This window comes from Ictidomys tridecemlineatus, unplaced genomic scaffold, assembly GCF_052094955.1.
Source record: "Ictidomys tridecemlineatus isolate mIctTri1 unplaced genomic scaffold, mIctTri1.hap1 Scaffold_583, whole genome shotgun sequence".
Classification (NCBI taxonomy): Eukaryota; Metazoa; Chordata; class Mammalia; order Rodentia; family Sciuridae; genus Ictidomys; species Ictidomys tridecemlineatus.
The window spans coordinates 9,084-153,262 of record NW_027523944.1 but is presented as its reverse complement, the minus strand read 5'-3'; the positions used below and the strand labels follow the sequence as shown (position 1 = coordinate 153,262).

Genomic DNA, 144,179 nt, shown 5'->3' with positions numbered 1-144,179 from the left:
CAAGGTTATGCCTTACCTCAAAACTATAAAACCTCCTGTCTTATCTTCACACTTAGTTGATTATCTTGTTCTTTAATGGAAACAATCAGAAGAGGATTATTCAAGGATTAAACCTACCTGTCTGGCTACAATAGTTGTAATATCTATACGTTCTGTCTTTTCTCTTACTAAAATGCCCTCTAAGGCCAGTCCTTATATTTGTAAAATGAATCTAATCCCCGTTCACTTTAGAACATTGTTTTTCAGATTGTTCTGTCTCTCATTTCTGACTTCAATTTGTCCCCTGGGATTAGATAAGTCTTATCATTATGCTAACATGCTGTAATGGCTCCAATCTTTTAGAAATCCTTTGCATTAATCTGGATTCCTTCCAAATAACAAAACCATTTAGAAATATAGTTACCTATTTACATGCACACACACACACACACACACACACACACACAATACATACATACTTAAGTAAATTCACTCTATGCAGTTATGAGCTGGCAAATTGAAATCTGTAGAAAAGCCAGCCAACAAGTTGGAAACTCAGTCAGGAATTATACTGCATTGAATCAGATCTGTAAGGCAGGCCAGAAGCTCAGTATTTTATGCTGCAGATGTCAGAAATTTCTTTTGAGAAGTTTGTTTTTTCTTTTAAACCTGCATCTAATTGTGTGAGGCCCACTCACATTAAATCTCCTTTGTTTAAAATCAGCTGAATTTAGATATTAATTATATCTACAAAATACCTTCAAGGTAATAAGTCGATTAGTGTTTGATTAAATATCTGACCAAGGTAATCTAGCAAAAATTGACATATAAGACTGATTATCACAAATCCCTTGTTTCGTCATGCCCCTCAGCTACATTCTCATCGCTCCTTTTCTATGCCACAAATCACAAAGAATGATTTATATGTACTATTTTACTCAGTATCCTCATAACTCTCTTTGTACCTACTCCTGTCAGGTTTCTGTTTCTACCACTGCACTGCCTGTGTTGTTGCCTGGTTAGCAGTTACCTTCTCTGATTGGTAGACCCCCCCCTTTTATTAAGGTGCATTATAATATACATAACAGTAGGATTTTTTTGTTACATGTTCATGCACAATTGCCGATATCTCTTTCCCTTTCCTTTTCCTTCCCCTGGTCCCTTTCCTGTGTTTACTGGTCTCCTTTCTAATTTCATACAACCTCCACCACATATGATTTTTCTTGAGCCCTGTTGAAGGGCCCCTAGGTTGGTTCCATAGCTTGACTATTGAAATTGTGCTGCTATAAACATTGATGTGGCTGTATTCCTGATGTATGCTGGTTTTAAATCTTTTAGATATACATCAAAAAGTGAATAGCTGGGTCCTACGGTGGTTCTATTCCATAGTCTTTTGAGGAAACTTCATACTGATTTCCATAGTGGTAATACTAATTTACAGTGTTACCAAGAGTGTAAAAGTATTCATTTCCCCACACATCTTTTCCATTTGTGGTTTTTTTTTTAATTCTTGATGGCTGCCATTCTAATTTGAACAAGATGAAATCTCAGTGTACTTTTGATTTGCATTTCCTCATTGCTATATTTGTTGGCCATTTGTACTACTTCTTTTAAGAAGTGTCTGTTAAGTTTATTTTTTTCATTTATTGTTTGGGTTTTTTTTTTAGTCCTTTATATATTCTAGATATTAAACCTTCTGTCAGAATAGAAGCTAACAAAGCTTTTCTCTTTTCTCTTCACACTCTTGATTTCTTTGTTGTGCAGAAGCTTTTTAAATTTGATGCTGTTTCGTTTATTATTTCTTGGTGTTATTTTCTGAACTTTAGGAATCTGTAGAAAAAGTCATTGCCTGTACCTCTATGAGAATGTTGACCCTACATTTTCTTCCAGCAGTTACAAAGTTTCTGGTCTAATTTCTAGTTTTTGGTCCCCTTTGTATTGATATTGGTTCAGGGTAAGAGATAGGAATAGAGTTTCATTCTTAGACATATGGATATCCAGTTTTCCTATCACCATTAGTTAAAAAAGGCTATCTTGTCTTCTGTGTTTGTTTTTGCTATCCATGACTATATCTTTTTGGGTTTGTCTGTGTCTTCTATTTTCTTCCATTGGCCTATGGGTCTGTTTTTATGTCAGTACTATGCAGTTTATATTACTATAACTCAGGTATAACTTGAATTCATTTATTGTGATTCCTCTCCAGCATTGTTTTTTTTTTTTTTTTTTTTTTTTTGGCTTAGAATTGCTTTGACTATTCTGGGTCTTTTATTCTTCTTATTGAATTTTAAGACTTTTTGTTTTTCCTAATTTAATAAATGATGTCATTTGTATTTTGGTTGGGATTTCACTAAATCTGTACTTTGCTTTTGATAGTATGACCATTTTAACATATTAATTCTTCCTTTCACTGGAGCTCTTTCTACCTTGTGTCTTCAGTTCTTCAGCATTCTGTAATTTTCATTGTAGAAGTCTTTCACTTCCTTGGTTCGATTTATTCCTAGTGCTGGGTTTTTTTTGGGGGGGTGGGGGGGAGTATGGGGAGTATTATAAATCAAATTATTTTCCTGAGTCTCTGCATATTCATTACTGATATATAGGACGGGTTATGTTGATTTTATATCCTTAGCAGTTATCGTCTCATTGCCTAGGTCATTGAGCAACTCACGGATGTCACCTTTCTTTCTTCTTGGAGCACTGTCTTTGCATGTTTTCTGGAAACAAGTATTATCCTATAGGTTTTAACTAAACTGCACATATTGAATTATCTTTAAGACTCAGTCTTCAGGTTTTTATATTAAGTAATGAATAAAGTGAGAAATAGTTTGTGTTAATTTTTTTCTTTTTTTTTAGTTGTAGTTAGACGCAATATTTTTATTTATTTTTATGTAGTGACTCACCAATGAGGTACAGCCCCATCCCTTCTGTTAACTTTCTGTTCACTGCGACAAAGTACCTGAGAAAGTCAAATACAAACCATTTTGACTTATGATTTTACAGATGTGAGTTTATGGTCAGACAGTTCAGTTGTTTTGGAGCTTATTGAGGCAGTACATCATGGTGAAAGGGCACGATAGAGCAAAGCTGCTCATCAGCTGGCAGCTAGGAAGCATAGACAGAGCGGGGTGCTTGGAGAAGAGTGTTGGGAAAAAAAATATACCCTCCAAAGTTATTCCCCCGGTGACATACCTCCTTCAACTAGGCACCATCTCCTAAAGTTTCTATCACTCCCAAAGCTACAGACCAAGTTTCAACACATTACCCTTTGGAGGAACATTTCAGATACCAACCATAACACAGTTCCATGGTTTAATTATTTTTCTGAAAATATAATCATTCTGGGAGGCATAATATTCAAGAGTTCATATTCAAAGTAAAAAATGTTACATGGTGACATACTACTTATCTATCCCAATCTCAAATTCTTTTCCCTGAAGAAAACTAAAATTTCTAGTTTCAAAAATATTTTATGTGTATAATAGCAAATACAGGTTCAGTGAGAGGCAGTGTGGTATAATGATTGGGAGCTTGGAATATGGAACAAATCTGCTTGTAATCAAATTTTCTACCAGTCACTGGCTGTGTAACCACTGTCTCTTAGCTGATCTGAATGCATACGTGCAAAGAGCTTAGAAGACTGTTTGGTATTTGAAAATAAGTGACATATTTATTCTTTCTGCTAAATTATTTTGTAATATAAATAACATCAGGCATTTTGGCTCTCCCCCCTTAAAACACACACACACACACACACACACACACACACAGTAAGCTTTTTTTAAAAAAAATCTTTTCTTTTTTTCTTTCTTTCCTTTTTTTTTGATGTTGATTGACCTTTATTTTATTCATTCTATGTGCTGCGCTGAGAATCTGACCCAGTGCCTCACTCATGTTAAGCAACTGCTCTAACACTGAGCCACAACCCCAGCCCCAGCGCAGGATATTCTTTACAACAAACAAATCATACCTGATATTTCTTCCTTTGGCCAGTAATTTTTCATCAAATATTTGTGCCATCCAGTTTTATAGCTCTAAATACCAATGTCTTTGATAGCAACTTCCAAACTGGACATTGCCACTTAAATACATAATTAGCCGGGGTGGGGGCACTTTTTAGGTACCTTTGTTGCTTCTATTTCTCTGATTTCCTTTATTATAATTTTTAAATTTCCTTCATTATAATTTTTAAAATTTGTTCACCTACAGTGTTAAAATATACATTATATGTAACCATTTTTTCTACCTCTTGCTGCCACCTTAATCTAAGCCATCATCACTTTACTTTTAAATTATTATTTAGCATTTTAAGCAAAAGATTTTCAGCTCTCCTTCACTCTTCTCTTATTTGTTTTTTTTTTCCTCCAGTTTTACTCTCAAGTAGAGTCAGGTGCTTTGTTTGTTCATTTTTGTATCTCTAACACATCAACCAATGTTTAGTATATATTGGGTTGATATGTGAGTGAGGAAGCACTAAAAAAGTGCTTTGTGAAATATGTGGAGTAAAAAAAGAGTTTTGTTTACCAATCTGTCACAAACTAGTGCTTTTGTAAAATGCAATTAAATAGAATTTAGGAAAAATGAAATATGTATTTATTAGTGTCATTTTATTAGCTACAACATACTGTCAGATTGCTATCAAAATTTCTAAGCACTTTCAAATTTGTACTTACAGTATCCTTATAATAAACCTTTTTTGGTAAGCAGCTGTTTGCTGACCATACTCTCAGCACAGTACTAGATCATGTTCATCATTCTATAACCCACAGTTAAAAATGTAAAAACTAAATGAAATATTACTCTCCTTGGTAGAGAAGAAGAAGGCACTTCAAACCCTCTGTCATAATATGAAGGCTAAATCCCGTTGGATTACTACTTTATGAAAAATTTTTTTTGGTAATACTAGTAAAATTTAATAAATACTCTATGCATTAATCAGTTGTTTTCAGGGGACTAAAGAAAACATAATTGTCAAGTTGTATCTATCTCATAAAAGTAGAAGACTATTCTTGATCTATTTGTTTATGTGTTGATAAGAAAAGTAAAACTTTTGGTGAAGTCTTAAATTTACAGATTTAGAAATATTTTAACTCAAAGAGTAAATTATATTATATATGGCACTTTCCTGAAAATGTTTGCTCCTTTTCCATTTTTTGTTTATTGTGGTAAGTTGATTATTTTCTTGTTTATATATCTGAGCTGAGAGGAGAGTCATTTCATAACAGTTAGAGTTTAGTATCAGGATTCATAAAAAGATACATAGCTGAAAGCAAAAATGACTAAACTCAAGAAAATCTGTGCCTCATTTTCCACTGGTAATTCCAGGCAGAGTTTATGTGTTAGTTTTAATACTTTCCAAATCCTTGATCTTCAGTTCATTTTGCTTTAGAGATCCAGAAGTTTATACTGAACCCCTGTTGGTTATCACTTTGTGTGCTCAGAATGCCTCACTCAGATAGTTTGTCCCAGATCCTTCTGTCTTTGAGCTATTTTCCTTTCTAATACAGATTAATTAAAAAAGACTTTTTAACCTTTATTTGTAGAGTCACATATTCTACTGTTGACAATGTATAAATAAACCTGCAAAACACTAGCTTGTATTTTGAAACACAAGAATGTTTCTCAGTGTATTATTTGCAATATCATATCTCAGGAAAAGAAGTATTAGATGCATATCTAAATTGTCATTAACTTAAATGTGTTTGTTTTCAGGATTTTTGTTTTATATTTTGGTTTTAGGGTAGCAACAAACAGTGTTGACATGAAACTGGCCAAAATATACAGTTTAAGAACATTGGTAGTATGCAGATAGATCAATAATAGATTAATAGATAAGTAAATAGACATCAATCCAGCATTATGTATGTTATACATGTAATTAAAAGGAAATAGAATTTTAAAAGAAATGTATGCTTATTTTTAGTTAAATTGATATGTTAGCAGATATGTGAATCAGTTCTAAAGCACCGGACAGCTCATTTTTTATTAGTGAACATTTATATTTGTGGATGAATTACCTAAAAGGAACAAAAAGGGAAATTATTTACCAACACAGACTGTCTTATTTCTTTACCAGTATTTCCCATATCTGTCTCAACAGTGAAGACAAGTATGAATGAATAGACAAATAAAAATTTGAGATTCATGTTCATACTTGTTGAACAGATGATTTACAAACAGAAGTTTGAAAATATGTAATAGGATTCACAAATACCAGGTGAACATTTAAGAGTACATTAACACTGTGACTGAAGAGAGTATCTTAATTGGAAATTCACAGAATGCATTTTTTAAAGAGTTCAATATGATCAGTGGTTTTTTTTTTTTTTGGAGTTGAAAATTGTGCAGCTCACTGAAGTGAGAAAAAGAGGGAGAAGACCATCTTTGGTGATACAAGGATCATAAATTGTAAACATTTAAGGGACCTTGATGTATGTACATAAAGGCATTAAGGAAACATTTTTACACACAGATCTGGTGGTCAGAAGACAGATATAAGCTTGATTAGTATGCCAACGCTAAGGTGTTTGTATTTGGAAGTAGAGGGAAGAGATTGTTTAAGATGCTGCTTAAATCTTTCTGGCTGATAATTAGGATGAAGCTCTTTTTAACTAGGCAATGTTAACAAACTGAACAGATTTTTTTCTTAAGGAAGAGAAAATTATGTTCAAGACTTAAAAAGATAAGTTTATTTCTATAAAATTACCATTTTGAAAAGTTTAAATTTTCCTGAGTTATAAAACAAATCGTACTTTTAGCTTTTATTCATTTGCTTTATAAATTTGTAATCTTTTGGATGAAAGTATGTTTTGTAGGTGAATATTATAATATTTCTTATATTTCATAGCCATGAAGCTCATGACTGCTCTTGTGAATGTTGCCTTAAACCTCAGTATTCATCAGGATAATACACAGAGACAGTATGAAGCTGAGAGAAATAAAATGATTGGGAAAAGAGCCAATGAAAGGTTGGAATTACTACTTCAGAAACGTAAAGAGGTAAGTAAATTTCATTGTAACTGATGGAATATGTAGTAAATATAAGTAATTTTTCTTTGTTCTCTGCAGAAAGGTTTATATTTATTATTAGTTGTTCAAAACATTACAAAGCTCTTGACATCATATTTAATACATTTGATTCAAGAACATTATGAACTCCCATTTTTACCCTGTATACATATTGCAGATTCACATCGGTTACACATCCACTTTTTTACATACTGCCATACTAGTGTATGTTGTATTCTGCTGCCCTTCCTAACCTCTACTATTTTTAAAATTTATTTTTAATTTGTTTGATCTCAGAGTTCTCAGAAAAAACTGGAATGTTCATTGCTGATTGGCTAAGTGCCTTCTGAGGTAGACAAAGATCATAGACAAATCAATTTCAAAAGAAGGCTGTCTGAACCTTAGGCAGCTCAGAAAGGTTGTCAGGGTATGGACTCAGAAAGCACAGTAAATAATTAAGTCATAACTGTAGGCCAGAAAAGTTGTGTTTCTAGGAGAAAGCCAAAGCCTGCTGATATATAAGGTATTACTGTAAATTAGGTTGGTCCAGATTTTGTTTGTTGTTGTTCATTTGTTGGTTTTTTTTTGTTTGTTTGTTTGTTTTTTGCTGGGCTCATGATTGAACCCAGGAACTCATGCAAGCTAGGCAGGCTTTCTACCAATGAACTATACCTCCTTCCATTGGGCCCAGTTTTAGACTGTTTTTTTTTTCTTTTGGGTACTGGAGATTAAAACCAGAGATGCTTTACCACTGAGCTACATTCCCAGCCCTTTGTATTTTTTATGTTGAGACAGGGTATTGCTAAGTTGCTGAGGCTGGCCTGGAACTTGTGAGCCTCAGCCTTCCAAACAACTGGGATTACAGGTGTGAACTACTGCACCTGGCTTAGAATAACATTACATATATATGTTGAAACATTTTAAAACTGGATTTTTAATAGGAACATTTTTATCATCTAATTGGAAGTAAAATTTTTAGATTTGTAATAATCTACCTCTTAACTTGAGAAAAGAGTATCACATTGCTGAAAAGGAATTGTGTGTGTGTGTGTGTGTGTGTGTGTGTGTATGAATAATGTGTTATTCATGGGTAAGAAAAAGCAATGTATCTCTAATATATTTTCTAAGAGAGAGAGAGAGAGAGAGAGAGAGAGAGAGAGAGAGAGAGAGAGAGAACATCTTTTAATAGTTTTTTAGTTTTCAGCAGACACAACATCTTTATTTGTATGTGGTGCTGAGGATCGAACCCAGGCCACACGCATGCCAGGCGAGCACGCTACCATTTGAGCCACATCCCTAGCCCTCTCAAATATCTTTATTATCCATTTTGTATAAGTTTTATAGGACTGCTGGAATGAAGTACCACTATCTGAGTAATTTAAACAAGTGAAATTTATTTTCTTGTACTTTTGGATGATAGCTGTCCAAGATCAGGGTGTTGACAAGACCATGTTCTCTCAAGGCGTTAGGGAAAGATATGTTCTAGGCTTCTCTCCTAAGAGCATGACTCCAGTCTTCATTATGTTCTTCCTGTGTATGTTTGTCTGTCTTTACATCTGTTCTATTTATAACCAGTACAAGTCATGTTGAATTAGAGGCCTGCCCTACTCTAGTGTGACCCCATTTTTAAGAATTGTTTTGTCACAACCTTGTTTCTAAATAAGGCCATATTTTGAGTTACTGTGCATTACAACTTAATTGTACAAATTTTTTAAGAACATTTTTTAACCCCTAACACATTGTGCTTGAAATGTTGTGGAGGTAAATATTGGAACAGGGCTTTATTAAGTATTGCCAACTAAAATGTAGGACTCTTCTCTTTTTTTAAATGCTTTTATTAATTGTTGATGGATCTTTATTTATTTATATGCGGTACTGGGAATTAAACCCAGTGCCTCACATGTGCTAACCAAGAGCTCTACCACTGAGCTACAACTTCAACCCATAAAATGTAGGACTCTTATGAATCAGTTTTCTATAGTAATTAATAAAGCAAAAGGAATTTTTATAATTTACAATAAGTTACCATAATTTGAATGATTTACTCAAAAAATACAAATGGTGCCCTATATGATGATATTACTTAAAATTATTCTTACCTTACAGTAGAGCAAAAGCCATATATATTTAGCATAAAACTCTATTTATAATTCATAAAATTTTATTTTTCTTTTTTTTAAGGCTAGTAGTACATATAATACTATACTCATTCTCTCCTGATGCTGGACAGTAGTGGTTCACATTCAGATACACAATCATAATACTCTCTGAGGTATACTGTATTGCCAGTAGTTTTTTGGATATTGTGTTGTCAGTTTTTTTATCCCATCATGGCTACAAAATGCCCATATATGTGTATACATTAGATGTTCAACACTCTATTATAAAATAGGCTTTGTGTTAAATGATTGCCCATCAGCAGGCTACTAGTTTAAGTGTTGTGAGCACATTTAAGGTAGCTTAGGTGATGCTGTGATATTTGATAGGTTAAATGCATTGCTGACTTAACAATATTTTAAACTTAAAATGGATTGATCAGGATATAATACCATCTTAAGTTAAGGAACATCTTTCCCTGTTCTATAACTTAGTAAAATCTGAAATAGCATAAATAAATAGAATAAATCTGAAGGAATTTTATTATCATGTTTTTAGTAATAGCAAATATGTCACTGGACATTATTACACAGCAAATGATAAGATAAATTGGAATAATAAATACCATATCAAGTGTCATGTTATAGCACTGCTTTTGAGTAGTAAATAAACTTTATCTCTGATCACTGATGTTGCCTGAAACTTATCTTTCCTGTAGTAGTTTATTTTGTTCCATTACACCACTGTTTTCTCTTATGCCTCCTAATTGAGGAACTTGGCCTACTTTCAGTTGTGAATTACTCAGATGGAAAGTAATATTTGGATACTTTAGATGGAGTAGGAAGTTCTTGTAGAATGACAGATATATTGATCACTGATGATCCCTTATCTAAGCAAAACAACACCAAGCCAAAGACCTGATTTGGTAAGATGTGTAGAAATTTAGGCCTATTCACAAAGCAGATGATACTTTGGAGATAGGAGCCTGATCACTTTACCTTGTTAGTCATTGTGTAGTATATATCTATTTTTTCTTCTTGTTTCTTTTCTCTTTAATAAATGGGGATTGAACCTAGAGGCACTACTGAGTTCTTTTTCAATCCCCAGTTGTTCTTTTTTTAAAAAAAGAGAGAGTGAGAGAGGAGAGAGAGAGAGAGAATTTTCAATATTTATTTTTTTAGTTCTCGGCGGACACAACATCTTTGTTGGTATGTGGTGCTGAGGATCAAACCTGGGCCGCACGCATGCTAGGCGAGCGCGCTACCACTTGAGCCACATCCCCAGCACCCCCAGTTGTTCTTATTTTTTTATTTTTAGACAGGGTCTCACCAAGTTGCTGCAACTGGCCTCAAACTTGAATTCCTCTTGCCTCAGGCTCCTGAGTCCTTTAAATTACAGATATTCACTACCATTCCTAGCTAATCCGTGTCTAGATAGAGACAGCAAGAGATTTAAGGTGATAAAGCTGTAGAAATAATGCAAGTATACTGGTTATTTCAAACATCTATTGCATAATGAGAGAAAGGATAGATAATAACCAGGACTTTAAAACAGTTGCAAATGTTCATTCTAAATAAAATGGCCAGTTTTTCAATTTACATTTTTTACTGTCTTTTCTCCCCCCACCAGCTACAAGAAAACCAGGACGAAATCGAAAATATGATGAACTCTATTTTTAAGGGCATATTTCTTCATAGATACCGGTAAGGGATTTTTAAAGTCATTTAGAAAGTCTTTACCTTAGTTAATTATTGCTTATTTGTAACAGAGTAACTGTAAAGCCATAATACTCTACTAATTATTACTTTTGTTTTCTGGAAAACAACTGTGGCTATAAATGCTATGTAAATGACATGTGGAGAATATGCACTTATTACTGCCACATTCTTCCAAATTCAGACTGTCTACTGTTGGAGGCAGCCTATGGACTTGGCATTTGTACTAATAGAATATTTATGTAATTATTAAATTAATGTAGCCTTAATAAGATATGTTTTTCACATTTGAAAAAAATTAAATGCTTTACTTCTTGATCTGTGTTACTTACTGTCTTGTTTAATGATCAAATTAATGACTAATCTTTTTTAAACATGTCTGTTAAGAAGAAAGAGGACAAGAATAAGAAAGGAATTGTTAGCGAAATATTTTTTGTCATACTACATTACAAATGAGTTTAGTTTGTCTTTCTGTGAAGTCATAAAACTTTGAAAATACTACATTATAAAAGCATATTTGACATAAAATTAGTAGATTGTATGTGTACCTATATTTCTGTTACTTAGATGCAGTATATGTATAGGTAGATACACTCCAATAGAAGCACTGTTTTCAGATAGATTTGAAACTGTAGTTGATATATTCATATAAAGCAATAGTTTAATGTAAGAAATTTTGTGTATAGGTGTGTGTTTATATATAACTTTGAGATTTTAGCAGAATTTAAACATTTTAACTCAAAAGTATATAAATATCTTTTGAAATAGGACCAAGGCCTTAGTTTTAGTATGGATTCTCTGGTTAGATCTTTATATCCTCTTTTTTGCATTAACCTTGCATATAATCCAATACTGACCCATTTATTTGAAACAACAAAAAAAGAGCTTACATGTATGTGGCATGCAGTCATGTAGTCTTTTGTTCTTTATGAATGTATAATTGAGGTAAAACTGCACATTTAATTGTATAATTGAATGGGTTTTGACACATTATGTACCTGAAAAGCCACAAGATAAATAATAAGTCCATCAACCTTAGAAGATTTTTCTTGGCACTTTGTAGTTCCTCCCTACCTACTTTCTCAGCACTTTACCCTTGCATCATCCTGTTCTGCTATTTGATTGATGGTTCTCTTTTAGACTTTTACAGCAATAGAATTATACAATATATACTTCTCATTAGTCTGGCTTTTTTGTCTAAAAATATTAGTCTTTCACAATTAAATGTATTGTTTACTGTAAGGTTTTTCATAGATGCCATCTATTAGACTGAGGAAGTTTGTTTGTTTCTGTTCTTCAGAAAGTTTTAATTCAGAATGTACATTGGATTTTATGAATTGCTTTTCTGCATCTAGAGATCATTGTGTAATTTTCTTTTTGAACATTGTTAATGTGATGAACTGAGTTGTTTAACTTTCATATGTTTATATTTATTCATGGGTCAAAACCCACAGTCATGTTGTAGTTTTTTCTTTTTATTTTTAATGCTATATTTTTAAATATTATTGAATGTGATTTGCTAGAATTTGCCCAAGAAGTTTTGCATCTTCAAAATATATTAATCTCTTTTTATTTTAATGGATGTATCTGACTACTTTAGGTATAAAGATAACAACACTGAGCTTGTAGATTGATTTGCATTCTGAGCTGTTTGTCCTCACCCCCATGCTACCTTCTTTGAGTAGCATTTGAGTAAGATTATTTTTTTAAATGAAGTAACTTTTTTTTTCTATAGCTTTATTTTATTCATTTATTTTTTATGTGATGCTAAGGATCGAACCCAGGGCCTCATATGTGCTAGGCAAATACTCTACCACTGAGCCACAGCCACAGCCCTCGAGTAAGATTTTTAAATTAGGTAACATAGTATTTCTACTTTGTTCTTCCTTTTCAAAGTTGTTTTGAGTATTACAGGTCCTTTGCAGAATACAAATTTGGGGATAAACTTGTCCTATTTTACACAAAAGCTTCTGAAGTTTTCATATGAATTGTAATGAAACAATTCTTTTCTAATTGTTTTCATATTTTATCTTGTAACTGCGATTTTATTATTTTGTGTTAGATTGTTCCCTGCTATTACACAAAAATACAGTTTTTAAAATTTGTACAAAGTAATTTTATCCTAGCAGTTTTGGTCAGGGTGTGGTGAGTTTTGTTTTATTCTGGTTTTTTTTTTTTTTAGGTTGTTTAGAATTTTTCTACATGTGAGATACGGTCATTTTTGAATAAAGAGAGTTTTACTTTGCTTCTGTTATCTCTTCATTCTTTTCTTTAAATGTATCTTTACTTCTAATTGATGCATCGTAATTATACAAACTTATGGAGTATAATCTGACACTTAATACATGTGCACAAATGTAAATAATGTCAGGGTAATTAGCTTATCTGTCACTTAAGGCATTTATTATTTCTTTGTCGTAGGAATATTTGAAATTTTCTCTACTACCTATTTTGAAATATTTTCAGTTAATTGTTGTGAACTATAGTTAGGCTGTTGTGCTGTAAAACATTAGGAGTTATTTTTCCTATTCAGCTGTACCCTTCTACCTGTTAATAATTCACTCTCTGTCTTCTTTTCCCCATGTCCTACTCAGGCTCTGGTAACCACCATTCTCTTCTCCACTTCTTTGAGACCCAACTTTTGTTCTATATATGTCGAAGAACATATTCTTTCTGAGCCTGACTTGCTTCACTTAACATAATGTCTTCTACTTCATCTCTCGTCTCACAATGGACAAGCTTTCATCCTTTTGATGACTGAACAATATTTCATTTTATCTACATATCACATTTTCATTATCTATTCTTTTGTCAGTAGGTGCCTAGGTTGATACTTTATTGGCCATTTTTTTACTGTCTGTGAAAAAGTCTGTGTCTTTCAGTCTTTTGAAAACTGGATTGTTTTTGTCTTGAGTTTTTGATTAACTGGTATATTCGAAATATTAGTCCCTTGTCAGATACATGGCTTGCAGATATTTTCTCTATTCTGTCAGTTATGTCTTCATTATTTTGATGGGTTTCAGTATCATGAAGAAGTTTTAGTTTATGATAATCCAATTTATCACATATTTTGTTTCCTGTGTTTGTGAATTGATAGCAAAAAAATATCTTTTCCCAGACCAATGTACTGAAACATTTCTCTTTATTTTCATCTAGTAGTTTTATAGATATGGGTCTTACATTTAATTTTTTTATCATTTTTTTGTAGTTTTTTTTATATGGTGAAAGATGGGGATCTAGTTTTCACCTTGTGGATATATATATCCAGTTTTTCTGGAACAGTTCAAGGAAGAAACTTTCCATTACTCAATGTACACTATGGGGACCTTATCCAAACCTGTCCACTGTTATTTGTGGATTTATCTCTAGGAACTCAATTCTTTTGTACTTTATGTTAACACCATGTTGTTTTGGTTACTATATCTTTGTAGTATCTTTTGAAGTCAGGTATTATAGCTTTTTTTGCTCAGGACTGCTTTGGCTATTTGGCACCTTTTGTGATTGCATAAAACTTTTAGTTATGTTCTGAGAAAACATATTTGCTTTGTTAGGAATAATATTGAATTTGTAGATTGATTTGAGTACTGTGGATATTTTAATAATAAAGATTTTTTTACTCCATGAACAGGAAGTGTCTTTCTATTTACTTTTGTCCTCTTCAATTTATTTCATCAGCATTTTGTTATGTTTGTTGTAGAGATTAGTCACTTGTTTAAACTTATTCCTAGGTATTTTATTTTTACTTTTTTTTCACTTAAGTTTGTAGGTATTGCGAATGGGACTATTTTATTGATTAGATTTTTAGCAATTTTTTTGGCATGTTTAAATTAAAAAAGCTACTGATTTTTGCTAATTGTTATATCCTACAACCTTAATGAAATTTATCCTTTTTAACAGTTCAGAAGAATCTTCAGTTTTTTCTATATATCAAATCATGTCCTCTATAAACAAAAATAATTTACTTTCTTCTTTCCTATTTGGTGCCCTTTATTTCTTTCTCTTGCTTTATTCCTCTGCCTAAGATTTCCAATATTGTGTTGAATGAGAACAGTGACAATAGACATCATTATCTTTTCCTTCATCTTAGAGGTAATGATGTCAGCTTTTACCTATTCAGAGTATTGGTTACAATTTTGTCACATGTGGGCTTCATTAACTCAAAGTACATTTCTTCTTAATCTAATTTTTTGAGAGTTTATATCATGAAGGGACATTGAATTTTATTGAATACAGTTTTTCTATCCACTGACATAATTAGATGATTTTGTGCTTTCTTCTATTAATGTATTACTGTGATAAGTTTATTATTTTGAACCTCCCTGTATCCCTGGGATAAATTTAATTTGATCATGGTACAGGATCTTTTTAATGTACTTTTGTGTTTGATTTGCTAACATAGTTTTGAGAATTATTACATATTTGTTCATCAGGGATATTGATCTGTAATGATCTGAGTTTTGGGGGGAGGGGGGGCAGGGATCAGAGAGAGAACTCTTGGCAGTTGATCACAGAGCCACATCCCCAGCCCTATTTCGTATTTTATTTAGACACAGGGTCTCACTGAGTTGCTTAATGCCTCAGCCTCTGGGCCACTCGGATTACAGATATACACCACCACGCCTGGCTATAGTCTGTTTTTGCTGTTGTTTGTTTTTGCCTGGTTTATTTATCAGGGTAATGCTATCTTAACAGAGTAAGTTTTCAGGGGTTTCCTCCTTTTCATTTCTTTAAAGTATTTAGAGGAGAACCGGCATTATTCCTTCTTTAAATGTTTGGCAGAATTCAGGCATGAAGCCATCTCATCCTAGGCATTTCTTCTTTGGTAAATTTTTGTATTACTGGTTATTGATCACTTCTGATTTTTGTCATTGTGATTCAACTTTGTTAGATCATATGTATACAGAAATTTATACTTTTCTTCTAGATTTTTCAATTTATTCCTATATAGTTATACATCATAATCCTTAATGATTCTTTGTATTTATATTCCCTGATGTTATTTACTTGGGTCTTCGGTTTCTTTTTTGTTGTTGCTATTGTTGTTTAGTTAGTCTACATAGTAAAGATTAGTCAGTTTTGTTTATCTTTTAAAAAATACCTTTTTTATTAATCTTTTGTATTTTTAAGGCTCTATTTTATTTATTTTTGCTCAATCTTTGTTATTTTTTTTCTTCTACTAACTTGGGGTTTGGTTAATTCTTTTCTAGTTCTTTAATTTACATCCTTAATTTGTTTTTTTGAAATCTTATTTTTCTAATGTAAGTACTTGCTACTATAAAAATTACCTATTTTTTCTGCTTTTATCATATTGCCATAAGTTTTAGAACATTATTTTTATATGTTTGCAAGAAATTTTTAAATTTCCCTATTGGTTAATGAAGAGAATATTTTCTAATATGCATGTATTTCTATAGTCAGTGTCTAAAATTCTTACTGTTTTTCTAGTTATATTCCATTGTTTTCAGAGGAAGATACATGCTTTGGCTTCATTTTTTTTCAAATTTTCTGAGACTTATTTTGTGACCTAACATGCCTGTCCTGTGCTCATCATTCAGAATTGCATTATTCAATCTCCATGTATTTATATAGTTTCTGTAGTTTTCTTGGCCAATGAATTTATTTTGTTATGATCTGATATGATGCAAAGAATTATTTCAGTTTTTGAAAAATGTTTTCAAAGACTTGTTTTGTGTCCTAAAATAGGGTTTACCTTGGAGAACATTTCATGAGCATCTGAAAAGAAAGCATATTCAGCTGTTGTTGGATGAAATATTCTGTAGATGTCCCTAAGTCCATTTGATCTATAGTTGGTTTTATTTGTGTAGTGTCTTTGTTGATTTTATAGTTGGATGATGTATCTATTGGAGAATTATATTGAAGTTACCATGATTGTTGTATTGGAATTTATCTGAGTCTTACTGTCAAATATTGTTTATTTTGTCTCATTCAGTGCATAAGTATTTGGGGGATAATATTTTCAATCTTTATTTTTTCTTGTTGGACTTTTTTCTCTACCAGTGATCTTTTTAGCCACTTTTTTTGGATTAAAATTTGCTTCTTTCTGATGTGAGAGTTACCACCCCTGCTTCTTTCAGGCTCCATCTGCATTAAATATAATTTTCCATCTTTTCATTTTCAGTCTGTGGATGACTAATATACTCTCCTAATGAGATTTATTCCTTTCCAAGATCTCCTTATTAAAACTTCTATCATCTTCTGTGTGTAGAATTTTCTATTTTTCTGTAGTATTTGCTTAGTGGTCATGATTTCCTTTTGTTTATGCTTATCACATAATTTTTTTATTTCTTCTTAGGGTCTGTCACATAATTACTGGAAATAGCAATCTAGGTTTATAATTACATTCTTTCAGGACTTGAAACAATTTGTTCCAAGCCTTCCTGGCCTTTAGAGTTTTTGCGGAGAGATTTGCTGTCATTGTGACTGGTTTTCCTTTATACATGACCTTGGCATTTCTGTCTTGTAGCTTTTAAAAATTCTTTACTTGGTCTGTATTTTTGGTATATCAGTGTCATGTATCTCTCTTGTTCTTTGAGCCTTGTTAGGTCTTTTAAGGTCCCATATTTCTTAGATACTCTGCTCATGTAAAGTATTCTCATTAATATTTTCTCTTCAAGGCCTAAAACTTTGTTTTCTACATCACCTAATCTATTAGTAAGACTTTCAAATGACTTTTGTATTTGATTGAGATTTTTATTTCCAAAATTTCTGTTTGGTGCTTTTTATGAATCTGTATCTTTAAATTGAAATGCTCTTTTATAGCCTACCTTTCTTCCTTTAGTTTATTTGATAGATGTTCTTTTACTTCAGTGATCATTTTAACCAATTTTTGAATTTTTAAAAAATATTTTTAGTTGTTGATGGACAATACCTTTATTTTATTTGCTTATTTTTATGCAGTGCTCAGAATCAAATCCAGTGCCTGACACTTGCTAGAGGAGCGCTCTACCACTGAGCTACAACCCCTGTCCAAAAACTTGTTGAATTCTTCATCTGACATTTTCTTGACTTCAGTGTCTATGAAATCAGTTATTGAAGAGGTGTGAATTTTGAAAACTATTTTATTACCTTGTTTCCTCACATTTTTTGTATTTCTGGGTTGATATTTTCACATCTGCTAGGATGATTATCTCTTCCAGTGTTATGTAAGGAACTTTTTAGTGAGCTGTTTCTCTTAATTGTGTGCCCTGAGTTGGGAAGATGTCTATGTCAAAACTCACACCCAACATTGTTTTTATATTCAGTCCCTCACACTGTTTTGAGAGGAGATACAATCAGCTGTGATCAATTCAGAACAAAGCCATATACTAATAAAGCTTCAAAAAATATTCTGAACATGTTCTTCTCAATCTCTTTTATCTAAAAGTGGAAATGTGGAGTAATTCTCTAGCATAAGTTAAGAAATTAGGTATTAAAGAAAGTACATTGCTATTAAACTGTGGGGTCATGATGAGGAAAGAGGGAAAGGAAATGGCAGTGGAGAGACAGGAGTAGAAAACACAAAAAGAAAAAGAGGGAGAGAATATAAAGTGAAAAAGGAGAAAGAGGAATGAGTAAATCCATTTAATTCATTAAATATATATATATATTTATATATATAATTGTGTTAATGAATACAATATTAATTAATAGGGAGAAACTTAGCAAATCAATATAAAAATAATATCTGTGAAATAAAAAACTATTTTTGAATTATTTCTTACTAAACTAATTGAGATGGAGAGATTTCTTATTGGGCCTTCTGGATTTGAATTTCATTGGGTTTTGGCAGGCTTAGTAAATGCCCTCACCTCCTAGTTTGCCTGTAAGTTTCCCTGGATGTGGAGGTAATAACCTCTCTAGCCCACCTCTGATGCAAGTCTGTTCTGCTCCCTCTGTTGTTTGGTATGCTGGGTGTGCCTATGGCTTTCTGGAGGGTGAGAGAAAGAACCCCTAATTGTCTGTAGTTTAGCATCCAGTCTCTTCCTGGTTGGGATTGCAGTCTTATGTGCCGGCCTATAAAAGTGTTTTCTGCACCCAGAGCTGTCAACTGGACTGAGCTTACCTGTGTAGATTTCAAGATGCACAGAGTATGGCAACCCTGGGCTGTAGTGCAGGGTCCCATCCATAGTGGCACCTATGTATGCCACTATGCAGAGTAGACGCCTGTGGCTGGTACACAAGCATGATTGAGCCTGAGTCTACTATTGACAGCTTTGGGGTTGCATAAACAGGCTGCTCTTAGGGCATGCACTGTGCTATGGCAGTACAGGATGCTTCTGTCAGCTACTGAAGAGGGGACAGCTTTGGTAAGGACTGAAATTTATGTATTCCTAGAATAGTGCTTGTGTGTGCTCAGCTGTAGCCAGTTTCTAGGTTGTGTTTAGCACTGCTGGGTCTCAGATGGCTTCTTCTGTTTTATGGTGCATATTTCCTATGCCTATATGATTTCTCCTGGAATCACCCAGTCCACCCAGGATTCCCACATATGTGATCTGATGTTTGCTTGGCTGGACCAGTAGCAGAGGCATAGCACCTGTCACTTCTTGAAGGCTCATGGGGTTGGGATTGAACCAGTGGGTCCAGGTAAATGCAATGGGGGCCAGGCCACCCCAGATGGCTGAAGTACATCCATTCAGCACGGAGGAATTTACTGGTAACTTCATAGGGCCTCTTAAGCCTAAGCTGGTCTGCCCACCTGCCTCCCAGGGTTGTGTGTGTCACCAAGGGAACCTGCTTTCCAGTTCATCAACAGGTTGAGCTTCTAAAAATGAGTTGCCTGACTGCAGGCCCTCCTGACTGTTTTAAAGGGACCTCAGTTGGCCATGTCCTCAAGGTAGGCTTCCTAGGTGCTTCCCAGGGCCATATGAAACTGGGCAGCTAGTTGAGAAGGCTGAGTTGGCTAGGAGAAACTGCCTGGCTGCTATACGGATTCCTAGGTGGACAGAGTCTTAAAGTGGTACTCTGTAGCAGGAACCTGTGGTAGAATGGGCATAGTGTGGGCTGGGCTCTTTTTCTGGGGATAGTGCAGTAGTATGGTAACCCAGTAGCTCCCCAAACGGTGCTCATGATCTTAGAAGACTGAAGACTTATCTAACAGCAAATGATTCAGGCGTCTGAAGTGAATAGGGACTGCTAGGAGCCTCTTACTTCCATGCTGAGTGTCTTGGTTAGAGGCCAGTCTCAAAAGACAGGATGAGAAAGTTTATGCTGATTGCTTAGTTGCCTTCTTTAAAAGACCATCGTGCGTGTATCCTCATAATCCCTATTGTCTCTTTCATGTCCCCATAGAAACACTCCAGTGAAATAGCTATTCTTTTTTCTTCATTTGGCTCTTCCTGTGGATAGAAGTCTGGCATCTCTTGTTTGTCAATCATCTTGGTGACGTCACCTTTATTTTTTCCTTTTGTACTGGCCGTACTCTCCAGTACAGTAATTCACAGGGAAAAAGTACTTATTTCTGATCTTAATATCAACAGCCATCGAGGAAATACAAAGCAAAAGCACAATGAGGTATCATCTCACCTTAGTTAGAATGGCTATTATCAAAAAGATAACAAACTTGTGAGAACTTGGAGAAAAGGGAATTCATATGTTATTGTTATGAATGTAAATTAGTACAGTCACTAAGGAAAGCTTGGCAGTATAAAACAACATTTATTCTGTCATAATTTTGTGGGTCCAGAATTTGGGAGTGTTCCAGCTAGGTAATTCTGGCTCAGATTTCTTAATATTGATTGCAGTTAATATCATATAATAGGGTGACTGTTGGTGGTAATATTATATTATACATTTCAAAAAGTTAAAAGAAAGGATTCAAACTTTGTTGCCATAAAGATAAGTGATCACATAGATATGTTTTAACTTGTTTTAAATATTACACAGTATATACATGTATCAGTATCACTTGTTACCCCATTAATATGTAGAGTTTTTATATATTAGTTAAAAATTGATCCAAAAAATAACAATTGCTATTGAGACATCATTTGAGAATGCAGATAACTGAGACCTTAACTAGGACTGGAGGATCTACTTGGAAGACGGTTTATTCACATGGCTCTGACAGAAGTCTCCAATTACTCATCCATGGAAGTTTTCATAGGGCACACCAAATATGATCAAAACATGGCTAATGGCTTCCCCGTAGAGAGTAGTTTAAGAGATAACAAAACTCAAGTCACAGTATCTTTTTTACTTAGCCTCTGAAGTAATAAGTCTTCATGTTAACCATATTATATTCATCAGGGGTAAGTTATTTAGTGTACTCATACTTGAGTAAAAGGAAATTAATCTTCACCAGAGAGTAGTTGCAAAGAATTTGGGGACATATTGTAAAAACCACCGTAAAAGAGTTTTAATTTTACTATCTAATCTGTGGTTATAAGTATAGTCATGTGTAAAGAATAGCTGATATATAAAAAAAATATTTGAGCTTTTAAAGTTAAGGTGAAAAGGATCAGATTGGCATCTGAACTAAATAAGCCTTGGGATTCCTAGGAGACATGCTGTATCCAAGTATTGGCAGTCATGCAGAGAAGCTATATTCCAGGAACATAAGTTGTTTAGGAGTCTAGCTGGTGAGACAAAAAGGCATTAGAGGCTCAGTGACATGGTACTTGCCTTGCATATGCAAGGCCCTTAGTTCGGTCCCCAACACTGCACAAGACAAAAACAAAAAACAAAAACAAACAAAAAACCCAAAGCACTAGATAGAATAGGAGTAGATATAGAGATTTTAAACAAGACTGTTTTCCTTAAATAAAGCTAAGCCTTTTTATTCTCTAACCTGTGAGAAATAGCCATCTTAATCCCAGTGTCAGTGGTAATTCAAATTAAATCCAAGTGTAAAGGAGAGTTCTGTGTATGGGTACTTGATAAACTTTGTGGTTGCCATAGTGTAATTAGTATTCCTATTTATTTTGTTCTCTTCCTGCTTCCATGAGATTGTATAATAGACTTAGCTGTTTGTGTTGTGTTGTTGTTTTTGGTTTTGTTTGGTAAGATTAACTTTTATAAATGTGGTATAACAGAAGAGTCAAATGGATTCCTGATGGAGTTTACTACTGGGTCTGAGAGAATGAGAAAGCTAAAATGTATGATTTGGGTGTTTTCTAGTTATGTTTTATAATTGTATTTTGGTTTTGGAGAGGGATTGTTTTGTTTTCTTTTTTAATTTTTTTTTTTTAGTTTTGGGTGGACACAATACCTTTATTTTTTATTTATTCGTATGTGGTGCTGAGGATCCAACCCAGCGCCTCACACGCACTAGGTGTGTGCTCTACTGCTGAGCCACAATCCCAGTCCTTATTTTGTTTTCTTTGGGGAGTTTTTTTTTCCTTTGTTATCATTTGTTTTTATTTGAATAGCCCTGTAGAAAATAAAGTATATAACCCTATACCTCACAGAGACAAAATTCTATGTTAAAGAGCAAGATACAATCAAGTGTGTGAAGCACTGATTTACAGAGAAATTTTTAAATATCTAATATGGTTGAAGATGTACATTCCTACTCACCTGTTAATTTAACTAATAATTATAAACTCATTGTCTTACAGATGTTGACCATGTCCTTCAGTGGGTATATAGTTGTTTCAAGAGAGAATATTTACTGCCTAACAGTAATATTATCTTAGTCAGATTCCTATCACTGTGACAAATATCTGAGATAAACAATTTAAAAGGAGGAAAGGTTTATTTTGGCTTACAGTTTCGGAGATTTCAGTCTATGATCACTTGACCCTGTTGCCTTTGGACCAGTGGTGAGGTAGTACTTAATTATCGGGAGCCATATGGTAGAAGAAACTGCTCACCTCATGGCAGCCAAGTATCGAAATAGTGAGGAAGGGCCCAGGATCCAAATATTCCCTTCAAGAGCATGTTCCCTATGACCTTCCACTAGACCCCACATCTTAAAAATTCCCCACTTCACAATAGTGTCTCAGATTGGCAGCCAAGCCTTGAGCATTTTAATTTAGGTTGTTTCCAAGTTTTTGTTTTTATTAACAATGACTCCATGACTGCATTGTCTTCTGGAGTCTAGATGGATAAGACTTAGATATTTGAGAGATTATAATGGCTTACATTTATAGAAAGTTTATTAGGAGTATTTTACTTATGATTTCATTCTTTAATAACACTCTGTTAGGTTTTATTATTATCACTATTTTATAATATTTTTTAAGAATACCTAAGAAAGACGTTTTATAGGTAAGGAAACCTAAGAAAGTAACTTGTCTAAGGTCACACAACTAGTAAATAGCAGAATCAGGATTTGAACTCGGAATGTTTTGCTCCAGAACCTGTGCTGTTATCCACTATGCTACAGAACCTCTCCATGAGAAATAGATATTAACAAAAGTGTAGAGAAACTGGGGCTGGGGCTATAACCCAGTGGCAGAGCTCTTGCCTGGCATGTATGTGACACTGGATTGGATCCTTAGTACCACATAAAAAATAAATAAAATAGGGCTGGGATTGTGGCTCAGCGGTAGAACACTCACCTAGCACGAATGGGACCCCGGTTCTACCCTCAGCACCACATAATAGAGGCATTGTGTTGTGTACATCTACACCTAAAAAAATAAATATTTAAAAAATCCATTTTAAATAAATAAATAAATAAATAAATAAATAAATAAATAAATAAATAAATAATGGCATACTGTCCATCTACAACTACAAAAAAGTGTAGGGACACTAAAATTTGAGAATAGTAGTATGGTTTGGGAAGAGAAATTTTCCCCCATTTTTATTCTGAGGCAAGAGAATGCTCTAGAAGGAACTGGAATTTATATGAGTGAGGAATGAAATATTAGAATTCTACCATTTAATTACAAAAGAGAAACAAGTGTGCTTAATTTTCTATTAAAATGACAGATTATTGCCTTGTATAAATTAGATAATTGAATTATTTTATAATTATTTGCATGTGGTAAATTAGAAACCTTGAAGATTGATTTACAGAAGAAAATTAGGAATCACCATATTATCCTCAATATTTTTTAAAAAAAGCTAGAGCTATAACCTGGCGAACAGTGAAGTAAAAGTGTTAGGACTGTATTGTTTATGATTCATAGATCTTGAAGTAGGAAAGTCATCCAAGAAGTATTATATTAAGTGCTTATAGTTCGGTGAAGAGCCATCTGGGCAATGAGCCAAAATTCTGACATTTGGAGTTGTTCTTCTACGACTTCATAATATATTCACCAAGATTGGTCTCATTTTAACAAAAGTAGATTATTATTCCCAATTCCTCAGCCTAAAAAACAAATTAACTAAAGATGAAAGACCAGAGCTGAGGATATAGCTCATTTAGTAGAGTGCTTAACTCACATTTAAGGCCCTGGGTTCAATCCCCAGCACCATCAAAAATAAATAAATAAATAAAAGATGAAAGACCCATGATTTAAAGGAAGAGATAAACTTCATTCTACACATGTGTAGGATAATTATACAAAGTATAGTTTAATTTACAATAAATTACTTCATGATTTAGATTTTGTAGACTGTTGCACATTTTTAAATAATTTTGGCTTTTACATCATTTTCCCATTGATATATAACTTATTTATTTCTTGGTCATAAAAATTTTCTTTTAGTTCATTAGACATGTGGTAGGTTATAAAGATAACAATTCTTTAGAGAAACACTTTTTGACCTATACATTATTCTGTACTTGGATGTTGACACTTTGGTTTTCTTAGGAGATTTAACATGTTTGTTGGCTCTATATTTATAATTGTGAGGTTCTGAGAAAGTTCTAAACGTCATTACCCATCCCAATGAAAACAGAGCACTTAGACCAAAATAAGGTGTCTTCATATTTCACAGAAACTATATTTAATAAAAACAAGATATTTTAGTTGGAGGGCTTTGAGAGCTCAGATACAAATACAGTGTTAGAAATTATATTTGCTGCTTGTTGAAAGTGACTAAGAATACATTTCAGCTTTGGATATTAATTAGAGATTCCTTTTTTTAATTTTCTGCTCTAGAGATGCTATTGCTGACATTAGAGCTATTTGTATTGAAGAGATTGGAGTATGGATGAAAATGTATAGTGATGCCTTTCTAAATGACAGTTTACCTGAAATACGTTGGCTGGACTCTTCATGACAGGGTAAGTAATATCTTCTAAGCTTTAGAATAGGTGCTCATATCAGTACTAGCATGCTAGGAATCAAAATTGCAATAGTTGATTTTTAAAAAGTTATAGTAATGGGGCTGGGGTTGTGGCTTAGCGGTAGAGCTCTTGCCTAGCATAGGTGAGGCCCTGGGTTCGATCCTCAACACCACATAAAAATAAATAAATAAAATAAAGGTATTATGTCCAACTACAACTAAAAAATAAAAAAATATTTTTTAAAAAATAGTTGTAGTAATATTAAATTTAAAATGATTCAACATAGTAACTGTTTATTTGAAGACCATGATTTAACTTCGAGTCATTGGCCCTTATATAAAGAGTTTGTCGTATTTAGATGCAATGCTATCTTAAATCAAAATGACCTGTTATATCTGAATTTACAAGAGAATGCCTATTATATCCCAAGAAGATAATTAGCTCTTTTTCTTACTGGAATAAAAAAAATTTCTTGTCTCTTTTAATATGTAAAAACTAAATACCTTTATTATTTTTTTCCTTGTACCAGGAATGGAACCCAGGACACTTAACCTCTGAGCCACAGCTCTATTCCCTTTTTTAATTTTTTTTGAGACAGGGTATCACTAAGTTGCAGAGGCTTGATTTAAATTTGCGATCCTCTGGGGCTTGGGTTGTGGCTCAGCAGTAGACCACTCGCCTAGCACATGTGAGGCACTGGGTTCGATCCTCAGCACCATATAAAAATAAATAAATAAGGGCTGGTGGTATAGCTCAGTTGGTAGAGTGCTTGTCTAGCATGCATAAGGCCCTGGGTTCAATCCCCAGCACCACACCAAAAATAAATGAATGAATGAAGGAAGGAAGGAATTTTTTTTTAATTGTGATCCTCCTGCCTCAGCCTCACAGGTTGCTGGGAATAAAAGTGTGCATCACTGCCCCTGGCTAAAAACTAAGTAACATTCATGTTTTGAATTTTCCAGGGTTTTATCACAGTAGAGTGTTTTAAAAGAGTTAAATAGATTTGATGAAATCTAAACTACTTGGTCTAAAAATGAATTTCTACTTCTAATCTCTTAAAAAGGGTCTGACTTTGACATGAATCCTATATCATCAAGTCCTGAATAAGTAATCCTCAAAATAACCAAGGGTAAGAAGAAAAAACTATGGAAATTTTTATTAAAAAAACAAACAACAACAACAACAAAAAAATCCTGACATTCTATAGCTCAAACTGCCAGGTATTCATAAACATGAAGATCCACCCCTATCCCTCCACCCCAACCCCCAATACTGGATATTGTTTACCTAGGGCAATACCCATGGTAGGCAGTTGCTCTACTACTAACTTATCCTCTTTTTTTTTTTTTTTTTTTTTTTTTTTTTACTTTGAGATAGGCTCTCTTTAAGACATCCAGTCTGACCTTGAATTTGAGATCCTCCTGCCTTAGCCTCTCAAGTAGCTGGGATTGTGAGCATGCACCACTGTGCCAAGAAGCAGCATAGAAATTTTATAACAATTTAAATCATTGTGTTAGCGTAATAGCTATCAGAAGCCTTTTTATATATACCTTTATTTATTTTTATGTGGTGCTGAGGATCAAACCCATTACCTCACACATGCTAGGCAAGTGCTCTACCAATGAGCTACAACCCCAGCCCAGAAGCCATTTTATTTTTTAAAATGCAATTATAAGGGGCTGGGGATGTGGCGCAAGCGGTAGCACGCTCGCCTGGTGTGAGTGCAGCCCGGGTTCCATCCTCAGCACCACATACAAACAAAGATGTTGTGTCCACCCAAAACTGAAAAAATAAATATTGAAATTCTCTCTCTCCCCTCCCCCTCTCTCTCTCTCTCTGTCTCTCTCTCTCTCTCTCTCTCTCTCTTTCTCTCTCTCTCTCTCCCTCTCCCTCTCTCCCTCTCTCCCTCTCTCCCTCTCTCCCTCTCTCCCTCTCTCCCTCTCTCCCTCTCTCCCTCTCTCTTTAAAAAAAAATGCAATTATAGGGGCTAGGATTGTTGCTCAGTGGTAAAAAGCTCATCTAGCACATGCAGGGCCCTGGGTTTCATCCTCAGCACTACATAAAAATAAAAGAGTGGAGTAAAGGTATTGTATTTACAACTAAAAAAATAAATATTTAAAATAAAATTCAATTATATTCTTAGATATTTATTTATTTATTTATACTGGGATTGAACCTAGGGTCACTTCACCATTAAACTATATCCCTAGCCCTTTCTAATTATTTATTTATTTGTTTTAATTATACACACACACACATATTAGTTGTAGATGGACACATTACCTTTATTTTATATGTTTATTTTTATGTGATGCTAGGGAACGAACCCAGTGCTTTATGCATGCTAGGCAAGCTCTCTACCACTGAGCCACAACTCTGGTCCCATCTAATTTTTTTATCTTGAGACAATATCTCACGAAGTTGCCTAGGCTGTCCTGGAACTAGTGATCCTCATGCTTTAGCCTCCGCAGTATCTGGGATTACAATCATGCACCTCCCGTGCCTATCTTTTTTTAATTGATGATAAAAAGAGATATTTACCTCTCCCTGTCCCCAGATCATCATTTGAAGGGAAATCTAATTAGTATGTAGTGAGTTTTTTTCCCGAATATATATCTTCTGTAAGTATTTTAACACCCTTTTCTTTGCAGTAATAAATCCCAAGCTAGATTCTGTTTGTTTTGTTTTGTGTTTACTCCCTATATGAAATTGGAACCTTTGCATCTAAGTCCATCTCAAGTTAATCCAACTAGATTTTACTTCACTACGAGAATGTAGAATTATACAGTGCACACTCATCATACATACACACACTCCTATATTCACCAAGACAGTCTCTTTTGTAGGATTGGATTAAAGTTTTGCACTTTTACTCCCCACCACTACCATCCCAGTTCTTTCCCCTATTCCCGCAGTAGAGTATTCTTCTGAATTTATGTGACAGCTATCAGTTTTAAAAGAACTTAATGTATGACCACAAAGTCTTGGGAAACCAAATTTTTGGTGTTTCTTACCATCAGTTTTGTTTTGTTTTGTTTTTGTTTTTGTACCAGGAAGTGAACTCAGGGTCACTCAGCCACTGAGCCACATCCTCAGCCCTTTTTTGTATTTGGAGACAAAATACAATAGCAGTAGTGAGTTTCACCTCACTGTTGCTGAGGCTGGCTTTGAACTCACAATCCTGCTGCATCAGCCTCCCTAGCTGCTGGGATTACAGGTGTGCACCGTCGTACCTGGCCTCTTACCATCAATTAAAAAATTATTAAACTGCTTTTATAGAAATCCATTGTCTAGGTGAAGGAGGGGAGGTGAGTTCCCTTGTACATTGTTGATAAAAACATATGAATATTCAGTCAAATTATTTCTTAAATCTCTATCAGCCTCAATAATTTTATTTTTTAAAGATTGCAAGTATTAAGTAATCCCCTCTACATTTTTCTTTTATCATTCCCACTCTAATCTCTTTGCGTCTTTTTTTCTGAGAATGAGTCATTGTCTTCCTGTTTCATTCATCTGATTGAAACTGCACCCTCTTGAACCTGTAGCCTCTGTCTTCAGATTCATCTTATGCCTCTTCCAAATGAGCTGATGAAAACTTTGTCTTGATTTTATAACTTTGGAGGTTATAACCTCATCTGTTCTCCTGAATAAAACAAACTTTTTAAAATTGTAAGTTTTATGCTGTAAGTTAGTCAACAGAAAGAAAATCTCTAACAACAAAAGTAGTTGTTTCTGTAGGTTCTCTACCTAGCCATTTTATTTCTGCCCTTCATGGTGATGCAGAATGTGCCTAATTTGCCTAATTTTGAAATTGCATTAATAATTTATGTATTTTAGACTTAAATATCTTAAAATCTTTGAGGATTTATGCTCATAATTCTAATTGCCTTGCTCTTATAGTTTATCTGTATCGTTCTGTACTACTTTTGCTTTTACCTTGCTTGTTACTCCATTTTTGGTTACTGCATATGAGTCAGGAAAATTTAAAAATAAAAGGGTATTTTGACTCACAGTTTAAGAAGCCTAAGAGCATGACCTTGGCATCTGCATGGCTTCTGGTAAGGGCTTCACAGCAGTTGGTTTGTAAAGAAGAGGAAAAGCAAGTAGAATTCCCACAATAGCTAACCCATTTCTGCCAGAGAAACATTCATCCACTTATAAAGTCAGACGTTCTCACCACCTTTCAAACTCTCACATTAGAGAACAAGCTTCTGCCTGAGTTTTCAGCGGGAAAAACTATGCCCAAACCATAGCACCTGTGTGTACATTTATTTTTATACCTCTTAGTATATGCTAATCCCCATATCAGAATCTTTGTACTGTTTAACAATCTGTATTTTTTTAACCCACCTCATTTCTTCTCTTTCTTTTGACTCATCCTGAATCCTGTTTCTCATAAAGTTGCCAAAACTGTCCCTCTCAAGGGAATCTTCTCTCTACCCCTGTACTCCTGTCACATACTAACACATACCTTTTTGGAAAGTCCACTTGAATTTAGTTCTTCTTAACTCTTTCACAGTATTTCCATTTAAATATTCTCCGGGGAGCATAAATTATAGTCCCTTAAAGATATAACTCATTACAAACCCACATTTACTGTTATTTATGCAATATTGTTATACCACTTGATGTTTCTTACAGAAGTATTTTGCACAAATGTTAAAAAAGAATCTCTTTGAATAAAGAATCTCTGTTAATACCCAATTCTCTCCTCTAACAAATCATTTTATCCTTGATGCTTTTATTTTCTTATTTATGTAGTTATTAAAAAATATTTATTGAGCAGTTAATAAGCATTAGATGCTGTGTTAAACAGCATTTATATTTGAATAAAATTTTCTTGTAATGGGAAAACAATAAAGCATTAAGTGTACTATAATAGAAATAACTGCAGAGCATAGTAGAGCACTTAGCAAAAAAGCAATTGAGAATTTTCATTCCAGCAACAGGTTGTTTTCCAGTTTTCTGAAGTGCTTTCATGAATACCACCTTACCTTATTTAATTTTTAAGGTCCTGTGGTATAGGCAGGACACATTATAGGTGAAGAAACGAGACTTGGGAGGAGAGATGGTTGCTTGGGAATTTTGCTGGACAGGTGAAAATGAAACTCAATTCATGTCCTTACTATATCTATATCCATAGGTAATGGTATCAAAAGAATTGTTGAGCAGCTAATATGCACTAGGTGCTGTATTAAACAGCATTCATATTTGAAGATTTTATTTTATTTTTTAATCTGTGGGGTTTTTGGAGAGGATATTGGAGAATGAACACAGGAGTGCTTTATCACTGAACTATAATCCCTTACCCTTTTTATTTTTGGAGACAAGGTCTCGTTAAGTTTTTTAGGGCCTTGCTAAATTGCTGAGGCTGGCCTTGAACCTGTGGTCCTCCTGCCCAGCCTCCCAGGTCACTGGGATTACTGACTTGCACCACATGCCCAGCTTATAATTTTTACTGTGTGAAGTTGGATGTATTAATTTCATTTTTCTTGGCATTGATGTCAAGTCTATGGTTAGGGAAAAGTCAGTCATGCTATCTTACATCTGAGGTTGTGACTGTACATTGAGACAACTATCTTCAGCCTTTTACTCATCCATTGTTGATCTTTTCTCATTATATATGTTATATAATACTTTCATCATTGACTTTCCACTTATCTTCCCTCCGAGAAGACCATATCCTTTGAGCCAGTTCTGTAAATCCTCAATTGTTACGCTTGAACCTTGCTACTCTTTACAATACTGTGCTCTGCCCCAGTTCATTTTTTGTTGCTATAACCATACTCGATTCTGGGTAGTTTATTTTTTAAAGTGGGTTTATTTAGCACATATATGGGGTGCTCAAAGTCCAAGATCAAGCAGCACCATCTAGTCAGCCCCTGGTGAGGACTTTCTTGTTATACCATGGCAAATGATCGAATAGTAGAAGTGGATGTGAGAGAGTTTTCAAGGTAAAAGAAAAAGGACAGGGAGGAGCCAGGCTCTCTATTACAACTCAGCCTCTTAGGAACTAATCCACTCCTACCAGACCAGCATTAGTGCTTTCACAAGGGTGGACCCTATTCACTTAACCTCCCACTAGTCTCCACTTCTTACCTGTTTTACCACCTTTTAATACCATTACGTGGGGAACTGGGGACCAAACTCCTAGCAAATGAAGTTTTAGGAAAGAAACTATATCCAAACCATAGTATGTTCCTCTTGCATTGAATGATTAGGTGATACTGACTTATCTGCTATTTTGTGATCTTATCTATGAAGAGATTTAACCTTGACCTAAGTGGAAATTTCTATAGATCATGATGAAGGCTGCTAGCATTGTCCTTAAGATACCTGCCAAAATTTAAACTTCCACAGTCTTTCAATAAAGGGATGGATAGGGAGGAATTATGCCTCCTCTACCAAGGGGTATGAGTCACTTTTAGGCTCACAAATTTAGAAGAAACTAGGAATTAAAGGTCCTCACCTACATCCACCCAGATATTTTTTAGACCCCACTTCTTTCCTATCATAGTTCTGATTTTGTCATAGGAAAATTGATTAAATTTCAAAAAAAAAATGGCAGCACTGTCTTTGAACTGGAAATTTAATGGCCTGATCTTATTATTTTTTCTCTTTAGGACCATAGTACAATATAGCAGCAAATACTTAGTTCCACAGTTCTTATAGTTAACTGTTATTAACCCTGCTTCCTCAAATGTCAGAATGGTGTACAAGTTAATAGTGCACATTTTTTTTCACCCACAGGTAAAAACCCTAGCAAAATACAATACTGTTCTGTGTCAGGAATTGTCAGTACGTATCACCATTGGATTCTTCCTCATAACAATCCAGTCTTCAAGTAATCCAACATCAGAATCTCATCAAAAAAAGTTAGATCACATTCCCTAGAAGCCAAACCTGAGGAATTATTGTGCTAACAGTATAGTTGTGTGTCTTAACAATGGTGATATGTTCTGAAAGATGTGTCACCTGGCCATTTTTTTAGTGAATAAACACAATAACTGCATGTGACTAATCACAAGATTTTGTAAAGCTGCTGTGAGCTAAACATAGTACATTATTTTATAATAAACTTTTTGCCTATAAGCAGATATATATATACTAAAATAATGATAAAACATATAGCAGATGCATAAGCTAGTAAGTCATTTACTATTATTGTCAAATATTATATACTGTGCATAATTGTATATGCATAGTAGGTTTCTTTACACCAGCATCAACACAAACACATGAGTAATAAGTTGTGCCATGATGTTATGATGACTACAGTGTCCATAGATACTAGGAATTTTTCAATTCCATTGTATCTTCTGGGATCACCTTTGTATATGTAGTCCCTGATTGAGCAAAACATTGTTTTGTAGTACATGATTAGGTTTGTACTCAGGAGTATTCTATTGGAAAATATGATAAAGCAGGAAACAGCCCAACAGGTGGTTTCAGAATAAGTCTAGACTCTGCACAATCTCACAACGAACTCTAGAGAATAAATTACATCTCAAAGTTTGTCCTGCCAGAGTTAAGACAGTTAGGCTGTTTTACCATTATGTATTTCTACTCTGGTTATGGGCATTAGTCTGGGAAAGGTGAGAGTGGAGTGCAGTGAATAGGGGAGGAAAGGTGAAACATAACCTCTTAGGAATTTCTGTGCCAGGTGGGTCTTTTCAACCATGGTGGTTTCTTCAGAGAAAGGTGTGTATAGGAATCATTAGCAGTTGACAGAGGCTGAAGAATTAACAAGTAAAGGGAGTTTGGGTGGAGTGTTAATTGCACCTGGTATAAACACTTCAGATTTCTCCTACATGCTATAACTAACCTTAACAGATAATATCACCTCATTCACTGCTGTGCTATAAGTAGTTGAATTAGCTTGCATGAGGGTGATTATACACACTTCTCCATGAATGAGTTCAATGATAGTTCATTGGTAGTTCAGTATCATCTATGGAAGGTATATTTATGTTATGGATCTTTGCATGTGTAACAAAGTGGGCCCTGTTCCCCAGAATGAGTTACTAAATCTTTTACCAGCATATCCCTGTACTTAGACGTGTGTGCGCACACTCGCGCGTGTGCATGTGCTTTTGACATTTTGTTTTGTTTTGTTTTTGGAGGGGCAACTGGCATTGAACTGAGAAGCACTCAACCACTGAGCCACTTCCCCAGCCCTAATTTGTATTTTATTTAGCAATAAGGTCTCATTGAGTTGCTTATTGTCTTGCTTTTGTATATGTAGTCCCTGATTGAGAGATGTGGGATGTGGCTCAGTGGTTGAGCGTTCAATCCCCCGTACCAAAAATAATAATAATAATAATAATAATAATAATAATAATAATCTCTTGAATCTTTTGAGAGTGTTGACTAAATTTCTAAATGATGCCATACACATTCTGTTTACACTGTGCCAACAACCTTTACTCTTAATTAGTGACTTTATATTAAAGATATTCTTCTAGTAACTCGCACCCCCAGGACTCTACACTGTGTCATTTTCCCAGTGTTTTAAACATTCTGCTGTTTCTGTTTCCTTACTACTCTCCTTGGAATGTAAAAGGCATCCAGTAAATACTTGTTGCATCAATAAATGATAACTTTAATATGAAATTAAGTTTTGCCACAGTATTATTCTATAATTACATATAGAACAAATGATCATTCTCTTCTCTAATTATGATCATAAGTTAAAAATTCTAAGTATCAGCAAATAATATGAGAGATACTCATTATATGGTCAGAGTTGATAAATGTTTGACACAGATTCACAAGAAACTAAGGGATTTTCAATGTATTTTTAAATGATTAAACTGAAATTATTTTATTCTTCATAAAGACTTCAGTATTTTTATTATAATCTTTTTGGCATGGAATTAACTGCTTCTTTTGTGTTTTTATTTATATCTCTGAAGCAAGGGGAAGTCAGACTGAAGTGTTTGAAAGCTCTACAGAGTCTATATACCAATAGAGAATTATTTCCCAAACTGGAGCTATTCACTAACCGATTCAAGGTAAGCATTAAGAACAGTGAGCTTATTATTTTCATAGTACCTACATTATTTCTCATTATAACCTTGTACTTTTAGCTAGTTTATCAAATGACATTATTGTAATAAGTGTTTAATTCCTGTTCTTTACTACATATTCTTTAAATAAACCTGCCTGAAATAAATGAGTGAGTATCTATTTACCACAAATACACACAAGAGTTCTTGTTTCCTTAAAAATGTCTTTCTTGTTTAAAATTATTTCTTTATATATCTTCTTTAATGAATGTATTAATTTTGTAACTAAAGGTTTCCCTGTCACAGTGTTCTGGGAATGCCAATTGACGAGAAAGATTTTAAATTACAAACATTCTAGCATCTCCTTTGTGAGAGTAGAACTATGAGAATATGATTTCAAGAATAAAGTTTTGCATTTAACCTATCATTAGTGTGGCACATATGCCTCAGAATACATAATCTTAAGTCTTTCTCAGCTTTTTTATATTTATGCTTTATTTTTTTATAACTACTTTTTTAGGATCACATTGTATCAATGACACTTGACAAAGAATATGATGTTGCTGTGGCAGCTATTCGATTGGTTACTCTAATACTTCAGTGAGTTTATTTTTTAATATTTTGATATTTTAATGCCCTTTTCTCTGCATTATTAATATCCTTTTGTATATAAAGCCCTTAAATATATTTATCACTTCAGGTTCTACTTTTAATACCTTAAGGTTTTGTTCCAAAGTATTCTTTTTTTTTTTTGATTGTGTGTGGATTTGTTTTGTTTTTGTTTTTCATTTTGACTGTTGTCTCTCTCCTCCATATTAAAGTTTTTTCATACAATCTACAGAAATTACCAATGAAATATCTTCCTCTTTAAACAAAAACAGAGAAAGAAGTCTTTAAAAGGAAGGTCTCTCAAAAGGGATAGGTTTTTCAAATAGGCTTTTTGGAATGTATATAAAACCAAAAGATAAGAAATAAAGCAGGTAATTGTTTTATTTACAAGATGATCAAAAATAGATTTTAAAATAACAATTTTAAGAAAGCTATTTAAGAAAAATAGCTTTTTCGTTACAAGTTTGACTATAAAAGTAGAATCTGTAAGAGAATGTGATTTCTAGCAAAATTGTTACACATTCTTCTCTATATACTTTATAATGACACACCTGTCATGAACTAAATAACTATACAAGGGTCTACAGATACTTGAGTTCTTTATACCTTTTTGCCTTTATACCATGCTTTTTATTATTTTGGCTTTATAATATATTTTAAAATCCAGCCTCTTCTCTTATTGGTAGATTCTCTGATCTATTTAAAATCTTTTTTTCTATGATAAGAATTTTTAAAATATACTTGTCAGTTGCTTCAAATTTTTGGTTAGTATTTTAAATATTAGAACTTCATGGAATTTAGGAGAAAATGGAAGTTTTTTTTTTTAAATCATATCATTTATTCATGAAAAGATGCATTTCTTTGCTGAGATATCATTAGGTCTTATACATAGAGCTCAATGGTGATCTTCTGTGTTATTTAGTATATGTTAATTCTTAAAAACTTTGTAGTTTCATTGCTATATAATTGGTATTTAGTATTTTCTACTTCTTGTTTTGGTGGGTTTCTTATGTTTTGAGACAGGGTCTCACTAAGTTGCTTAGGGCCTCACTAATTGGTTGAGTCTGGCCTCAAACTTGCTATCCTCCTACCTCTGCCTCCTGAGTTGCTTGGATTATAGGCCACCATGCCTAGCTTCTACTTGGTTGTTGCTGAGGTATATAAACCTTCAATTTTTATGTTAGTTTTATAGGTATACTGGATTAGAACTCTCATTTCTTCTGATGTTTTGTTCATTCTGTTTACTTGTACTAAGTAAGTTACATTATTTGCAAACAATTTCAATTCCTAACCTTACAAGTTTTCATCTCTTGTCAAATTGCATAGCCAGTTCCTTTATTACTATTAATAGTGTCACTGATAGAAGACAGTTTTGTTCTTGTTCTGGGGAGGCAATTAAAGTTTTTAGTTTCTGTGATTTCTGTGGTATATTTTGGTCTGTGATAAAATTTTCCATTTGTAAATGAGTTTCCTGAGATTTTCCTTTTATCCACTAATGAACCTGAGTTAAATTAATAAATTTGTCTAGTGGTAAGCACCCCTTTATTCTAGAATTTCTAGAATAAATTCTATTTGAACATGATACAGTTCTGTTTTGTTTAAATACAGTATTATATACACATCTGTTATCATTAATAAATTTGACATTTTAGAATTAAATTTATTTTTTAAGCACATACATAAAAACAAAAATTGTATGGGGCTAAAGATATGACTCAATTATAACTCAATTATCTACTCAATGGTAGAATGTTTGCCTAACATGTGAAAGGCCTTGGGTTTGATCCTCATCAACACAAAAAAGAGTATAAATAAATGTAAATAAAATTGTACATAGTAATGGGGTAGCATGATATTTTGGTACATGTGTAATGTTGAAATTAGGTTAAATATGTGGATCTCCTCAAACATTTATCATTTCTTTACTTTGAAAATACTTTCCTCATTTTGAAGTAAATATATACATTATCCTTATCTATAGTCATGCTGCTGTCCCATGTTAAACTTGAACATCTGTGTATCTAACTCAGTAGCCATTTATTGGGGTCTCTTCACCCTTCCCTTTCTCTTAATCTCCCCAGCCTCTCCTAAATACCATTCTGCCCTCAACTTCTACATCAGGGTTTTTTTTTTTTTTTTTTTACATTCCACATATATGCCTGGCTTATTTCACCTAACTCTAGTTCTATCATCCTTTTTCATGGCTGAATTGTTTCCTTTTCGTATATATATCACCTTTTCTTTCTTCATTTATTAGTTGATAGACACTTTGATTGCTTCCATTTCTTGGCTATTGTGAGTAGTGCTGCAGTGAACCTGAGTATAGACGTCCTCTTCCATGTAGGGATTTTATTTCCTTAAAATATATACTCAGTAGGGGGTAGATATATGATCTATATTTGTAGATCATATGGTAGTTCTGTTTTGAATTTTTTTTGTTGTACTGGACCAAATATCTCTATTTTATTTATTTATTTATTTTTATGTGGTGCTGAGGATTGAACCTAGTGCCCTACCAGTGCCAAGCAAGCTCTCTACCATTGAGCTACAACCCCAGCTCTGTTTTTAATTTTTTGAAGGAATGTACATACTGTTTTCTACAAGGACTGAACTAATTTACATTCCCACTAACAGTATGAGTTTCCTTAACTCTTACCAACACTTGATATCTTTAGTCTTTTTGATAGTAGCCATCTTACTAGGATGAGTTGACAACCTTTTGTTATAGTGTTGTTGTTGTTGTTGTTGTTGTTGTTGTTTTGCACTACTGGTGATTGAACCCAGGGATATTTTACTGCTGAGCCACATCCCTGGGTTTTTTTTTTTATTTTTCATTTTGAGACAGGGTCTTTCTAAATTGCTGAGACTGGCCTCAAGCTTCTGATCTTCCTGTCTCACCCTCCCAAGTTTCTAGGATTATAGCCCAATTTTAATCAGACTGGATTTTTACTGTTGGAGTTTTTGAAGTTTATTGTAAATTCTGGATATTAACCTCTTGTCAGGTATATAGTTTGGAAATACTTCCTCCCATTCTATATGTTGTACATCTCTTTACTGTACCTTTGCTGTACAAACACTTAGTAGTTTAATGTAATACCATTTTGGCTTTTATTTCCTGTACTTTTCTGCTCTTGTTTCCTCTGCTCTTGGGGTCCTCTCCAGAATATTCTTGGCCTTTCCAATATCCCTCAAGCACTTCCCCTGTTTTGTTTTATCGATTTCATGTCTTACATAAGTCTTTTAGTCCATGTACAGTTGAATTTTTTAAATTTTATTTATTTTATTCATTTTAGTTATTGATGGACCTTTATTTTTTATTTATATGTGGTGCTGAGAATCAAATCCAGTGCCTTACATATTTGAGGCAAGCTCTCTGCCACTGAGCCACAATCCCAGCTCCTACAGTTGATTTTTGAAATGGGTGGGAAATGGGGGTCTCATTTTATTCTGTGTGTGGATATCCAATTTTCCTAGTACCATTTACTGAAAATACCATCTCTTCTCCCATGTGTATTCTTTTGATCTTTGTTGAAAGTTAGTTGACTATCGATGCTTGTGTTTACTTCTAGTCTGTTTTGTTCCATTGGTCTATGTCTCTTTTTTTTCCAGTCCTGTGTTGTTTTGATTACTACAGCTTTATAATTTATTTTGAAGTCAGGTAATATAATGTCTCCTGCTTTGTTCTTTTTATTGAAGATTGCTTTGGATATTGGTGGTATTTTGTGAACCCATACAAATTTTAGTTCTATTTTTCTAGTTCTGTTGATCACTTTGGGCAGTATAGACATTTTTAAAACACTAATCCTTTCAACCCATGAACCAGGGGATCTCTTTTCATTTACATGTGCCCTCTTCAGTTTCTTTCACTGGAATTTTATAGATTGCATTGTAGAAATCTTTCACCTTTTTGTTAAACTTATCCTTTTGTATTTTACCATTTTTTGTAAGTATTATAAATTGGATTACTATGTTTTTTTTAATTTACAAATAAATCACATTTTAATCAATTGTTAATTATAATTACACATATCAAAGTTATATTATTTCTAAAGTATGACTGCATTGCCTCCCTTGGTATAAAAATGTGTGCATAATATTTCCATATGTTTAATGTAATCATTTCTCTTGTCAAATTTCAATAAGTATATTCCATAAAAATTTAATTTCAGTCTCTTCCAATTGTTTCTGGTTAAAAATCATGATTTTACTGATTCTTGAATAATTTCTATATTAAGCTATTGGGTGAAAATCTTTGTTGATTCCTATTTCAGATAATTTGCTGTTGGTGTATAGCAGTGCTGCTGAAGGTTTTTTTTTTAATGATGATTTTTGTATTCTGCAACTTTGCTGAGTTAATTTATTAGTTGTAATTGTTTTCTTCCAGCAGAGTGTTTAGGTTTTGTTGTTGATTTTATGTATAAGAGGAGGTTAGTCAGTGGTAAAGCATTTGCCTAAGATCATGTCATCTTCAAACAGTGACAATTTGATGATGACTTTTTCAGTTTGGATGCCCTTTATTTCTTTCTCTTGCCTAATTGCTCTGGCTAGAGTTTTGTTTTGTTTTTTAATTTTATTTTTTAAATTTCTTCTAATTAGTTATGCATGACAGTAGAATAGATTTTGATACATTGTACACAATGTGGCACAGCTTCTTTTTCCTTTGGCTGAACATGGTATAGAATCATACTGGTAGTGTAATCATACATGTATAGGGAAGTAATGTCCATTTCATTCCACCATCCTTCACATTATCACACCCTCTTCTCTCACTCCTCTCTGCACAGTCAAAATTTCCTTCATCCTTCCATAACCCCCACCTCCATTATGGATTAGCATCCACTTATCAAAGAAAACATTCAGTCTTTGCTGTTTCGGGTTTGGCTTATTTCACATAGCATGATATTCTCCAGCCCCATCCATTCACCTGCAAATGCCATAATTTCATATTCCTTTAGGGAGTAGTATTCCATTGTGTATATATATATACACCACATTTTCTTTATCCATTCATCTGATGAAGGGCATCTAGGTTGGTTCCGTAGTTGAGCTATTGTGAATTGAGCTGCTATAAACTACTTTACCACATCCCCAGCTTTTTTCACTTTTTATTTTGAGACAGGATCTTGCTAAGTTGCTTAAGTCCTTGCTAAATTGCTGAGGCTTATCTCTAACTTGTGATTCTCTTCCCTCAGCATCCTGAATTGATGAGATTACATGCATGCACCACCACACCCTGTTTTAAGCTATTGTGCTAATTGTTTTATCACCATAATGAAATTGTGCAGAGAATGACCTGTACAAAACACAATAAATTTTTCAAAGATTAGTCTGTTCCCTTTGCAAGGACTGAAGAATTCAGTATTTGGTATTCAAAATTTAGTCTTCAGTCTTCATTTTTGGATGAATCATTGGGTATGTGTCACAATCTATGCTTTTAACCAGATTTTAATAGAAAAATAGCGGTTTGACCCAGTTGGAAGTTGAAAAAATGTTTGGTTTCATGTACCACATAATACAAAATTGCTCCCCATGAAGTAATACCAGGTGGAGTTATACATCTTGCCAAACTCCTTAATATGGGTTGAAGTATTCTTTTCCATATTTCTCCAACGCCTCAATAGTGTACTCCATCAGATCCAGTTGTATCTTTCCTGTATGTCTATTATTTTGGGTTACTGCCTTGCCATACATAGTTACTTTGGAGCAGGATCTGGCTGACTGAAATAGGAGAGGTAATGGCATGGTTTGGGATCAGAGGGAACTGCCATTATTACTGAAACCATGGCACATCTCTGTTTTCCAGTTTTATTATAGAGAACTCAATAGTATATTTTTGTTTTCCACAAAAAAAAAAGTTTAAAGCTTTCCTTTCTATTTTATTCTGTTATCTCAGAATATGTTCTGAATGTTCTGGTCAATTTTTGTATTTTATTAATATGTTTAGAAACATTAGAGCTGAGGAGGTTAGTCAGTGGTAAAGTATTTGCCTAATATGCACAATGTCCTGAGTTTGATCCCTGGCACTAAAAAATAAGTAAATGAAAACAATATATATACACATATTGCACATAATTGTATACATATTTATTTTGTTGAATTTATACATTGTTTCATTCATATTACTTCCTGTCTACTTTTTAAGGATAATGTATAAAAGTCTTATAATTGTTGCCTTACCTTTCCTCCTGAATGTTGATCATAAAATATTTTTCATAATCAATTATGAAGAGTTTTATTTCCCCTCTAAAATCTATTTTAAAGTATTCGGCCCTTAGGTTTTCTGGTGAATTTAACCAGCTATTGATACCTTTGCACTGAATAATACAGTATCCTGACATTCTAACCATTCATATATTTCAGTGGTATTGTCTGGAATTTGAGATGAGATCTGTATCATTAGACTGTATGTATATATATCTGGCTGTCTGCCTTTTTTATTTAGTTTCAGTACTTGGTCATTTAGACAGCTCGTTTATTTTTTACTTTGATATTTCTTCTTCCTTTTTTTCCAGCAGAGTAATTATTTCAGTCTCCAAAGATTATCTAAATAAGTTAGATTTCTTCCTTCAAGGGTGTTTTCAAACCTTCTGAGACTTGTATGCCTGGAAAAATTCTACTTTTCCCACAAATGTACAAGATTGAGTGGTTTTATAAGTGCGTAGATTCTATTCCCAGTAGGGTTGGTGGGGAATGAATGAATAAACTACTGGGTTAGAAATGAGTGAGAATAGAGTTGTAAAGAAAATATAGAATTCAAGCTGGGGTTGTGGCTCAGTGGCAGAGTGCTTGCCTTGCACATTTGAGACACTGGGTTCAATCCCCGGCACCACGTAAAAAAATAAATAAACTAAAGACATTGTGTCCATATATAACTGCATGTTTATTAAGGGTGGAAAGAGCAGATAATGTCTTAATCTAAGTATGAAATTGTTAACACTATAGTTCTGACAGATATTCTAAATGCATTGGAGACATTGGTGCTTTTGTGAATTCCTCAAAGATCTCTATAACTCCTGGCATTTATGTTTTCTGTGTGGAAGTTGTTTGCCCTAAAGGTAGTTCTATTGGGTAGATTCTTTTAAATCTATTCAGAAATGTTCCTTTTCAATATTACATACATGGCCTAAAGGAAATCAAGACCATTCGTGAATGGTTGAAGTACTATGCAGTCCCTGGTATCCATACTCTCTTTTTTCTCCTACCGTGGACTGCTCCACAAACATTTTATCTTTAGAACTCTTTAATCCCTGCACCAGATACTAGTTTCTAAAATTTCTTATAATTTTAAGGGATATTCATAACGTTTTCATTGAAATTTTCTGAAACTTGGTGTTCTAGATTAGCTTAGGGAAAGGCTTCAGAGTACCACAACACTCTGATATCTCTGTCTTTAAAGAAACCATATTAGTAACATATGGTGGAACCCCACCTACTGCTTGTAATCCCACCTATTTGTAATTGCACCTACTCTGGAAGCCTGAGGCAGTAATATCACAAATTCAAGGCCAGCTTAGGCAACTTAGCCAGACAGTGTCCCAAAATAAAATAGAAAGGCCTGAGGAAGTAGCGCGGTGGTAGTGCCCCAAGTTCAATTCCAGTAAATAAAGTTAGAAAATGAAGAAATTTTTTCTACCAATTATGTTGCTCAGTCTCCTAATTTCTAGTTACTTATTATTTTGTTGGATAATAAGCTAAGCATCCCAAACCCGCTTTTCTGTGTCTGATACCACGTGCATGAAAAAATTAATTTGACCTTGTTTTACTTGATTTGTGAGATCTCTGCCATACTAAAACTCCCAAAACTTCAGGTAAAGTTAAATATAACATCCTGTTACATTCCGTCCATCTATTTGATACACATTGTTTTCCTTTCATTTTTGAGCTTGGGTTCCTAAGATGTCATGTTAAATTGTTTTGTTTTGTTTTGATGTTAAACTGTTAATTTTTGAGGGTATTAGCCAGTGGACTAATGATATCTAACTTGGGAAACAACCCTAGCCTTATACCCCTCCTTATAATTTTTGGTATAAATTGGACATAGAGACATTTGTGCTTTAGAGCAAAAAGCCTCTTGTTATAATCTAATGTTCTTTGGTAGTCTTAAAATTGTGTCTTTCAATTATAATTTCATAACCCCAAGAATATGGAATGGACAGATAAAGAAAGTAAGTTTATGGACTAGCCAGTCTACTTACACTTACTGTTATTTCCCAGCACCTATTGACAGTTGTCTTGTTTGCTAACACTACTCTGTTTTTTTGGCTTATAATATTGGAACAGAGATTATTGAGGAAAAAATGTTTCTAGGCTGACTACCATCCTTGATTTTTATTTTTCCTGACCAGGTCATTCTAATTTTATATGATAGATTCCTCAACATCCTAGTTCCTGAGGCATTTGCAGATGTCAATTTGGGGCATGAGCTCTAAACCCTTACATGTTGTCAAAAATGTGTACATTTTTTTGTTTCCCATATAGTTGTTGTTAATCTTTAATTATATCAGACATTTTAAAACAGTCATAATATGGATATTCTTGGTGGGGGGAGTACTTAAAGACATATTATGACCAACTAAAAAATGATGCAGACTTTTTAAGAATGCCTAAATAGAAAGTTGAGAAAGAAATGGTTTTTCCTACAGAATCCATTTATTAAGAACACCAAATAGTACTGTAAATATGGCGCTAAAATGTAATTTTAAAAATACAGTTCTGGAAAAAAGACTTATATAGCATAGTAATTTCTCTGAAACAAGGACAAAAATATTGCCAGATCAACAAAAATCTTATGCACATTTAAAGAGCTGAATAGTCATTGTATAAGAATATGTGTGTGTGGAAGTAATATATATTTTATTTTCTCCCTGTTTTATCTACATATTCTGAACATTTTATAATGATTGTGTCTTTTATATAGTGAAATAGTACTTTCAAAGTAAGATAAGGCGGAAACTAAAATCAGTGTGCCTTCAACTTTTATGTTGAACTTTCAAATTTTGAAATAATAGTAGAACTGAAAATATGTGCTTATTTTGGTTCAGCTGTTAACTTTCTGAAATTTTCAGTGGAAGTGAAGAAGCCCTTTCCAATGAAGACTGTGAAAATGTTTACCACTTGGTTTATTCAGCACATCGCCCTGTTGCTGTGGCAGCGGGAGAGTTCCTTCACAAAAAGTGAGTTATTTTTCAAAACTCATGTATTTTGTTTTCTTGTGGTTTTAGAGTTAGTAGAAGAGAATAGTAGTAATTGAACAGAGTATTAAAAAATGTGCATATCACCTTACTCAGCTATCATAGCTTCATGAACTTTACACATTATAAATTATATTCCTGAGAAGGGTATGTCTTTTGATATATCTATTTTTCCCTGATATGTGAAAAGATGATTCACAACTAGGTGGTGAAATTGGGAAAGTATATGAAGTTTATTAAAGCTCCCCAGGTAGGGCTGGGGATGTGGCTCAAGCGGTAGCACGCTCACCTGGCATGCGTGCATCCTGGGTTCGATTCTCAGCACCAAAAACAAAGATGTTGTGTCCTCCAATAACTAAAAACTAAATATTAAAATTCTCTCTCTCTCTCTCTCTCTCTCTCTCTCTCTCTCTCTCTCTCTCTCTCTCTCTCTTCTCTCTCACCCTTAAAATAAAAAGCTCCCCAGGTAATGATATTTCATTTTACTAATTTTTTTCTTTTAAAATTTTGAGTTCCAATCTTACCTTTTCAACATTTATAATTTAAATGTTCTGTAGTATCACCTTTAAAATGCCTCCCCACTTTTCATGGTTTTTTCCCCCTGTTCTCTCCATAAAAAACAGTAATCTATAGTGATTATGAAAGTTATATTTACAGTTAAAGTTTAAATTTTTTAAATTTTTTTAAAACTTGTTAAATTTATTTTGACAAAGATTCAAATTAATGAGAATTTATAAGCATAAAAACTTACTTATGAAACACATTCTTATTATGGTTTACTACTGTATATTTTATAATAGTAGGATCTTTTATTTTCATAATACAAACATATTGGTTATATGTGTACCTTTTGCTTTGTTTTTTTTAATTGTTTTTTTTAGTTGCATTTGGACACATTTATTTCATTTATTTTTATGTGGTGCTGTAGATCAAACCCAGTGTCTTGCACGTTTTAGGCGAGCGCTCTACCACTGAGCCACAACCCCAGCCCCTATTTTTTGCTTTTTTTATCGTGGATTTAACTTAGTGGCTTTGATTATTGGCAGGTGAACCTAAAAGTCCATTATGTACTAATTTGTGGTTGTGCTACAGCACGAATGTAAATCATACACTGGGCAGTTGTTGCACCTGGATGATTAACTTTGATAATGAGCAGATCTGTCTCTTCTTCAAGTATCTACATCACAGTGCCTCAAGAACAGGTTTTTCTGTAATTAGTTGTACTACTCAAAGTGGGAATAAGTTTGAGATATTTGCTAACATTTTTTATATTGGGACACTTTACCTAAAAGTTTATTATTTGTTTGTGAAAATGAACCCTATTCTTGTGGAAGTAAATGAAGATTTCCTTAATTAACTGATTTTTAAGCCCTTGCCCTGGAGCAATTCACATTTTAATAATTTTTAATTTTTTAATGATTTCTTTAAACATTCATTTGCCATTTAATATAATTACCTATTAAAATATTTTTTCTTTACTTTAATATTTTTTAAATTAAAATCTTAACAATATATAGCAGCCCCAGAAATTCTAGGATTATGTCAAAAATACTTGAATCTGTGCTTGTGCACACAGTATCTTAAAGTCTACAAGCCATGCACACAGTCTTAACCAGTCATCCAAATGATAGTAAGCTGAAATGGATATTTTAAAGTTATCCAAAAATCCACATTTTTTTTTAGTTTAGAAGCCTAAGCTAACTTCTCAGTAATATATATATATATATATATATATATATATATATATATATATAATATGCATCATCCAAACTCGTATATTTTAGTTACCAAGGACCCTCAGAATTTTTATTTGCCACCTCTCTGAAAGCTACCCACAAAACAAGAGGTAAAAGATCTGTATAAATAAAATTATAGAACCCTAAAGAAAGAAATCAAAGAAGGCCTTAGAAGATGGAAAGATCTACCTCGCTCTAGGTTAGGCAGAATTAATATCTTATCAAAATGACCATACCACCAAAAGCAGTTTACAGATTTAATGCAATTCCAATCAAAATCCCAATGGCATTCCTCATAAAAACAGAAAAAGCAATCATGAAATTCATCTGCTAAGATAAGAGACCCAGAATAGCTAAAGCAATCCTTAGCAGGAAGAGTGAAGCAGGGGGCATCACTATACCAGACCTTAAACCATAACAACTGGAAAGTTGTGGAGCAGGTATTCAAATCTCCAAGCAGGTAATTACTCAGTAGAGAGTCCTATATTGGGTCTTCAAGCCCAAAGGGCATCTATTTATGAAATTGCTTCTGTGAAGATTCTCATGGATAAGAGGCCTTGGGCTGATGAGATGAAGGTTTAACCAGGCAGTGATGTGTTTTTCCTTAGAAGCCTAGAGGATCAAGGTTAGAGGCAGCCAAACACTGCCAAGAACCACATTGAGAGGAGTCTCAAAATTGGTAAGGTTCAGGAACCAGACAATTAGCATTCATGTGTGACAAATGTTCTACTATGGTTTATTATATCAAGGGCACATTCCATTAAGATATAAACATATCACTGTACTCTGTTTCTAAAGAGGGAAATGTTGCTTTTGTTATCATCTTCTTAAATTGAAATTCTAGAAGTCGGTGATGGTGTCTACTGCTGTAGTGCTGACTTCATTTCCTGGTCCGGAAGATTAGAAATCTGTGCATGTTTTTGAGAACAGCATGAAGTCCATCTGTTCAGGTCATATTTTTCCACATTAACATGAAGATTTATGGGGTGGTAACTTATGTAAGAAAAGCCAATGATAATTATATTATATTCTTTGCTGCCATTTGGAATCTACATTATATTTTGGTTAGTCATGAAAATATAGTAACATACATACACACATTGAAGTCTTTCAAACACAACAATAAAGGCAACCTCTCTAGTTTGTGAAGTCTTTCACCTCTGTTTTGGTTTGGGTTCTATTCATTCAAATTTTCTCTTGTAACATGGTCTGTTTATCCACAGTTTTCTTTCCCACAGAAGCACAGAAATACAAGAGCTACAGTTGGCTTCCTGGGTGACTATTCTATTCTGACTAGAATCCAGTGTAGTGATTTTTTTTTTCTTTGGTGAAAATAGTTTTTTTTCCTGACTTTAAATATGCTTATATGTAGAAAAAGTATTTACATGCTTCATATAGAAAAAAATAAAAAGAAGAAAATACTGAATAATGCATATACTTCCAGAAGTATACATATACACACACAGATTGTTTTATATAAATAAAACCATACCATGACCACTCGTTTATACCTTTTGTTTTATTCATAAATATTCCATCAAAAGTTTCTTATGTAAATATATACTTACTCGTGTATTATCCTTTTGGATATCTATATAAAATTACATTGATGGTTTTATTTAACTGCTCCCCATTGATAAGATAATTAGGTTATTTCCAATTTTTCATGTGTAAAGGAAACCATGATGAATAGCCTTTCATGTACCCTTCCTGTACTTTACAATAACCTCCTTAGAAGCTGTTCCTGGAAGTGGAATGACTGGGTCAGAGAGTTCACACATTTAAAATTTTGATACATGTTGCTAGCAAAGTTAACTTTTGATGACATTACACTTGTCCTTTATATACAATGTCCTTAAAAATGAAAGAACGTGGTAAAGTCTCTTTCAACTTTGCAGTAGCATTTACACACACACACACACACACACACACACACACACACACACACACACAAACTTATTAGTCCTCTTAGACCATGTACTACATCTGTGTGTATATGTGTATTGTCCTATAGACATTAAAGGAGTGGAGTAATTTTAATAAATCTAAGTATATTAGTTAACCAACCAAATATTATCATTTCATTCAAAATTTGACTTGTGGTTTGTTCTGAAAGAAGAGGGGATCTGATAACCATTTCTTAATGGCCTATCCTAAATAATTTTTTAAAATATTTTTAGTTGTCAATGGACCTTTATTTTTACTTATTTATATGCAGTGCTGAGAATCCAATTTAGTGCCTCACACATGCTAGACAAGCGTTTTAACACTGAGCTCAAATCCCAGTCCTTCCTAAGTGATTTTTAATGAAATATGTCATATGGCAAGAGGTGACTGAGTTGTAATTTTAGTGATATGTGTGAAGAATCAGTTATCACCAAACCAAACTAAATTTGTAAAATTTTGAACTAATTCATTGGGCATTTCCATAAATCTTGACCCCCACAGAGGATTTCAGGCTTGACTTTCATATAGATAAACAGCAGCAAGAACAGGGTAAATGTGAGCAGGTGGAATATGTAGTGTTTGAGGGATTTTAGAATAGATTCTGTTGACCCTGGTGTGTTACTTCTTTGTTCAGGGGTTGTGGAGGGTTGGAAATCTTTGAACTCAGTTGGGCTGTTTTATGCTCTCTCATAAGAGATAAATGATAAACAACCAAGAAGTACAACTTTAACAAGCATATTGAAACAGCCCAGCAATTTCTTTTTTATATTTAATTAGTATCTAACCAAATTGGTTACATACATTCAAAAACGATCATGAAAATAGAAAAAGGCATATTTTTTTCCTGCCTCTCCCCTTTCTAGTGATGGCTTCTTCTCACCCTGAACAGATTCACCTAGCATAGATGAATGTGAAGGTGCTGATTGACTGCAAACTGATTCTGCTTTTAAAAAACAACTTTATTTTAAAGATAGTAGGAAAGTGATATATTGTAAGTATGTGTTCATTGATAATGCCATATTTTATGCAAATTGGTAAACCTACTACTTAAGAGATTAGAAAACCTCTTTTCTGGAAGGGGAAATGTTAATTATAAATGGTTAAAAACTTGCATTCCAGCAAGTTCTTAGCTGCCAGCTGACACATTCAGCAGTGTGCCAGGATGGATTTTAAAGCATAACAACATAAATTGCTCTGTTCCAAATCAGGCATCATCACCTTTACACAAGCCAAATCAACTGAGTTGTTTGAAAACTGCCACATAAATCCCTTTTAACCTTTTCCTTTCCTGGTAATACAAGGTTTATGGTCTACTGAAATCACTAACCACTGAGTACTGAGGATCCAGGCTTTGTATCTCAATGAGCAGGTTCAGTTGCTTTCAGGATGATGGGAAACTGAATATTTAGCTCAGCTCTAACCAGTTTGATAACTCTTCTCTACCTCTCCTTTTCAATAGCTTCTGTTCTTCTTTTCTTTTCTTTTTTCTTTTTTTGAATCTTTTCCCTTATAGAGCTAGCTGTTGACTCTTTGCAGCTCCTGCACAGTTGATAGGCAGCTCCTGGCTGTCCCTTCCCTAACTTAACTGCTCTAGAACTGCCACCTGAATCTGTAGCTCAAACTTGGGCTAGCCCTCCTATTTGGTGCATCTCGTCTCACTTCTTCTCCTTGCTCAATCCCATTGGGCCTCCTTACTTCATCTCATCTCCAAGTCCCTTAGGTATGATATTTTTCCCCCCTCCTGCAACCCAGATAGACCCATTCTCCTGTAGCTCAGCTCAGCCCAACTCTTCTTAGTCCCTTGGACCACATACTACTTGCTCCTCCCAGTGTCCTCCACTCTGGAGTCCAGTATCACCTTTCCTAGTTCAACAAATATGCAGCCTTTGTTCCCAACTCAGCTGGTGACACCCTCAGCATAAAGCTAGCTCAACTCCCTCAAAACATCCTTGACCCACACCCTCTGGGGGAAGCTTATGTTTTTCAGTCCAGAATAAGTGCTCTCTCTCACCCAGATGACCCTTGTTTAAGCTGATTTTAGCTGAATGTGAAAAACTTCTTCAGCCTTGTGTGCCCTGAATTTTTTCTAACCTAGATCAAGTGAGCTGTCATCTAGTTCTGGTATTGTTATACATCTGTTAAGCCCTGCAGGGAGCTATCCTCATAGAGGATGTCACCACAGACCTGTCACCTGTCATGAAGAAGGAGGAGGAGGGAGCTGGGTTTGGAGCTCAGTGGTAGAGCACTCACCTAGCACGTGTGAGGCCCTGGGTTTGATCCTCAGCACCACAAATAAATAAATAAATAAAGTAAAGGCATTGTGGTCAACTATACCTAAAAAATTTTAAAAAAAGCAGGAGGAGGAAGAAAAGGAAGAGGGGGAGGAGGAGGAGGAACCAAATGGCTGGAGAAGTCAGGAAAAGCTTGTTTCTAAAGATAGAATTTGTATTGGACCTTAAAAGATGAGCAGTGTTTAAAAAGTTTGAGCAAAAGGGAGTCAGTGAAAATAAAGGCTTAGGAAATGATATGTGCACATATGGAATGAGGTCAGGGATTGCTGGACTAATTGCTCAGAGCAAAGTTTTTGTGTTAAGGAACTAATTATTGATAGGTGCTATATTAAGCAGAGTATTGAGATAGAGGCAGAGGAGTTGAAATTTGATAAGGGAGAGAGTAGGTCTATAATGAACTCTAGGTTCTTTCCTTGAGGAAAGCTTTGAGGAAAGTTTTTGTTTCGTTTGAATCTTTTAAAAACAGAGTAATGTGACAATGGAAAAATATAGATGGGTTTTAGAGAAAGATTGGGATTCAAAGAGGGTAGTTAGGATGTCTTTGAGTTATTTTTTATTATTGTGACCAAAATAATTAATGAGAACAACTTAGAGAAGGAAAGGTTTCTTTTGGGCTCATGGTTTTTGAGGTTCAACCTACGATTGGCTACTCCATTGCTCTGGGCCAAAGATGAGGCAAAAACATTATGGTGGAAGTGTGTGGTAGAGGAAACCTGCCCAATTGGAGCAACTTGACCCAGGATAAGAAATAATCCCCAAAGATACACTCCCAGTGATCTACTTCCTTTAGCCTCATCCCACCTGCCTATACTTACTACCCAGTAATCCATTTAAATTATTAATTCATCAAATAGATTAATCAAATGGATTAATCCACTATGAAGCTAAAGCTCTCATAATCTAATCATTTCATCTCTGAACATTGTTACATTGGATATCATATTTCTGACACATGAGCTTTTGAGGGAACAGTTCATATCCATAATATTTTGCCCCAGACCCATAAAATCTCATGTTTATCTCACAGTACAAAATGCATTCAGTTCATCTCCAAGAGTCCTCATAGTGTTAACAGTTCCAGCATTGCCTCCAAAATCTACATCCAAAGTCTCCTTCAAGACTCAAAGCAAACTCTTGGCTGTGAGACCCTAAAAAAATCAAAAGCCAGTTACATGCATCCAATATATATATAGTGGCAAAGAATAAGAATTCCCATTCCAAAAGAAAGGAATAAGTGCTTAAAAAGAAGGGATGGAACCAGCGCAAGACCAAAACTCAGCCAAGTAAACATTAGGTTCCCTGTTTGGCATCCTGTGTACCTGGTGATGAGATGTGAACTCCAAAGGGCTTGGGCTGTCCCACCTTTATGGCCTTGTTGGTAAGGCCTAGATGCAGCCCAGATGGCCTTCCTCTTAGGTTAGCTCTCTCTGCAGCCAACAGCTTTTCTTTGCAGATGTTCCACATTACTGGCATCTCTTAATCCTTGGGGCTCTTCACTACAGTTTTGGCTTAATTCTCAGTTTCATGCATTGCCCTCACAGAGATTTAGACCTTGTCACATTTTGCTTGGCCTCCCAGGTCTTCCTTTGTGAATCTAAACCTCTAGCGTCCTGCATTCCTGTATATACCAACAAGATATACTACCAGATAAAGCAGTGGCCAGGTCTTTTTGGACCATGGATACAGTAGCATCTGAGTGTCTGGGAAGCTGAATGCAGTAAAATTAATCCTGGGGAGAAAACTTTCTCTTCACCACTGTGTGAGCAGGTGACCCCATCCAAGGTCTTTTATCAGAGAAAGACATTTTACCCTTGAGCCTGCTGTGGGTGTGATCTTGCTGATTGCTGAGATTCCCTCAAGGCATATTTTCTATTTTCTTTGTGGAAGGTACTTGGCTTCTTTTTAGTGGAGGTACTTTCTTCAACAACCACACCTTCCTTGTATCCAGTTTTTCACATGCCTTTATGGTCAAACTGCAATTTTTAAAATCTTCTCTGCTTTCTGCTGGTTATTCTCATAGTAAACCTGATAACAAACATCCAACAATATCAATGCCAGTTCCTGAATGCTGTGCTGCCTTGAAATTTCCTCTACCAGATTAACAAGTCCATCACCTTTAATTTGGGCCTCACATACAAAGTCTCAAGACATGGGCAAAATGTAGATGAGTTATTTGTCAGAAAGTAACATATGTGGCCTCTAGTCCGATTCCCAATAGAGTCCTCATTCCCTTTTGAAACCTCATGAGCACAGTCTTTACTGTTCACTTTCCTATATATATTGTGGTCTTCTGAGCTCTCACCAGAATTGCTCATTAAGCTTTGCTTACAAGATTCTAAGGTTTTTCCAGCCTGTGTCTCTGAACTTTTCCAAACTCCTTCCATAAATCAGTTCCAAAGGCTTCTAAACCAAATGGTCAGGTTAGCCACAGCAATGATCCCACTTTCAATATCAATTTCTGTGTTAGTCCACTTTGTATCAATGTGACTAAAATACCTAATAAGAGCAACTCAGAGGAGGAAAAGTTTATTTCAGCCCATAGTTTCAGAGATTCACTTCATGGTCAGCTTGATTCATGGCGTTTTTTTGTTTGTTTGTTTTTTTCCCCATGCTCTGGGTCTGAAATGAGGAAGGGCATGGTGGAAGAAAGCTGCTGAGCTCATAGCTGCTGGGAAGGAGAAAGAGAGCAAAAATCTAGGGACAGGATATAATCCCCAAGGGCATACACCTAGTGACCAGCTTCCTTCAGCATTGCCCCACCTGTCTTCAGTTACCACCTATTAGACCATTCAAATTAATAATCCATCAAATAGATCAATCCACTGATGAGGTTACAACCATAATAATTTAATCAGTTCACCTATTAATATTGATTGCTACCAACACATAAGCTTTTCAGTGGTTTCTTTCATATCCAACTGTAATGGGATGTGGTTGCAGTTATTTTAGATAGGAATGGACAATAACTTGACCCAGAATCATATAAGTAAAATGGAATTGGAGGAAAAGACAAAATCTGAGGAATATTTCAAAGACAAAAACAGTAATATTGATGACCAAATGGGAGTGTAATGGCAGAAATGATAATTTAGAGTATTCTTTGATTTCTAGTTTGAGGGTCTAAAAGAATGGTGACATCACAAATATAAATGAGAAAATAGAAAAGGAAAATCTACTCAGGAGAACAAGGCTATTAATTCAATTTGAGATTATTAAAGCTGAAACCATGATTTGAGGTGAAATGTTCTAGAAGTTGGAAATAAAGAATAGTCAGATTAGTCTGATAGGGGCATATTGGAAGGGCTACAAGGGATAGGTCCATGCTAAGAAACTGAAGGACTTGGGGGAATGGATGGTGTTTTTTTCCCCATGATTTTCCAGCCAAAGGCAGTCCCTTTTAAAAGGAAAAAGAGTAAATAGAATAGAACAGTTGGCTCTCCAGATGGTGTCAAAGAACAGAATTAGATTTGATTTCTGGGCCATGGCTTAAGATCCTGAAACTGATGAGTTTGGGCAAGGAACCAGAGAGTCATGAGGACAAAAAAAATTTCTTTTTCTTCTCTTTCATTTTCTACTTTTTAGTGGGAAGAAAAGGAGTCACTGGAAAGGAATTAGAAAATTTTTCAAAGGAAGAAAGGAAGGAAAGAAAGATAACTGAATGAGCAAATACTGGTCTAAAAGAAAGAATCATCCAGTGTAAAAACACATAATGTTTCATAAGATAATTATAGATGAAAGAAATCAAATTTGTTGCTAATACTTATTGAGAGTTTATTGTATGCTGGCACTGTGGCTTCTTTTTTATATACATTATTTCTTTACTCCTTATTTAACAAAATGAAGCTTAATATTTTTCTTATTCAACAACATGTCATAGACATCTTTCCATGTTAGTAAAGATCCACATTGTCATTTTTAATGGATCCATAGCATAATATTCCATTGTATAAAGGGTTATCTTTGTTAGCTTTAATGATCCTGCATATACCTCCTCACACTTTTTCTTTTTTTTAAGAGAAAGATTGATATTTATTTTTTAGTTTTCAAGGGACACAACATCTTTGTTGGTATGTGGTGCTGAGGATTGAACCTGGGCTGTACGCATGCAGGCGAGCACGCTACCGCTTGAGCCACATCCCCAGCCCCTCCTCACACATTTTGTATGCTCTTTTTTCCTTAACTAACAGATGAAATTTTACACTAGTTTTTTTTAAGTATTTATTTTTTTAGGTGTAGATGGACACAACACAATGCCTTTATTTATTTATTTATTTATGTGGTGCTGAGAATTGAACCTGGGTCCTGCCTATGCTAGGCAAGCGCTCTACCGCTGAGCCACAATCCCAGCCCCTACATTAGTTTCTAATTTAATTTTTTAACAATATCATGATTCAAAAATAAAAATATGTAAAAGTATGCTACAAAAAGGTTTTCTTCTATTCTTCTTCCCTGTACCACCCCAACCACTATTAGTTTATTTTGTTTATATTCAGCCATAATTTTTTTATATAAGGAAATATAAATAAGTTTTCTTACTTTTTTTTGGTGGTAATTGTGTTTGAACCCAGGGCATCTACAGCCCCACCCATTTTAAATGTTTTTTTTTTTTTTGAGACAGGATCTCACTAAGTTTCCAGGCTGACTTTGAACTTGCAGTCCTCCTGCTTCAGCCTCCAACTAGTTGGGATTATAGGTACATATCATCAAAACCAGTTCTTTTCTATTTCCTTCCCTTCTCTTTTTATTCAGAATGTAAAAAGCATCTTGTAATCACCTTTTCATGGTGATATTGCTTAATACAGGATCTCAATATATGATGCAGGGATATTGCTTAATACAGGATCTCAATATATGTTACTCAACTACTTCTCAGAAAAGTTGTACATTTTTTATTCTCACCAACAATTCATATACTACTAAACTCATTTTATTTTTTAATTTCAGTGTATTTTTATATTTGAAAGTGTATGACAAATATAGAGTAAAATCACTATAACTGGTGATATAAGGTAGATTCCGGCATTATACCAAATTGATTACACAAAGGACTTTGGACTCATCTACTTATAATTTATAACATAGACAAATGGTCACAATGAAAAAGAAAAGTTTGATTTAAGTTGTTATTGATTTCTCTGTGTTTTTGGATGAATAGAGAAATGGGTAGGAATGAAAGAATGGAAAAAATATTATGTCATGTAAAGCTGAGAAATAAAGCTGGATCAGACAAGAATAAGTAGGATGAGAAATTGGGACAAATCTAAGATGGGAGTAAAAAAAGGGTAGAAGATTCCATTGTGCTCCATACATGTGATAAGCATATTTCCAGATCATCTTGTCCTATATTTTTTATAGACTCCTGTTATAATCTCTTTTTGTCATTGAAGTGGTGCATATTATTATAACAGAAATTCTTTATTCAATGAAATGAATATGACATTTGTCTCTTTTATTTTTAATAGAATTGATTATCTGAAAAAATGGATACTTCTCCATCCAAAAAATATCCAGTTAAAAAATGGGTGAAAATATATCCCAACACAGTGATGGTGAAATATACTTCTCATTATCCCCAGCCTGGGGAAGATGGATATGAAGAAATCAAAGAAGACTATGGAAATTTTATGGAAGAAAATCCAAAGAAAGGTTTGCTGAGTGAAATGAAAAGAAAAGGAAGAACTTTCTTTGGAACCCTGGATACTCAGCCTCCACCAACAGAAGACCCAATGACCAACGAGATCGGACAATTTCAGAGCTTTGCCGAAAAAAAATATTTTTCAATCCTGAAAAATGTGGATAGTGTTGTTTGGATCTGCTTTGGCTCATGGATGTGTAGCCCTTATCATTAGGCTTGTTTCTGACTGTTCAAAAGTTCCATCTTTAGAACTGATTTTTATCTGTTCTGTCAAGCAAGTCTTATCTGTGTTAGTTGTGTGTTACTAGCAGGAACCTCCCTTTGGACCGGGTGGATACAGATTACGACTCTTATGGTGTATGCAATGTTATTTCTATCACCTGTGCTTATACATCATTTTCAATAGTTCCTCCCAGCAATGGCACCACTATGTGGCGAGCCACAACCATAGTGTTCAGTGCCATTTTGGCATTTTTACTTGTAGATGAGAAAATGGCTTATGTTGACATGGCAACGGTTGTTTGCAGCATCTTAGGTGTTTGTCTTGTCATGATTCCCAACATTGTTGATGAAGAAAATTCTTTGTTAAATGCCTGGAAAGAAGCTTTTGGGTACACTATGACTGTGATGGCTGGACTGACCACTGCTCTTTCTATGATAGTATACAGATCCATCAGGGAGAAGATCAGCATGTGGACTGCACTGTTTACCTTTGGTTGGACTGGGACAATCTGGGGAGTGTCTACTATGTTTGTTCTTCAAGAACCCATCATTCCATTAGATGGAGAAACATGGAGTTATCTCATTGCTATATGCATCTGTTCTACTGTGGCATTTTTAGGAGTTTATTATGCCTTGGACAAATTCCATCCAGCTTTGGTCAGCATAGTACAGCATCTGGAGATTGTGGTAGCTATGGTCCTGCAGCTTCTAGTGTTACACATATTTCCTAGTGTGTATGATGTCTTTGGAGGGGTGATCATTATGATTAGTGTATTTGTCCTCGCTGGCTATAAACTTTATTGGAGGAATTTAAAAAGGCAAGATTATCAGGAAATACTAGACTCTCCCATTAAATAATACCTGGTTATTGTAATTTTGTTAATGCTCAGTTATTAATATGTACACTGCCAACTTAATGTTTACCTATAATGTCTTTATGTTATATACTTCAGAGTGCTATATAATATATAATAAACATAGTAGAAAAATTATTATAGTGTAATATATTCAAATATAGATATTAAATATGCAAAATATGTCAAAAACATGGTGTCTTTACATTTATTAACATTGGGTGATTGTGGAATGTTAATTTCCATTGCAAAGGTCACAAAACTCGAAGAAGTGACTTTTTTTTAAAGATTATTTTTAAGATGGACACAATATCTTTTCTTTATTTTTATGTGGTGCTGAGAATTGAACCCAGTGCTTCACATATTCAAGTGCTCTACTACTGAGCTATAACCCCAGCCCCAAGAAGTGACTTTTTCAGGTGAAACTTCTGTGGTCCCACAAGCTCCCAAATTTGAAAAATGATCACATCCAAAGTTTTACAAATATTCAACAAAATCCTTCAATGTTCAAAATCTTCATTTGCAAAAAGAATACTGTAGGGTCAAATGTTGAACACTAAGTGCTATTTTGTCATCTACTTGCACTAGAAAACTAGAGATGACAGAGGTGGGTAAAAGAGTTTGAGTTGAAGCAAGAATGAGAGAACAAAGGAAAGGAGCTGGTTTTCAATGACAAGGGTCCAATGTTAGAACAGGAAATTGGTCCTCCCCTTGCTACAGCCACATTAGGCAATGCATGGGAAAGAGATATAGGGAGAAGGCTGAATTCTTGCCAGCTTTACATAATTCATGTGCCTGATGGTGGGAGACCTAACATTGGAGCAGGATCTGTTTATCCTTAGCTATCTCTCAAATCTGCCCTTGTTCATGATTTCATGGCAGGTATATAAGTGAGCTCCAGCAAAATTACTTCTTTTGATGATTACCAACAAAAATCATAATATAGCAGAAAATTGATGTGGTGTCCTAAGATCCTTTTCAAAAGGGCCCAAAGTCTATAAAAGCATTGACTTTATTTTAGGCCAGCAATGACACCACTATTAATTCTGCACAAATGTTGAAATGGGCCTGTTTTTTAAACTATTGTCTTTTAGCTGCAAATTCTCTTAGCTCACCTCTCTATACTTTCGTATAGAATGCCATGGCACAGACCTACAATCTACAAATTTCCTATGTTAGCTGGTGTTCCTAGGTTCCAGCAATGAAGGACCCTATAGGGAGACTGGAAATTGAAAGGGGAGAAGGGACTTCCTTTGCTTATAGTTCCTGTCACTGTTACCCAAGCTATTAGCAAGCACTCTTTGCTTCAGCAAGGAAGTACTGAATTTAGCCTTGAGCTTCTTTTGGCATTGCCCCTCCCTGCAAACTACTAGCCTTATCAAATCCCTCTCAGAAGTAGCAGGACCAAAAGAAAAAAAATAGTAGCCTCTTCTCAGGGGTCTGAGCTGTGGTTCCTCTGGTTCATTCCTCTGAGCTTCTGAGACTTGATAATCCAACTTTGATTATCCTTTTCCCTGGCCATAGGGGTGGTAGCTGCTCCATGCAGTTATCACCTCTGGGTTACTTCATGTTCCCTTTTTTTCCTGTCCATCAACAGCCCAAATTAAATTTTCTCTGTTGTAATATCTTGTGATTTTTGTTTTCATGATTAAATGTCTCCAAATCTTCCTCCAAAGAATTCACAGTCACTAATTATAAGGCATCTGTACTTTGGGAAAATGTCAACATTTAGATTTTTCAAGGATTACTAGACATTGGTTCTCAATAGCAATTTTGCAAATTGAAGCACAGACAGAAAAAGATTTAAAGGGAGTGTGGGGCTGAGAACAGGGCCTGAATGACATGAAGTAAGAAATCTGGTATAATTGTAACTATAGTCCCAGAAGAAGAAAAGAGAGGGAATGAAGCAGGAAAAAAAATTCAGAGGCAATAAAAATATTGACTACTCTTTTTCCAAATTTGATAAAAGAAATACAGGAGGAAAAAAGCAGAGAAAGAAGGAAAGAAAATAAGTTAAACCCACCAACTCAGAGATCCAGGGAACTAAGTAAACCCCAAGCAGCATAAATACAAAGAGAAATAATACCTACAGACAGTGTAACTGTTGATAACTGTATAATTACTATTATCAGTATGGCTGCTGATAAACAAAGATAAAGAAATAAAATCTTAAAAGCAACCAGAGAAAAACACATGATATAGGAAAAATAATGTCAAGAATTACAATTAGCTTCTCAGCAGACACATTGGAGGCCAAAAAATAACAGAGTGACTTTTTTTGGTTTTGTTTTTGGTAATACTGGAGATGGAACCTGGGGCCTTTGTGCACATGAGACTAGCTCTCTATCAGTGAGCTACATCCTCAGTCCTGAGAAGTTTTAAAAGACTGAAAGAAAGCCCTTCAATGTCTTTTCATTGTCCTTAGGATAAACATTAAGGTTCTTGACTTCCATAACCTATTGCTTACTATTCTAATCATCTTCTCCAGGAAATAGTGTTGTTTAGTGCCTTTTATTAAGTAGAAAATCTTTCTTTTTGCCTAGTTAATTGTCTCACTAGCTTGATCACAATTTGTTCTCTTGGGTCTTAATGTCCTCCTTATACACATATATTGTTATTTATTGTTATAATATGTCTACTTAAATCTCAATTTCTGACATTGGCGTGAGTACTTATAAAGTGCTTTAAGTGTTTTTTAAATATCCAGTACCTACTGTAGTCTCTACTACTGAGTGAACCCTTAACACATTTTTATTATATTAATTACCATAAAAGCATAACAGTGCTGAATCTAAAAATTAAATTTAGTACCAGGAGTCTGTAATTTCTATACCTTATAGTCCAGCCTTGCTAATTGGTACATAGGACTTTTTTTTCCCTAAATACTTATGTCTGACAGTTATTCTCTCCAATTAGTTTTGACTATAAGCCCTCAATAATTTCCTGGGAAAGGTCTTGAGACATGAAGGTTCACTTTTCACTTCCTTGTTTTCTGTGATACTTTCTTTCAGGATTAATGAAGGAAGCTGTCTGCATGTCTTTATCTTAGACATTTGCTACCTACATCCAGTCCATAGGTCATCAAGTTTTTGTGTGTGTGTGTGTGTGTGGTACTGGAGATTGAGCCCAAGCATCCTCTACCACTGAGTTGTATTTTCAGCCACTTTTTGATTTGTGTGTCTCACACAGTTGCCCAGGCTGGCTTTGAATATATGATCTTCTTGCCTTGGCCTCCTGAATCACTGGGGTCATAGGCATGTATCATCACACCTGGGTAGGTAATTGAGTTTTTTTTTTAAAGAGAGAGAGAGAGAAAGAGAGAGAGAGAATTGTTTTTAAAATATTTTTTAGTTTTCGGCGGACACAAAATCTTTGTTTATATGTGGTGCTGAGGATCGAACCTGGGCCGCACACATGCCAGGCGAGCGTGCTACTGCTTGAGTCACAACCCAGCCCAGGTCATTGAGGTTTGACCCAAGTTTGTTGTTGGTTAATTCTAGTTAGACTCTGGTCCATTCAACACTAATTAACAAGGATGATTCTTAAGCCACTTGCCTGTTTGGAAGCTGGGAAGATAAGAGTGTGTGAAACTAAGTCTCTTAGACAACTTCTACCCCATAAGAACACAACTTTATTTCTTCTAAGTGTAATTCAAACAAGACTTTCTGACTATCTATCCTTCCAGTCTATGCTTCTCTCTTTCACTGTTTCCTTTTCTTCAACTCCTCTTGCATATATATATATATATATATATATATATATATATATATACACATATATACATATATATACACATATGTGTATATATTACGTATATATATACATGTATGTATATATATACGTATATATATATACACATATGTGTATATATATATATACGTATATATATACATACATATATATGTATATATATATTGTGTGTGTGTGTATGTGTGCTTGCGCATGTGTGCACATGCACATCTTTTTGGTTTTGGCAGTACAGGGAATTGAGGGTCTAGCACATGCTAGCAAAGTGCTCCATCATTGAACTACATCCCCAGTTCTTTTATTTATTTATTTATTTATTTGGTTCTGGAGATTGAACTCAGAGGTGCTTTACCACTGAGCTACATTCCCAGCCCTTTTTTAAATTTTGTGACAGGGTCTTGCTAAGTTGCTGAGGCTGGCTTTGAACTTGTGATCCTCCTACTTCACCCTCCCAAGCCACTGGGATTACAGTTGTGTACTACTGTGACCAGCCTCTAGTGTTTTTTAAAACAAAATATTTTATTTTGATAGGATCTCACCAAGTCCTGGTGACTGGCCTTGAGCCTCTGGCTCATTTGGAGCTGCTTGTTTTTTCTTTTATGGTGCTGAGGATCAAAACCACGCCCTTGTGCAAGCTAGGAAAACACTCTACACTGAGACTCCACCCCATACATAGCCCCAAACATCTTTTATTGCTTAAATAGATGGCATATAATAGCCAACAGATCTGGATCAAAATCTTGTAAAGGGTCTACTTAGATCATTGGCTCCTTCAAAATACAGATTCTCTTCCAAAATAAAACCTAAATTTATGATTTACACATTTTTTTTCTGGTTTAATTAGTGTGAAGTCAAGTATTGTATTTTATTTCTTGTTTTTTGTATTCATACCTTCTGCTTCCATCACTTGCTGAATCTGGGACTAGAACTGAAATTGACTCACGTTCTGCTAAGTTCACTATTTTAGAGAACTAGTTTTAACTTCTGGACAATGGTTTCTTCAAAATTGATAATAGTATCTCAACCCATAAACTTCATAAAGTGTATCAAGGAAACCATGTGTTAATTTGGGCTGCCATAACAAAATATCACAGGCTGGATGGCTTGAATGATAGGAATTTTTTTCTCTCACAGTTAAGGAGGCTTGAAAGTCCAAGATCATGGTTGATTTTGGGTGAGGGCTTTCTTCCAGGCTTCAGAAGATTGTTTTCTGTCTGTTCTCACATTGTGGAGAACATGTCTGGTTCTTTTTTTTTTATTTTTATTTTTAAAGACGGAAGTCTCTAATCCTATATGATTAGGTTCTCATCCTTATGACCTTATTTAACCTTACTGGTTTTTTTTTTTGTACTAGAGATGGACCCCAGAGGCGCTTAATCACTGAGCCACATCCCTATACCGCTGGCTTCCCCTCCTTTTTTTTTTTTTGTACCAGGGATTGAACTCAAGAGCATTTGGCTACTGAGCCACATCTTCAGCCCTATTTTGTATTTTTATTTAGAGACAGGTCTCGTTGAATTGCTTAGGGCCTGGCAAAGTTTCTGAGGCTGGCTTTGAACTCCCTATCCTCTTGCTTCAGCCTACTGAGCCGCTGAAATTACAGGCCAATGCCATTATGCCCCGCCCTAACCTTACATATCTTCTAAAGGTCTATCGCCAAATATAGTTTATCTCCAAACATCGTCATATTGGGGGTTAGGGCTTCAGCATGTGAATTTTGCAGGGATATAATTCAGTCCATGGTAGGTATGATAACCCTCAACTTTAAACCCTTAAATCCAAAATTCACAGGCATTATTCAATTTGGATACTAATGATGGAATGTAGACAGACAGTAGTTACTTTCCATTTTTATAGTCTACTTGTCCTAGCAAATTTGAGACTAGGTAGGGGCCATAGTTAATCTGTGCTTTTCCTTGTGATCCTACATAAGGCAAGTTAACCACATATATCCATTAGCACTCAAGTGAATAGTTTTGAACACAGAAAACTGTGAACTTTTGAGACTTACAGTCAGGTCCAAGATCAAAAAGAAAAGAAAATATATTAATGCCTTCAACAAAAATATTGACCACATGTCATGAATTGAGCACTGGGGAAAAGTGAACTGACATTGTTCCTGACTTAATGGAGTTTACAATCTAGGAAGGGCTACAGTTCAGATGGGGCAATACCTGTTCCTAGAAAGGTTCTTAACCCTGCAGGCTTCCCCGAACAGCGACACCTTAACTAAATCACAAAGATATTTAGGAAGGAATGAAGCAAGTTTTTTTTTTTTTTTTTTTTTTTTTTTTGGTGGTAGAGGTGATGGGACTGTAGTAGTGGAGTGTGCGTGTGTCCATGGGGGGCGGGGGCAATTTACTGATGTCCCAGCAGGTGGCTGGAGCCAGGCTGTTAAGAATGGGCAGATCTAGATCGGAGGGTAACAGTCCTTTTAACCGGGCTGTTAAGCTGAGAGTGGAAAACACACACAAGGGCGCTTTGAGGACCCTTAGACTCAGTTTATTTTAGTTGTGGCTCAAATTAAGCATAAGTCTTACAAAAAATGTTTTCCATTTCCAGGAGTTTGTTTTTCTTTGTCGCTCCCTCCCGCTACGAATCTTCAGCTGGGAGGATCCTGTTCAGGTGCACAAATCAGGAGGTAACCACCAAGGCACTTAGGGCTGAACTCCGGACCGGACGCAGTCGGGTTTTGCTGTGGAGTTTCTGCAGCAGCGCTAAGCAAGAGCGTTAAGGTCAGAGCCAGTGGGGTCGGGGAGGCAAACCGCTAGACACCACCAGGCCCAGGGCTCCTCAACCTCTGTCTTTACCATAGCGCAGCCTCAGCTCCCTCAACATCCAGCACAGCACTTGATTGACAGGTAGGCTCGCCCAATCCCGGAGCGGCGCAGACCGCTGTCGCTTCTGGGACGGGGAAAGGGTGTACTGGGCCGGGAAATGGTTTCCTGCCGGCGCGCCCCGCCCTCTCGCCCCGCGGCCCGCCCCACTCCGGAGAGCTACGCGGCGGCGTCCCTGTGCACTCCTCAAGTGACTGGAGCCGGCTGGGCTCGGCAGAGGGAAGGTGAGAGGGCCTTGCCGGCGAGCACACACAGTCTCTTCCGTCCCCCGTCGGTCCACACAGCCTGTTCTCGCTGCGTCGCTTCCTCTTCCCCGGCAGAGTTAGCCCCCGGGGCGCCGTCTGCCGGCGCGGAGCGGAGCTGGAGGGGGCGGGGAGGTCGCTCGGCGGAGGCTGGGCGTCTGCGCCGCGGCCTCCCTCCTGCTCCCGGAACGCCGCCCCTGCGAGGCTGGAAGGTCAAGCGCGCGGTGCGCTGCCTCGGTGTTCCTCAAGAAAAAGTCTGGCTGCCAGCTGTGGCGTAACCCGAGGCCGGGAAGGTAGGGACGCGGTGGGGAAGGAAGGGCGCTCTCACTTCCAGCCCCGAGCCGGGAGCCAGCGGTGCCCCGTGCGCGGTGGACGTCCGCGGGGCGCGCCCGCCGCCCCTCCCCCTCGGGCCCCCGGCCGTTATCCCGGTTCTGGTGGAAATCTGGGTGTTAACTTTCACGGGGAGGACCTCCTTTAGCTTTGTACGCGAGTTGCTTGGGCTTTGAGCTTTTGACATGAGTTGTGGCATGTCCGGTTTAAAAAAACAAAAACATTTTTCTTTCGATAGGTTGGTTTTGTGCTCTCTTATATGTGTTTTCATACAAGTTAATTCGCCGAGTGAAGCTGGGGAGGCTGGGTTTTGTTTAAAACATAGAGAACCATAAGGTAGGCGCTCCGTTAATGTCGAACTCGTGAACTGAAATTATCTGAAAATAATTCTACCCATTGCATTAGGTAAGAATCCTTAAGAGTTAGGAAAGAATGAGGTGAGGTTCAGAGAACTAACCTCATGATGGGAGGGGAGCAATGAAGCCCAATGTCTGGCTAAAAAGAGGGAGTGTTGCAAGTGGTCTTTATTTTTTAAAAAATGTTACTTTGATAGCTTTGTGACAAACCAACCATAACGATTTCTTAAACACCTGGAAATCATAGTATCTAAAGTCTCAGCTTTCAGTGACGTCACAAAGTAAGTGGGGAAATAACCCAAGAAGAAAGTTTTTTGGTAATTGTTAATAATGCTCAATTCACATCCTGATAGTAACTCAACAATGCATTGGTTGATTAATACTACATTCAACTAGTAGAGGGTCCTGGGAAGGGGGGAGGATTTTTCTTAGGGGGCCTCATTCTTTGTGGTTTCACCAGTGGGATTCAAAACCTTGTCCAAGAGGGAAGCAACTTTGGAGCAAACTCAAGAGTCCCCCAAGGAATTCAGGGCTTCAGAAACACAGGTGTGAGGCAGGAGTTGTGAGAAAAGGCGGAGGAGGAAAAGGCAGCTCCAAGGTGTAACATTTCTCAGCATGGGTGGTGCCGCACCTCTGGCCCTGGGCTAGATGTTATGGAGCCATCCGAGGATGCTTTGGTTGGAGATGACCTGGGATCCAGAGTCCCACTAAGCTCAGCTAACATCAGAACCACTGTCCATCAATGTGAACTCATACATGATTTCAAGATTTTTCAAATAACTACTTAACTAAAAATAGACAGGTAAAACAAATCTTAACAATATATTTCATTTAACCTAGTATATCTAAAATATTTTCTGAATGTATATACTTGAACTTAAATCAATGTAAAAATCATTAATGAGGTAGACTGTACTCTCTTTTTTGTCCCAGGTCTAGACCAACCAGAGCAGCCAGCCACATTTCACGTGCTCAATAGCCATAGGTGGCTAGTGACCCAAGGCTGCCATATTGGGCAGTATAAGTTGAGGCCCTCACTCCATTTTATGTACAAAACTGAGTATCTTAGGAGTTTTAATGTACTTGAAGGTACCAGGAATGCTGGTATCATACAAGTAGAGGCTTGAGACTTGATTGTATTTCTGATTTTCCTGAACTTTACCAAGATCTGTTCACTCTCCTGTTCAAAGTGTTTGAGTCCCCAACACACAACACCCATCTGAATAAACTATGTTGGTCACTATGCACATGATAAAATTCTGTCTGTGGGCTCACACACTAAGTGCTTCACTATTGTGTTCTAGAAGCTTCTAGTATACGTGCCTGCCAGAGAATCAACCTACTGAAGCACATGTTTCTTTATTTCTTCTTTATATCATAGTGTAGTATTATGTCGATTTCTAAAATTTATGTGTGAAGGTGGCTTATATTATGCATTAGCTTAATATTAGGTTATTATAGGAGGTAGTTAAATAAATGTTACTAAATTAATATTTGGCTATTGTTAACATGAAATGACAGTTGTAAGTAAAAATATTAGAAATACTAGTTATAAAAATGCTGGGGGCAAGGGAAGGCTGTTGGAGGACATTTAGCAGAGGAAGGGATCTGGATTGAGGTTTTAAATCTCTTTATCTCTTTAAGAGACAACTGGTCTGTATTATAGGTATAGAGAAAAATAATTTGCTCTTTGATTAGTTTTTCATGTCAAAGCCACATCAAACATTCTTAAAGTGTGGAAAACCTGAGATGCCTTCAGATTATTTTACAAGGCCTAGTCCTCCCAGCAAAGATCTCCCACCATGTAGGATGACTTTTTAAATGCCATTTTTTTCTTAATAAGTCAAATATTTATTTTTAAATATCAGATCTTTACTCTTACCCATTTGCAATTCAATTCCTGGTCTTGATCTAATTACATCTTCTGAGTTCCCTCTGTTGAAGATTTCCCTCTAAGTCCTTTAAAGTATGGTGGAGCCATTAATGATTTACCTAAAGATTCAAAGAATATTATAGTGTTATAATGAAATGATTTCTAGTTATACAACAGTGTGCTTCATAGGAAACTATATTCTATGCTGCTTTTAATCTTTCTTTCTTTCTTTTTGGTACTAGGAATTGAACCAGGGTGATTTGCCACTAGGCTACATCCCCATCCCCCACTTTTTTTTTCTTGTGAGACAGGGTCTTGCTAAATTCCTGAGGCTGGTCTCAAACTTGTAATTTTCCTGCCTTGGTCTTTTGAGCTGGGGTTACATGAGTGCACTGCTGAGCCTAGCACCTGCCTTCTTATCTTTCTCAATACCAGTAAAAATAAAGAGAACCCCTTAGCTGGGAATTCATCTGGGTGGTAAAGAACCCGCAGTGGTAAAGCATATGTGAGGCCCCAAGTTCAGTTGCCCTGCACTGCAAAACCAAACCAAACCCTCATTAGTTGGAATGTAATAACTAGAAGGACAAAATGAAATTTATTTTTAGGATATTACAAATATAAATTCAGAAATTTGAAGACCCTTTAGCTAAGTTTCTCCCCCCCCCTCGCCCTGTAACTTTCTGTTTTGTTTACAGTCTCTCTCACCTTCAACTGAGAGGCCTGGGAATAGTAGCCCCCAGTCCTCAGCACAAGGCCTGCCCCATGGCAAGTGACCAATAAATATTTGTTGATTCAATTTCTCTGTTTGACCTCTTCCTCTCATGCTTTGAGGGAACTGTAATGTCCACTGTTTGCCCAACACTTTTTATGGGCCAAGCCCTGTGCCAGGTGTTTGAATCCTTCCATCAACTCTTCAAGGTGAGAGTTATCATCCACATTTTACAGATGAGATGATTTATCTTTCTGTTTTCCACAGAGGCAGCCCTGGTGACTTACATGCAATCACTAACTAAAAATGGGTTGAGCTAATTTAGGATTTAACCTCATCTGTTTTTGAAAACAATGGCCAATTCCGCTGTGCTAACCACAGGTCGGTGACCTCAGTGGGTTCCTCCTGGCCCTGCTTCTCATTCTGACCCTGCAGCAAACATTTGTTGAGCACCTGTTCCATGAAAGGCCCAGAGCCAGGAAACACATGGAAGCCACCTGTGCCCTGCAACACGGAGTGGCCCAGGCTAGGATAACCTTGCTCCCCAGAGTCTGGCTCCATAGGGGAGTGTGGTGTGACAGAGCTGCTCCGAGAGCATGGGCCTCCATGCCTGACCTCCAACACAGGGCTCCTCCAGCCCATTGCATATTGTAGTCTCCTGGGGAGCCTTGGGCTCTAGCCTCAGTGACTGCAATCCTTGGTCAGATTGCATCCCCACACAGACCTTTAGAAGTCTAAATCCCCCCCAGGTTCTTCCAACATGCAGCCAGGATTGAGAACTAGGGTACCTGGATTGGGTTCCAAGGGGCAGATGTTTGCCACTTAGACATGTGAATGAAATACACGCACATCAGGTCTGGAAGGAGCGTCCCTAAGAAGTGCTCCGTTCACCTCCATGCTGCAGCTGTCCCTGCCATTTCTAGATCTGTTTCTTTTGACTGCTTTTTCTCCTGCTTATGGGTCACATTCTCTTGCTTCTTGGACTGACTAGTGACCTTGACTGGATGCTGGATATCATGCTGTTGAGCGTCTGCATTTGTGGATTCCTTTAAGAGTGTTGACTTCATTTTGGTTAACACTTAAATTGCTTGCAGATCAGCTTGATCCTTTCAAGAATTATTTTTAAGCTGTGTTCGAATGAGAAGAGCCTTTATTCTAGGGCTGCTTTAGCCGTACCACGTAGGTGTGACCCTTCTGGAATTTTTACTGATATCTCAGGTGGTCAGTGAAGTTGTTTCTATGCTTGGATGGAATTCATGTTTCTCCAGCACTTACAAATATGTGGTATTCCTTCCTGGGTGAAGTTTCAGCCTACACACACAACACTAAGTTTTTAGCAATGGATTTCAGGAACCCCTTTCAGATTTCTGGAGCTCTTTCTTGGTGTACATTTCTCCTTTCCAATTTTCGGACTCCTCAACTCCAGCCATGTCAGTCTAACCTAACTCTCTGGCTCCTCAACTCAGCAAACTGATGTGCTCCTCTTGCTTCCCCTCTGTGAGCTGTGACCAGAACATGCATCCAGGCCAGCCTTCCAACCTCTGCCCTCATTTGGTTCCCTTTTCTCAAGGACCCCAGCCCTGTACTGCCTGTTTCTACATGGGTGGAAGCAGAAACTCCTGAGCACTATTTTAAATTTTGTATCTTTTTTATTTTCTGTAATTGCAAACTCCATGGGGCTATAAATGTTAATTTGTAAACAAGATCTGTAAGCTGACTAGTCACCAGAGTTAGTACTGTGCTGGAGACACATGAATTCCATCCATCCTAGGTGTGTCCTAGGTGTGTTTAGGCTTTGAAAGTGTAGAAAACGTGCTTTTTTTATGATATGTCTATTACACTTTTGCAAAATGGAAATAATAAATCATGGAAGCTGTCTCAAAAACTAGAAGCTTAATGGAGAACAAAGAAAGCAAGGGAAAAGATGTGATTCCATTAATAGCTTAGGTAAAATAGGCATACAATTCATGAATGAACCTGTATTACTTAAAAATTAAAAAAAAATATTTCATCAAGCAATGCATTCAAACAAAGAGGTTGAAGAATAGGTTGCAGGTCTTGATGCAGTAGTGCAGGGTTATAATGTATGTTATCTCAGAAGCTGAGGCAGGATTGTAAATTGGGGGCCAGCCTGGGCAACCTGGTACACCTGCCCCTAATTTCAAAAATAAAAATAAAAAGGGCTGAGGATGTAGCTCCGTAGTAGAGAACCCCTGGGTTTAATCCCCAGTTCCATCTTTTTAAAACTATCTAATATATACTTGGTGTTATCTCTTAATATTTCTTTGGTTTCAAAATATTAATGAAAATTCTGATATATTTATTATTTCATATGAAATTCAGGTGTAAAGAACATTACATTAGGTTGTTATACATAATAAAGATGTTAAAATTTTAAATTGGGTGCTGATATACCTACAGTTTGTTTATTTTTTTAAAATTCTTTTTGTTGTAGATGGACACAATATCTTTAATTTATTTATTTTTATGTGGTGCTGAGGATCAAACTCAGTGCCCCACACATGCTAGGCAAATGCTCCACCACTGAGTTACAATCCCAGCCCTACCGTTCAGTTTTATTATATATTTGTATCATGTATCTCATTTTAAAAGCAGTCCTAAGTAATATTTTATAATTTCTTCAAATAGGTCTTGAAAATGTCTTATTAACAAATCTTGAAATTATTGCTTCTATATTGTAGTTTTATCTCTATTGTGAATGGAAATATTGGTGAAATTTATTTTTTAAGTGTTTACTTCTCTTTTTTGAAAGTTGTTCATTTTTATAGGCTTTTATAACCACTATTTTACTTAATTGCTCTTACAAATTTTTTATGCAGTTTTTTTTGTGGGGGTTGACATTTTCATCAGATTATCTATTAATAATGATAATTAATGATAATTTAATTTAATTTTTTTTGCATTTGTGCATCTGTATGTACTGGGGATAGAACCCAGGGCCTTACACATGCTAGGTAAGCATTCTTCCTACCACTGCCAACATCCCCAGACCTTATTTCTTTATTTAGAGATAGGGTCTCACCAAGTTGCTCCGGCTAGCTTGTAATTATGATCCTCCTGCCTCAGTCTCCTGATTAGCTGGGATGACAGGCCTGGTAAGAAGAAGAGAAACTCGCCCTGATTAGCCCATATGAATAACAAAGTACCTTGAAAGGATGTGCTGAGACAGGAAGACAAAAGCTATGTGGAAACCAGATATCTCCATTTTCTTCACCCCCTTTCACAGTCCCCGATCTCATGGTATGCACATGGATCCACACCCCTCTTCCTAAGCATTAACCCATGAGAGGGTTCTGGACTAGCTTGATACTATCTCAAATGGAACTACCCTGTGGTAGTTACTGCATTGCCTAAACTTCTTAAATTAAACTTCTTTAAATTTGGAAGGAAGATACCCATTTGCTCCCAGAATTAAAGAAATATCTAATATTTTTTATGCAGTATGATTTCCCATTAAGCTCTGTAAACTACCTTATTTTTTAAATTGTTTTTTCATTTAAAATTTTTAAAAATCAAGAATAGATGCCATGACATATTTGATTTTTTGAATATATGAATATAGATTTCCAAAAAGACATTTCCCCAAAGATGGTATATGAAGGGCTAACTACATGGATAGTCAATATCATTAATCCTTAGGAAAATGCAAATCAAAACCCCAAGGAGACACCCCCCCTTCTCACCCACCAGGATAGCAACTATAATAAAAACAATAGACAATAGCAAGGGGTGACAAGATATGCATATACTTTATTTATATTTTTAAAATTTATTTATTCTAATTTGTTATCCATGGCAGCAGAAAGCATTTCAATTCATAGTACACATATAGAACACAATTTTTCATTTCTCTGGTTATACACAAAATAGAATCACACCATTCATGTCTTCATACATGTATGTAGTGTAATGATGTCCATCTCATCCCACCATCTTTTCTACCCCCATGCCCTCTCCCCTCTACTCCCTTCCCTTTGCCCTATCCAAAGTTCCTCCATTCCTCCCATGCTCTCCCCACCCCACCTCCATTAGGGATCAGCATCAGAGAAAACATTTGACCTTTAGTGTTTAGGGATTGGCTTACTTCACTTGCCTCAGGCATTGGAGGCAAGGGCTCCATCCCTAGCACTGCAAAGAAGAAAACAGAAAAAAAAAACCCACATACACATAATTAAATTTAGGCTTTTTTATTTGAACCTTGTGCTCTCTAAACCACACAATGATATTGTCCCTGCTGGTGAAAATTGGTGGGTGAATAGAGAAATAGAGGTGTTCAGGGTTATGAAAAAAAAGAAGAGATGATTGTATGTCTGAATGGGAAAAATGATGCTTATGTGAATCCCTCCTTGAAATCACTCTGGTCCAAGAGATTGGATTGGGGCTTTGTGATTGTGTAAGCCTTCTGCTTGTTGTGTGGGGTGTTTTGTTGTGTTGTTGTTGTTGTTGTTTAGTTTTGACTTTTGTACTTGGGATTGAATCAGGGGCATTTTATTACTGAAGCAGGGTCTTGCTAAATTGCTGCACGTCTCACTGAATTGCTGAGGCTGGCTTCAAACTGGTGGTCCTCCTGTCTCAGCCTCTCCAGTTGCTGTGGGAGCTTGCATTTTGGTGCTGAGGATTGAGCCCAGGGCCTCATGCATGCTAAGTATCCTCTTCCACCAAACTGCACCCCCAGCCCCTGCTTTCTGAGGGTATTAGTATCACTGGCTTAGGCTCCTTCCCAGTCTCTGGATTTGTGCATGAGCTCTATATCTGTATCCATGTGTCCAAATGCACCTGACCTTACAGACTAGGGCTTACCTGCTCCTCAGGCTTCCCTGTCTCTGTTGAAAACCACATGCCAAGATCAGCCACCTGGAAGATGTCCCTGGTCTCTTGACATTTGTGCAAACCATTGAAAAGTCCTGCGTGGCTCTAAGTGCACAGGGTCATGACCCATTCTTCCCAGTCTCCACTTGTCCAGGCTGCCTAGACAGCTCTTCTCACTCGCTTTTCTAGCCTGCTCTGCTCAGCCACACTGCCCTTCCTTTGCTGCCCTGTATGCCTACAGTTCCCCACGTTCAAGTACCAACACATGGCTGGATCTTTCCTCCCTCAGAGGCAGAGTCTCTTCCCCGTCACATTGCCATACAGTCTGATTATGGTCACAGTTGCCCTACAGTCCCATTCCATCTATTCTGGCCCTTTTCCATCTCCTGGCAGTTACATGCGAACATACTGTATACATTACTTGTTTGTTCTTTGTGTTTTGCATGGGTTGCTTCCTGGGGCTGAAGTGTCTGCTTCCTGAAAGAATTTTGTTGCTAGCTGTGTGTCCCCACCACCCAGCAGGCATGCACAGAGCTCCTCCTGGAAGACCGAAGGCATGTCTTCCTCAGGGTGCAGGCTCCTGGGCTGTAGAGTCAGTGACTTCCATTCCAATGTGGGATCCACCTCTTCTGGATGTAGGAGCATTGATTAGATACCTGATGAAAGCTTTGGGGATGCTTTCCTTGGCCTTGTGGGACTGTGGTTAAGACATGCTGGGCCCTCAGTGGGCACTCAGCAAGCACGGAAATGATGTGATGTTGAAATGGAGGAAGCAAGAGAGCTTTTCTAGAAGAAAAACCTCCCGGGGAAATGGACGCAGACACCTATAGGCCTGGTCCCCACCTGCCGCCTAGAGTGTGGACCTTGGTGTCATGCATAGCTCATGGGTGTTCCTTTGGCTTTGGTTAGAAATCACCTTTACTGTCTCAGTCAGGGGGTCCTAAAGACAGCTTACTGAAGTTAAGTCAGATGAAGTGCAGTCAGATGCACCCCAGGGGTATGTAGTGAGTCTTGACAGAGGCATGCACAGCATGAGTGCCACACCACATTCTGAGAGCTTGCCACCCTGCAGCCTGTGCCCCCTTTCCCTGCGTGTGTGTGAGTCCTGCCTGTGTCTGCATTTCCCACCAGCAGAGTCTTCCAGAATGTGCTCTTTCCTTCTGTCCTTGCTTGCTTAGCCTGTGCTTTTGAGTTTCATGCAGGCTGTGGGTTTTCACGGTCAGCTCCTCCTTGCTGAGTAGCAGTGTATTGCAGGGTGTTCATCTGTGGTGTTTCAGGGGTCTGACTCAGTTCTGGTTGGGGGCTGCTCTGCCTGGAGTTGCTGAGCTCTAAGGACAGGTGTTTTGTGGGTTTGGGTTTCATTTTGGCTGATGGGGCATCTACAGGGAGAACTGCTGCATCAGGAGTGGATGCGTATACCTGGACCAGCAGGTGCTGAGTGCTCCTCCAGCGTTTTTTTTTTTTTAATTGGTTGTTCACAACATTACAAAGCTCTTGACATATCATATTTCATACATTAGATTGAAGTGGGTTATGTACTCCCAATTTTACCCCAAATGCAGATTGCAGAATCACGTCGGTTACACATCCACAATTTTACATAATGCCCAATTAGTAATTGTTGTATTCTGCTACCTTTCTCCTCCAGCGTTTTATCCCACCTGCCTATGGGCTGTGCGAGGCTGAAGGTGCTCCAGCCTCCAGGGAATTGGTGTTGGCAGCCTATGCCCCCAGCCCTCAGCAGGGACAGTGCTCCTCACTGGCTTTTGATTTACATTTCAATAAAGATGTTGTTGGGTGTCTTTCCATGTGCCTATTGTCCATTTTTTGGTCTTCTTTTTATTAATATTTTTTAGTTGTAAATGGACACAATATTTTATTTTTATGTGGTGCTGAGGATCGAACCCAGGGCCTCGCATGTGCTAGGTGATCGCTTTACCGCTGAGTCACAACCCCAGCCCCTGTTTGTCTTCTTTTGTGAACCATCTCTTCACATTTTGCTACCTGTGGTGGATTCCCAGGCTGCTCTGTGAGCATGGAGCACTGACACCTGGGCAGACATGTGGCTGCTCATCTCTCTGCTGCCTATGGATTTCCAAAGAGGTTCTATTCAGTCAATTCAAGTGTTCTATGGGTTTTTGCCCTTATAACTCATAGGTGGAAATAATAGGAGTGTTTTCACATGCACAGGCCCTGGTTTGATCCCCAGAACCATGCATATGTGCCTGTACACACAGAATTTGTTAGTGTTCTGTATGAGGAAGCAGAGGTATGCATGACATGGAGCTGCTTCATGACTGCACAGCCGGAACGTGAATGCATTGACTTGACCTCATAACTGACCTAAGTGCTGTGGTGGGCGGGCTTGCTTACAGGGGGCATGTAACCTGATGCAGTTGGCCTTCCATACCTGCAGCTCCCACCAACCACAGGTCGAAATATGTCTCAAACTCACAGCTGTGCTGCTTGTGTTTATTGTCATCGCTCCCTGAACTGCACAGTGTGCAGACTACTGAGACAGGATTTGAGTTAGGTTAGGTATGTGGTGATGCAGAGGAGAGGCAGAACACACAGGTGTGCACAGGCTCTGTGCAAACACGACACATTCCATAGAGGGGACTGGAAACATTCCCCCACCCCCCTGTGCATGCACAAATGCTAAGGAGTGACAGTGCAGTGCAGCCATTGAGAAATGATGTTATGCAGCAGGACATCATAGTATTTGGGACCAGTGGCTACTTTGACATGCTGGTGGAAACAAGATACCTAAAAATCATGAGTTTACTTTATTACATTGAAAAATTTTCCCTCAGTCCCTTTCAAAGAATTATGTGTGTATGTCTGTCTTGTTTTTGTGTACAGTATAGTTGCTGTTCCCTGATGGTAATTGAAATACGTTTCAATTGTGCTATTAAATAAAAAAAAAATTTTTAAATAAATTTCAGTGTTCAGGCTGCTGCTGTTAGGCTGGAATAAAGACTTGAAATGCTGTGGTGGTTTTAAACTTGCCAACACTCTCATCTTTATTTTTGATAGTCATTTGATTTTTTTTTTCCTTTGGTACTGGGAATTGAACCCAAGGGTGCTTAATTACTAAGCCACATCCCCAACACTTTTTAAATTTTTTATTTTTTTAATAATTTTTTTTAGTTTTAAGTGGGCACAATATATTTATTTTATTATTTTATTTTTATATAGTGCTGAGGATTGAACCCAGTGTCTCACGCATGTTAGGTGAACGCTCCACCACTGAGCCACAACTGCAGCCCCAATTTTTTTTCTTTTGAGACAAGTTCTCACTAGGATGCTTACAGCTTTGATAAGTTGCTGAGGCTGGCTTTGAACCTACGATCAGTCTCAGCCACTAGGATTATAGGCATGTACCACCACACCTGTGATAGTCATTTTATTTCTTTTTTAATTGTTTGTCCTGAACTTCTCAGAAGATGATATATAGTCAGTCAAAAAATATATGAAAAAGTGTTCATCATCACTAGCAACTAGAGAAATGCAAATCAAAACTACTCTAAGATTTCATCTCACTCCAGTGAGAATGGCACCTATTATGAATACAAACAACAAGTGTTGGTGAGGATATGGGGAAAAGGGAACACTCATGCACTGCTGGTGGGACTGCAAATTGGTGTAGCCAATAAGGAAAGCAGTATGGAGATTTCTTAGAAAATTGGGAATGGAACCACCATTTGACGAAGCTATCCCTCTCCTCGTTCTATACCTAGAGGACTTAAACAGCATAATACAGGAATGCGGCCACTCAATGTTTATAGCAGCACAATTCACAATAGCTAAACTGTGGAACCACCTAGATGTCCTTCAACAGATGAATGGATTAAAAAAATGTGGCATATATACACAATGGAATGTTAGTCAGCAATAAAAGAGAATAAAATCATGACATTGCAGGTAAATGGATAGAGTTAGAGAAGATAATGCTGAGTGAAGTTAGCCAATCCCCAAAAGCAAATGTTGAATGTTTTCTCTGATATAAAGAGGCTGATTCATAAGTAGGGAAGGAGAGCGTGAGAAGAATAGACAAACTCTAGATAGGGCAGTGGGGTGGGAAGGGAAAGGAGGGGAGGGGGCATGGGGTTAGAAATGATGGTGGAATGTTATGGACATTATTATCCAAAGTACACATATGAAGACATGAATTGGTATGAATATACTTTTTATATAACCAGAGATACGAAAAATTGTGCTCTGTATGTGTAATAAGAATTGTAATGCATTTCGCTGTCATATATAAATAATTTTTTAAAAAATTTATTCTAATTAGTTACACATGACAGTAGAATGCATTTTGACAGGGGCTGGGGCTGTGGCTCAGTGGTAGAGCACTTACCTAGCATGCATGAGGCACTGGTTTCCATCAGCACCACAAAAAAATGAAATATTGTGTCCATCTAAAAACTAAAAAGTAAATTTTTTTTAAAAAAAAGAATGTATTTTGACACATCATACATAAATGGAGTATAACTTCTTGTTTTCTGGTTGTACATGATGTAGAGTTTCACCGTTCATGTAGTCATATGTGCACATGGGTTATAATGTCTGATTCATTTTACTGTTCTTCCTACCTCCATCCCCCCTCCCTTCCTTTTACTCCCATCTATCTAATCCAGAGCGCTTCTAGTATTCCTAGCCACCCCACTCCCACTTGCTGTGAATTAGCATTCACATATCAGAGAAAATATTCCGCTTTGGTTTTTCGAGATTGGCTTATTTTGCTTAGCATCATATTCTCCAGCTCTGTCCAGTTATCAGCAATGCCATAATTTTATTCTTTTTTAAAGCTGATTAATATTTCATTGTGTGTGTGTGTGTATATATATACACACACACACATATGTGTATATGAGTATATATATTTATATACATACATAAAAATATATACATTTATATTTCATTGTGTGTGTATATATATATACACATGTGTGTGTGTGTGTATATATATGTGTGTGTGTGTGTGTGTGTGTGTGTGTGTGTATATATATATATATATATATATATATATATATATATATATACCAATCACATTTTCTTTGTCCTTTCATCTGTTGAAGGACACCAAGGTTGGTTCCATAGTTTAGCTATTGTGAATTGAGTTACTATCACCATTGATGTGGCTGTATCATTATAGAACTTAGTCCTATGGGTATAAACTGAGGAGTGGGATAACTGTGTAAAATGGTGGTATCACTCCAGATTTTCTGAGGAATCTCCATGCTGTTTTCCAGAGTGGTGACAACAATTAGTAATTTGATGTTGATTTCATCAAGAACACAACTCCCTGCTGGGCATAGTGGTCATGCCTGTAACCCCAGTAACTCTAGAGGCTGGGAAAGGAGAATTGCCTCATCAGACTTGAGGACAAAATTATTTTAACATGAACAAGAACAATATTAGAAAATTATAGGGCTGGGGATGTGGCTCAAGTGGTAGCGCACTCGCCTGGCATGCGTGCGGCCCGGGTTCGATCCTCAGCACCACATACCAACAAAGATGTTGTGTCTGCCGAGAACTAAAAAAAAAAAATATTAAAAAATAATTCTCTCTCTCTCTCTCTCTCTCTCTCTCTCTCTCTCTCTCTCTCAAAAAAAGAGAAAATTATAATCCTTATAATACGCTCCTTGTTTTTTTAGTTTGAAGTATTGGAATTGAACTCAGGGGTGATGTACCACTAAACTATACCCCCAGCCCTCTATTTTTCACTTTGTCACTGAGGTTGCTCAGGCTGGCCTCAAATTTGCCTTCCTCCTGACTCAGCCTCCCAAATAAAGTCTCTGGGGTGACAGGCATGGCAAGTCGTCTTCACATCTGGCTCAGCTCTACTTCGCCACGTACACTGTGACCCCTGTGCAGAAATGCCCTGGGCTTGTTTCTCCAGATAAACGTCGAGGATCTTGAGGACGACCTGGTGGTGAACAGAGAGAAGTCTGATTGTGTGTTAACAGATGCTGCAGTGTCAGGGAACAAAGGAAGGATTCAGCATGGAAACCCAGAGACCAAGTGGGAAGGAAATGTGGCCAAGGCTGCACCCCCGGAGCAGGTATGGGGACCCCGTGGTAACAAGGAGGCTGGCATGTCAGGGAAGGGCTGTGGCATCCTGCCACATGCCACCTGTGTCAGGTTTTTCTTGGAAGTATAATTTTCTGAATTTGCTTTGGCTGATTCCGTGGGAACCCTGATGAAGTTTGTGCTAAAGTCCTTGAGATCAGTGGCGGCCCCAGGGGTACTGCATGCAGGTCCCTGCCCTGCCTGCTGCCCACTGTGCTCCAGGCAGCTCTGTGCCTTCTGGGAGCAACCACTTCTGGTGAAGCGTCCCTGAGGAGCTTCTCACTGCCCAGAGGAGCTGGCCCAGTCAGGAGCAGGTGGGTGCCCCAGGCAGCCTGGACCAGCTCTGCAGCAGAGCAGGGTGGGAGAGAGAGGCCACACTGACAGCAGGGGGTACGGGCAGGGTCCAGCTGCAGAAGGATGTGAGGGGCCGCAGGTGCTCCAAGTGGTGTTGGCTTGCTGCTTTGGTTCTCAGTTTTTAAGATTTTGCTTCTCTCTCCATTGATTAGAATATCTTATTTTTATTAGTCTAATGCAAGTGGAAAACTCCGGAAGAAGAAAAAGAAGCAGAAAAATAAGAAAAACAGTGCAGGAGAAGCCTCGGTATGCGATCAGACTTGACTGGCCCCTGCCCAATCCCTCCGTGCCCCTTGGGCCGTGTCCCTCACGGTGGTGCTGGGAGAAGACCATTTTATTTGATGTCTTCATTTTTTCCTGTCAGGAGTATAACTATCTAAGAGGTCAAGGACAAAGAAGAGTCACCTACAGTTTTGCTTGTGATTTGCCCCTTTGTTCCTTGGCTGTCATGGCCTACTCCTAGTCTCCGTGTCCCAGCTGCCCTCTGCAGGGAGAGTCCCTTCCCAGCCCTGCTCCCTGTTGCTGTTCACCCAGCCTTCATCCCGCCAGTGCACGAGGGGTGCTGGTGTGGAAGCCCACAGACCAGATCCCCCTCAGCCAGCACGTTTCCGTTCTTGCCTTGATCCTCCTTGTCTCATTGTTCGTCCTGAAGAGAGGTGGTAGCTTTGTTGCTGTTCAGTTGGAGTCACAGGTCCCAGTTCCATTCAACTGAGGATGTGAGCTCACCTGTGAGACATGAAGTGTGGCTCTCTGGCCCGATGGTTCCCAGGGCCTTCTGGATTAGTGATGGTTCTGAGCTTCCTCCTATAATACATCTCCTCCTTCTGAGTTAGATCATCTTTTAGAAAGTACATACCAAATAACTTTTCAAAGTAACTCCTTGTTATTGGTTGTCACAGCACTTGGAGTGAAGCCAGTGTGGCGATTAACAGTTCCTTCTGGGCTTTTAGGAAAGTGGGATGGAGGATATCGACCGCATCTTGGAGAGGATTGAGGATGGCAGTGAGCTCAGCCGCCCGGGTCCCCCACCACTGAGCTCCAGGAAGCATGTCCTGTATGTGGAGCACAGGTATGGCCTTGGCCTCTGATTTTGACGGGGAGGAGTGATTTAGAAAGAGGACAGTTTGCTGTCTTTATTTATTTAGAAGTGTTAAGAGTGCATTATTAAACATTTAGGAAGTAGAAAAAAAAAGGAGAAAGAAGTAAGGAAAAGACATCTGTGTTTCACAGGACTTTTTTTTGGTACTGAGAATTGAATCCAGGGGTGCTTTACCATTGAGCCATATCCCCAGCCCTTTTTATTTTTTTGAGGCAGGATCTCACCAAGTTGCTTAGGGCCTCACTAATTTGCTGAGGCGGTCCTCAAATTTTCGATCTTCCTGGATGCTAGGATTATACCTGAGCATCACTGCACCTGGCTCCTTTTTATTTTTGATTTTGAGACTGGGTATTGTTAGCTTGTTTAGGGCTTGCTAAGTAGCTGAGATCAGCCTCTAACAAGGAGTCCTCCTGCCTTGGCCTCTGAGTAGACACGGGTGTGGCACCATCATGCCCAGCTCAGGACTTACAAACAGCTTGCCTTTGTATGTCTCATGAGGCGTTTTGAGCTGTACCAGTGTAGTGTCACCCTTGGACGATCACCCATCTCTTGGTCTGGTGGGTGCTTAATGAAACCTGATCTTTGCCAGCTTTGACAAGCAAGCTGCCTGTATCATTGAGGCCCTCCACTCTGCGTCAGGGTGCATGCTCCCTGTACGAAGCATGACAGATGAACACTGGACCCACAGGGGAGACCTACCCCAGGTTCTCTCCTAGCAGTGACCCACTGCATCCCTTGAGTGCCCCAAGGGGCCAGTAGTGGTCAGGTCCTATTACAGGTGGCAGATTTAAAGAAAGCAGGCCTAGAAATCACCTTTCAAGCCCAAAATCATTGTTCTTTGGCTGCACTCTTACTTAGCTTTCTGCAATTTCGGGTCATTGTAGGAAAGCCTGACTTAATTTTTTCTTCCTCACATTTCCCACATTCTAGACACTTGAATCCGACACAGAACTGAAACGGTATTTTGGTGCTCGAGCGGTCCTGGGGGAGCAAAGGTAAGGCCCACAGCAGCTGCATTCTCAAGCTGTTTTTACCTGCTTTCATTTCTTATGGGTGGGGGAGCCATTGAAAACCCTGGGGGAGAGTACTGAAAGCCACACTGGACAGATGGAGCCCTTCCAGGGCCTGGGCAGGTGGCTGAGACGCCAGGAGGCCAGGCTGTTTCACACCTTCTCAACTGTGCACCCCATATTTTTAAAAAGGTCCTACAAGCTGTTAAACTTTGAATCCTGAAATTTTAGCCAGATCCATTTTGTTTCTCCACCAGCAGGAAAAATGACAAAAAGTTTGGGTTCTGAGATCAGTTTTATGTCACCTAACTCGTTCCTGGCTAGTCAGCCTCTGCAGTGTCAGCTGATGGTGAGTAGGCAGTGGAGTGTCCCTTGGCTTTTCCAGGGGAAGTCAGGGCCCATCCTGGGACTTTCTTTATTAGGTGGGAATTCCACTCTCCATCTCCGTACCGAAACATCCGGAAGCTTGTGTCTTTTTAAGTATGTGTTTTCTGATTATAGAGCTGAATGCTTTTTGTTAAAGCTCTGAAGCAATGTAGAAATGTTCCCCTCTTATTCCGATCACCTGTGGCCATGTCCCCAGGCCTTTCTGCACGCCTCTCGAGGAAGCTGTGCTGGCTTTGGCATGTCGGAGTCCCAGGTGTCCTCTGTGCCTGATGCACAGGGTTCTTTGTTAGGCCAAGGATAGGCGTGTCCACACCTTGGCTGCAGGCCCCCTGCATCCATGCAGCCCTCCAAGAAGTGGCCCACTGTGGGTTTCCTCGAGTACCTGCGCCTTGCCCAGCTGCCCTCCCAGGAACGGTGCCACCGAGGCCCACCTGCACTCGGTTGTCCTCAGCTACATCCTCGACAACACAGTGCCTTGAAACTGTGTGAGGTGTGCACGTGGCGCCCTTGTCTGACTGGTGTCTGTTGGGTCATGAGTGGGCCAAGGATTATTTTTAGACTTCGTTTGTCCCCACTTTCCTTGTGTTTTACAGTTTTTGCCTTGTATTTTTGTTTTTAAGTGTTTGAGGACTCATGAGTTTCTGACTTCTGTGTGTTTTGGGTTATTTGTGAAAAGCACTTACTTGAGCCACTACCTGTGCTGCTCAGGCTGAGTTCTGCCGCTCAGCCCAGGTCTGTCTGCCTGCCCCCGTGTTACATTTTTGCATCATCTTATTTTTGTAAATTATAGTTATTATCAGTCATTAGTTAATAATTACATTCTTTTTTAGTTTTTGTGGTGCTAGGGAGTGAACCCACAGCCACACACCTCCGAGCCACACACCTCTGAGCTGCCCCCTGCACATATTTCAGTTTTATGTATCTATTTTTGAGGTGAGGCCCTCCGTGCTTCCCAGGCTGGTCGCACACTCATGAGTCTGCATGGGCCTCCCCCTCAGCCTCCCAGGCAGCCAGGACCACAGGTCTGTAACCAGGTCAGCTCACTTACTACCTTTATAGCAGCACACTTTTTTGTTGTTTGTTTCTTCAAAAATTTAAGTCCTACTGAAGTATGTCCAGTGAAAAGCTGTGGTTCCCTCCTTCTTGGTCCCCCACCCTTGTCCTGTTGTTCAGAGACCAAACCTTAGCTCATTTCTGTTCCTCCCTCCTGGTGACCATTCAGGGTTTCCATATAGCTGTGCACTGATCTTTGGGGGGAATCTGACTTCCTCCTGAGACAGATGGGGTCTGCTCCCTTCCCCCTGTCTGTGCTGTCTCCACACCCCCTGTGTCACTCCTCCTGACCCTCCCTCCAGCATCCGTCAGGGCTGCCTCCTCCCCTAGACTTCTGGCTGGAAGCTCACCTCAGACCTGGCGGTGCCCAGGATGCTGTAGACTTCCAGGCACCGGTGGTTTCCTTTCCACTGCTTGCTGCGTGTGCAGAGTTGTGCCATGTTGTGCCTCTCAGCCTCTGGCCATGCTTTTCTTTTTGTGTATTTGTTCTTCTCATACAGTTTTAATGTCTCTTTTTGAGAAAAGAAAGATGCTGTTTTGTCCTGTTCCGGGTAGTCCAGCTCCTTATTCCTTGTTTTGTTTTAGTGAAATAGGGCACTGTTGAAAAGCCTAGAGATTGGTCTACACACATCCACATCCCATCACTCAGCTCAGGGTGCAGCCCTTCCAGGCCTGGCTAAGATGCCACCTGGCAAGGGAGCCAGACCCCCTAACAGCAGCTAAGAACTCTTGCCCAAAGGGGTCCTGGTACCCTCAACTTGTCGCTCACACAAGAGTCGCAGGGAGCTGGGTGCCTGAGGACCCTCAACACTCTGCTCTCGGTCTTCTTCCTTGCAGAAATATGCCAATTTCCTCCTCAGTTTTCCTCATTGTTTCCATGTTTTCCTTTTCAAAGATTGGAGTCATATTACTGGGGTCTGGGTCAGAGGTCCACTTCCCTAATTTGCCTCTGGCCACAGCCAGGCATTCCTCCTGTGCAGCCTGTCCCACAGGAAGCAGCTCGTTTGCTCAGGGAATTTCAGTGGCCCTGAGCTCCTGCTCTGCACCATGTTCTAGGGTTTCACTTTTGTTTCCTTTTTGTCCCTCTTGCCTTCGTGCTGGACTGTTGGCCTCCCTGTTCCCCTGGACCTGATAGTAGCTGCTTGCACAGGTCGCAGCTGGGGTCCCCTCTTCATGCAGCAGTGCTTTGCTCTCCCTTCCTGTGTGCCCCCTGTCCACTGCTCTGCCTCCAGGGAGAGCTGGAGGGATTGGGCGGCCAGCCTGGTCCCTGGCCCGTGGAGGTAAAGCTGTGCCTGTCTCCTCCTCCCCAGGCCGCGACAGAGGCAGCATGTATAACCCAAGTGCACGTGGCTGACGACCCCCAAGAGCACCTGGCCGCGGTACAGCAAGCCAGGTGAGTCTGTCACTCCTGCAGCAGGGGGCTGGCACGCTGGCCTCAGTGCCTTCTGGGTGGGTCTTGCAGCACCATGTGCAGCTGCGTGTGAAGTATGGTGTTCCTGAGGGTGCAGCAGCCTGTATGTCCCCAGCTGGCCTGACCTGTGCAGAAGCTCTCAACTTCCTTGCCGTCTGCCTCGTCCTCTGGGTGCCATGCTACAGGAAGCAGCTGAACAGACGCTTGCATTTTTAAGTGTTTTTTTTTGTGTGTGTGTGTGTGTGTGCTGGCACTGAGCCTGAGCCCTCCAAGCCACACATGCCAGGCTGGGCTCTGCTGCTGAGCTGCATCCTCAGCCCTTGAGTTTGTTTTCACATTATGATAATTTGGGGGCTGGGGTTGTAGCTCAGTGGTAGAGTGCTTGCCTAGCATGTATGAGGCCTTGGGTTCGATTCCTAACACCACATAAAACTAAATAAGCAATATAAAGGTATTGTGTCCATCTACAACTAAAAATATTTTAAAAAATCAATAATGTATGATAGTTTTACGTTTAAAGAAAACAGCCATGCAGAAGGTTCAGGGTAGGAAGTGAATGCCCTTTCTGGGCATCGGCTACACAGCATAGAGAAGCATCCAGACAGCTCTCTGCAGGTTGATGGGGCACATACTGTAGAAGAGGTCATGGGTGTGTAGAGGACATGTGTGGAGGGTGGTAACCAACGCACCTCACCTGCTGTGCCTGTGGGGTTGGGGATTCTAGAAGAATCCCCTTGGACTCCCAGTGAGGATCGCCTGGGAGTTCGGGACCTGTACTTGTAGGATCAACCCTGATGCCACTCATGTATCTTCTCTTCCCACCAGGTCTCTTGCCCTTCTAGCAAAGGAACCCGAACATGGTAGAGATAGGGGCTCATTGTCTCAATCTGCAGGACTTGGACCTTGGGCCGGGCTCTCAGGATGGAGTAGCTCAGGGGAAGCCCATGAGAACCATTGGCCATTTAGCGGTTGTCTTAGCAGACTGAGTTTTTCAGGTTAACCAGAGGAAATGGTCCCTCCACACAGTCACACAAAAGGAGCAGAACCATATTTGGTCAGGGGTTACACATGGCCAAGGCCTCTGACCTGGCCCTGTGCCCACTGCTCGCCTCCTGTCCCAGCCCCTCACAGCCACCCTGGCTGCTGGTCCCAACCAGACGTGATCGGGCACCCAGATGGACCTCCATGCTCCCATCCCTGAGGTTTGTTGTCCTGGGCCACTTCGGCTCCATCCTTTCCCAGAGCTCATCTGAATTCTATAGAGAAGTGAGTCTTTGTGGAAAGCAAACAGAGGCCAGCTCCCGGGACAGCCCAAGGAAGCAGTGGGAAGCAGGCCCAGGTGTTCTGAGAGAGGCCCTGGACGTCAGCCTCTGGCCCAGAGGCAGCCCAGCCCCAGGCCTGGGTGACCTGTGAGACCCCTCAGATCGAGTGGGTTGGTATCACAGAGTCCTTTCTGAGAACAGCACAAGGGAGACTATTGGGGCTACTGTGCTCTGTAGAGGCGCCATGTCCTGGCATCCAGCACACCCTCTCTGTGCACTCTCACCTGCCAGGTCTGTCTATGTGGCTGTTGGAATCGAAAAAAGGGCTTTCCTTCTTTGCGTTTGAACACAGTGAGGAGTACCAGCAGGCACAGCACAAGTTCCTGGTGGCCGTGGAGTCCATGGAGCCAAACAACCTTGTGGTATGTGGGCCCCACAGCTGCCAGTGGGTGGAGGGCGAGTGCCCGGGCAGCTGCTCCCTTGGCAGTGGGGCCCCCGGACCCGAGGGGCACTGTGAAGACTTGGCACTCAGGTGCTCTCCTGCTGGGAGCTGCGTGTAGTGGCACTATGGTCCTTCCCAGGTGCTGCCTCTGTCTTGGGCCTCACTGGGGAGGTAGGGGGAGCATGTAGATCCTGCTGGCCCCATGTCCCCCACGTAGGGGGGGCGGGAACCTGCTTGCTTTCAGTCCTCTGTCCTGAGACCTGGGAGCGAATACAGCCCCACTGGGCAGGCAGTTTCCCCAGTTCCCACCTGGAGCCAGGTCCAGGCCTTGGCTGGGTAATAGCAGTGCACACCTGCAGTCCAAAGGGAATTTCGTCTGTCACCTGGTAATCATCTCTCCTGGTGTGCACAGGTCCTGGTGGACTGCAGGGGTGTCCTTTGGGTCCCTGCCTGTGACCTTCCTCCAGAGCTGCCCTTCTTTTCTGGTAGATTCTGCTCCAGACAAGCCCCTACCATGTGGACTCACTCCTGCAGCTCAGTGATGCCTACCGCTTTCAAGAGGATCAGGAGATGGCACGAGACCTCATAGGTGAGACCCAGTAGGCAGTGCAGCCTGCCTGTTCTCGCCACTAGAGCAGATGCAGGTGGCAGGACATTGTCATGTAGCACTTTGTGGAAGGTGTGTCATGGCTGGTTTAGTGTGTCCTGGAACTGGGCAGCCATCACTGCAGTCCATTCCAGGAAAACAGCCTGCCATCTTCTATCTTCCCGCAGGCCCCAGAACCCCTGACTTCTGGTCAGACTCTCCGTGGCCCTACCTGTGTGGGGAGCCATTCAGTGGAAGCACTGTGCGTGGTCTCTGCCCATGGTTGTGTGCCCCATGTGTGGTGTGACCCAGGTTTGCGTGTGCTCTTGGCTGGATAGTACTCCCCCTTTGGACAGATGTGGTTGGCGAATCCGTCATCAGTGGTGGTTCTGGTTGCTCTTCTGTGTGTGCACGCATGCTGCTGTGGGCATCTGGGCTGTGTTTGTATCACCTGGGGACTGGGCATGAACAGAACATGTGGCAGTTGCACCCCATGGTGTCGAGGGCGTTTCTCATTCAGGCTCACATGTTCTGTGGCTGCAATTAATGCCTTGGCACCAGGGAAACCTAGGAGGTCCCATTGCAGGGTCCCAATTCTGTGACCCCTTCTTTCCAGTGCTTCGCTTGTTTGGGGTCTTGGGAGTTGCAGGCACCTACTGTGGCTGACTCCTGCCTCTGTGTTGCTGCCCACAGAGTGAGTGCTGTACAGCATGGAGTGTGCCTTCCACCCCCTGTTCAGTCTCACCAGTGGGACATGCCGGCTGGACTACCACAGACCTGAGAACAGGTGAGCTGCCTCTCCTGAGGGCAGCCCTCCCTGTGGGCCTGGGATACTTCTGCAGGCCTCACAGGCCTGTGTCTTGATTCTTAAATCAGTGATGCTTAAGTCAGATTCAGCCTGACAGAGCAGACCTGGGTCTATGCTCTGCTTTATGACATTTCTGTGCTGACCACCTCTGGCATCAGCCCCGAGGCAAGCCTGCATGACCGCAGCAGTCTTCCTGCTGTCCTGTGTGTATTCTTGCTGCTCTGGGCAGCGCTGCTTGGCTGTGGCATGGCCCCCACCTTATGGCCACCATGCCCTGTCTCAGTGCAGCAACGTGGCTGCACCGGGCACTCTGTCTAGACTTTCTCCACTGGTTTCTTTTTCTAGTAAACTCTCAGTTCTAAAAATAAGTCTACAGGATGACTAAAGTCACATAGCTTTATGTACCCAACAGTAGCGCCATTGAAATTTGAAGATAAATTAAGATCATAATTGTAACCGTTTTTAGCTCATTTCCCTTGAATAACAAGTAGCAAACCAAAAGCAAGATAATGATTTCAAAAATTTTGGTTTTCAGGGAGCTGAGGCTGTAGCTCAGTGGCAGAGCTCTTGCCTAGCACATGAGAAGCACTGGTTTGATCTTCAGCAGCACCACATAAAAATAAATAAAATAAAAAATATTCTGTCCATCTACAACAACAACAAAATTTTTTTAATCCCTTTTTTAAAATATTTATTTTTTAGGTGTAGATGGACACAACACAGTGCCTTTTTTAATGTGGTGCTGAGGATCAAACCCGGGTCCCGCCTGTGCTAGCCGAGCGCTCTACAGCTGAGCCACAATCCCAGCCCCAACAACAAAAATTTTTTAAATACTTTCAGTACATTTGTGTGTGTTCAGCTCTTCAGGCACACACAAAGCTTCTCCCCAGACACAAAAGGCATTCGCAGACTCGTATGATGACCTGGACACTGGCGTGGAGCCAGGTGGCTCTCAGAGGCTGCTCTGCTGTTTGCTGCCACTTGAACTCACATGGACCTTTTTGGATGTAGGAGCTTCTACCTGGCCCTCTATAAGCAGATGAGCTTCCTGGAGAAGCGTGGCTGCCCGCGCACCATACTGGAGTTCTGCAAGCTCATCCTAAGGTGAGTGTCCACCAGGGATCCACTCCTGCCAGTCCTCATGGCAGGGGCTTCTGGGCTGCAGAGACCCTAGGCCCTGACATTTTCCTTGCTCTCTTTGCTCTTCCCTCACTGTGCTGTCTGCGAAGCCTTGAGCCACACGAGGACCCGCTGTGCATGCTGCTGCTTGTCGACCACCTGGCCTTGCGGGCCTGGAACTATGAGTACTTGACCCACCTCTTCCAGGAATGGGAGGTAGGTGTGCGCTTGCAGTGTGACTAGTATCCATGGTGAGGCCATGAAGCAGAGCCAGGGTGGGTTCCAGGGGCCTCCTGCCCTTTAGTCTCCCTCAATTCTGCTGTTGAGCAGAATCAGGTCTTTCCAGAGGGAAGCAGCCTGGCATCAGAACCCCAAGATGAGCACACAACTGCATTGAGTGTGCGTGTAGAAATGGTGCTTAGTAATGGACAGTCAGGCAGACCACAGAGCTGGGCATGCTAGGCACAGAAAGGGACAGCCACTCAGTGAGGGAAGTTGTGATGCAGGGCTGACAGGGACCCTAGGTCCTGAGTGTGGGGACGACAGTCTGGGTAGTCATGATTGGTTACATGTTCCAGGTCAGAGTCGCACATAAATGCCACCTGCCATCCTGGGGCCCCCAGACCCAGGAGAGTGGGGTTTGTCTTGGGCTCCACTGAGTGCTATAGAGCATGCACTGTCTTGCTACAGGTGGGGTTTGCTCACAAGTCAAAGCAGCAGTATAGGTGTTTTGGGTCAGGCTCCACGTGTGAAGATCAGTCTCACTTCTCGCTTTAGTGTAGCTGCTGCAAACTGAGTGGGACAAACAGCTGAACAGAGCTTGTCCAGAGGGGGCTCAGGCCTAGGAGGGGAGGAGCGGGAGGAGCCTGTACTTGTTCTACTTTTCTGCTTGAACCTTTCACAGTACATATTTTTCGTGAATAAAGAAATACATTTTTCATAAAAAATAAGTAATGAAAAACAGGTAAATCATTTAAAGTCACATAACTCTTTATACAGTTGGCCAAGAAGTCTCACTTCCAGGGATCTAGTTTACAGAGATTCAAGGAGCTCAGGAGAATGGCTATAAGAAACCCACGGGGTCCCCAGAATCAGCCACAGAAGAATGTTTGTGGTGGTTTATAAGATTACAGAACTCTGTGGAGACGAGCATTCCCTGTTAATGGAAAAGCATGGAGTAGATCATGTCTGTTACATCACACACAGAGAAAGGCGGGGAAATGTTTGAAGAGGGTAGTGACCCCTCTAGGTGGGGGCAGTCATAGCTTGGCTGCCTTCACTCTGGACCCTGCTGTGTGGGGAGAGGGAGTCGCTCCTGTCCCCCACAGTGCTGAGCCTGAGGGGCTCAACAGAGCTCTTTTCCCACTGACGTTGCCCTTCTGCACATTGAAGACCCCCAGGTGGAGCAAGTCCTCCATCCAGGTGTGGGGGTGGCCCGCTTTGTCAGCTCACTGTGGTGCACCTGGTCCTCACAGAGGGCAGGCCCCTCACCTGGCCTCTTGCTCCCTTGTAGGCTCATCGGAACCTGTCGCAGCTCCCAAATTTTGCCTTCTCGGTTCCATTGGCATACTTCCTGTTGAGTCACAGACAGACCTCCCCCAGCATGAGCTCAGCTCTGCCAGAGAGAAGGCCTCCCTCTTGATCCAGCAGGCACTCACCATGTGCCCTGGAGGTAGGTACCACGCTGGCCTGTGCAGTGGTTCTTCCTGAGGGTGGAGACCTGGTCCCAGCCCTGCCTTGTGCTTAAAGAAAGATGTGTTCTCCAGCCAGCCTAAAAACTGCTGATGTTGCAGTTACCTGATTATCCACCTCAGCGGGCCAACTGCACGCCAGCCAGGTGGGAGGGGGCTTTGGGTGAGGGACAAACTGTATGTCCACTAACTTTGCTGTTAGTTACAGGGCAGGAGAGAGATACAGGGTATGCACATTGGTGTTTAGTGTTAGGGAGAGAAACAGCAGCAGAGGGTTGAGCGGGGCCTGGACCTGATCCAGAGGCAGTATGTGGCACGGCCCTGCATTTCCAGGGTGCCCCCCTGCCACACTAGGCCTCTATCTGCACCCAGGGCAAGTCCAGGGGGCTGCTACCTACTCAGGCGGCAGGTAGGGAACCTTCTCCACAAGCACGCAGGAAGTGAACCTCTAGAGGAGGCCGTCCTTGTGCTTGAGGGTAGGAGTGTTTTTTGTGACAGAGGTGTGCACACACTTGGTGACTGCCCCTCTGAGGGGAAGTCCCAGAGTCAGCACTGCTTTGTTGGCTCTGATGAAGCCATGGAGAGGCCCCAGCACTGGGTGGACGCGAGCACAGGCAGACCCACCTGCAGTGTCCAGAGCTCCCTGTCAGGAGCAGAGCCAGCTCACCAACTCAGGGCTCAGCCCATCATCCCAGCAGCCACCTCTGTCCCCTGCCAGCGCACCCCATGTTAATTGTGGTAATGCTGGCATCTTTGCTGATGGTGTCACCAGTGACGCATTTTTTCCAAAGGAGCTGTCAATTGGCTTGGTGTTGTGGCATTTCTGTATCTTCCTCCCTTCTACTAGTGATGGTCTAAAATTTGGGGGCCAACAGAGGTGAGGCAAGAACCTCACCCCCCCACTGGCACCAAGGTTAAATTTGGGGGCCAACAGAGGTGAGGCAAGAACCTCACCCCCCCACTGGTGCTTAGGCCTATCCACAAGCATGGCTGAATGATGGACCAGTAGTCAGTGACGGGTTGATCTGGTTACAGTGGATTCAACCTAAGACAGGAGGCTGACGCCTAGAGGTCAGTTCATCCGATGACGGGTAAGAACCATATGTTGAATTGGACAACCTACCAGGCACGGTCCTAAGCCACATTGCTTGTTGTTTAATTAATCAGAGGGGGGGGAGATGCTGAGGGCCATTACCAAGTAGGAATGACGCATCGAAATTTCCTTGCCAAGCATACCCCATGCTGCTTAGAGGACATTCGATGGGACATTGCATGCATGCTTTAATAAGGTGACCTTGCTCAAGGACCAAGGCGGATCCGGGTTTAGAGCTGATCAGGTTTGAGGAAATAACCGGCTCCTTGAGTTTAAGGCATTGCCAGTTTAAAATAATGGTTTTAGGGAAGTTGGAGGTTATAGATTATTGCTGGGATTAGGGTGTTCCTGCTGCTTGTTCCCGTGAGATTAAAATGGGATTTGGAGATAGCCTCATGGTAGTAGGTGAATTGCGGGTAGACGGGAGAACGCGATTGTCCCTGGACCTGTGTGGAGGCGGTGTGAGAGCGGGAATAAAGAATTGCTGTTTGAACCTGCAAAGGTGTGTGGTGGCTCGTGATTCTGGTGCCAAGCCGAGACCTTGGCAGTCCCCCTTGGGTTTGATGCAACTGGGAGCCCTTGGTAGGCCAGCCAAGGTGGGGGACACAGAGCCACGGGGCCCACGTTGAATAACAGAGCTGCCATGGCTATCCCTCAGGAGAGACCCTACTGCGGCTTGTCCCTGGGAGGCAGTTGGTAGGCCGGCTTTCCCAGCAGCTGCCTCTGGCAGGGTCTCGGCATGTGGGCAGTGTAGGGAAGCCCTGCCTACTCAGCCGGAGAGTACTGCATGGGGACAGTACTAGAACTGGAGGGGCCCTGACCCAGAGGACTGGACACCCAGAGCCCGTGACCATGTGTTGGCCACTGTCCTTACCCTGGGGCCCTGTGGGGTCACCTCCTCCAGGGCACTGGCCGACCCACTCCCATCAGTGTGTCCTAGGGTCTGTTGCTCATGCTTGAAGGGTGATGGCAAGTCTCCCTGAGATGTGGAAGGGCACTTGGAGGACAAGGGTCTGCCTCCAGGGTGCAGAGAGGTACCTGCTCATCCTTTGTGGACCCCCATCCTCAGCCACTCCCCCTGCAGCAGCTCAGAACGCTGGTCAGACTCAAGGACCCCGTGGCCTTGCAGCCTCTGTGACGTCATGACTCCAGTCGTGTCTGTGATCAATGCCCACAGGGCCCCAGGTCCTTGTCCTGGCCACTGAGCACCTGAGCCTCTGCTTCCTCCTGCAGTCCTCATGCTCTTGCTCGAGTACTGCAGTGTGTGGCCCGATGCCACTGTCTCCAATCACCGCTTCTTTGGACCAGATGCTGAGATAAGGTAGAGCCTTGGTGCCCTGCTGGGATAACACCTGGTGGGCATCCTCATCGACTCCTGGGGGCCCTCGCTTACCTTCAGGGCAGTGGAGGGGTGGCAGGTGCGCTCTGCTCCGCAGGGTCAGGGTGTGTGTGTGGCTCTGTCTCCTGGAAACCTGCTTCAGCCTGGTGGCAATCTTGGAGACAGGAAACCCCTGGGGATGTTGGTTACTGTCCCCTAAGGAAGGCCTGGAGTCTGTGTCCACATATGGGTCACCTTACGTCTGAAGAGAAACACTGGTGGGTCAAGTAAATGGCCTCTGGCCTAAGACATGAGTTTCACCTGATGCCTTTTGACAGGAGTGGGCAGCAGGGCTTAAGGTCAGACAGCATGACCCACAGGCACTGGCTGTGGGCAGAGGGTCTCTCGTTGCTGGTATGTTCCACATTCTGCATTGGCACATATCACCTTTTTCATGTTTCTCATAAAAATACAGAGGAGACAGCCAGGTGTAGTGGCACAGCCTATGATGCCAGCAATGCTGGAGGCTGAGGAGGGGGATCCAGCCTCAACAACTCAGCGAGACCCTGTCTCAAAGGAAAAATAAAGGGGGCTGCAGTTGTGGTTCAGTGGTGGAGCACTTGCCTTGAACTTGTGAGGCACTGGGTTTGATCCTCAGTACCACATAAAAATAATAAAATAAAGATATTGTGTCCATTTAGAACTAAAAATATATATAAGATATGAAAAATAAAAAGGCTGGGGATGTGGCTTAGTGGTAGAGTACCCCTGGGTTCAATCCCCAGTACCAGAAATAAACAGAAAACATAAATGAAAGAAAAACATGTTATGGGGGTCCACCCCAGAATCCCTGTCCCCTAGGCAGCCTTCGTCCTCTGCACTTGATCTCTGTAGACACACATGTACACTGAGCAACTCAGTCAGCTGAGGAGCGCAGACAGCACCAATTCAAAGTCCAGACCTGTATACCCTCCCTTCAGGAGGTGAACTATCCATCAGTAGCTGAGAGACAGCCTCTTTTTGCTCCAGAAGGTCCTGCTGGGGGGTCTGCTCACAGGCTTTGCTCCCACAGTCAGGCCCCACCATGGCGCAGGCATTGCTCCCAAAGCCAGCCCTCATCCTGCACCCTGATGCTGCTCCCACAGCCAGCTCCCTATCCCTGACCTTGGCTTTGCTCCCACAGCCAGCCCCCTGCCCTTACGCTGGCCTTGCTGTACCCAGCTCCCCATCCCTGACCTTGGCCTTGCTCCACCCAGTCCCCCATCCCTGACCCTGGTCTTCCTCTCACAGCCAGTCCCCCATCTCTGACCCAGGCCTTGCTCCGACCAGCTCCCGATCCCTGACCCTTGCCTTGCTCCCACAGCCAGCTCCCCATCCCTGACCTTGGCCTTGCTCCACCCAGCTCCCCATCCCTGACCCAGGTCTTGCTCAACAGCCAGCGCACCATCCGTGACCTTGGCCTTGCTACACCCAGCTCCCCATCCACAACTCTGGCCTTCCTCCCACAGCCAGCTCCCTATCCCTGACCTTGGACATGCTCCACCCAGCTCCCCATCCCTGACCCAGGTCTTGCTCCCATAGCCAGTCCCCCATCCCTGACCCAGGCCTTGCTCCACCCAGTTCCCCATCCCTGAACCAGGCTTGCTGCCACAGCCAGCGCCCCGTCCCAGACCCAGTCCTTGCACCAGAGCCAGCCAGCCATCCCTAACCAAGGGCTTGCTCCACAGCCAGCTCCCTATCCCTGACCCTGGCCTTGCTCCACCCAGGTCCCCATCTCTGACCCAGGCCTTGATCCACCCAGCTCTCCATCCCTGATCTTGGCGTTGCTCTGCCCAACTCCCGATCCCTGACCCAGGCCTTGCTCCCACAGCCAGCCCCCTGCCCGGACCCTGGCCTTATTCCCACAGCCAGCGCCCCATCACTAACCCTAGCCTTGCTCCACCCAACTCCCCATCCCTGGCATTGGACTTGCTCTACCCAGCTCCCCATCCCAGACCCAGGCCTTGGTCCCACAGCCAGTTACCCATCCCTGCCCAAGGCCTTGCTCCACCCAGCTCTCCATCCCTGAACCTGGCCTTTCTCCCACAGCCAGTCCCCCATCCCTGACCCAGGCCTTTGTCCACCCAGCTCTCCATCCCTGACCCTGGCCTTGCTCCCACAGCCAGTCCCCCATCCCTGAGGCAGGCCTGGCTCCACCCAGAGCCCCAACCCTGACCCAGGCCTTGCTCCAACAGCCAGCTCCCCATCCCTGACCTTGGCCTTGCTCCACCCAGCTCCCCAACCCAGACCCTGGCCTTTCTCCCAAAGCCAGTCCCCCATCCCTGAATCTGGCCTGCTCCCACAGCCAGTACCCCATCCCTGACCCTGGCCTTGCTCCACCCAGCTCCCCATCCCTGACCCAGGTCTTGCTCCCAGAACCAGCCCCCCATCCCTTACCCAGGCCTTGCTCCACCCAGCTCCTCATCCCTGACCCAGGTCTTGATCCACCCAGCTCCTCATCCCTGACATTGGCCTTGCTCCACATAGCACCTATTCCCTGACAAAAGGCCTTGATCCACCCAGCTCTCCATCCCTGACCCTGGCCTTGCTCCCACAGCCAGTCCCCTATCCCTAACCCAGGCTTTGCTCTACCCAGCTCCGCATCCCTGACCCAGGGCTTGCTCCCACATCCAGCCCCCCATCCCTGAACTTGGCCTTGCTCCACCGAACTCCCATTCCTGTCCCAGGTCTTGCTCCCACAGCCAGTCCCCTGACCTGACCATGGCCTAGTTCCCACACCCAGGTCCCCATCCCTGACCCAGGCCTTGCTCCCACAGCCAGCTCCCATTCCTGACCCTGGCCTTGCTCCACCCAGCTCCTCATCCCTGACCCAGGCCTTGTTCCCACAGCCAGTCCCCCATCACTGACCCAGGCCTTGCTCCCAAAGCCAGTCCCACATCCCTGAACCTGGCCTTATTCCCACAGCCAGTACCCAATCCCTGACCCAGAACTTGCTCCACCTAGCTCCCCATCCCTGACCTAGGCCTTGCTCCACCCAGCTCCCCATCTCTGACCCAGGCTTGCTCCCACAGCCAGCTCTAAATCCCTGACCCTGGCCTTGCTCCACCCAGCTCCCAACCCTGACCCAGGTCTTGATCCACACAGCTCTCCATCCCTGAACTTGGCCTTGCTCCACTCAGCTCCTCATTCCTGACCCAGTCATTGTTGCCACAGCCAGTCCCCAATCCCTGACCCAGGCTTTGCTCCACCCAGCTCCCATCCCTGACCCTGGCCTTGCTCCACCCAGCTCCCCATCAGTGACCCAGGCCTTGATCCCACAGCCAGTCCCCCATCCCTGACCCAGGCCTTGCTCCCAAAGCCAGTCCCACATCCCTGAACCTGGCCTTGTTCCCACAGCCAGTCCCCAATCCCTGACTCAGACCTTGCTCCACCCAGCTCCCATCCCTGACTCTGGCCTTGTTCCACACAGCTCCACATCCCTGACCCAGGTCTTGTTCCACCCAGCTCCCCATCCCTGACCTTGGCCTTGCTCCACCCAGCTCCCCATCTCTGACACAGGCCTTGCTCCCACAGCCAGCCCCCTGCCCTGACCCTGGCCTTATTCCCACAGCCAGCTCCCCATCCCTGACCCTGGCCTTGCTCCACCCAGTTTCCCATCCCTGACCTTGGTCTTGATCCACCCAGCTCCTCATCCCTGACCCAGGCCTAGTTCCCACAGCCAATCCCCCATAAGTGACCCTGGCCTTGCTCCACCCAGCTCTTCATCCTTGACCCTGGCCTTGCTCCCACAGCCAGTCTACCATTCCTGACCCAGGCCATGCTCCACCCAGGTCCCCATCCCTGACCCAGGCCTTGCTCCCACACCCAGCTCCCCATCCCTGATGTTGGCTTTGCTCCACCCAGATCCCATCCCTGACACTGGTCTTGATCCCACAGCCAGCCCCCTGCCCTGACACTGGCCTTGCTCTACCTAGCTCCCCATCCCTGACCCTGGCCTTGCTCCACCCAGTCACCGATCCCTGACCCTGGCCTTCCTCACACAGCCAGTCCCCCATCCCTGACCCAGGCCTTGCTCTGACCAGCTCCCGATCCCTGACCCTGGCCTTACTCCCACAGCCAGCCCCCCATCCCTGACCCAGGCCTTGTTCCACCCAGCTCCCCATTCCTGACCCAGGTCTTGCTCTCATAGCCAGACCCCATCCCTGACCCAGGCCTTGATCTACCCAGCTCCCCATCCCTGACCCAGGCTTGCTCCCACAGCCAGCCGCCCATCCCAGACCCAGTCCTTGCACCACAGCCAGTCGCCCATACCTAACCAAGGCCTTGCTCCACAGCCAGCTCCCCATCCCTGACCCTGGCCTTGCTCCACCCAGGTCCCCATCTCTGACCCAGGCCTTGATCCACCCAGCTCCCCATCCCTGACACTGGCCTTATTTCCACACCCAGGCCCCGATCCCTGACCCAGGCCTTGCTCCCACAGCAACCTCCACATCCCTGACCTTGAACTTGCTCCACCCAGCTCACCATCCCTTACCCAGGTCTTGCTCCCACAGCCAGCCCCCCAACCCTTACCCAGGCCTTGCTGCACCCAGCTCCCCATCCCTGACACAGGATTGCTCCCAAAGCCAGGCCCACATCTCTGACCTTGGCTTTGCTCCACCCAGCTCCCCATCCCTGACCCAGGCCTTGATCCTACAACCAGCCCCCAATCCCTGACCCAAGCCTTGCTCCCACAGCCAGACCCCATCCCTGACCCAGGCCTTGCTCCACAGCCAGCCCCCCATCCCTGATCCACACCTTGCTCCACAGCCAGCTCCTATTCCCTGACCCAGGCCTTGCTCCACCCAGCTCCCCATCTCTGACCCAGGCTTGCTCCCACAGCCAGCTCCCCACCCTGACCCTGGCCTTGCTCTACCTAGCTCCTCATCCCTGACCCAGGTCTTGATTCACCCACCTCCCCATCCCTGACCTTGGCCTTGCTCCTCCTATCTTCTTAACCCCGACCCAGGCCATGTTACCACAGCCAGTCCCCCATCCCTGATCCAGGCCTTGCTCCACCCGGCTCCCCATCCCTGACACTGGCCTTGCTCCCATAGCCAGTCCCCTAACCCTGACCCAGCCTTTGCTCTACCCAGCTCCCCATCCCTGACTCAGGTCTTGCTCCCATATCCAGCTCCCCATCACTGACCTTGGCCTTGCTCCACCCAACTCCCATCCCTGTCCCAGGTCTTGCTCCCACAGCCAGTCCCCTGCCCTGACCATGGCCTAGTTCCAACACCCAGCTCCCCATCCCTGACCTTGGCCTTACTCCACCCAGCCCCCCATTCCTGACCCTGGCCTTGCTCCACAACCAGCTACTCAATCCTGACCCAGGCCTTGCTCCACCCAGCTCCCCATCTCTGACTCAGGCTTGCTCCCACAGCCAGCTCTAAATCCCTGACCCTGGCCTTGCTCCACCCAGCTCCCAACCCTGATCCAGGTCTTGATCCACACAGCTCCCCATCCCTGACCTTGGCCTTGCTCCACCCAGCTCCTCATCCCTGACCCAGGCCTTGTTCCCACAGCCAGTCCCCAATCCCTGACCCAGGCTTTGCTCCACCCAGCTTCCATCCCTGACCCTAGCCTTGCTCCATCCAGCACCCGATCCTTGACCCAGGCCTTGATCCCACAGCCAGTACCCCATCCCTGACCCATGCCTTGCTCCACCCAGCTCCCCATCCCTGACCCAGGCCTTATTCCCACAGCCAGTCCCCCATCCCTGACCCAGGCCTTGATCCCACAGCCAGCCCCCCATCTCTGATCCAGGCCTTTCTCCACCCAGCTCTCCATCCCTGACCCTGGCCTTGCTACCACAGCCAGTCCCCCATCCCTGAGGCAGGCCTGCCTCCACCCAGTGCCCCAACCGTGACCCAGGCCTTGCTTTCACAGCCAGCTCCCCATCCCTGACCTTGGCCTTGCTCCACCCAGCTCCCCAACCCAGACCCTGGCCTTGCTCCCAAAGCCAGTCCCCCATCCCTGAACCTGGCCTTGCTCCCACAGCCAATACCCCATCCCTGACCCTGGCCTTGTTCCACCCAGCTCCCCATCCCTGACCCTGGCCTTGCTCCACCCAGCTCCCGATCCGTGACCCAGGTCTTGCTCCCAGAACAAGCCCCCCATCCCTTACCCAGGCCTTGCTCCATCCAGCTCCCCATATCTGACACAGGATTGGTCCCAAAGCCAGCCACCCATCTCTAAACTTGGCCTTGCTCCACCCAGCTCTCCATCCCTGACCCAGGCCTTGATCCCACAGGCAGCCCCCAATCCCTGACCCAAGCCGTGCTCCACCCTGCTCCCCATCCATGACCCAGGCTTGTTCCCACAGCCAGCTCCCCATCCCTGACCATGGCATTGCTCCACCCAGCTCCTCATCCCTCACCCAGGTCTTGATCCACCCAGCTCCTCATCCCTGACCCAAGCCTTGCTCTACCCGGCTCTCCATCCCTGACCCTTGCCTTGCACCCACAGCCAGTACCCTACCCCTAACCTAGGCTTTGCTCTATGCAGCTCGGCACCCCTGACCCAGGTCTTGCTCCCACATCCAGCTCCTCATCCCTGACCATGGCCTTGCTCCACTGAACTCCCATCCCTGTCCCAGGTCTTACTCCCACAGCCAGTCCCCTGACCTGACCATGGCCTAGTTCCCACACCCAGCTCCCCATCCCTGACCTTGGCCTTCCTCCACCCAGCCCGCAATCCCTGACCCTGGCCTTGCTCCACGCAGCTCCCAACCCTGACCCAGGTCTTGATCCACACAGCTCCCCTTCCCTGACGCTGGCCTTGCTCCACCTAGCTCCTCATCCCTGACCCAGGCCTTGTTCCCACAGCCAGTCCCCCATCCCTGACCCAGGCCTTGCTCCCAAAGCCAGTCCCACATCCCTGAAAATGGCCTTGTTCCCACAGCCAGTCCCCAATCCCTGACCCAGGCCTTGCTTCACCCAGCTCCTCATCCCTGACCCAGGCGTTGTTCCACCCAGCTCCCCATAAGTCACCCAGGCTTGCTCCCACAGCCTACACTCAATCCCTGACCCTGGCCTTGCTCCACCCAGCTCCCAACCCTGACCCAGGTCTTGATCCACACAGCTCCCCATCCCTGACCTTGGCCTTGGTCCACCCAGCTCCTCATTCCTGACCCAGGCCTTGTTCCCACAGCCAGCCCCCAATCCCTGACCCAGGCTTTGCTCCAAGCAGCTCCCATCCCTGACCTGGCCTTGCTCCACCCAGCTCCCCATCCCTGACCCAGGCCTTGCTCCACCCAGCTCCGCATCCCTGACACAGGCTTGCTCCCAATGCCAGCCCCCCATCTCTGACCTTGGCCTTGCTCAGCCAACTCCCCATCCCTGACCCAGGCCTTGATCCCACAGCCATCCCTGATCCAGGCCTTTCTCCACCCAGCTCTCCATCCCTGACCCTGGCCTTGCTCCCACAGCCTGTCGCCCATCCCTGAAGCAGGACTAGCTCCACCCAGTTCTCCAACCCTGACCCAGGCCTTGCTCCCACAGCCAGCTCCTTATCCCTGACCTTGGTCTTGCTCCCACAGCCAGTCCCCCATCCCTGACCCTGGCCTTGTTCCACCCAGCTCCCCATCCCTGATGCTGGCCTTGCTCCACCCAGCTCCCCATCCCTGACCCAGGTCTTGCTCCCAGTGCCAGCCCCCCATCCCTGACAAAGGCTTGCTCCCAAAGTCAGCCCCCCATCTCTGACCTTGGCCTTGCTTCACCCAGCTCCCCATCCCTGACCCAGGCCTTGATCCCACAGCCAGCCCCCAATCCCTGACCCAGGCCTTGCTCCACAGCCAGCCCCCCATCCCTGACCCAGGCCTTGCTCTACCCAGCTCCCCATCCCTGACCCAGGCTTGCTCCCACAGCCAGTCCTTCATCCCTGACCCTGGCCTTATTCCACAGCCAGCTCCCCATCCCTGACCCTGGCCTTATTCCACAGCCAGCTCCCCATCCCTGACCTTGGCCTTTCTCCTCCCAGCTCCCCATCCCTGACCTTGTCCTCGCTCCACCCAGCTCCCTATCCCTGACCCAGGCCTTGTTCCCACAGCCAGTCCTTCATCCCTGACCCTGGCCTTGCTCCCACAGCCAGTCCCCCATCCCTGACCCTGGCCTTGCTCCCACAGCCAGCTTCTCATCCCTGACCCTGGCTTTATTCCCACAGCCAGCTCCCCATCCCTGACCTTGGCCTTGCTCCATCCAGCTCCCCATTCCTTACCAAGGCCTTGTTCCCACAGCCAGTCCCCCATCCCTGACCCAGGCCTTGCTCCACCCAACTCTCCATCCTTGACCCTGGCCTTGCTCTACAACCAGTCTCCCATCCCTGATGCAGGCCTTGCTCCACCCAGCTCCCCATCCCTGACCCAGGCCTTGCTCCCACACCCACCTCCCCATCCCTGACCTTCGCTTTGCTCCACCCAACTCCCATCCCTGACCCTGGTCTTGCTCCCCCAGCCAGTCCTCTACCCTGACCATGGCCTAGTTCCCACTCCCAGCTCCCCATCCCTGACTTTGGCCTTGCTCCACCCAGCCCCCCATCCCTGACCCTGGCTTTGCTCCCACAGCCAGCTCCCCATCCCTGACCTTGGCCTTGCTTTACCCAGGTTCCCATCCCTGATCCTGGCCTTGCTCCCACAGCCAGCCCCCCATCCCTGACCCAGGACTTGCTCCCACAGCCAGGCCCCTGCCCTGACCCTGGCCTTATTCCACAGCCAGCTCCCCATCCCTGACCCTGGCCTTGCTCCACCCACCTCCCCATCCCTGACCTTGGCCTTTCTCCTCCCAGCTCCCCATCCCTGACACTGGCCTTATTTCCACACCCAGCCCCCGATCCCTGACCCAGGCCTTGTTCCCACAGCCAGTCCTTCATCCCTGACCCTGGCCTTGCTCCCACAGCCAGTCCCCCATCCCTGACCCTGGCCTTGCTCCCACAGCCAGCTTCTCATCCCTGACCCTTGCCTTATTCCCACAGCCAGCTCCCATCCCTGACCTTGGCCTTGCTCCACCCAGTCCCCCATCCCTGACCCAGGCCTTGCTCCACCCAACTCTCCATCCCTGACCCTGGCCTTGCTCTACAACCAGTCTCCCATCCCTGATGCAGGCCTTGCTCCACCCAGCTCCCCATCCCTGACCCAGGCCTTGCTCCCACACCCAGCTCCCCATCCCTGACCTTGGCCTTGCTCCACCCAGCTCCCATCCCTCACACAGGTCTTGCTCCCACAGCCAGTCCTCTGCCCTGACCATGGCCTAGTTCCCACTCCCAGCTCCCCATCCCTGACCTTGACCTTCCTCCACCCAGCTCCCCATCTCTGACCTTGGCCTTGCTCCACCCAGCTCCCATCCATACCCAGGTCTTGCTCCCACAGCCAGTCCCCTGCCCTGACCATGGCCTTTTTCCCACACCCAGCTCCCCATCCCTGACCTTGGCCGTGCTCCACCCAGCCCCCCATCCCTGACCCTGGCCTTGCTCCCACAGCCACCCCCCTGCCCTACCCAGCTGGTGAGTCTGTACCTCGGGCGGTGGCACTTCCTCTGGAAATAGCCTGCCACCATGAGCTGGCTGGAGGAAAATGTTCGCGAGGTTCTTCAGGCAGTGGACGCTGGGGACCCCACTGTGGAGGCTTGTGTGAACAGGTGAGATGCTGGGTATTCGTGCAGGTCAGCCCCTCCTGCCCTCTCTGGGCACCCTCTGATGTTAGATGCTGTGGGCCAGAGTGGTTTCATGTCTACTGCTGCTGGCATAGCCCTGCTCTCCTGTGGGTGAGCATGTAGACCCCAAGGCTGCTACCACTGTCCAGGTGGGATTGAAGGTGTGGCATGGGTCTGCCCATATTCTGTCCTGCCTACTGCTGTGCGCCTGGTTCTCACATCTGCTATAGCAGGTGCCAGGCTCACACCTGCTGGCAGAGATAGCAGCAAGCAGCAGCCCTGGCCCACTTCCACCCATGGTCTGGCCTTTGGCCCTGTTAGCATTGTAGTCTGGGACTGCTGTGGCCAGGCTGGGTAGTACAGTGAGGACTCTGTGGTCTGTGCTGGCCAGGAGTCTCCCCTAACTGCCCAGAGGAAGCCCTCTGCTGTTTAAGTAAAATTGAAGAAATGATGGGAGAGTGGGGGCCCTGGAACCCTGGCCCTCACAGCCAATATTCACTGTGCACTCATCTGTTCTCCACACTAGAGGGGATGTTTTAATGGGCAGGAGCACGTTCTGCTGCCTGTGAAGCTTCTCTGCCCCACCCTATCCAGCAGGGGCAGGCCCTGTGCCGCAGCTGTAGTGACACTCGGGTCCTTCAGAGACTCACTCAGCACACCATGGACTGACTGTCTGGCTGTCTGGGGGTGAAGCTGGAGATCCTTGGGAGATGGAGACCTGCCAGGGAGGAAGGGCTTAGCAGTTTTCAGGGTGGGCACTGGTTAATCTGCTGCTGTTTGCCCTGGCCTCAGGTGGAAGATGCTCTACCAGCGTGCACCCAGAAACATCCATCGCCATGTGATCCTCTCGGAGATCAGGGAGGCTGTTGCTGCGCTTCCCCCGGTAAGGAGGATGGCGTAATGGTGGGCTGTGTGACCGTTCCCCTCCTGCTCCTGGCAGCCCACAGGCAGGACGGTGGGTGAGGCCAAAGGGGGTATATGTACCTTCCCTCAGCCTACTGGGGTGCTGGTCAATCCAGGAGCAGCTGGACCCATAGTCTTGGCCCCACTTGCCTTGCTGGTGGCCAGGCCTGCATGCAACACTGCTGAGAGCAGGCTGCTGCTGTGGGGAAACCTCAAGGGCACCACAGGTATGTAGGAAGAGGCAGGTCAGGGCGGCCAGGACAGGGGGTCCCTTGGGGCCCTCGACACCACTAATTTACCTAAGCTGCTCTGCTGATCCTTAGGACAGCACTGCCAACCTCTTCTGGCCAGGAAGGCTTGTTCTGATGAGTAGTGACAGTGTGGTGCTGGCGGGAGAGGGTAGAGAGGCCCGACAGGGCTGTGCCGGCTTTGTGTGACTTGTGGTTCAGCCCGTGCTGTGTGGCTTGGGCACCACAGTGAGTTTGATCATGGAATGCGTGGGCACTTCCTGTGTGCCTGACCTTTCCCACCATGCCTCTGCCCAGGGGCAGAAAGCCAAGCCCATTCCCTTTCTCTGTTGAGTGACCTGCCCCAGAAGGCTCTAGCATCACTGTTTCTCCCCTTTCTAAAGGATGTGACCACACAGTCTGTGACGGGGTTTGACCCTCTGCCTCCCCTGGATACCATCTACTCCTACGTCAGACCAGAGAGGTAATGCCCTCACCCCCACTGTGCTTGTGCAGACCCAGGTCAGTGCCTCAGGGCTCCCCGGGGCTCGATGCCCACCGAAGGCAGCCCAGAAGGCCAGCGGTCAGCCACAGGGAAGAGGGAGCAGCAGTGACACTCAGGACACAGCTGCCTTTGCACATATCCACCCAACTCTGAGCGTTTCTTTCCAGATTTTGTAGCAGGTACTAGAAACGCAGTGGGAAGCAGAATAAGAAGCCACTCGGCCTGTGGTCAGCTGCCGTGGTAGGAACAGATGAGAATTGTAGAACCTAGAGATAAGGGTAAGGTCCAAAGTGCACCGAGTGATACCCAGAGCAGCAGGAAGGCAGCAAGAAGGCCCGTGAGGCTGGGCAAGGAGAGTGGGTTGGTGGGACAGAAAATGACAAAGAAACACATCAGAGCCCGCCTACAGGCTGCCCCCAGAGTGTGGGCAGCTTTCAGAGCCAACAAGAGCCCTTTCACCTTTACTTCTGGTGTTAGGGCCACACTCAGGGCTGAGACCAGGAGGATCACAAGTTCAAGGCCAACAGCTTAGCAAGACCCTTTCTCAAAATCAAAAGGGCCAGGGTTTAGCTCAGTGGCAGAGCACTAGCCTAGTATGTGTGACCTGGGTTCCATCCTGGCAGGGGAAAAATGTGCTGAGGAGCTGCTTGTCTGGGGTAAGCCCCAGAGCTGCTGGCAGCCCTCCCTTTTAAGGCAGGCTGCCTTCCAGCCCCACCTTTCCCCACCAACTTTGTAGAAGTTATAATGGGACTGTGTGTTCACAGTGAAGCCCATTGTGTCAAGTTCCCCAGTAGCTCAGGAGGAGGTCATTAGTCAGCGGTACAGAGGCACCTTGCTCTGCTCTCTGCCCACATGGGCTTTATCCTCCTCAGAGCATGGGTGTGGCCCTGGCATCCAGCAGACAGTGGCCGTGGCGTCCCCTGCCTGTGGCTCTGTTCTCTGCTGGCCTGGTGCTGAAGGAAGTGTGCACCTGCGGCCCTTTTCTGTTTTGTGGTGCTGGAGATTGAACCTGGATGCTCTACCCCTGAGCTGCAGCCCCAGCACTTTTTTAAATGTTGGGGCCATCTTGCTGATTTGCCCAGGTTGGCTTTGAACTCATGATCCGCCTACCTCAGCTTCCCAAGTCACTGGCACAGGCATGGCCACCACGCCCAGTGAGACTGCAGTTCTTCTTGGAAACAAGGCCTGTCCATGGCAGAGGACAGGCTGGCTGTGGTCATTTCACAGACTAGGCTCCTTGAAGAGCCACCCCCGGGCCCCTTCCTTTCCTTCCCAGTTGTCCTTGGGTGTCCATGGCCCCTCCCCAAGCTGGATCCTGACCTGCGTTGGGAGGAGTCAAGGGGAGTCTAGCTTTGTTTTATGACTTCTCTTGACTTCCTGTTTCAGGTTAAGTCCTGTCAGCCATGGAAACATGGTTGCCCTCTTCTTCTGGTCACTGTTGCCAAATTACACTGTGGAGGTAGGTTGGGCACGTCTCAGCTTCTGTGCTGAGTGGTTCAAGCCAGTCATCTGCATGCAGATGTCCAGCGTCAGCACCATGCTGGGCAGTGCAGGAGCAGGCCCGACAGATCCTGGGAGCCGCAGGGCTGCTCGGCCCCCTGCCTCGCACTGGCCTGGGTAGACATGTGCCTTTGGTTTTTCAGAGCTTCATGTCCTCGACAGGGACCTGAGGAGGGTCCAGGTCCCATGCTGGGGTGCAGGCTGCCATGGCTTGATGACGCATCTCCCTGCTTGGGCCCCAGGTCCCCAGTCCCAGCACAGAGAGGCCCTGCTCAGACATGTCTCGCTGCTGCAGGGGGAGAGGCCAGAGGAAGGAGTGCCTGGGGGTCTGAACCACAACCAAGGCTTGAACCGGTTGATGCTGGCTATACGAGACATGATGACCAACTTCCACTTCAATGACCTGGAGGCGTCGCAGGAGGACAACCCCGAGGGGGAGGGGGACTGGGACTGAGCCACTTAGGCTGCTGCACCCAGCACTGTGTAATTGTGTTCCTGATTCTGTTCTGGTCTGGATTGACCAGTCCCCTGAAGTAGAAGTGTGGGATGTACCGTCTGCCATGTCTTCTGTTCCCTGCAAACATGGATGGGTTTCTTCCCTGCTGCGGGGGCTCCTCCTCCAACACTCAACTCCACCTCAGCACTCAGGAGTCCAGAGCCAGCCCTGGCCCATGTGCGGCCCACACCAGAATCTGGAACACAGGGCTCCAGGGGGATCCCTGGTGGTGTGGGATCTCCAGGCTTGTATTGAGAAGAGATGTCTACATGGCTGGCCTTCAGGCCACAGCCCAGTTCTTTTCGAGCAGTTGGGGATAATGTGGGGGGGTCCCTCAGCTGGACACTGCAGCCTCTCCAAACTTTCGAGTTTTGAACTTTCTGAGCACACATTCTACCTTGGAGCTACAGCCCCAGCCCGGTACTGTATTAGGAAACTGGAGGGCTGAGACAAAGCTGAGGGGTAGAGCACTGGGCTGGCATGTACAAGGCTCCGGACCCCATCCCCAGCATAGGAGGGAAGGAAGGCAGGAGGGAGAGGAGGAGACAGGGAGAGAAGGAAGGAAGCTGGGAAGCTTCAGGGGCAGTGTCCGGAGGTGAAGGAGAAGCCCAAAAAGCAAGTTTAGGAAGAAAGTTGTTGAGGGTAGATTGGGGGTATAGGAAAAGTTAATGGACATTTGTTCTGGGGATAACTGGGAGCTCCAATAAGACCCCTAGGTTGGCTCACAGCTGGCCACACAGCCAGGGCACACCAGAGCCTCAGTGTCATTGTGCCTAACCACTGGAGGGACAGATCATGTGACCCAAGACAGGCATGTTGGCCACACCTGTAATCCTGTAATCCCAGCAACTGTGGAGGCTGAGGTCAGGGCTAGGGATGTAACTCAGGGATACCATGTTTTTCAGTCCCTAGTAACCAACAGAGGAATATCCTGTCTAGTTCTGGAAGGGTCAGGAAATTGAGGGGTTGTGAACTGTGCCAGTTCTCTCCTGGGCCCCCTTCACAGTGCTGATCTTCTGCCCCAAGAGGGGCCATGAAGAGGCACAGTCCCAAATTTCAATGTTGGCCTAACGGGGTTTGGTAGGGGATTGCACCCATCTTCAAGTTGGGCAGCACCCAAGCTTCCACAGCTGGGGTGGTCTGTGGGGGCAATGTACTGAGAAAGGGTTTGTTCTCTGAAAATGACAGGCAAGCAGGGTACCTTTCCTCTTCCTGCCTTCAATCCAGATATGTGATATCTGGAGCCGCAGCAGTGATCCTGCATCCAGGAGCCAGGGAACTCTGAAATGGATGGCCAGCACTCTAGCATTAAAGCAGAGAGAAGGGCCCTGGGCTCGAGGGACCCGCTCAGCTGCAGGCCTGCTTCCTGAGGCCCTGAGCCCACAGCACCTCATGGTGCACTTGGGCTTAAGCAGTGCTACAGCTGAGCACGCTTCTAGAGTTGCTCACATCTCTGAACAGCCATGAAGGCCTAGCTGCCAAGCAGGCCTGGCTCGTCTTTGGACCACTTGGCCTCAGCAGGAGGACCTGTGTGATGGGCAGGGTGGCTGACCAGCTGTGGCCTTTCTCACCGAGCTAGACAAGGTGGGCACCCAGGAGCAAACCTCCCTGTCACCTTCCAGACAGGGACTTCATAGGAGGCTGACATTGCCAAGATGTGGCCAACGCCCTTCCTGAGAAGCTGTGCTTGAGCATGAGGGTCAGGTAGTGGCCCCACTCTCCCCGTGTGGGGAAGGCCTGTCAATCCTCAACACCACATAAAAATAAAAAATAAACATATTGTGTCCACCTAAAAAAATAATAAAAAATAAATATTTAAAGAAGAAGGCACCTCCTCTGAAGTCCCTCTGCAGTGCTCAGGCAGGTGCTGGTCTGGGCTGCAGACCCTCAGCCCTGGTGTGTCACCTCCTCCTCTTACCCCACAGGTCAGAGTGGGGCCGGCAACAACTGGGCCAAGGGCCACTACATGGAGGGCGCAGAGCTGGTGGACTCGGTCCTAGATGTGGTGCACAAGGAGTGCGAGAACTGCGACTGCCTGCAGGGCTTCCAGCTGACCCACTCACTGGGCGGCGGCATGGGCTCGGGCATGGGCCCGCTGCTCATCAGCAAGGTGCGAGAGGAGTACCCTGACCACATCATGTGTGGCATGGGTCTGCCATGGTGCCCTTCTCTCTTGCATAACCTCCCAGCTTTGGAGTGCAGGAAGCCCGTCTGAAGGTGAAGATATTCTGCCCCTGACAAGTTGCATCTTCCAAAGAAGGCCACAGACGGGCTTCCACACCACAGGCCAGGCCACAGCCCTGCCACTCTCACCAAGAGAGTCTAACCCCTTCCTCTAGAACTCAGAATGGCCTTTTGTAAGAATAGCTGCAAAAACAAAACAACAACAAATACACCAAAGAGAATGTGTACGGAGCTCCAGGTTGGGGTCCCCATCTGGGATAGGCACGTCTGGGTGGACATGATAAAAGGGTTCCTGTTTGATGCCAGTGGTTTGGGGTGGCCTTCTGGGTTAGTCAGCTTTTCCTCCCAATGACCAAAATGTCCAAGAAGAATTTTGAGGAGGAAAAGTTCATTTTGTTTCATGGTTTCAGGGTTCAGTCCCTGATCGGTCAACTCCATTGCTCTGGACCTGAACTGAGGCAGGACATCACGGAGGAAGGGCCTAGCAGAGGGAAGCCAGGAAGGAGAGAGAGGGCAGGAGGAGCTTGGAACAAGATCTACAACTCTCCAGCCCTGCCCCACCGGGCTAGTTATCACCAGGAGCCCATCAAATTGCTAATCTGACTAGGTCACCATTTTACAATCAAATCATCCATCTCACCTCCTGCAGACCTCATGTGCATACCATAACAGCTGCTATATGGGGATGGACAGCCACTTTGTGCAGAAAGGAAAAGCAGAATTATAGTTTGTTTTTCAAAGTTAAAGCAGAAGGGACTTCCTCATCACGAACACAACTGGTGTGGTGAGGCTCCAGAAAACTGTCCTAGTCTCAGGTTCAGTTGTGTTGTGTGGATCTGTTTTGAGCAGGCATGTGGAGTTACTCGTGAGCTTAGCCCCCTCCCCTAAGACAATCACCTCCTATAACTTTCTTTTCTTTTTTGAGATATGGTCTCCTTGTGTTGCCCAGGCTGGTCTTGAACCCCTGGGCTCAAGAGATCCTCCCTCCTCAGTCTCCTGAGCAGCTGAGACTACAGGTCAGAACCACCACCACAGCATTTTTGCAATTTTAATGTAACATCAGCAGTGTCTTTTTAAGTGGTGAAGAAGAAAGAACTCCAAGTACCACACCATAACAAACAGGTGGGTGGGTCACAACTCTATGTGGGGAGAGAAGATCCAATTGCAACTGGTGAATGGAATGTACCAGTTCTGATGCCACGCAGGATCTGGGCTAAGTCAAGGCACCCTTCTACACAGCTCTGCCCCAGCACAGCTGCCTCCGCCCCCGTGCTGAGTGGAGCTCAAGTGCCGTTTGGTACACTCAAGCACATGGACAGCTCACTCCTGGTCACTGCGAGTGAAGGATATGGACAACAGGCCTCAGGGAACTTCCCTTACTGTCCCCCACCTGCCCTCCTGCCCTGTCCTAAATGAGCTGGCCACCAGAACTCCTTCCACGACCTGGCGGTGCTAAGCCCTATAAAACCCAGCCCTTTATTGCGGCCTGCCACAAATTTCCCCTCAGAAGTATGGTCCATGGAGGTCTGCCTCCATTCTCTTCTTCTTTTTGTATTCTTCCATGTGCTTTCAGTGAGAGTGGTGGCCAAGAGGGGTGGGGACAGAGAGCACCTCTGTTCCTCTTCTCTTCTGTTCCCACTCACTGCAGGTCAGATGGGTGTCCAAAAGGGACTGATGTAGCTGCCACACTGTACAACTCCAGGTGGTCATAACTGAAGGAGAGAAGAGTGCCCCTGGAGTTGCACATGCACAAACTGTGCCGCTGCCTGCAGTCTGGGAGAATGGTAGCTCAAAGATGGTGAAGAGGCAGCTGGGCATCTCTCATCTGCACCCGTGACTGAAATGCCTTTGACTAGTTCTGCTTTGATAAATCTGCTTCCAAGATAAAGAATGACCACTTTTCCACAGAGCTTTCTCTTTGTGAAGCTCTCTCCTAGGACTGTACACATACACCTCCCTGAACCTTCCCAACCTGCGCATGCTGCCCTGAGCAACTTTGGTCTGTCTCCCAGAGTTCCCAACACACCATAAATAAACAGACCATCAGAGAGGCCAGTGGAGCTTTACCCTGCTGCCATACAACAGGAACGAGCTTGACTCCTCTTTACTAGCTTGAGATACACTGTTTTGGCTGACCATATGTAAGTCCCCTCCTTCTGACCCAAACTGCAAGAATCCTGGACATGCTGACCACAGCTTCTGTGAGTGAGTCCCCCAATAAATTGTGCTCTGTACTACCCTAGACCTGGCTGCCTCTTTGTGGTCTTCTGACACCTCCTGGACAGTTCTCCCACTACAGGACTCAGTTTTTCCTTTGTCTGCATTTCACAGAGAATATGAGTAGGCTCTTTGCTATCTTGTCCTGAGTCTTGGTGAAGGTTGTGTGTCTCCCCTCTGGGCTTACAGTGGCCAAACATCTGCTTCCTCCAGAGCACCTTCACCAATAAGAGCTGCAGCTTTGCTCCTATGGCCGAGGTGAGCCAGTACTCCTTGGCCACCTGTGCCTTTATTGTTCTGATTTTGAGACCAATCACTTCCTACCCCCTTACCCACCCTTCAGACCCACAAGCACCAGTGTATAGTGTGGGCTATGTGACAGGATGGAGAAGGGTCAGGGAGGGGAACCTGGCACCTACTAGCCCTCTCAGACATCTCTGTCTCTTGCAAAATTTCCCCCTCTGGGGGACTTCACCTAGCATTGTACTAGTGCTCCCCTCCTCCAGTGGGTGGCCATGGCCATTATTACCCATGGAAAACTGTAGCCCTGATGCTGACCTTTTCCATTCTTAGGAGCAGGATGATTGTCCGAAAACGAAGATTAACGAAAACAGAAAACACTGGGCTCACCAAGGTCACACTCAGAGTTAACTGAAACTGGCCAGCATGTCTCAGAAAGGGGGAGAATAAGTGTCCAGGCCCTCCTGGCATCCCTGCCGTAGCCACCTGGATTACCCCTGACTGCAGGGTAGGCGGAACCCAGGGGAGTCTTCACCTACAGACAGTGGCTTTTAGAGAGGGGAAGGTGGGGGAGAGCTAGCAGACAGAACTGAAAAGAGGAAGGAGGCTTCTGAAAACAGGAGCATAAATGGGGTGGGGGTAGGAGGGATGGGGTTCATAGGTTTGGGACCACCTGGCTCTTGGAGAGAAAATGTACACACTTTGTGAAATATCCCTTTCCTACCTGTTCTGATCCATTCTCCATGAATCAGCATCAGAGGGATTTGTGGGTTTTTTTTTTGTATTGAGAATTGGATCCTAGGGTGCTTTATATTGAGCCATATCCCATGTCCTTTTTCATTTTGAAACAGGGCTTTGCTAAGTTGCTGATGCTGACCTCAAACTTGTGATCCTCCTTCCACAGCCACCCAAGTAGCTGGGATTACAGGCATGGCCACCACGCTGAGCTTCACATAATTTTTTAAAAATAAAGTCATAATGGGGTGATGTGGTGCACACCTATACCCACAGCTACTTGGGAAGATAAAGTGGAAGAATCCCATTAGAGGTCAGTCTGGGCCACTTAGTGAGACCCTGTCTTAAAATGAAAAATAAAATTAAAAGGGTTGGGGGTTTAGCTCAGTGGCAGAGTGACCCTGAATTCAGTCCAAAGTACTAAACCAGTCAACCATGCCACTTTACCAGACTCTTCCAGCAGAGACAATGACGACAGTGATGTTAAAGACACTGAGAGTGACCAGATGCCAGTAAGAATGGCATAACCACAATGAGAGAATTTTTAAGTTTCTTAGAAAATTGAACACACTCCATATGATCTACCTATTCTGCTGCTGAGCATTTTGCCTAGGAGAAATAAAGGCGTATGTCCACACAAAGACTTGCACACAAATGTTCTAGCAGTTTTATTTGTAATATCAAACAGTGGCAACAGCCCAGATGTTTATCAATAGCAATTAAAAGAGTCAACAACTGCTCCCTGCACAACATGAATGAGTCTCAAAGTAACTACTGAGTGAAAGAAGTTACACAAAAATAAGTACGTACTGTATGAATCCATTTCTAGGAAATTCTAGAAAAGGCAATATAGTGACAGAAAGTAGAACAGTGGTTGTCTGTAGATAGGGGCAGAAAAGGGCACAAAGAACATTTGAAGGCAACAAAAATTAGGTTTTCTACCTTATTTGTGATAATAATTTCTCAGGTTCACATATATGTCAAAATGCATCAAATTGAATACTTATAATGTGCAGTTTATTATATGCCAATTGTATCTCAATAAAGAAGAGATAATAGATTTCAGAGGCTTCCATCCCACAAGTCAAAGCCAACATGTCTATAGCTGGCCCATCATCCCTCCATCTTAAGCCCTGTCCTCCCGCCTTCTCTTGGCACAAACTCTAGCTGCAGAAGCTGCTTTTGGCTCCACAAGCACACCATGCTGCCAGCTCCTCAAGGCCTCTGTGTTGGCAGTTTCTCTTCTGGATGCTTCTCTCCTGCTTACCCTTGGGATCTTGACTGGAGAATCTGGTCTTCTAGCCCCTCATCCCAAGTGCCACCTCCTCAACCTTCTTGGTGCTCAATACATCCCTGATTAGTTTGCTTCTTTGCTTATTGTCTGTCTGCCCTCCTGGGTTCTGGGATCTTGTCTGTCTTCTCAGCACCATATTCTGGTGCTCAGTCAGAACATGGTACACAGTTGGTGCTCAATAAATGCATTGTTGAATGAGTGGAGCTATGGTCATGACATATACTAGAGAGAGGCGGACCTTAAATTGTGAGTCAAGTATGGGGTCGTCTTTGCTCTCCTTAGAGCTGGACCAGGACCCACTACTTGCACAAACACAGGCTCAGGTCAACAGTTGGTACTAATATGTGGTTATGGAATGGGCTGCCTGCTAAGCGCACTGTCTTCCTCTCAGCCCAGGCCTTGCCTGGGCATTCAACCCTTCTTCAGTCCAGGGCCCAGGACCAGTGAAGGAAGACAATAGATAGCTCGCCTGCAGCTCCTAGCTTCTGGTGGTAGTGGGAGGACAGACAATAAATGAAAACACACAAGATGGGGGCACCAGTCAGTGCTGGAGCTGAGCATGAGGGAAGGACACCAATACAGGAGGAAGCCGTGGAGAAGCCTTGGAAGCCAGGGCTGAGGGTGCGGCCTGGCCTGTTGGGAATCAAGGAGAGAGACTGGCGAGGGAGCCCTGAGGTGGAATCTGGAACAGGCTTCTTTCTCCCAGGATGGCTTTGGCTGCTGAGCTGAGAATGGACTTGGGAGGAAAGGGGTTGGGGACAGGTGCAGCTGCCATTAAGGGTGGTACAGCTTTGAAGAGGCTGAGTGCCCACTTGGACATGTTGAGTGTGAATGGCTTATCAGACATCCCAGTGATGTTAAGAAGAGCACTGGATGTCAGCCTCCGAGTCATGAGGAGTGAGTGAGGCATCACTGGGGAGCCATTGACAGAGTTGTTTCTTAGAGTCACCTGCTGAAGGCATCCAGAAAAGGAGTGAGCAAGCACAGAAGGGGTAAAAGGATCCAGGGCAGAGTCAGAGCACTTCAGGGTCAAGAAGCAGGAGACCTGAAGGAGCAGCTGGTAGGGTGGGTGAGCAGGGAAAGGTGCCCCCTGAAGGTCTCTCTGTTCATTCTTCTTTGCTGTGGCCCAGTCCTGGGCTTGCCATAGGACCATAAGGGCAGGCAGGAGAGAAGCAGGGAGAAGGGCCAGGTGGAAAAGAGTCTTCAGGACAGGGCCAGGGAGGGACAATCAAATCATCAGACCAGCAGCCTTAGAATCCCAGCTCAGTGAATTCCCCTCCAGTATGAACAGGTCTGGAGAGGATGAGCACAAGGCACCAAGTCACCCAGAGCTGGGTGGCAATTTTGCTTCACTCCTTATTGGTGATGTGATCTTTGTGAAGTTGATGAGCCACCCCACCTGTAGACCACCCACCTCCAGGCTTGGATAGGGTTAAAAGAGGTGGTCTGGAGTTCCCACTTGGGAGCCCCCAGTTATAGGCTCTAAAATCATGGTGCCCTCTTTGAGCAAAGTGACCATTTCCAGAGTCTTTCCACAGAGACCAGAAACAGGGGCACCATGCCCCACAGCTGCCCTCCTCTGTCTCAGTTCCTCCCTGCAGGGATAAAGCTTATCCCTGAGCTGGGGGGCAGGACTGTGAGCTGGAGCAACCCTGCTTCTGTCTACAAACACCCAGAAAGCAGTAGTAACTCCAGCCTCTGCGGCAGAGGCTGTCTCCCACTGCTGCTGCACTGAACAGCCCCAGCCTCCCTGGGTCGAGGATGGACTTGAGAGGAAACTGGGGTAGATGAGTGAAGCTACCTGCTCACCAACAGAGAAGACCAACGAGGTCCAGCACAATGTCTGCTGCCTGTTAGGCGGTTCTCGCTTTTCCTCAACCAAGAGGGGTCCTCCGCCCCAGACCGGGTCTTGCAATATTGCCCAGGCTCCAACTCCTGATCCTCTGGAGTCACTCTGGAGTGACTGGGACTGCACGCATGCCCCTCACACACACTTTTCTTTTTCTTTTTTCTCTTTTCTTTTCTTTTCTTCTTTTTTTTTTTGACAGAGAGAGAGAGAGAAAGAGAGAGAGAGAGAGAGAGAGAGAGAGAATATTATTTAATATTTATTTTTCAGTTTTCTGTGGGCACAACATCTTTATTTTATTTTATGTGGTGCTGAGGATCCAACCCAGCGCCCCGCGCAGGCCAGGGTAGTGTTACCGCTTGAGCCACATCCCCAGTCCCACTTTTCTTTTTTAAAGTGATGTGGCTCGGTTTTAACCAGGACTTTTACAGCCTCCAGACTTACCACGGTGAGCTGTGTCCCCCGGGGCGGGATGTGGAGGCCGCCGGGCTCCGGGCAGGGCGCGCGCCCTGGGGACCTGGTGTCATGAGCCTCCGGGCCGCAGGCGGCAGCAGCGCGCGGCGGGGCCGGACACAATGTAGCAGCCGAGGCGCGACGGGTTACAATGTAGCGGCGGTGGCGGCGGCGGCTGAGTTCTGGTGAGCGCAGAGCGGCCTCCGGGCGGCGGGCCCGGCCAGCGGGCGGGGAGCGGGAGCGTCGGGCCTCGGACGCGCACGGCCCGCCCGGCAGGACCTCCTGAAGCCTGGCTGCGGACGCGGACGCCAGAGCGCAGAGCCGGCGGGAGGCCCCCGCGCACCCGAGGCAGGGTTCGGACTCGCGACCCCAGCTGACCACCCTCTGGTCCTCTCCCGGGAGCGCCAGGCACTTCCATCTGGCAGAGTTTAGGACCTAGACGAGGGACCTTTCCACCCAGTTAACTGTCACCGTCAGTATGGGATCCGGGAGGCCCAAAGACCCGCATCACTGTGCCTTCCTCAGCGATGCTGGGTTGCTCTGAGCCTCGGGTTTCCCCTCTATGAAATGGGTGGGCGTGGTGGCAGACTGATCCCCACCAGGACCTGAGTATCCCCAGGGTGCATTCGGGTGGTGGGTGAAGGTGGAGATATGGGTTGGGGGAGGTTTGTCTCTGCAGCTAGTCTCATTGGTGGGTCGTCCTTAAAGGAATGGTAACCCTGTCCCTGGGCACACCTGGGTCCTGGCAGGCCTTGTTTAAGGTACAGATGAAGCGCACTTTGTCCCCCTCCAGGGTGAACTCTCAGGACCTCCAGATGACGGCTGGAATGGTAGCCAGGTGGGCAGGACATGGGGGGACTGATGCATGGATCCTGAAGATATCCTCAGCTTCAGCTCAGTGTCCCTCTGCCCCTGGGGCTGCTCTGGCTACACTCTGACGTTTTTTGATTGCTATGTTGGCAATCACCTCCACTACAAGAGGGGAGATCTCTAGAGGGCAGAGAATAGAGAGTGGGGTTCTTTCCTCTCTCCCCTTTCTTGCCTGTTCCTTTCTAAGTCCAAGCCAGAATAATGGGTGCAGAGCTCTGTGGGGTGACTTTGAAGGGAATGGTTTGCTGGCTCTCTACTAAAGTCAGCAGGTGTACTCTTGCAGCCATGTGCTGGGACATCATCTATCTGCCCTCAGCAGACAGGGAAACATGATTCCCTAACCAGTCAGGAGAGAAACTAGCACTGAGAGGTCAAATGACACCACTGCTTCATCCATCCACTGCCTTGGTGCCAGGCCTGGGGGGTGACAATGCCACTCAGGAGTTGAATAAAAGATGCTGTTTCCTCTGGAGATTGCAGCCCCAAGACAGTTGCTGGGAAGTGTAAAGATATTGAGTCTCAGGCTAAGGTTTGCAGGGAGAGCTCCTGGGGGTGGCTTCCAAGCCCTCTACTCCAATTCCTTTCTATTGGGCTCATTATCATGTGATAACAGTGATAGTTTTCTCAGCAGCAACTCTGGGCTGCTGACTTTCATATCTATACAAACATTTAACCTCTCATCCACTTAAGGAGGCAGTGTTCTCCCTGACTGTAGACAATGTGGTCCTGTAGCTCATCACTAGGAAAGCTAGACTTTAAATCAGAGTTGTCATCTCAACAATAATGGTAACAATGATAATAACAAGTTGTAGCTGGTACTTATCATGGGCTTACTATGTGCTGGCCAGCACTTTCAGAACTTTGTATTAACCAATATTTACAATAGGCCCATATGGTACTATCATATCTTCTCAGAGATGAGAAGTTGGAAGTAGAGAAATGTGTAGGCTTTTACCCAAGTCATGTAGTGGGGAACTGGCGGAACTGAGGTTTAAATTGGGCTTGCTCATCTTAACACCAAGAGGCAACTAGGGTGAAGAATCAGGTTTTGTTTGGGCTGCAAAAGACAGAACTCTATCCCCAATAACTGTGGTGTGAATGGAAGTTTGTTTCTGTCTCACTTGAAAGAAACTTTGCAGTGAGTGCCCAGGGCTCAGATGACGTCTCCTGCAATCTTGTCATTTGACCATCTGCATTATGACTTCTATATCCCTGCCCAAGGTAGTTGCTCCAGCTCTACTCAGTACATCTTCACCCCAGACAGCAAAAGGGAGGAAGGAAGGACTGCAGAGGGGCAGCCCTCCCTTTAAGAACAATTCCCAGAAGTCTTGTGTGATCTCTTTGTTCATTTCCTATTGGTCAGAACATAGTCAAATTACCATATCTAGCTGCAGGAGAGACTGGGAAATCATGTGACAAGCCAAAAAACAAGGACTCCCTACTCAAGATGAAGGCATCAGTGAATATTTGGAGTGCATAATCTCTCCTGCTATTCTCTGGGCACTTGGGAGGTGGGTATCAGATGGCTGCCTCTGACTCTGGTGCCCAGTGTGAGCCACCCATAGTCATCAGCTGATAGTGAGAGGCCATGCTTGAGCCACAGCACCTTCATCCTCTTGTGTACCTTCTGGTTTTGACCCAGGAATTGCCTGTCAACAGGTGCTGGCTCTTGCCAGACTAGAACTCTGGCGGCCCAACCCATGCTCCATGTCAGAGGCATAACAAGCAGGACAGGATCCACAGGTGGTGTGGAGCTCCTGACTCCAGTGTAAGACAGCATGGGGCTGGGGTGGGGCTGTTTAGCTGCCAGTGAGGTGACACTGGAACCCAGGGCAGGGCCTTTCCCTCTGGACTCAGTTCTCTTCCATTTCTTTTGGGTGAGGGAGCAGAGGATGAGTCACAGGATTGTCTTGCATAACAGGTATGGAAGAAGCATAACCAGGACTCCTGGACTTACTGCACAGCTTTGAAAAATTATCTTTTGACTTCATATGATAGTAAATCTTTTCTGTTTTTGTTTTTTTTTCTTTCTTTATACAATGGATTTAAACCAGGGTTGCTTTACCACTGAGCCACATCCCCAGCCCTTTTTGTTTTCTATTTTGAGACAGGATCTCTCTAAATTGCTTAAGGCCTTGCTAAGTAGCTGAGGCTGGCCTTGAACTTGTGATCCTCTTGTCTCAGCCTTCTAAACTGTGTATGCCACTGTACCCTGCCTATCAGAGTAAATCTTACCAAGAGCTTATTTTGTGCTCAACTTCTGTGAACCAATTTCACCTGGAAAGTGGCTGACTTGTGGATGATGGAATGGAGGTAGAGGGAGGCCGTGGAGGGAACAGGGCCAGAGAGGTTGAGGAGTGTGACCCAGCTAATTAAGTGGGAGCCGTATTTGGCTGCCTGTGTTCCTGCCCAGACAAAGCCCTTTCTTCCTGCCTTGAGTCCTTAGCCCTGTGTGTCCTTAGTTTGTTGAGTCCTGTGACGGGAAAGAATAGTTACTGATCCTTGACTAGGCGCTTCCTTCTTGTTACGTTGGAGGAGAAGGCACAGAGCTGTGAGAATGTCCCAGGTCATGTGGCTCTCAGCAGGACTGGAACCCAGTCCTGAGAGGTGCCAGCAGAGTCTAGAACCTGGAGGCATTCCTGGAGCAGGGGTAAGGTGGGCCCTGCCAGTCACACAGCAGACAGAAAAGCAGGGTGGGCCCCGCACTGGCTGCAGTTCCAGGAGCTGTGGTGGGAAAGGAGCACCTTAGGTTGGGATGGAGGATCCCAGTTGTAGGAGACGTGTCTCAGGGAAGTTGGCCAACAGCAAGGGCATGGCAGGACTTGGCCGAGTGAGGCCAGTTTAGATGTATGGGGGACTCTAGCGCTGGAGCCCTATAGTGTCTGGGGTAAAAAAAACCCTGAGCTGGGAGGGAAGACCTTGGGTTCCAGAGCATCTGGCTGGGCACCCTTGGATAAGTCATATACATGACGGACATCAGAAGGGCCGGTCACTGTGGACTTCCCCAGGGGAGCCTGCCAAGGGGCCTGGAGGGGGTCTTCAGGTGGTAGAGGGAGAGTCTGAGGATGGAGGCTGTACTGTGGGGATGCTTCCTGAAAGAGGTAGGGGTTTTCGGGAATGGGAATGCTCCATGGTGAGGCTGGAACCTGGGTCCTCATCTTGCCCTGCCAGGTGGAATGCTATGGAATATGATGAGAAGCTGGACTGGTTCCGGCAGGCCCACCTCAACCCCTTCAACAAGGATCTGGGGCCAAGGCAGCATGAGCAGGGACCTAGTGAGGAGGCCCTGGACATTTCTTCTGAAGGTAGGTGCTAGGGGACTCTGTGGGCCCCCTGACTCTTCTCCCAGCCCACTACCTTTCCTCCCACTGCCCTCTCCAGCATGCTGGCTTTCTCCCAGAGTGGGTTCCCAAGGGCACAGTCGCTTTCTACCTGCTCTGTGGATTGCTTCTGCCTTCTTGCCAGCAGGAGCTTTTGAGGGCAGGGATTTGTGTCTGGTGTGCCACTGCTGAATCCCAGGGCCTGGCACATAGTCCACGCTCAGAGGACACTTGTGAAACAAACTCAGAGCCAAGACTGGTGGGGGAAGTTAGCAGGTGAAGCATCCTGTGCAGAGGCCCCTGCTCACCTAGGGGTCAGGAGGGTATGAATCCAGGAACTGCAGATGTGGCCTGCAGTACACACCAGAGTATGGATTTTGTGTTATAACTGTTCAGTGGCTACACCACACAACACACTTCCTTTTTTTTAGAAATTCAGTTGCTTTTTTGGTTGTGTAGAATCAGTGCAGAGTCCATGTAGTTATACATGAGGTATCTGCTGTAGAAACTGAGATGTTTCTATAAAGTTATCTTGTGGGCCTCTTTTAGCACCATTGAATACCATTCCACCTCATCATTTTTTTTAATATTTATTTTTCGGTTTTAGGTGGACATAATATCTTGATTTCACATTTATGTGGTGCTGAGGATTGAACCCAGGCCCTTGCACATTCTATACGAGCGCACTACCACTGAGCCACAATCCCAGCCCCTCCACCTCATCTTTTTGAATTAAACCAAATGGACGTGCAGAGCTGAGCAGGCCCAGCTCCCCAGGGCCTCCTTCTTGTGTCTACCTGGGTCCCACTTCCCAGCTCCAGTGGCCCCAGCTTCCTTCCTGGGGGATGAGGAGCATGAGAGAGAGCAGGCTGAGTTTTCTTTCCTACCATCCTCCATGCCCCTCCTCTCTTCCTCCAGAGACTCTGCCTGAGCTGCCCCCTGTGGAGCCTGGGTTCCACTGCTCTGAGTGCGTGATGGATCTTGGCCTGTCTGAGGACCACTTCTCCCGCCCTGTGGTGAGGTTTGGGTCTGGGAGGGGAGAGGGGCTGGACCATGAGGTGTGAGGTGTGCAGTCTTCCCTCCCCAGGGAACCACCATTTTCAGGTGTTGATAGTCCCCTCCTCAGCCAAGTCCCCTGGAGTTCGAATCTGAGCCTGTTTGAGAGCAGATGGAGAAAGCCTGGGTTTGGAGCTTGAGGACCTGGGGCTTCTGCCCTCCTCTAGGCTCCTGCTCCACATTCTTGGGGAGCCAGTGTGAGGATTGGTTCCCTTTGGGGTCTTCAGGGGTCTTGTAGATCTGCAGTAGAGTGAGGGTGGATGAGGAAAGCAGGAGGCCTTCCCTGCCTCCCCAGCTGCCCAGCACTGAAGGGCCACTCTTGCTTGTTCTACATGAAGTTCTACAAAAGGGTTACTTTGAATGAAAAGTGAATGTGGAAGACCTGGAATTATTTGAAAAGTTAGAAAGCCTTTAGTTTTATGCAAACTATCTCCAACTTTTATTTGAGAGAAACACAGTAAAATCAGAATGTAACTTAAAAAGATTTAGCCAGAAGTCACCCGATTCTAATTCACTTTTCATTTTGTATGTGGCCTTAAAACGTTGCCCATGCAGATACATGTTTTTATCTTTATCGTAACATTTTGAATACTTCCTTTTGGCCACAGACTTTCCAAGGAGAAGGGAAGGGTGCATCTTCTCTTTGCCTGGGTCTCTTAGAGCCTAGCACACCGGTGGATGAGGAAGGTTCCTGAGTGTCAGCCCAACCTGCTCAGCTCCAGGAGCTGCCTCCCTGTGGTCTGTTCTGGGTCTGGGGCTTAGCAAATCCCTGCTAGTCTGGTGGTGGTGGACACCTCCAGGCTCCTTTATTGGCCTTTGTCTGGGCTTGGCAATTGAGCCAAGTGACCATTTCCTATCCTTTATGACAGCAAGTATCATTTCCCCAGCTTGCCTCTAAGGGGAAGTTCTTTTGAAGTCAGTGTAACAGTCAGCCACAGTGGTGCGTACTTGTAATCCCAGTGACTTGGGAGGCTGAGGCAGGAGAATTGCAAGTTTAAGGCCGATTTTCTCAGCAACTTAGTGGGACCCTGTCTCAAAAAAAAAAAAAATATCACCACCACCAACAACAAACCAGCACTGGGGATGTAGGTCAGTGGTTAAGTGCCCCTGGATTCAACCTACAGTACAAACAAACAAATAAATAGTAAGTGAAATAGTAGAGTCAACAAAACAAAACAAAACAAAACAAACAAACCCTAGTCAAATTTCTGAAAAAAAGGAAGTTAGTGTGCTTGTGTGTGGAGGAGTGGGGGTTGGGCTGGGGACTACATCAGCTTCCAGCATGTCAAACAAGCCCTGTACCACTGAGAGTCCATCCCAGCCCTTAGAAGTTGTATTTTGGAAAGCATCCTGAATTACTGGGTCTTCAGAAGTCTGTGGGTAGACTAGTCCAGTTGGGGACAGGCAGTGCAGGATGGATTCTGACTGTGCTGCTAATTCTCCTGAGCTTTGAACAAGTCCTCATCTGGGGGAAGGGCTTGAGGTCTGCTCTGTGCCTAACTGTCCATGAGGACCAGTCTGGCCTCCAAGGGAGAGTCCAAGGAGTGGCCATCTGACTGCTTCCCAACCTGGCAGGGTCTGTTCCTGGCCTCCGATGTTCAGCAACTACAGCAGGCAATTGAGGAATGCAAGCAGGTGATCCTGGAGCTGCCTGAGCAGTCAGAGAAGCAGAAGGATGCAGTGGTGAGGCTCATCCACCTGCGGCTGAAGCTCCAGGAGCTGAAGGTGGGTGTTGGCTGGCTGTGCCACAGGGGGAGCCTAGCGCCAGGGCTGTAGCAGTGGGGACAGGAGCACCAGGGTGGCCTCCAGTTCCTCCCTGGTGCGTCTTTTTGGGCTCTGAGGGGCTGAGATATAAAGGCATCTAGAAATGCAGAGTGAGGGATGGGCCCTTATCCCAAGTGCAGGCTTTTCCCCTCTTGGTTGCAAGGAACAGAAACCTGACCTTACGTAGCTTAAAGGAGAAGGAAAGTATTTTCTTGTTAACCAACAGATCCTCAGGAATCCTGCCCTCTTTTGTTCTGCTTTCCATGTTTGACCCCTCCTCAGTAGTCCGCAGACAGGTGATGCAGACACGAGCCCAGCAACAGCAGCTGGGCTTTGCAGCAGAGGAGAGCTTCCTTTCCTTTTTCTTTTCTTTTTTTTTTTTTGGTGGTTCTGGGATGGAACTGGGGCCTCCTGCCAGTTAGGCAAGTGCTCGACCACTGAGACAGCCCCAGTCTGAAGCTCCCCTTTGTCAGTGGTTAGGGCAGAAGTCAGTCCTGGGCCCTCCTGACCTCTGACCTCCTGACCTCTGCCACATGGCCATGCCTGAAACAAGCACCACAGTGTGCCAGCTCTGGTCAGGTGTCCCACTGAAGTAAGTGAGTGGGGCAGTACCTCTTTGAGCCACATCCTCCTCTCTAGATGATGAGAAGGAGTTTCCTGACAGGAGAACAGAAGGAGGTAATGAATCCCAGAGTCCAAAATCCCTAGGTGTCCACTGCAGGCCAATTGTGTTCCTCGGCTTGGCTGTCATTGTATGCCCTGCAGTGACCCACAATGTGTGTGTGGCCACAGCCTCACTGATTTCCTAATAAAGACTCCACATCAGAAGACCCTGGGAAATCAGTAAGGCTGTGGCCACACACAATCCAAAAACTCAGTGATTTAAAGGAGATTGGTGTGTGGTTTTCCTCATGAAAACCCCCCAGGTGGTCCAGGGCCTGTGTGACAGGTAATGGTGTTGAAGACCCGAGTCATCCTTTTTCATGGCTCTGCCATTCCCTGGGAGAGTCCTAAAGGGCTCCACACCACGTCGCTTTGGTCTGCACCCAGCCAGCAAAGGGACAGTAGATCATTCCTGCTCACAGGGCAGACCCAGATGGCAAGTGGCTGACAGGGCTGCCAGGAAATGGAGTGGGTGGTCTGTGATCTGCCCCTGACTGACAGTCTTTCTATGGCTAATGGGAACTCAGACTCCTATAAGCAGTGCCTGGAGGAAATAAGTAGAGGGGCTAGAATAAAGGAAAGGAGTTGAAACCAGCTCACTGGTGGCCCTTTCCTGGCTCTCTGTCTGTAGGACCCCAATGAGGATGAGCCCAACATTAGGGTCCTTCTTGAGCACCGCTTCTACAAGGAGAAGAGCAAGAGTGTCAAGCAAACCTGCGACAAGTGCAACACCATCATCTGGAGACTCATTCAGACTTGGTACACCTGCACAGGTAGGCCAAGACTGAGACCCACACCTACTGGATAAGCAGTCTAGGTCTCTGGGGCAGGGCAGAGAAGTCCAAAGCTCTGCTTCCAGATGTGGGTCATGTTCAGGTGAATCCTCTATAGTGTACACAGTGGACCAAGACCTATTGTGTGCTGGAGATACAAGGAACAGTTAGGGGCAAAGATCCTGCCTTCACTGGCCTGCATCCATATCCAAGCTGTCCAGTACGGTGGTCACTAACTCTACATGGCCATCAAATTAAATAGGAATCATAGACTAAAATGTTGTTGACAATGTCAAGCACTCTGACTTCTAAAGAACTCCCACAGGAAGAAATTCCTCCAGCTTTCCCAGACATAGCTGTGCATTCTGTTCTTCTCACCACCTTAACAGTATGAGACGTCCAGATCCAGACAGTCGCAATGGCTTCCCCCTGTGTTCTCTAAATAGTCAGTCACATTCATAACCATTCTTTTAACACAATCAATTGTAATTATTTCCAGGGCTAATATAGAGTGTTGCACTTTCCAAACAAGTGCAGGTCTCTGTGATTACTCAGAGGTTAATCAGGGAGGTTCCCCTCCCTGAACTGAGTTATCCTGATCATACCACCCATCTTCCCATAAACATGTGGCCCATGCTAATGAGAACTACAGTTATACAAATTACACTTGTGAATCTAATATCCAGAAAGCTATAAAGTAATGCTGTGCCAGCCACAGTGAATGGGGATTAGAAAATGCTAAGCTCTCTAGGACTGGCACACCCCTGCAGTCTTGACCATTTTTGTGTGTCAGCTTTTCTCACCCTTATTCACTTTCATTATGTCTATAGCTCTTCTTCCCCAACTTTGTCCAGTACCGGAAAATGCTGCCACCTGCTCCCTCAGGTTGTCATAATCTCTATCATTTTATGCCAACAACCACTCAACCACACAGACATCCACTGAAAATTTGCAAGCAAGACCATCCCGCCACCCTCTTATATTCCTGTCATAATCAATTGCTAGTAACTCTTTACTTACCTAATTCCAACATTAAGAAAAACTTCATAAGGTGCATGAATTTCTTTTTGTACGCTGTGGTCCCTGGAGTGAAACTTTCCACATTCTAGGTCTATGACTTAGGTAAGTCACTCAATGTCTCCAAAAATCACTTCCTGAAATGAGAATGAATGTTAATGATATTGTAATGAAGGAAAAATGAGTTAAAATATTAAAATACATAATTCCTATTGGATGATTTTGATATTATCTTTGTTTTTATTTTATTTCATTATTATTACCAATTTAACTGGGCTTTTATATTACAATTGTTTTTATTTTTACTGCATAACTTTTACTTGTAAATAAATACCCACAACTGTGATATATTGTTTCCAGAATTAAGCAATTAATTTTCTAGTACAAAAGCTAATGTTTAATCCATACTAGAGATTTACAGTTCTGAGAATAAAGGAATATTTTTAAAGTAATTTTTCAAATTGTTTTTTGAACATGATACTTACTGTGTTTCTATTAATCTACTTTGATGTTAAAGGACTGATTTCTGTAATCCAGTTACTGCAGCTTTGACTGTGAACAAGCTGCATTCATGGAGGTCTTCAAAACTGACTTTGTTCTCTACACACTGCATAGGCACACCTCCTCCAGTCCTTGGGTGAAATCTAGTGGCCCCATGGTTACCTGCTTATGTTCAGATAAGGAAATATCCACTGATTCTCTACAGGGATGGAATAAGATCTGGTTGCAGTAATTATACTGCCAGTCCAAGGCTTATAGTCAAAACAGGACACTGCATTGAAACATGAAGTTTCTGTCTCAGAAACAGCCAGTCTTGCCAGAATTCTGCAGAGTCTATCCAGCAAGTACCAAATATACTTCTCCCTTTACATTTGGTACATCTACCTCTTCCAGCAGACAGGCCTAGTGATCTTGTCTTCTGACCACTTCAAGTCCAATATCTACCCTAGATTAAAAGAACAAGAAAATATCACTTGATGGGTGCTCTTTTCCCTGTGTCCACAAGGATTCTATCTGGATTAGACATGCATTCATAGGGGACTCCTTCATTGGCATTCCCTGTGGTTTCCTGGGCCTCATTCCTGTATTTTCTCTGTCAAATTTTCACAGTTTTCCCCTGGACTGTCTCTTCAGTTCTGTTCGATAAATATTCATTAAGCATCTACCGTGAGCTAGGCACTGTGCCAACTGTTTACGAGGCACAGATATCTTCTCAATGAATTTATACTAAAGGAGCAAAAGCAGCCACACCAACACATCCATCCATCTATCCATCCATCTACCTGTCAATCTACCCATCAATAAACTAACAAATAACATGAAATGAAATACACATGGTAAAGAAAGCATTTGGTGTTCCAGAAGTCTCCAAAGTGAAGATGATATCTGATTTAAACAAAATTAGAAATTACTAAGGGTTTTAACTGGGAGAGAGTAACATTCATTTATGCACTCATTTATTTATGTAGTATGTATTATTTAGCTATTTTGTACCAGGCATGGTGCTAGGTGCTCAAGGTAGGATAGTGAGTAAATCTGGTGCTGGGTATTTTTTTTTCATGGAAATCCTCACTGACTGGGGAAGAAGACACCCAGTCTGCAGTTTTGATGATGTTAGATTAACAATGTAAATAACATAACGGAGTAGAATTACAATGGAATACAGGAAGGAAGAGATAATTGCAATAGCCCAGGTGCTATTTTATGAGGACTTAAGATAAGACAGGGAAATACATTTGTCTGAATTATCCACAGAAATGCATCAGATTATGGACTCATATTTTTCTGTTAATCTATATGCTGCAGACATAGTATTCATTTAATGAGAAAAGATATAACACAGAATGGTGTTTCCTTGTCTGCCTTGAGTATTCAAATTTGTGGTTATTTCCAAATGATGTTACTCAGAAGGATAGAAATGGAAATAGAACCAACTCCCAATAACATAGAGTGGATAGATCTTAAAAAATGAAACAGTGAATAATTGTCATGAAAATGACAGTCTTGGATGCAGACAAAGGGAACCAATTCTAATTTCAGATTGTGCAATCAGGCAACAGAGCTAAGCAGAAATGAAAGGCTTTGTAAAAATCTCATGTCATAGTCTAATTTTGAACACAAAACATCCACCCACTCCAAGAACAAATTAAAAAGTGCTTAACCTTAACAAATCTGTATCTGAAAACTTTTCTGTGGGGTTCTGATAAGATGAATGAGATTCAGTTATTGGACCATTGGAAATTAGCCTGTTTGTCTATGATGCTCAATATTTATAAAGCTATGCATTGAATTTAGCAAACATTTACTGAGATTCTAGCAGGGTAGGTGCCTTCAATAATGTGAGGTTGAAAAAAGACTTAATTTTGCCTTCTAGAAATTCTTGGTATCTACTAATATGCAAATCACAAAGATGGCCTAGCGCAGTGATAGAGTGTGGACTTTGAAGATATCTTTTGCTTCAAACTCCAGTCCTTTTATTTAACATCAGTGCCTGTAAGCACATTACAGGTCTCTCCCTTAATTCCAAATTTTGCCATTCCTCCAATAAAAATATTAGTATGGTATGAATTTTCTAAGCTGAAAAACCAAAACCACAAACAGTGGATTAAAAATAATGTACATTTATCATCTTGCAGTGTCAAGGGAACAGAAAACTAGGAGCCAGCTTACCCTGGTCTACTGCTCAGGCTCCAAAGAGGCAAGTCTGAAACCAAGAGGCCAGTCTAGCCAGGTCCTTTCTGGAACTTGGGAATCCTCTTTTAAAGTTGTATTGTTGTTGGTGAAATTTGGCCTTTGGGGTTATATGACTAAGGTCTCCAATCTCAGAGTGGCTGACAGCCAGGGCCTGTGTTCCTGGCCCAGTGTGTTCTCATGGTCCTTCTCTCGACATAGCAGTTCACATCTTCAAAGCCAGCAGCCATGCTCCTGAACAGCAGACCCTTTTTTAAAGGAATCACCAGACATTCTCCCTTTTCATTATATAAAGTCAAGTGATTAAAGATTTTAATTATTTTTGCAAAATCCCTTCATCTGTGTCATACTCTGCTGTTTAGAAATAAGTTCCAAGTCTGGCTCACATTCAGAGAGACCAGATTCTCATGGGCCAGGGAATCAATGAGTACATCTTAGAATTCTTTACAAAGGGTTTGGATGGGCTGTGTAGCTCCAAAACGTAGGCATCTGTGACTTAATAGCACACCATTGTGGTCACATGCTGAGGCCCCTTACCAAAGTCTGCTTAGAACTTTCAGCCTGATGATGCCACATGCATCAAGACAGTATCCTATATATTAAGTGAAATAAGCCAGACCCAGAAAGACAAATGCCACCTGAAGTTGCTTACATGTGGAATCTGAAAATATTGGAGCAGAGAGTAGACTGGGGATTGCCAAGGGCTGTGGGGATGGGGGTGGGAAAGTTCAAAGGATAAAAAGGTGTTTTAGAGTTCCCAAAGTTCTGGAAGTCTAAGGTACAATATGGTGAGTGCAGTTAGTGATACCATATTTTATTCTTGAAATTTGCTGAGAGAGTTGATCTAAAGGTACTTTGATTTTTTATTTTTGCATATTGGAAATCAAACCCAGGATCTTGCAAATGCTAGGCAAGTGCTCTAACAGGGAGCTGTGTTCTCAAATCCCTATGTTAAGTATTATTAGCACAAAAAATAATGTAACTAAGTGGTGATAGAAATGTTAGTTAGCTTGAGTGTGGTGATCATTTTGCAGTGGATACGTACATTGCAACATTACTGTGTACATATTAAACATATGCAGTTTTAATTTGTCAAGAATATCTCAATATAGCTAAATAAGAAAAGGAGAAGGAAAGGCTTACTTACTTAAAGATCTCTGGGAGTGTAGGGTGAGCCTCTGAAGCTGGTTGGAGATGGCTGGAGAGAGCCAGTGAAGGTCACTGGCCTGGGTTTCCTTACAGTTAGGGGTAGAGTCCGAGTCCACATCTGTACATGCTGATGAGGCTGGCTTTCCCATCAGCATGTACAGATGTGGGCACAGGTAAGCAGAAGGGTGAGACACAAAAGCTGCCAGAAGCCAGACATCAAAAAAAATGGAGTCAGAGGGGTCCTGGCACCTACGTCACAGCAGCGTTGGGGTTGCCAGCCCAGCTGGTGTGGAGGCAGTGAGGGGGAGGGGTGCAACCATCCTCCATCTTTCTCTGCTTTTCTCAGCCTTGCTCTTCTGACTTAGGGTCTTTGCACGATTTATGATGGCTCTGAGACCTTTTTTATCCTTTTTGTCCACATTCCAGACAGCTGGAATGAGAAAGGAGAAAAGTCTAACACATGACATTCCTCAGCTATCTGTCCTTCATTTAAAAACTTCCTAAAAGGTACTACAAATAATCTTTTCTATGCCTCATGGCAGCACCTTGAGTTAAAGAGGGCTGGGAGCCTCAAGGGAGTGGGAAATGCAGGTTTCCTGCTGATGTAGTGGGTAGGAATTCAAAGAGGAGAAAGATTTTTCCTTGGATCTCAAATACCTAGTCCAGTTACTGGCTTTTTTTCTAGAAATTCTATTAATTAAAAAATATGCACATTTAGCTACTTCAAATAATAATAATCTAGGAGAATTATAGATTTTGTAGAAAAATGGGTGAAGAGTAGAAAGTGCCTGAGAGTCCTCACTCTTCCAGTTCTTCCAAAAGTGATCTTCTTGTGAGATCGGGAACTATGTTGGTGCGTCTCCACGAACTCAGCTCCAGACTTCCTTTGGAAGTCACCAGCTTCTCCACTGATGCCTTTTTTCCAATTCAGGGTCCTCCTGTGTTTAGCTACCACATCACCTTCTCTCTCAGGTCTGTAATGCCTTTCTAGAATGTTCTATTTCTGAAGACCTTGACAATTCTGAGGATTCCTGGGAAGTTGTTTTGTGGACTAGCTCTCAATTTAGATTTTTCTCAAATTTCTCATGATCAGCATTTTGGGGTATATCATCACAGAAGTACAAAGCATTCCCTTCCCCATCACAAGAGATAGTACATGTGAAGTTGTTTTGGGGTTTCTGAAGTTACGTTTTCCTCCCCCCATAGACTCTAATTTGGAAGTGGGTCACTGAGTTTAGCCCTTACTCAGTGGGTGTGGCAGGGAAGGGGATTAGGCTCTGTGTTAGCTTTTCACCTATGTGATTGAAATGCCTGACAAGAACAACTTAGAGGAGGAAAAGGCTCACAATTTCAGAGGTTCAGTCTCTGGTCTGCTTTATCCCTTGCCCTGAGCTTGTGGTGAGGCAGCACATCATGGAAAAAGGGAGTGGTGAACAAAGCTGCTCAGAGGCCAAGGACAGATATTGTCCATCCCTCAGTGACCCATTTCCACCAGTCACATGCCAGCTGCCTATAGTTACTACTTTAATGGGTCCATTTGAATTATTAATCTATCAAATTGACTTCACACTGATGAGGTTACAGACCTCACAATCCAAATTTTCCACCTCTGAGCATTGCTACATTGCCTAACATATGAGTTCTCTGGGGGACACTTTTATATCTAAACCAAAACAGATTCCATCTCCTGTAAGGAAGAGATCTAAATATACTATCTGGACTTCTTCATTAAATTACCCCTCTTCCTAGTTTATTTATTGCAATAATTTATTTGTATTAGTATGGAATTGTACATATTTTTGTACATTTTGTATAATCAATATTAAATTATTTATTGTGTTTCTCTAGTCGTTTCAGCTCTGGCCACTTGGAACTCTTTTAACTGGCCTTCATGACAAGAGACTGTGGGCTCATCAGGAACTTTCCCTACTCCATCTTCAGAATCACCTATTTCTCTAAGCAGCCCCTTTTATTGGAAAATGGTGCTAAAAACTAAGGCCTGGGAACAGGATGCACATTGAATTTTATAAATGTCAACTGAGTACTGACATGATGGAGATAGTGCTATAAAACGATGGTCATGATTAAATACCAGTGGAGAGTTACAGTGTAATAACAAAATGTGCTTTGTGAATGATATCAATGAATTTGTCTATACATCATCTCATTTTATTCTCCTGCAAGCACATGAATGAGATATATTAAATCACAAAATTCTCCAATTTATGCATGAGAAAGGGGAGGCCTAGATATGGCCAAGTGCTTTGTGCATGTCACAGAACTAGTGAGTGGTAGAGATGAAACTTGAAGTCACAACTTCCAGATCACTCACTTTTCCATCACAGTATGCTGCCTTCCCAAAGGATGTTTTTAAAAGAGTTCCTTCAAAGTTTTTTTTTTTTAATTCTATTAGTTTTTGAGTAAGTCAACAAAATGACTAGTCCTAGGCCAGGCACTGATCCAGAGTAGAAATTAAAAGTTGGGTGGAGCAGTTCCTAGCAATGTTGTAACTGGAGAAGAAAGTCAGTTAAAGGGTCAAAAAATAAGTATATAGTTTCTTGGAGTATGAAATACCATGCAAAAATATCATTGTCTGTCAGATGAATGATGAAAAATGGCTACATTAGCCAAGGAGGCCCTAAGTGTATTAAGGCATGGCAGATACAAAGAAATCAGAAATAAAATGATACAACCACAGAAAAAATAAGGTTCCCATGGCTGGAACAGACTTGGTATGTTCCATGAAATATAATGAACGCCAGTGTGCTGGGAAACTTGGGGGGTATATTGAAAAAGATAAGGCAGAAGATAAGTTAAGCAGAATAGACCTCATAGGGCATTGAGATGGTTTTGTTTCTACTATTGTTAGAAGCAGTAGGAAGCCATTGTAACAGTTGGTAGGGGAGTTAGAAGACCTGATGTGAATTATAAAAAAAAAAAAACTCTTCTTACCATTTGTGTCAAGAATACACACCAAAAATTCCTTCAAAGTTAAGATACCATTGATTGTAATATCCACTCTTGTTTTGATATGCTAAAATTTGACACACACACAAAAAGGGAAAAGAACAGTAAAATTCTAAAGTGCCTTCCACTGATTGTAAGATGCATTCCAATTTCAAAGGTGCTAAAGTGTGGAAAAAAAGAACATCTTAGAATACATGGATTGCAGAATGGTTGGTAAGAGAAACAAGCAGTGAGATCAACAGGAGATGGTGGCCCTCCTGCAGGTGGGACATGTACCTGGAATAGGCTGGTGTCTTTGGGCTGGAGATTGTTGAACATATTTTGGTGTAACTGGAGGTAAAGTAGCAGGGCCTATTGACAAATGAGATGTAGGTGTGCAGGAGAGAGAAACAAGACATCTAGGATTTAGGTTGAACCACGGGATTATGGACATATTTTCATTTGGATGGAAAAAGACATTTTTGAAAGGGTTCTGACTTCATTTTTTGGCCCCATGAAAGTTGGGATAGCCAGGAGACTTCCAAGTGAGATTAGATACATGGTTGAATAAAGATTATCTGGCTACAGTAGAGCCAGGGGAGAGCTGATGATATTGATCTGAGAGCCATTCACATGTGGTCATTAAGGAGGATATGAACAAGATGAGTGAGAAACCAGAGACCATGGGAATTCTTAGAACTTAGACTTGGTCATGAGAAGAGGAACCAGCAAAGAAGTCTACAAAGGAAGTCAGAGTAGAAAGTGGCTGCAGGTGAAGTTTAGCATCACAAAAGGGAAGAGTGTACAATGGAAAGGAGTGCCAACCAAGTGGCACTCAGCTGAGAGGTTGAGTTTGATGGAGAATGAGCGGTAAGTGTGGGTTTTGCAATGTGGAGATTAGCAATAACACTCTGGGCTTGTACCAAGTGCTCATATGTTAATTTACACCTTAGACAAGTAAAGATAAACCTCTCAGAAACTACTCATGCTGAATATTAACCTTGACCATATTGCCCTTTGTCTAGTTTTTTTTCTTTCTCTTTTTATAACTCTGGTACTTCTGTAAGATAAAGAATATTTGTGGTTTTTATTTTTAAAAATGCTTACAGTGGCACATGTATTAATCAATTCTGAAGTTATTTGGTCAAATGATAAAATTGAATTATTAAGCTTTGCTTTTTAATTGCATCTGAATTATATATTAGTTTATTTATTCAATAACCTTTCTTTTTTATCCTGAAACTATTTACAAGAATCTTCAAATGTATAGAGGAATGCTTTACTTTTAACAATCAACCACATCCTGAGGGTATTGAGTTTGTTATTTTGACTAATTTTGTTATTGATCATTCTCTGAGTGTCTTAGCTTTGTCTAATTGTGAGATGTTTTACATTATAAGTTTAAATGTGGCTATTGTCATCTAGACATGGTGCTGGATTTTTCTGGAAACCTCAATCCTGTCTTTGGGTTATTTAGAGATTAAAGAGCCAGTGATGCTGGATTTATTAAAACTCTTTATATTTTTTCATAAACTCTTTATTTCAGAAGAATTTGAGACTTATAGAAAAATTATGATGGTACAGAGAATCTGGGGTACCCCCAGTTTATCCTATTAACATCTTGTAGTAATAATGTACATTTTTGCAATAAGTAAACCAATATCATTACCATGTGATTATTCATGAAAGTCCACCTGCTGTCCTTTGTTCCGAAATCCCATGGAGAACCCACATGACATAAGGTTATCTTCTCCTTTGCCTGACCTTGACTTTGCTAGTTTCTCAGGTGTTGCCACGATATTGGTGGCACTGAAAGCTTTGGTAATTGGTAGATGGTTCCTCCAGTAGAGCTTGTGTGTGGTTGTCCTTGTGATTACACTGGCTTATTGGATCTGTGGGTGGAGTAGGTACAGTGTTATTCTTGTCACATGGTGTCAAGGGTACACCCTGTCCTCATAACTTGTCATGGATGATGTTGACCATGGGCACCTGGCTGAGGCAAGTTTCTCCTCAATGGAATTGCTATTTATTCACTTTTCCACATTGTATTTTTGGAAAGACGTTACTCTGTTCATTCCTCGCTTACTTAGTAGGGAGTATGCTCCATCTTTCTGAAGGCATCATTTTCCTCCATAAATTTTGTGGAATTCTGCAGATTTATCTCTTTTATTCTGTATTTTCTTGATCTATACATTCAGTCAATCATTTATATATATATATATATATATATATAATTATTAAGGAGCAATATATATATATATATATATATATATATATATATATACACACATATATATCAGTATAGACTCATGGATTTATATTTTGTACTTTGAGTTATAATCTAAACAACACAGATTGGCATTTCTTTTATTTACTTTTCATATATGTACATACACACACATATAATTATATTACTTTATATGTATCTTTCTTAAATTACTGCATATTATACCATTGGTTAAATGTAGCATAGTTTATTAATTAATTTACTGTTTATGGTTCCTTTGTTGGTAATTTTTCACAAATAATCAAAATTACATAGACACACTTGCAAATAAAAAAGTTGAGGTTCATGGGAGTAACAAAGGGCAAACTTCTGTTGTTTATAAGCCATCTAGATTTTTTAAGAGTCAATTGCATTTCCTTATCTGATACAGTGACATTTATGCAAAAGATATTTTCCCAGAGACCCCTCATGACCTCAAACTCGCACAATTCAGAATTATTTTTCCAGTAAAAGTCAAGGGTGGAAGGTGTCTTCTCAGACTACATAAATCAGCAACCATTGTTACATCTGCCTCTGTTTTCTTTAATGATACTTTAAAATTCCACGGTATGTTTGCTTATATCTCATATCATGATATTCCCTAAATTAATAGTATTGCATATTATTGTGGTTATTTAAACTTCTTTGTGGCATTTTATCATACCTGATATCATTGATTTTCAGGTATGATTTCCAATCTCTGCACAAAACAAAGAACTCTTTAGCAGCAACTTGAAATATATTGTTATGGGATCCAAAAAGAGTTTAAATTATAACATGCTGTGTTAGCTGATAGCAAAACCAGACAGGAATCCATTTAAAAGCATGATATTCCATATAATACTTCCAAAGTTTAACAACCATTTCCATTTACCAGTTAGTGAGTGGGATTACCATGAAGCAAGCATGAACCAGCAATTTTTGCAATTCTCTTAACCAGCTCTAACGTCATACAGTGCTGGCGACTTCTTGGGATAGTGTTGTTGTTTAAAATTTTAACTTGATATTTAGTAACATTTTTTAAATATTAAATTATTTCATATTTAACTTAAATGTGACATACTTTCATGCCCATATTAACCTTGTCTATGTTGACATATTTATGAAGATAACCCAAGGTCGAATAATAAGATAACAAGATGCTATGATATGGACTTGTGACAAGGTTTTACTGATTTTCTTACTGCATGTGGACCAAAGCTATTTGTAGGGAGCAATTCACATGTGAGTACAGACACACATATACATAAGCATTGTGTGCATCTTTGTGTAATGGAGCATTTATGGAATTACTAGGCACTCTATAACTATTTCAGTCCTGTGTCATGTCACATTGAGCTCTATGGAGGAGCAGGCATTTGAAGAGGATAGAAAATAAAGAAGTACTTGAGTTAATTCTAAAATAAATTTGTCTTAGTATATTTCCAAGAAGTACTTAAAACTATTATATATTATATTTACATTTTAGCACTGACTTGTAAATTCATAGACAACAATGTAGCTTTCAACCTTTTCTTATTTTTTAATTTTCCAATATTTTAGAATTTTATGTGGATCCTCAGACCAATGACCAAATAATGCAAAATATGCATTATACTCATCTCAAACTCCATGAACATTGTTTTATAACATCAAAATAAATATTATTACTTACAATTTTTATATATTTGGTTTTGGAAAATGAAATCATTTAATTTGACACACTTCATCTGTCTCTAAAGAGCTAAATGTGATCTCACTGTCAGCATCAATTTTCTTCAGAGGTACAATCATGGGTGAAATCCTCATCATTGCCATATTAACTGTAATTAAAAATGACCATATTTTACATATCTCCTGCTCAGTGTCTCTGGAGAGCCCAGTTTATATATTTGGTTCCATTTTCTGCTTTTTAATTTTTTTTTTTTTTTTGGTACTGGGGATTGAACCCAGGGGTACTTAACCGCTGAGCCACATCCCCATCCCTCTTTAAAATATTTTATTTAGAGACAGGGACTTGCTGAGTTGCTAAGTGCCTTGCTAAGTTGCAGAGGCTGGCTTTGAACTCCCCATCCCCCTACTTCAGCCTCTTGAGCTGCTGGGATTACAAGCACTTACCACTGTGCCGGGGCAGAATTCACAAGATTTTAACATGTGGTTAACTTCTTAACGCTGCTGATTTGGGATTTACCAGCCTTCACAATCCCCTGAGCCCATTCTTTATCATCACAGTCTCTCCCTCTTATGGGTTATATTTCTCTGGAGAATCCTGACTCACATGGTCTCTACTCCGCAAACTTGTCCTGGGACCGACCTTACTATTTTGCTAAACAGGAGTCATCTGCTATGGGCTCTTAAGTTCACAGACTTTTACTCTCATGATCTCTTTTGGTTAGCTTTTTTTTGCTGCTGTGAGCAAAGACTTGACAAGAACAATTTTAGAGAAGTAAAAATTTATTTTGGAGCACATGGTTTCAGAGATCTCAGGCCATAGACAGCTGGACCCACTCCTTGGGGCTCAAGGTGAGGCAGAACATCACGGCAGAAGAGTGTGGGAAGTGGCTTAAGATATCACACCAGGATGGGGCCAGGGGCATGGCTTTGCTCAACAAGCTCAAAATATAAACCCCAAAGGTGTGTCTTCAGGGTCCCACCCCTTCCTGCCATTAGTTACCCGTTAATCCCTATCAGGGGATTAATTCACCAATTGGGTTAAGGCTCTCATAACTCAATTATTTTACCTCTAATCTTCTTGCATTATCTCACACATGAGTTATTGGGGGACACCTGATATCTAAAGCATAACATGGTCCTAGTTACGTACACCTTCTCATTAGTCTCTATAAGGAGAAGGGAGGCACAGAGCAATATTACACCATCTCCCCATCACCCTCCCTGCTTCTACCTGCGTCAGTTCATCTCAGAGCACAGTTTACTTGTTATTGTTATTTCGAATAGCTCCCTTTTCCATTATTACCTTTATGCCTATGGAGGTGTCTTCTTGAAAAATGACCTAATTCAGCAGTTTAGACTTCACATGTCTAGTGAGAATGTTGTGGACACTGAAAACTTGAGACATTTGGTCTTGATTTGTCCAAATGCAATCGCATGTTCCTCAGTTCTCAGGGCATTTAAATCAGGAGAAAAATCAATGAGATGATGGGTTTGAATCACTCAGGAGACAAAGCCACTGAGCCATAAATGATCCGTCTCAGTAAATACCTTTGAATTATCTCCTTCTAATGTAGTGATGTAGAGCCAGCTATAGAGCACAGGAAAATAACTAGAAATAGATTTTGTTAATATATTTTGGTGAATGATACCATCTGCTACAATTGTCAGTAGTGCTTTAAAGCAGACTTTATCAAACTCAGCATTATGGAGCTTTTGGACCGGGCAGTTTCTGTTGTGGGAAGAAAGAAAAGGAAGGGAGGGAGGGAGGGAGGAAGGGAGGGAGAAGTGGAGGAAGGAAAGTAAGGAAGGAGCAAAAGAGAGGCAGATAGAAGTTCATTAACTTCCGTCTATGGATATGCATTACTTTAAACTTTCATTGAACTTTAAAGCTTAAATTACTTCTCCAAAATAGGATAATGACAACTAAAATACCCTCACTAAAATGGTCACCGTTCCTTTGGAGAGTGAGTTTTCAAAAACACATCTGTATATTTTTCCCCATCTACCTATTTGGGAGAGTAAGGCAACGACTATAAGAATCAAAAAGATTGTTGTTTGAAAAGGTGTTCTGGGTCCACTTTCCTGCAGAGAACTGTGAGAGCTTATGACTAATTTTTGGCTACTCAAAAAAAAATCACTCCCTTAAATAACTTATGATAAAGCCCTTCACAGTCTTCACAGGCAATTTCAAATGATGTTGTTTTTTTTTCCAGAAGTCGAAGGTGACTTAACTCACTTTTCCCCCTACTTTACATATATTTATTTTTCCCATTTACCTCCCATCAATAATGTGTCATATATTTCCTTTATATTTTAAATTGCTGAGCATTCCCTTGGAGATTTTGTTTCAAAGATCAAAATACCAGATCAAATCTGCATTTTCTGTTATTGTAGGCAAGGCACTCTGTGGGGTGCTGTGGTGGAGACTCAATCAGGTGAGGGCTCAAAAGGCTTTCAATACAATCTGGAAGGTGACATCAAGAAAGCCAGGCTGGGAAGGTGAGAGGGTAGCATGTGGGGCATGAGCTTAAATGGTAACCAAGAGGGTGGTGGACATGGCAGGGCACAATTATGATTCCATTCCCTGCTCTTGTGCTGTGAAATTCTAAGCAGGCTAAATTTAATTAGGATTTGAACATGACTAATATATTGACTCACCTTGTCCAATAGATCCCTAATTTCCAGTCCTATTAGTATTCCACTTAATTTGTGTCTAATGTATATGTGTGTGTGTGTGTGTGTGTGTGCGTGCATGTGTGTATAAAATAAGGGTTTCAACATTTGAGTTCAGTTCATGCTAAAATCACAAACTGCAAAGGAAAACACCCTTTCTGGATTGATGATGAGCTCTGAAGTGCAAACCTACTTTCAGTTCTCATTTGGAGCCCTGGGGTAGCCACTAAGGTGTCTGAAGTTTTGCATTTTGCTTTCTCCTTCTGATCAGCCTGACAGAAGTCAAGATAGCCCTTCATTGTTTCTTGCCTCCTCTTCAGCATTCACTACATAATGAGCTAAAATCATGGCCCAATTTTCTTTAATATTGTAGTTCTTCTGAGAATGCCCTTTTGGTGTTCCTCCCAAATGAAATACGGGGCGCTTTCTTATTTTTTGTCCTTCTTTTCTTTCTAGGTATAGGAGATTTGTCTTGTCTTCTCTCTCTCAGAGCTGTGAATTTGTCTTCTCTTTTATTGTTATCCGAAAGTTAATTTTTCTTATCCTTTGTCCCCAAAATGAATAATTCTTCCCTCAAGCCCTCAAGAAAGTGGATTTGTTTAATGCTTTCTGTCGTAGTGAATTTCCTTTAGTGCAGGCTTCTTGAAATTAAATTTTTCTTTTCTGCTTTTTTACTCTCAGCTAATATTTCTTTACCTCTCCTACCCCCCAAATGGATGGTTCTCATAGTGTTTTTGTTTTTCCCTAGTTTTCTGATAAGTTGAAAAAGCAACATTAGGACTTAAAGGGATAGCCACAATGTTCTCTAGGGTCTTCTTCCAGGAAGCTGTGCAAGTGATTAATTCTGTGACTATTAATGGCTTATTCCTTCTCTCCTCATAGCTCTCTAAAATATATAGGTCGAAAATATAGATGTCTACATAATTAATACAATATTTTTACTTAAAATTGAATATATCCCCTTTTCTCTAGAATTCCTAGACTTACAATTGGTTATCAACAGGCTTGTAATGACTTACTCAATGGTAAGCACATTTCTTGTGGCTTCCTGGGGAGACTGAAGCTTTCTTTGTAGTTTGAAAGAAGCTTTCTCTGAAGCTTTTCTTTTTCTAGTTTGCATGATCATGAGTGGTCAGGACAATTGTTCTGCCTGGCCCTTGTATAATACCTTATACACAAGTATTTATTCCTTCATCAAAGACTCATTGAGAATCTACACTGTTCCAGACACTGGACCAGGGGCAGGGTAGGTGGATAACTGTGGAGCTCTGGGACACTTTTGTGGGACTATCAATTAAGGAGTTGGTGTTGAAATCCATGAACTAATAGACAATGCAAGCAACTGAGCACACCCTGGTTTCCTGTTGCAGGAAAATGCAATCCCTTTTACCATTTTAAAGACATCTGTTTTTTCCATTTCTTACAAGAAAGTGTTGCTGCCACTTACTGAGTGGTTACCATGAGCCAGGGACTTGAAGTCCTTTAATTGCATTATTTCATCTGACCCCACGGGACCGCTAATAAGAGTGACCACTAGTATACATTCTACCCATGTGCAAACTGAGTTTCCAGAATGTCTAAGTGTCCTTGTGCACACAACTACAGAGTCCAAGGCAGGTCCAGGAGACCTGACGCCTACAACACTGATAATACCATGGGCTATTGCTATAGTTTGGATCTTACATTTTCCCAAAGATGTGTGTGGTAAAGGCTTGTCCTGGCCTCATGTAGGAGTTCTCAGGCAGTGGGAGCATCTTAGACCTCTGTGTACTGTGCCATATTAGAAAGGCATTGAAGAGAGGGAGTGTCAGAAATCAAGCTATTTTCACCAAAGGGTGAGCACTCCCTTTGCTCAAGTGAGTTGTGGCAAGCTTACGATTTGTAGCCTCGCTAGGTTCTAGTTAGTAAGAGATCCACACTCTTGGTGCAGAGCTAGTACTTTACTGACTTGAGCATGTTAGGCGGTCCCAGAAGGCATGCCAACCATTTTTGTGTTAAAGCAGGATTGTAGCCTGGGCAGGAGGAGATTTGGCTCATTAAATGCTCAATGTTAAAAGAAATAAGGAGGCAGAGAAAATTGGAGCTACCAAAAGGAGGCTTGTGATTGACACCAGCTCCCCCCAGTTTTCCAGGGGCCCCCATGAGTGACGCATAGATGCATGTAGCAATGAAGGTCTGTCACACGGTTTCAAAGGAAATGTCATCTGCAGCTCAAGGTGGAAGTTTTAGAGCTGAGGGAAACACACGTGGGATGCAATATACATACCGAACCTAGCATTAAATCAAAGCACATTAGAGGAGTTGTTGCAGAAGTGAGCCTGGTCTGAGCACTGTCAGTTTCTCTGTGTTCCAAACTAGGCACATCACAGAAGAAATTCATATCTGCTGTGTGGAACATTCATCTGATGATCTTAAAGCAACTGCCAAGCTGTCTTTGGTACATGACAGCTGGAAGAAATTTCTTTCTCAAATCAGTGTTTCAGATGCAAGCACTCACCTGATGGGTTAAAGAGGGAGGAAGGGTAATGGAGATGAAGGTGTGGAGATGTGCGGTATGAGAGGCAGAGGAGCTGGAGGAAATGTGAGGAAGAAAATTAAATGAACCTTAAGTGGCTCATAAAGGCACCTACAGGTTTTAGATAAGTCACGTGTCATGAGACATTTTCTTATAGAAAGGAGTTCGCCCCTATTGATGATGACGGGTCCACACTTGATTCAAAGCCATGTTCCCAAACTGGATTTTCAGCTTTATTTCTTGAAATGAAGCATGAGCTTAGCTCAGATATAGGTAGAGGTCCTCCACTGTCGTGATGCCTGACACTCATGTTTGTCTTTCTATGATGCCCTTAAACTCGCCCTTGCCAGTTTACCCTTGAAAAAGGTAAAGTGGGAAAGTCCACCAAGAAAATGGAGATGATGGTCTCAATAAGGGCAGGTCTGAGGGTTGCTGGGTGGTTACTGCTGGGCTATTGCCACTAGATCTCCATGCAGGGCACGGCAAGAGAAACTCTGCTTATTTAGTAACAAAAGTTTTTTTTTTAATTTTTTAGAGAAAAGATTTCTAAGTCTTTGTGGTTTTAGCAGTCAAGTGATATCAAATGGCATTATTTTTTTGACTCTCAATTTTATTCTTTGTCCATTGATTTTTATCCCTAAAACAAAAATCTATGTTTTTTTAATGATTCAAAAATAGCATATATACATATGTAAATTCTAATTTAAAATGGATGTATACTCTGGTGTACTACATTATGTTTTTTAATAATATATCTACTTTATGTTTCCATTTCTGTGAATATAGACACATATTAATAACTGCCTACCCATTATTACATGAAATAATTATTTTGACCAATGATTTATTGATAGACTTTTTTTTCCTTTTAAACAATAGCACAATGAAAATCTAAATTTCCATTGTGTATCTTTGGGCAATGCCATTTTATTTCTTTAATAAAGAATTCCTAGAAGTGAAAGAGCTGGATCAGAGGATACATGTAAACTTTCTAATACACATTGGTAAATGAGCCTATGGAGAGATGGTTCTATTTCATGTATCCATGGCAGTATACAGTCACCTGTCTCATTTTAACAAACTGAGAAGTGCATAGCAATCTCTTCTCTACACCAAGTGGGCCAAATGCTCAGGAACAGTAGGAAATGTCCCTGAGATGAAACCCACGTCTAAGTGGTTTATAACTATTTTCAACAAGCCTTTGATGAAATTAATGTCTGGAGTTGGCCAGGACTAGGGAGGGATCTTGGCATAGTAATGCTTAAAGTACAAAAATTATCTGTTCAAAATTAATCCAAAGTATTTAACTAAGAAGGAAAGTTGCAACATATCTCGGATTTTGTAGGTCAGAGGTCAGGATCAGCTGGTTCTTTCATACAGACTCAAAAGGCCAAAATCAAACTGGGCAGGAATGTGATTTTGTCTGGTTGGTGAGTCTGGGGTGAATGGAACCCCAGTCCCATTCACGTTCCTGGTAAAGTGTGGCTTAAGTCACTACTAGGACTGCAGTCCCATTTCCTTGGTGGCTGTGAGCAGGTCCTGTTCTCGGCATCTGGAAACTGCCTGCAGTTCCTGGCTCATGGTCTGCTTTATTCCATTTTCAATGCTGAAATCAGTAGCTCCTCATGGTCTGACCATTGCCCACATTCCTCTGCCTCGTCTCCTCTCTGCTCCTAAAGAGTGCATGTCTGTTTTCCCTATTGGCTTTGCAAACTCTGTGAATTGGGCCCACCCAGGTGATCCAGGATAATCTCCCTGTCTAAAGTCATAAGTGGCCACCTTAATTTTATTTGCAAATTCCTTTCAGAACGTCACTTCATGTCTTCTAAAAGGTCCAAGTACAGAATATCAAAGATTCTTAAGTTTTACAATCATTCAATTAAAATATATCAGATTTGAAATTCAAAGGAGTAATGTACACTCTGGGTCTTCGAAGAATTTTTCTGCCATTAGTTATAGAGAAATACAATTAGGGAGTACATACATGTGTATATATATGTGTTTATGTGTGTGTGTGTGTAATTTTTTTATATATACTGATCCCTTGGGGATCAGTATATATAAAAATACTGATTTTAATATACTGATCCCTTGGGGTTTATAGCTCAGTGGTAGAGTGAGAGGCACTGGGTTTGATACTCAGCATCACATAAAAATAAATAAATAAAATAAAGGTATAGAAAAATACATTAATCCCTAGCACCACCAAAAAATGTGTGTGGGTGTGTGTGTGTTTGCTTGTGCGTATATAGGGGGTATATATATATATATATATATATATATATATATATATATATATATATATAACTCATTCTCAGAGAAGAGCTAACAAGAAAATTTACATACACCTCTGCTGTCTTTACAAATATATTCAACTTTCAAGTTGTTCATGTTGATTCTCAAGAAAAATTGCCTTCCCCCAAAGAAATAGGGTATAAAAGCTAAATAGCAACAAAGCAAATACTAATATTTTGCTTCCTTTGGTTTTAGTGAGAAAGTTCCAAGTCCTCCATAACAGAAATAGATAGCTTTCTTAATCCACTTTTACATTTTGATTTATATCCATTTCATTGTGGAGAAGGTGGGGTAGAATAAGCGGACAGATCCATAGATGAGGGAGAAGCCCAGCTGGGTGGGATTTGTGGTTTCCACATCTGAGAAATATATGGGCACTGGGAGGAAGTAAAATGATGCTCATCAAAAGGCACCATAAACCACATTCTGGAAAGAATATGCTTGTCTCAGTTTCCACTCAGAGGATGAGCGATTAGCTTGTACGGCAATTCCATGACATGCCCTTCTTATCTTCTTTGCTGAAATTATGTTTATGTACAGGGCTTCAGCCATTGATCCAAGCACATCATGTTAGAGTGGAGTGCCCCAAAATCCCAGAGGAGACAGGAACAGGATTCATTAATTTGCATATATTAGTTGAGCTCTAGTTAGAGGGGAATGGTTCACTTCTCAAAAGAGCTGGTCCCCTAAGCCTGCAGACACACACGCAGGGACATACACTGGGTGGACATTTATTCCTATAATTCACAGTCAGAGGTGGTGGGACAAGGCTGGTGACCCTCAGAGTTATGGTACTATTGTCTCCATTTTGTACCTGAGAGGCTTTGAGGGATCACATACTCCATTTACATTCTTATGTCTTGTAGGTGAAAGAGTCAGGACTGAGGCAACAGAAGTCTCCAGATACTATACTTTGGACACGGGAATCTGGCTGCTCAATTGGGAGATGAAACAGTGTCTTGATGGCACTAGTGTCTTGTTTTTTGAAAAGGTAGAATAGATCAAGATATAGCAAATTGAGTGTTGTTGAACATTGTGCTATTTCTGTAGAGTTCTTTGTTCTTCCTTCTTGATTCATTAGTTCTTGGGTTGTGAAGGTGATTAATTTTGTCCAACGAAATGTGGGCAGAAGTCATGTTATGCAAAATTTTTAAGTAGTTTTTTTTTTTTTTTACCAGAGGAGTTTTTTTTTGTTTTATTTATTTATTTTATGTGGTGCTGAGGATCGAACCCAGTACCTCACGCATGCGAGGCAAGCGCTCAACCACTAAGCTATAACCCCAGCCCCATGGTATGCAATTTAAAGGAGAACCTTAAAAAGCTTCCATGAGTTTCCACCTCCCTTGAGCTGTTGGCTTCTGCAATAATAGCTAGATTTGGGTGGATATTGGCTTTTTAGCTTGAGCTCTGGAATGAGAAGATGTTGGAACAATCCAAACCTATTATAAGCTTGGAGCAGAGCCAACACCCCTGTCCCCACATCCCACCTGTGAGGAATAAATACAAATTATTTGTAGCCATCAAAGTTTGGAGATTGTTTGTTATGCAACATTATCATAGCAAAGGCTGACTCAGACAGCTGTGCATCAAATATATAACTTTCAATGAAAACAATTTAAATAGACTGTCAAGGTTCACAAAATAGCCATGATAAATACTTATATTTAGTAAGTAATGTTCTTTACATCACTGTTGTCTTATTCTCTTTCAAGACAAAATAACAATTTCAAGAATAATAGCAATTATTGAATACTGTGTGGCAGATATTTTTTCTAAGCTCTTTACATGTACTAATTCAAGATAATACATATAAGGATGTTGTCCCATATTATATAGTTGGACACTGTAGAAGCTAAATAGCTTTTTCACATTTCATACAGTAATTTCAAATGACAGCACAGGCTATGTGCATGGGAAATTTGAATCCAAAGCATTCCTGTCCACTATGGAATACTGCCAAATAAGTTAGGATGTTTTAACATAATTTACATGTGGATTTTAGTACAATGTGTAAATTAGTAAAATTGTAGCTTGCTAGTATAGGGGAAGGGGTGCTAGTGAGTTTGCTTTCTCTTTCTCTCTGTCACACACACACATAAACACATGTGCACACATGTGTGCACCCACACACATACACACACACATTCACACTTTACTGGATGGTGAAGTTTGTGAATATTGTGATCTCCCTAGAAACACAGGCATACGTGAGTAATTTGTAAATGTGTTTCAGGGACTTCCCAAATTGACAGGATCATTCAAGGCCAATGGTTGAGGAATACTTACATGGAAGATGTTTCCTTTATTTTCTTTTCTATACAGTGAACAGGTGCTTGGTGCTCAGATAACATAGTGCACGCAGTGCCAGCTCTGACAGTTTTTTTGTTGTTGTTGTTTGTTCATATTGTTTTCATTCTGTACACCTCAAGTGATTATGGTATAGTTTCCTCTGGAAAAGTAACCTATAAAAAAACTCCTGGGATTTTGATATTTTAGAATTCTAATGGTTACTTATTTTGGAATAATAGTTATGACATCTTGTATACTTCTGCATAACATGAAGAGAGAAAGATGTGAACCTTCCTGGAAAATTCATCATTAATTATCAATTTAAATAATTTCGAGTTACCTTATCCCACATGTGCACACACCCATACCTCATAAGGATGGGCCACATGTGATACAAGCAGGCAATACTGTGTGATATCCTTTAGGTCATTAGACCTTTGATACATTAGGTATGAAGGAAGTTGCAGCACACCAGACAGTGATTTGGAATACAGTATGCCACTGACTTTGATTGTTCAGTCAAATATCATTAAGTAAAAATTCAGTAGAATTTACATGAAGAATAAAAGGAAAACAATATGGACGGTTAGTATCTTGTCACTTTATCCCTTCAAAATATGTATTCCCTAGTGACGTAAATGATAAGAAAAGCATTCTCTTATTCCCTTCAATCACTCCACGTTGATGTGCCTGAAGACTGATTCTTTCAAAGTACTTCTGTCTCATTTCTGTCCTAATTTGTGTTATATTCACTATATTTTTATCACTTTTATTATTGTTTTTACTGGGCACTAACTTTTTACTGTCCTCTTTGTTTTAGAAACTTTAAAACTTACTTACAAGTTCAGATCCCCAAGGAAAGGGAATTGGTATTTCTAAAGATTTCTCTTGTTTGAAGAGAATTATCTAG

The 144,179-nt window shown here is 42.1% G+C and overlaps 1 protein-coding gene, 1 long non-coding RNA gene, 1 other non-coding gene and 2 pseudogenes across 3 annotated transcripts; 4 read left to right on the top strand and 1 right to left on the bottom strand.

Annotated features, from left to right (window-relative positions):
* Positions 1-25,657: 25,657 nt before the first annotated feature.
* Trnaa-agc (transfer RNA alanine (anticodon AGC)) lies at positions 25,658-25,732 on the top strand. The gene has a single exon. It is a non-coding gene; the product is annotated as a tRNA-Ala (tRNA).
* Positions 25,733-54,018: 28,286 nt separating this feature from the next.
* On the top strand, positions 54,019-56,506 carry LOC144374119 (solute carrier family 35 member G2-like; annotated as a pseudogene).
* Positions 56,507-62,641: 6,135 nt separating this feature from the next.
* Positions 62,642-63,725, bottom strand: LOC144374118 (uncharacterized). The gene is made up of 2 exons (XR_013433612.1): positions 62,966-63,725; positions 62,642-62,872 (listed from the first exon to the last, which is right to left on the bottom strand). It is a non-coding gene; the product is annotated as an uncharacterized LOC144374118 (long non-coding RNA).
* A 10,262-nt stretch (positions 63,726-73,987) lies between these two features.
* Positions 73,988-108,786, top strand: LOC144374120 (ribosome quality control complex subunit TCF25-like; annotated as a pseudogene).
* Positions 108,787-113,696: 4,910 nt separating this feature from the next.
* Positions 113,697-123,253, top strand: LOC101957515 (differentially expressed in FDCP 8 homolog). Its single transcript, XM_078037066.1, has 6 exons — positions 113,697-114,167; positions 117,371-117,504; positions 118,438-118,535; positions 120,151-120,300; positions 121,634-121,775; positions 122,606-123,253. The coding sequence occupies exons 1-6, from the start codon at positions 114,040-114,042 to the stop codon at positions 122,668-122,670; spliced, it is 717 nt and encodes a 238-aa protein (XP_077893192.1). The 5' UTR covers positions 113,697-114,039; the 3' UTR covers positions 122,671-123,253.
* The last annotated feature ends 20,926 nt before the right edge of the window (positions 123,254-144,179 follow it).

What these genes read in the sequence shown, in the direction of transcription:
- LOC101957515 (XM_078037066.1), top strand. Translation starts at nt 114,040, where the DNA reads ATGGTAACCCTGTCCCTGGGCACACCTGGGTCCTGGCAGGCCTTGTTT. An exon ending in CCTGGACATTTCTTCTGAAG is followed by an intron (nt 117,505 to 118,437) that starts GTAGGTGCTAGG and finishes CTCTTCCTCCAG; the next exon opens with AGACTCTGCCTGAGCTGCCC. An exon ending in GACTTGGTACACCTGCACAG is followed by an intron (nt 121,776 to 122,605) that starts GTAGGCCAAGAC and finishes TTATGTCTATAG; the next exon opens with CTCTTCTTCCCCAACTTTGT.